Source organism: Ursus maritimus, unplaced genomic scaffold (genome assembly GCF_017311325.1).
Source record: "Ursus maritimus isolate PB19 unplaced genomic scaffold, ASM1731132v1 scaffold_11, whole genome shotgun sequence".
Classification (NCBI taxonomy): Eukaryota; Metazoa; Chordata; class Mammalia; order Carnivora; family Ursidae; genus Ursus; species Ursus maritimus.
In genome coordinates, this window is record NW_024423453.1 from 3,825,089 (window position 1) to 3,968,735 (window position 143,647).

The window sequence follows — 143,647 nt, forward strand, 5'->3', positions numbered from 1 at the left end:
ATCAGAGGTAATGTATATAATAAAGCACTTGATACTTGACTCAAAGTAATATACAATAAAGTCTAATTAGAAAATATAATTCATGGAATTTTAAAATATTTTTAATTTTATTGTAAATATGAGGGTTCTTTAAATTGTAAGAACTTAAAAATGAAACATTTTCTACTTCGTACAAGATACAAATACTTGTCATGTTACGCAAGCTTTTGGATTACCATTGAGAACATGCCAGGTGCTTAAGCTTATTTCCAAAGGGCCCGCGCTCCCTGCTTTCCCCACATTTTGTGCACTAATCAGACACATAAATTGTTTCTATCTCTCCAGAAGCATCCAGAAAAAAATGAGTGGTGAATTGCTGATGTGGAATTATTTTTTATTAGAAAAAAATCATTATTTTTCTTATTTTCTAATAAAAATGATGCATTCAATAAAACAATCCATGGCGCACGCTGGCCCTATTGCCCTTGACTGTGAAGTGAAGAGTGATCATTTTATCTTAGTCACGTGTAGCTACAGCCGGCTCATTACAGTGGGATCAACGTTTGGCACCACGTCCGTGCTGCCAACAAAGTCACTAGATTTCACCAGCAGCTAATCTGTGTGCTGCCTTCTCCATGACCTGCCTAGATATGGGGGGAACACCAGAATTTGGGCAATTCCCAAACAGCCTTGAGATTAAGTTATATTAAAGAGAGTTAAACTCAAAAGCAAAAAAGCCATTAAAGGCTGTTTTGCTATCAACAACCTTCCCAGGGGAAACAAGGAATCGACTGCTAGAACTGTTTAAAATGAAATTGCTCAAACATAAAAATTCACAATATGGAAACCAAGACATTCTTAACCAATGGGTCAAAGAAGAAATCACAAGGGAAATTTGAAAATAACCTTGAGACAAAAGACAATGAAAACACAGCATACCAAAATTTACAGGATACAGTGAAAGAAGGAAATGTATAGCTGTCAATGCACGCATTATAAAAGAAAGATCTTAAATCAATAACCTGTCTACCTTAAAGACCTAGAAGAAGAAGAGCAAACTCAATTCAGAGCCGGCAAGTGGAAAGAAAGAAAAGAGTGGAGCAGAGATAGGAAGAGAAAAGCAGAGAAATCAATGGAACCAAAAGTTGGTTCTTTGAAAAGAGCTACGGGATTGATAAAATTTCACTGGAATGACTATGAAAAAGAGTGAGAAGGTTTAAATTACTAAGAATGAAAGTGGGGACATTACTATTGATTTTACAGAAATAAAGTTTATAACAGTACTACGAGTGATTGCAAATTGATAACCTATATGAAATGCACAAATTTCTAGAAGCATAAAACCAACCAGTGCTGAATCATGAAGACAAAGTATCTGAATAGACCTATAACTGATGAGGAGACTGAATCAGTAATCAAACCCTCCCACAAAGAAGGTGTCCCTGGTGAGTCTGCCAGTTATTTAGAGAATTAACCCGAGCGGCATCTGGGTGGCTCAGTTGGTTAAGCGTCTGACTCTTGATTTCTGCTTAGGTCATGATCCCAGGGTTGTGAGATTGAGCTCCACATTGGGGCTGGTATTCTCTTCCTCTCCCTCTGCCCCTTCCCCCTTTCTCTCTGTCTAAGGGTGGGGGTGGGGGGAGGACGCCATTTTTTCTCAAGCTCTTACAGCAAATTGCAGAGAAGGGAACCCTTCCTAACTTACTCTATGAGGCCAGAAGGACTGTGACACCAAATCCAGACAAAAACACCTCAAGAAGAAAACTTCAGGCCAATATCCCTTATGAATACTGATGCAAAAATCCCTGACAAAATACTAGCAAAACTGAATTTGGCAGCACATTTGAAGGATTGTAGATTATAACCAAGAGGACTTGGACCTGGAACGCATGAGTGATTTAACATGAAAATCAACAGAATGAAGGAGGAAAAAAACCCAATTGTTTCGATTGATGAAGAAAAAGCATTTGACAAAATTCAACACCCTTTCATGATAAAAACACTCAGCAAACTAGGAATGAAAGGAAACTACCTCAACGTAATAAAGTCCATATATGAAAACCCCACAGCTAACACCATATGCGGTGTTTTTCCTCTAAGATCAGAAAGAAGACGAAGATGCCCCCAGTCTTGCCACTTCTACTCAAGAACAGTATTGGAGCTTCTAGCCAGAAGACTTGGGTAAGAAAAAGAAAGAAAAAGCACCCAAATTGGAAAGGAAGTAAATTAATTCTATTTACAAGTAATGTGGCCTTATATGTGGAAAACTCTAAGGATTCCACACACTCACAACACAAAGACTATTAGTTCAACAAATGGTATCAGGGAAACTGGACAGCAACATGAAAAAGAAACTAGACCCACTTTCTTACACCACACACAAAAATAAATTCAAATGGATTAAAGACCTGAATGTGAAACCTGAAACCATAAAAATCCTAGAACATAGGCAGTAACCTTTTTGACATTGGCTGTAGCAACTTTTTTCTAGATCTGTCTCCCGAGGCAAGGGAAACAGAAGCACAAATAAACTGTTGGGACTTTATCAAAATAGAAAGCTTCTGCACAGGGGCGCCTGGGTGGCGCAGTCGTTAAGCGTCTACCTTCGGCTCAGGGCGTGATCCCGGCGTTATGGGATCGAGCCCCACATCAGGCTCCTCCGCTGGGAGCCTGCTTCTTCCTCTCCCACTCCCCCTGCTTGTGTTCCCTCTCTCGCTGGCTGTCTCTCTCAAATGAATAAATAAAATCTTTACAAAAAAAAAAAAAAAAAAAAAAGCTTCTGCACAGCAAAGGAAACTATCAACAAAACTAAAAGGCAACCTGCAGAATAGGAGAAGATATTTGCAAATGACATACCCTATAAAGAGTGTGTGTATAAAATACATAAATATTAGAGAATTTATGCAACTCCATACCAAAAACCAAATAATCCAATTTAAAAATGAGCAAAAAACATGAACGACATTTCTCCAAAGAAGACATCCAGATGGCTGACAGACACATGAAAAAATGTTCATCACTTACCATCGGTGAAATGCAAATCAAAACTGCAAGGAAATATCATCTCACACCTGTCAGAAGGCCTAAAATCAGCAACGCAAGAAACAACAGGTGTTGGCAAGTGTGTGGAGAAAAAAGAACCCTAGTGCACTATTGGTGGGAATGCAAACCAGCGCAGCCACTGTGGAGAGCAGTATGGAGGGTCCTCAAAAATTTAGAACTAGCCTACGATCCAGCAATTGCCCTACTGGATATTTACCCAAAGAGTACAAGAACACTAATTCAAAGGGATACTTAAACCCACATATTTATAGCAGCATTATTACAATACCCAGATTATGGAACCAGTCCACATGTCCATGAGTTGATGAATGGATAAAAAAGATATCACACACACACACACACACACACACACACAAAATGGAATAAAAAAGAATGAAATTTTGCCATTTGCAATGACCTAAATGGACCTAGAGAGTACAATGCTAAGCAAAATAAGTCAGAGAAAAACAAATACCGTATGATTTCACTCATGTGGAATTTAAGAAACAAAACAAGCAAAGGGAAAAGAGACAAACCAAGAAAGAGACTCTTAATTATAGAAGTCAAACTACCCAGGCACCCCTAGGCAATCATTTCCTAAGCATGACACCAAAAGCACAGGAAAGAAAAAATGAGATAAACTGGACTTAATCAAAATTACAAACCTTGTGCAAAGGACAATAACAAGAGAGTAAAAAGACAATCACAAAATGGGAGAGGGCGCCCGAGTGGCTCAGTCGGTTAAGAGTCTGCCTTCAGCTCAAGTCATGATCCTGGGGTCCTAGGATCGAGTCCCACATCAGGCTCTCTGTTCAGCAGGGAGCCTGCTTCTCCCTTTGCCTGCTGCTCCCCCTGCTTGTGCTTTCCCCCTTACCTCCTTCACTCCAGCCATATGGCCTCCTTGTTCCTGGAAAACTCCCAGCATACTTTACCTACCTTCAGGGCCTTTGCACTTGCTGCTTCCTCTGTCCGGCATGCTCTTTCCCCAAGTACCTACAAACCTTTCATCAGGTGACCAGCTGTCTGTGCAAAAGAGATTTCCCTGAATGCCTCATATGAGATAACAACCTTCCCCAGCCCCCGACACACACACAAAGACAGCAATCCCAGTGTGCTTTATCTCCTCCACGGTATTCGTCACCAACGGACACCGTACATTTGTTCATCTTTGACCTGTCTTCTTCCCTAGAAGGTAAGCTCCGTGAGGGGCAAGTGCTGTTTTGTTCACAGGTATTCTCAGTGCCGAGAACAATGTATGACGACACTCAGTGCTCCGTGAATATTTATTGAGAGAATAAATCCATTTAATAAAATACCCAACAGCTGTTTAAAAAAGGTGACATAAGTCAATACTTGCTGACATGGCAGGATCCTCAAAATACTGTCATGTGAAAAGGGCCGGTGAGTGAACCAAAGGCACAGTGTGGTGACATCGACGGGGGAGGGGGAGCCATAGCAGCGAAAAAACCTGAAAGGGTATATGTCGCACTTAACAGGGGTTAGCTCTGAGAGTAGAAAGGCGAAGTGTGTGTGTGTGTGCGCGCGCGCTTTGTCTTATGTGGGAACAGCCTTAGTGTGTGTGTGTGTGTGCTTTGTCTTATGTGGGAACAGCCTTAGTCCCAGGTCTATTTCTTGGTATTTATCCTACCGAAATACAGATGTATATCTCAGTTTTGTTCACAATGGCAAACAAAACAAAACAAACAGAACAAACCCTGACACAGCCTATGTGTTGACAACAGGGTGTTGGTCAGATAAATTTCAAGATACTCCTATACAATGAACTTCTTTTTAATCTAGAGATTAGCAAATAATGGCCTGCAGGTTAGTCCATTTTTTTTAATAAGCAAAGTATTATTGAAATATAGCCATGCCCCTCCCCCCACATATTGTCTCTGGCTGCTTTCCCACTCCCAGGGCTGAGTCGTGTAGTTGTCACAGAGACCGTGTGGCTTGCAAAGCCCCAAATATTTCCTTTACAGGAAAATGTTGCTGACCCCCTGGACTAGAATATAGTAATTAAAATTTATTTGTGGGAAAACAACATGGAAATGTTAATGGTATATATTTGTTCACGTTTATTAAATATGTAGATACGATAAATAGAAATATTTATCTGGATTTAAAATATCATAGATACACAGACAGGAATATTGGAAATACACAGAAATGTTACAAATTACCTAAGTGGAAAAAATCAAAAGGTGATTATTTCCTTTTTTTATAGTTTCCTGCATTTTCAAATTTTCTAAAAATACTTATGTATTACTCTTTTTAAAATCAGAATAAAAAACTGACTTTCAAATATCTGGTTTCCTGTGAGTATATTCTTGACTAAAGGAAGGTATAGGTAACTTAAAAAAAAAAAAAAGAAGGCTTTTTTTAAAGTAATCTCTACACCAAATGTCGGACTCAAAGTCATGACCCCAAGATCAAGAGTTGCACGCTCTTCTGATGGAGCCAGCCAGGCGTCCTGGAAAGAATAGGTAATTTTCAGTGTCCTTCCTAAAATGTGATTCTTCAAGACCCTTAGAAATGAGGCTTCGTTATCAGGCGAAGGGCCAAGCATGCCACCTGCCTCAGGGAGTCACAATGCCTAGTTTTGTTAGGCAACCAGCTTATACTTCACCTTATAAATACACTTCATTTTTTCAGATTTTATTGACTGCTCGTGTTGTTATTAAGCAGGGTCAAGTTCAAAGTCCTGACAATCTGATCCAGAGGGCAAATATCAGGGACTGCAGGAATCTTTAGACTCCTGATGTTACAGCTCCCTCATTTTACCATGAGAAGAAAATGAGTGTCAGAAGGTTAACAGCTTGTCCATGGCAACCCAGTTAGGTTTGGTCAGAGCTCCTGTGTGGTTTCCACGATGACTTACGCATAATAAACGGAAGTAAATGTTAGGGGAGAAGAAAAGAACAACAGGGATTTTGGCGATTCTTCAACCTACAAAAATCAAACATCAGGAATCCTTAACAGCTACAGCCAGGCTAACTAAAGTAAGGGAACGTTTAATTTTTAACCACTTTTTCTGTTATTCCTCTTTTTTTTTTCTTAATTAAGATTTTACTTATTTATTTGAGAGAGACAGCATACACACTTGGAGGGGGAAGGACAGGGACAAGCAGACTCTACTGAGCACAGAGCCCCATCCAGGGCTTGATCTCACGACCCTGAGATCATGATCTGAGCCAAAACCAAGAGTCAGAGGCTTAACCAAATGAGCCACCCAGGATCTCCTCTGCTATTCCTCTTTATTTACATACTAAACCCCTGGTCACTGTTACAACAACAATGTATCATGTACCTGTTACTGCTGGCATTCACAGTGGTAACTAAGTCTTCTTACTTCACCATGCCTTTTCTCCCAAGATACTGGATTTTTTTTTTTTTTTAATTTGTCCTACTGAGATACAATTTGCCTACAGGGAAATACACAGTTTGGTGTTGACAAATGCATGCACCCAAGTAACCAACACTCCGATCAAGATGTAGAACTTATCTACCACCCCAGGATAATCTCTCATGTCCCTCCCTAGTCAATCCCACCTCCTGGTCTGATTTCTTACCACGGATGAGTAAAGCCTGTGCTAAAACTTCATTTAATGCAATTATTCAGTATGCACTCTGCAGAGAACAAGATGGAGGCACTCATGTCAAGCAGGGGCCTGCATCAGGCAGGGGACACAAGCAGTGAAAGGTACTGCAGCTACAAGATATCCCCAGGACAACCATCAGCTGACACCCCAGAACTGGTAACAAGCAGAACCAGAAGGGGTCTGCAGGGGCCCGAGGCTGAGTAAATCCCTTTAAAAAGGAGAGGATTTTTGCAGCAAACTGTCAGACTCTTCAGACATGACTTCTCTATGTCTGCGCACTCGGAAAAGGCAGCTGCCGCAGAGGCTCTGCCCGCGGATCGCCTTCACCGCTTGAACGCGGTTAGCGGTAAGTGCTGAGCGCTGACCCAGACGGGACAAGGCCTTATCTCAACTGGGTGCCCACAGGCCGACCTCAGAGTTTGGGTCGTTCACCCGCTCGCTGCACCCTTCCGTTATCGTGCTTGTTGTGTGGCTTGTCTTGGGCCCTGCTCTGCGCGCCGTGTAAGAAGCCAAGTTTAATCACATGGTGCAATGTCATTGAGTTCGGAATCCTGAGCCTGCTTTATAGTTGTGTAAACTTGCTTTAGGACCGAATAAAACTGGAAGCCACAGCTCCCGTGTGCAACTTCACAGAGTGCTGCTGACGCAGTCTTTCGTGTCCGGATTTTTCACCCAGCATAATGTTTTCCGAGAAACATCACGGAGTGTACCATAACCTATCCCTTTTCTCTCGCTGAGTAGTAGTCTTTTATCAACACACCACGGTATCCTTCTTTCTTTTGTTGAAGGACACCTGGACTATTTTCAAATAAAAAATTTTGTTCCAGTCCTAGCACCACTTTATCCAAACAAAAAAGAAGTTTTGGGAATTGGCTTTTGTTACTTTTGAGATTCTGCTTTCCGCTGATATTTAGATTTTTCAGGGACCTCCCTCCCTTTATTCTCTGCAGAAAAACCATAGCACATACATGCAACTGGAGAGGAATGAAGTGGGTAACATTGAACATCGGCAAGTTTACTTATTCACGGGAGGCATAAAGGCTGAATATAGAAAACAGTTAATATTCTGTGTGGTCTCACAATCAGATTTTGGAAAGGGTAGGAAAAGCTGCAAAGGGTGATAAAAGGGCAGGAGGAGTAGAAGCCTATAAAGTTTAAACTGTTATTAGGGCCCCAATGATAATTCTTATAATGATAGCTTGTGCTTACCAAGCTTCAACTAAAGGCTAGGCATTGTGCTAATTATTTCGTCCAATTCCTATGCTTGAGGTGAGTACATTTATTACCCCAATTTCATGTACGGCACGTAGATGCTCCGAAAGTACAGAGAGAAGCCCGTTAACACTACACATCGAACACACTCACGTGAGTATATATGAAGTAAATCATAGAAACTTAAAGGAAATGAAGCGGTTACTTTTTAAGTGCCTTGTGGAATTGGGCAACTAAATTGTATAAATAGCATTTCTACTCTCTCTTTTCATTAGCATTTTGCAAACTCTTCTTAAACCATAAGCCCTCTCTGTTCATGCTCGCTGACTGAATGGGTGCAGCGTGTGGCATTTACTGCCCGGGGAATTACAAACCAGCTGGACAATTGTAGTTTCACAAGTAGAGTAATTTAATGCCACTCTTGGAAACAAAATAGTAAGTGCTTAGATATTTTAGATATACTGTTACCAACACTTCTGACCAAAACTCTTGTAAATCAAGAAGGATTTCAGTGGGAAAGCGACTGGTGTAAAATTATCCTTGGGGATTCAATAAAAAATGATTTTTCCCCCTCAATGCTCTCCTTGTCTTCCTTCCCCTCGCTCCCTACCCCAAAGACCTTTTAGTATTCTCTTAACTGCTACTGATTATATTTTATTCACATATTTAAAATAAGAAGAGTGGAGCAGAAAGTATTCCTTTCTCTGGCAAGAAAGCCTTGAATATATTTTGGGGAAATTTAACCCTCCCTGGATGATCTATGTAGTTTGATGTTTAAAATAGTTTATCCAGGGGCACCTGGCTGACTCAGTTGGTAAAGCATGCAGCTCTTGAACTTGGGGCTGTAAGTTCGAGCCTCATGTTGGGTGTAGAGATTACTTAGCAATAAAATCTTTTTAAAAATTTAAAATAGGTTTCTCCATGGTGTTATGAACAATTAGCTTCCTGTATTAGTTTGTGAGGGCTGCCGTAACACATGGGTATTTAAACAGCAGGGGCGCCTGGGTGGCTCAGTTGTTAAGCGTCTGCCTTCGGCTCAGGGCATGATCCCAGCGTTCTGGGATCGAGCCCCACATCAGGCTCCTCCACTGCGAGCCTGCTTCTTCCTCTCCCACTCCCCCTGCTTGTGTTCCCTCTCTCGCTGGCTGTCTCTCTGTCACATAAATAAATAAAATCTTAAAAAAATAAATAAATAAAAAATAAACAGCAGAAACCTATTGTCTCACAGTTTGGGGAGCTGGAAGTCCAAGATCAAGGTGTCAGCAGGGTTGGTCTCTTCCGAGGCCTCTCTCTTGGACTTCAGACAGCCATCTTCTCCCCATGTTTTCACGTGGTCTTCCTCCAGTGTTTGTGTCCTAATCTCCTCTTTACAAATGACACCAACCATATTGGTTTAGGGTCTGCTCATTTTATCTTCATTTTACCCTCATTACCTCTTAAAATCCCCTATCTCAAATACAGTCGCATTCTGAGGGGCTGAGGTTAGGACTCCAACATACGAATTTTGAGAAAACATGATTCAGTCCATAACACTTCCTATCTGCATCATAGAGCTGTTAACCCAACAAAATTAGAGAATATTCAGGAAAATGCTATAAATGCAATTATTTCCTGTCCAAGAGGGTGTTTGTTAGCGTTGTTAAATTAGTCACATTTCTACTATTTTAAAATTATTTTTGAACTTAAGTTGGTTGTATGGGAAGATGTCAGTAGCTACTATTTTAGAGAGCAAGAATATGAAGAGAATCAGGACATGTTGAAGATCATATCTACAAACAAGTAGTTAAATTTTTAGAAATTCTCTAAGTTCAAAAAAATCAGAAAGCTAACAATAATTATAGAGCATATGAGGTGTAGGGTTTTCGTTGTTGTCGTTTAGTTTAAAATAACGTATGGAGAGCATGGCAAAAATAGTCTCAGAACAGAGTGGACTTGAAATTTAACATATCCTGCTGGCATCACTTGCCTATAGAAAAATTAGAATGGATCATAGAATGTATGAAAAGGACTCACTACACTTTGGTCACACTTTTATAAGTACAGTGTGGTGTTCAAACTTTTAGTGTGTGTGTATGGGGGGGGGAGAAGTAAAAGGATCCGAAATTGGAAAAAGAACAGATTGTTTGCTATGATCAATTAAACTGATTCGTAAGAAACTGACCTTTCGGTAGATAAAAAGTCATCTGACATCGACAATTCTATGTGTCCACATTAAAGAGAAATCAGAGGATTTAGCCTATAGATGATGGACAGGAAAGCTCCCAGGAGCCATTATCACGGAAGATTAAAGGGCTTTGTCTTAAACGTCTTGTACAATTCATACTTAATATCTCAGTCTCAGCATTTCAGGTTTGGTCTCATACCAATAATAATATTGTCATCCCTCTTCACCCGGTTAATTTTCTTTTTATATTATTAGCTACTTTAATCTACCAAGTCCATTCTTCTTTATCTATTCCTGGATTCGTCTTGGTGCTTTACCCAGGCTACATGCTGAAATAAACGTTGAGCTTTCACTCTCCGAATAAAGTTTTCCTGCCAGAGGCTAGCTCTGAGAGCTTTACTCCCGCCTCACCCCGCCCCCCGCCCATCCTTCCCGCAGCGTCAGCCTCCTGCACCTGCAAATTCTGCACTTTGCTTTCCCATCGTCCTCCTGTCTCCGAGCGGAGGAAACTGTGCCTTCTTCCTCTGAACCCCGGTTTAGATAAAGCAGCAACCCCTTGTCTTTGCTACCGAGGTGAGGGCGGGGACCCTTAGGGTAGAGGTGCTGGTGTTGAGGCTGAGTCCTGTCAGCGGCCTGTTCATCAGGCACGGTTTATACCCTGAAATGACACACGGGTAACACGAGGAAATCGACAGCCAATCAGAATGCAAGCATCTTTGTGTCAGGGGCAGCAACCGCCTTGCCCAACCCCGAGGAGAGGCGCAACAGGACTTCGGGGTCAAACTTTCAGCTCGCGCGCCCCGCCTACCAGAGGACCGCTTCTACCGCGGTGCGAGCGCGTCCCCGTTTCTGCTCGGGCGTAGCCGATTGGAGGCGCGGGCAGAATGCGGTGGGCGCAGCCAATCCGGGGCGCCCTCCGCCGCTCTTCTCCCCGCCCCCCTCCTTGCGGCGCAGTGAGCAGCCTGCGTCCGGGGAGCCGGCGCCGCTGTCAGCTGGCGCCGCTGTCAGCTCGCGGTCTCCAGGGGTCCGCGGGAGGAGGCCGAGGCTGCGGACGCGGGCGCCCAGGCCATGGCCGCGCCCGGGCTGCCGCAGCCCCCCGCCGAGGGCTCGCCCTGGCCTCTGCGCCTGCTGCACACGCCTCCAGAGCTGCTGCGGCTGGACCCCACCGGCGGCGCGCTGTTGCTGCTCAGCCTCGCGGCGCTGCTCGGCTGGGGCTGGCTGTGGCGGCACCGGGCGCGGGGCATCCCCCCCGGCCCCACGCCCTGGCCCGTGGTGGGCAACTTCGGCTTCGTGCTGCTGCCTCCGTTCCTCCGACGGAAGAGCTGGCTGCACCGCCGGGCGAGGGCCGCGGGAATGGAGCCCTCGGCCCTGGGCCCGCAGTTGCTCCTGGCCGACCTGGCTCGCGTGTACGGCAACGTCTTCAGCTTCTTCATCGGCCACTACCTGGTGGTGGTCCTCAGCGACTTCCACAGCGTGCGCGAGGCGCTGGTGCAGCAGGCCGAGATCTTTAGCGACCGCCCGCGGGTGCCGCTCGTTTCCCTCGTAACCAAGGAGAAGGGTGAGCCGGAGCCTTGGGGGTCGCGGGCCGCGTGGACGCGCGATGCGGCGCCCGGGGCTCCCGGTGCGCGGGGCTGCGGTTCCTGCGCCCTTTCCAGCCCGCGCACCTAGCCACCTGCATCCAGCCCCGAAAGGGGAGGGCGGCGGCGACGCGTCCCTTTAACGGTGCCTTTAAGATCGCCTCCAGCTGCTGGATGGGTCACTCCTTCATAGTCCAAGATCAGAAGTAGGAAACCCACCAGAAAGTTGAGGAAGGGTAATGGGGACAGGGGTGGGGGTGGGAAGCAATGTGCGAAAGCCAGACTCTACCTTTCCAGGGATATTCTGTCCTTCCCAGAATAAGGCCTCATTCTCAAGGCTGTATCCCCAGGGGAAACTTTGGCCATGTTAGAAGGAGGCAGGGATATTCTTTACACCTTCTGAGTTCTGAGTGAGAGTTTAAAAAGATATTTTCCATAAGATATAAGGTCCAGAAAACACTTTAGGAGCCTATTAGCAAACCTCATTTACTGGGTTTGTAGCCTCTGATTTCAGCTTCTGGAAATCCAAGTTGGGCAGTTTTGAAGGTTGGGAAACATTATCATCTGCAATAAAAGATCACATTTACCCTTTCCTTAACCCCACGCCCCCCTTTGTTTATCAGGCTTACCCTTTGTTTTACTGACTGAGTCAGATGTTGATTTAATTGCCTTTCATCAATCAGGTGTTAAATCTAAATGTCTTTCCCTCCAGAAGCTTTTTCTCACTTCCTCTCCAATTTAGGCTCCCTTTTGGAACCAATTTCTATGCACAATTGCTTTTCCTTTACTGCACTTAACAAAACTGGGGCTGCATAATTTTGTAACTGGATGTGGGTCTTCACCACTAGACTGACGTCTAGGAGAATGTGGAATGTGGCATAAAGAGATCCAGGCTTTTTAGAATCTGATTAAGCCAGAGTTTGGATCGGGATTTTAAATGAGTAGTAATGATGATCAAAATGTTTTAATGTCCCACTGAAAAACAAATGTCACCATCCATAATGCACCATTTCCATGCCTTCACACATCACTGCTGCTTCTACCTAGAGTTTTCTTCCCATCTCATGGCTGGCTAGAGAACTCCTGTTTGCTTTGCTTTGCTTTTCTCTCCCTTTTTATAAAAAAAAAAAAAAATCGTAGTGAGATACACATCATAAGATTTGCCATCTTAACCATTTTTAAGTTCAGTGACATTAAGTCATTCACATTGTTGTGAAACCATTACGACTTTCGGCAGAACACTTCTTATCTTGGAAAACTGAAACGTCATAACCATTAAACAAACATTAAAAAAGCTCCCTCCTTGGGGCACATGGCTGGCTCAGTTGGTCGAGCATTCAACTCTTGATCTTGGGGTCATGAGTTCAAGCCCCACGTTGGGGATAGGGATTATTTAAAATTAAACAAAAACAAACAAAACCCCTTCCATCCTCTCTCTAGCCCCTGGCAACCAGTGTTCTATTTTCTGCCTCTACAAATACGACTATACTAGGTACTTGATATAAGTGGTATCGTCCCATATTTGTCCTTTTGTGACTGACATATTTCACTTAGCATCATGTTCTAAGGTTCTTCCACGTTGTAGCTTGTGTGAGAATTGCCTCCCTTGTTAACTCTGAATACTATTTAATTAAATGTCTATAACACATTTTGTTTATCCTTTTGTCTGCTGATGGAACTTGGGGACTTCTGCCTTTTAGGTATTGTGAAAAATGCTGCTAGGAACTTGGCACACATCCATGTGAGTCCCTCCTTTCAATTCTTTTGGGTAGAAACCCAGAAATAGAATTGCTTGATCATGTGGCAATTCTATATTTAATTTTTTGAGTAACTGTCTTACTGTTTTCCATGGTGGCTGCGCCATTTTACATTCTCTGGTGGCAGTGAATAAGGTTCCAATCTGTCCACATCTTCACCCACAGTTGTTATTTTCCATTTTTTCACACCTGCTTGTCTGTCACCTCTTTGAGAATGTGTTCCCTGACAGACTCTCTACACCACCAGGGAGAGGTGAGCTACCCTTTCTCCATGATACCACTGTTGCATTTTAAACTCTGCTCCCCACCCACCCCTGCCGGTCAGTCAGCACATCTCCTCCCTTCCTCCTGCAGATACAGTTCTGCATCCATCCACTTCTTTCCATCTCCATTGTCAACACCCTCAATCAGTACCATCATTTTTCATCTGATAGTTGAATACTCTTAACTAGCCTGCTTCCTCCCCTCTAGTTTTTTTGCAGACAGCAGCCAAGGGATCTCTTTTAAAAAACCGTGAATCAAACTATGTTGCTCCCCAGCTGAAACCAGCTGCCTCTGTGTCCTTGACCTACTGCGCTCCGAAGGACCTGGCCCCTGCCTGCCTTTCTGACTTTAGCTCTTTTCATCCTGCCTTTACTTGTTCATTGCAACTTGCTCTAGAAAAATTAAGCAGATTCCTGCCAAGCTTGTGACTGTTTCGGTCTGCTTGGTTTGTTGTCCTTGGACATGGAATAACTTTTCACTTGACTGACTCCTTATCCTCTCTCAGGCCAATTGTCACCTTTCAGTCCTATTTTAGACACTGCCCAGTATCACAACGTATTTTATCTCATTCATATTTCACTCATTAAACGCCTTGAAAATACTTAGGTTACGACCAGCTCCACCTATCAATGGAATATAAACTCTGTGAGGGCAGAGATTTGGTTCATCTTGTGAACCACTGTTTCGCCACTTATCGGTACAAGTGGGTAATCAAGACATGAGTGAATTTGTGCATACGAGCGTCTGTTGATGTACTTACTACATTACATTGTAATTTTTTTTTTGCATGTCTATCGTTTCCTCTGGATTTTTTTTTTAAAGGTATGAGTTAGATTTTCTTCTTTGTGGTCCTTCTTGGTGGGTTTATGGTTTGCTCAAAAATCTGTAATAAACAGTTTCTAAGTATTAGTTGGGTCACAACTTATTATTAGATCCTTTATGTAGGAAAGGACTGGGTACCTGGGGTAACTTGGTGTTTCAGCATCGCAAAACATCCATTCCCCCAAGAGACCATTAGGATTTTTTAGGTGATACTGCTCAGACGGCCTAATGGATGTGTGTTGGGTCATGTGCTGTGAATTGAGAAAAATACTGTGGCTGGCGAAGGTGATTGACAAGAGAAGGTGAAGGAAGAACCGTAGGCCACAAAGGAAATGCTGTGGGGTTAACTTAGAGTAGAGAACAGATCATCTGGATAGGAAAATGTAGATAACTGAGGAATTTTTGTAATGGAACTTTTTCTAGGGTGAAGAATAAAAGGGGAGAATGTGAGTTTATTTCAAGATGTCCCTCAAAGGGTGAAGGACCAGACAAATTCTGAGCAGACTTTATAGATTGAGAAATGGGTAGCCTGCAGTTACCAGCCTGAAGAAGAAAAGCCAGGGGGCTAAAGGCTGAGCTGCTGAGCTCAGCAGGATTTGGGGAGTGCCCCGGCTGCCTCTGGCTACTGTTCCCAATGGCAGAATTGTAAACTGTGAAGTTGCCTAGGAAAGACGTGTAGAGTACAGGAGAAAGAGAAATGGTCTCAGGAATTAGAGGTCAATAACATTATTTATTGCAAGATATTTTTGGAGAATGTTGCTGCCTAAGTTGGCGAGACTAGCAGAGAAGTGAATGTTTCGTAAGCAGTGGTGTGCACAGGCAGGCTTGAAATAGTTGACAACACATTGCCAAAAAGTTCTAGAATGTGGGAGGTTGTTTATTTTGTTCATTATATTTGAATTTTGCAAAGCATCATGCTTAGACAAGTTGATGTTTTTTTTTTTAATTCCCAAAAAGCTGTAGTAAACTAGATAGACCATTAAGATATTTCACATTAGCCATGTCATCCTACTCATGAATCTATCTGGTTCTTTTCCCGAGCAGGAATAGAAAACAAAGTTACAAAGTCAGAGCCAAGGCTACCAAAAGAGTGCTTTACTCTAAGTGTGGTCTATTTCTTCTAAACGGTTTGTGCACATCACATTTTTATTATAAAATATTTCAAATATGAAGTTCAGAGAAGAATGTAAATTCATTTATCTACCATTCACATTTGCTTCCGATTCATAATACATAGCTTCATTTGGTATGTTTTTTAAAAACTTACATATGTTATTTGTTTGAGAGAGTGCACATGAGATCGGGGGTAGGGGGGAGAGGGGAAGAATCTTAAACAGGCTCCACGAGCAGCATGGAGCCCCGTACGGGCGCTCGATCTCACAACCCTGAGGTCATGACCTCAGCTGAAATCAGGAGTTGGATGTTCAGCGGACTGAGCCACCCAGGCACCTCTAACGTATCTACTTCCAGTTTTTGTTTGTTGATTTATGTTTCCTTGTTGATAGAAATTAGATGCTTTCTAATTTTAAAAGATTGCTAGAGGCTTCGAACAAAAGTGAAAGCAAGCTGTAGAGCCATAAAAATGGAAAGTAAAAGGAAATTTGGAAGAAGTTTAAAAGCAGGGTATAGACCAGTCAGTGTTCCCTACTTGAAAGGGGAACATGATGCAGAATGAAATTAGGAAATGAAGGTAGAAAATGAAAGTTCATCTGGGGAATTTAAAAATGAATGAGGAAAGCAGGATAACCATATTTTGTAGTAAGGTCAGTAAAATAGGTATTTGAAATTCTTGCGTACTCATATCAAGAAGGCCTGAATTCCCACTAAGAGGAACACTTCCATGACCCCAGAGAAAGAAAGGACGGATATAATCAGTGGATGGGCAGCACCTTCTCTGCTTCAGGAGGAAGAAAACGTATGTGTGGTAAATGTAAATTGCATCAGATTTAATGTAATTTTAGTGTTTTTACTTTAGCGTATGTTTATTACTATAAAACGTTAAAACATGGACAAGGAAAAGAATTCCTTTCCATTCTTTCCAAAAAGAATTGAAAATCATCTGTGATTCCTGTCGCTTTGAGGTAGCCGTGACCGACATTTTTATGCATTGCCTTTGTCTCAGGCGACTGGACCTGTTTTAACAGCGTACCATAGCCTGGGTGGCTTATACACGACAGAATTTATTTCTCATGGTTCTGGAGGCTGGGGAATGCAAGATCAAGGCCCCAGCGGACTCGGTGTCTGGGGGGGCCCACTTCCTAGTTCCCTGATGGCCATGTGTAACCTCACATGGTAGAAGGGGGGCAAGGGAGATTTTTATAAGGATACTGATCTCATTTGTGAGGGGCGTTCACCTTTGTGACCTAAATCACCTCCCAAACACCTCACTTCAGATGCCATCACGTTGGGCATTAGGATTTAACATATGAATTTGGAGGGGGACACAAACATTCAGCCTGTGGCAACCTTCCAGTATTTTTTCTATTTGTACATGTATTTTTATCCCTTTGTTAAAAACGTAGATTCAATTAGCCAACATATAGTACATCATTAGTTTCACGTGTGGTGTTCGATAATTCATCACTTGTGTGTAACACCCAGTGCTTATCACATTGTACATGTATTTTTAAAAAGTGTATTTGCTTCTGTCAAATGAAATCATACTCACACTCTTTAAAATTGTTTTTATCACTTAAATTTTCTGAGTATGTTTCCTTATTATTCAATATTCTCCTGCAAAGATCATAAGAGCTGTACAACATTCCTTTGTGAGAATGTATCACAGTCAATTTAGCCTATCCTGCATTTGGTTTGAAGTGGATTTTTGTTTCAACTGTCTACCACTTGTTCCTCTGATAAGCACTCCCCTTTGAGGAACTCTTTGTCCTCACCACCCGTTTGTACCCACTAACTGTGGTTGGAAGAGGAGATGCCCTATCTTTATATGAACTCCCTTCTCTGGCCACAGTGACTGGTCAAGGGATAGACCCTGATCAAAGATGACTTGATCAGAATATCTTACCTCTCTGTACCAGTGGCTAGTCTATAGGCTGGGCAGAGAACTCAAAAATTTATATTCACGGCATAGTCTGGAAGTCTCAAGTCACAAAATAAACTTAAGGTGTTCTAAGTTGATATCATCATGGGACACCTGACTGAAGCATTGTATCCTACTCCAGCATTTTTCAACTTGGATCTGGCCTTTTCTCTCAGGGGAAAACAGGAGATTAGGAAGCCCAAGATAGCTCCTGATGCTTGGAAAAGCTGGTTTGAAGTAGGAAAAAATGAAGCCAGGCAGAAAGTAGTGAAAAATAGATGCAGGGAGAAAGAGTTGTGTGGCGTTTAGTCTTCTCTGAGCTCATAACACCCAGCTCTTCCTGTTTTTGGTTCCACAGCCTAACTGGCCTTTCTGCCAAACCTACTTAAGGATATATTTTTGTCATTCCCAACAGAAAGAGTCCTGATTTTTGCTTTGGAGCCATTTTTATGTTTTAGTGTTATTACCTTCCTAGAAATGAAGCCCTTATATATATATCCATGAATACCATTGCTTTTCAGGGCTGCGAATGGAGAGGTCTATGAATGGAGAGGTCAACAGCTGAACCTCTCTCAGACATTCCTAAGACCTTAAGTCATTCTGGCTCCAAAATATGAGTGTTTTGTAAAGTTTGGAACCATGAGGCCATTAATGATGTCCATGCCTCTCATCCTAGCATTCTCGGACACGGTCTCTTTGGTCATGTCTTTTGTCTTGGACTTCCTACCTGTCAACTTGTTGTCAGATGTCCCGAACCTCAACTATTAGCCACTTCTGAGAAGGTTCTCTCCATCTCCTTGCCTTATCTAAAACTGAGTTCCCTCTAAAGGTAATTTAGCTCTTCTTGAAACATCCCCTTTAACTTTGCTCAAGTTATTTAGTTTTCTAAAATATGCCTTCATACACATCTTTATTTACAAATGCAACATCCGCTCATGTGTCCTCTCTTCGGAGAAGTGCTACCTTCCCTCAGCTGACATGGTGCTCCTTCCTTTGTCTGCATTACAGTTCAATCAATACATCCTAATAGTGCAACATTCAATACAGTCCAACATAAAACATTCAATACTGTGCACTCCTATGATACAACTTCAGTACAGTCCAACATCTCACATTCAATACAACACATCCCAACAACGCCACATTCAATAGCATATATTCCAAGTCTGCAACTTCACTCCAATCCAACATACAGCATTCGATACAACATGCAACTTCAATACAGTCCAGCATACAACAGTGTATATGGATTGTTGGTTGATCTAGTTCCTCAAAAGACTAACATCTTAAAAAGAGGGATTGTGTCTTTTTAATCTATATGCCCTTAGTAACTGGCACACAGGGGACTCTAAATAAATACTGAAAAAACTGTTAGGAAAGAGGCATTTTACTAGATAAAATATGTCTAAAATACAAGTGCATAGTTTGAAAGATGGTGAGTAGATAATACAGACTGAGGACCTAATAAAAGTTTCTTGAGAAATAGGACAAAGCAGAGATATCATTTGTGATATCTTAAATTAGATGGCAGTTAAAATTAGTATCAAATCCTGAAGTTAGGAAAAAGAAGGGGGCCCAACAACACTTATGTCTGAATGCTGAATGCTGCAAGACATGGCCATGGTTAAATGCAGTAGGAGTGGCTAAGCTGTGGTTGTCTAGGAAATAGTTTATGGGGCTTTATTGAATAAAGGGAGAGTTCTCGTTTCAGGAATGGTGAAGACGTTTCCATTTCTTCTTTGTCTTGATAATCACACACCAAACCAAAGGGACTTTTAACAGAAGCACACACTCCGTCCATGGTGAAATGAATCTACAATCCTGTGCCACAACATTTGAAGAGAAAAAGTAGACCTAGGATTGGAAAATAACTTCATGGTGTGGAGGATGACCACTCTCAAGTGTCTACAAGGGGGAGGGGGTGTACTAGTGGAGTGTGAGACAGTTTACCCTGTGGAACCCCAGAAAGTCTCAGGAATTGGAGGTACCAGTGATTACAGGAGACAGGGATGGGCCACTGAGTTAGACCAGTTTCTTATCACCACAACCACTCCCTCAGAAAACAAAGTAGATGCTTTGGACAGTCTTGGGTTTTAGTGACCTCTTGGACAAGGATGTGGAGTGGGTGAGTGAGGGCAGAGAGATATGACCTTGTATCATACAAGATGAAAAGTCGCCTCTAGGTAAAGAGAGGACTCTTGAAGAGCTTCACTTGGAGTGAAAGATTGAATTTGACAGAGAACACCCAGCAAACCTGGCCACTAGCAAAAGAAAAGAAGGAAATTTGTCTTTCTTGGCTTGGACCCTGGTAAAGAAAATGTTCTCTCCTACCTCCAATCCCTGCTGCAACTAGCCCTGCCATTTTAGTGCAAAAGCAGTCACAGACTATATGTAAATGAATTACAGTGGCTCATTAACTGGCTGTGTTCTAGTAACCTTTATTTATAAACCCTGAAATTTGAATTTCATGGTTTTTGTATATCATGACATATTGTTTTGATTTTTTCCAACCATTTAAAAATACTAAAACAATCTTTGCTGACTGGCCATATAAAAAGAGGCAACAGCTGGATTTGACCTATGGGCTGAAGTTTGCTGATTGTTAATCTAGACTTTAAATAAATGTGTTAAAAATTTAAGGGTGAGGATTCACTCTGTTTCTCTAATGCAAAAAAAGGTGAGAAAGGAAAGGGAAAAAAGAATAGATACAGTAGGACTAAGTTCAAAATAATAGAAATAAATTAGTAATTATATTAAATGTAAATGGAATAAATTGACTGGCTAAAATATTGCTAGAATGGATTTTTTTAAAAATCCAAATGTATATTAATTAATTTATAAGATTTATTTATTTGAGAGAGAAAGAGAACACGCATGAGCATGTGCACAGGGGAAAGAGCAGGAGAGAATTCCCAGGCAGATTCCCACTGAGCATGGAGTCTGACCCTGCTGATCTCAATGACCCATGAGATCACAACCTGAGCCAAAAACAAGCCGAAACTGGCTGAGCCAACCAGGTGTCCCAAATGTATGTTATTTTGAAAGAGATATACCCTCCTCTGAGAAAGAGACATACATAAGGGTACATTAAAATTCAAAATAAAAGAAAGGAAAATGTTATATGGAGACAATACTTTAAAAAGAAAAGCTGATGTCTTTTTGACAATGTATACTTTAAGTCAAACTTCATTGTTAAGAAGTAATGAATTAAATGATGATAAAAGGAAGCTTTTTATTAAGCCAGGAAGATATAATAAATTTAAACTTGCATGTACCTAACAATACATATGTACCTAAGAGCAAAGATACATAGATATAAATAGCTATATCGCAGTATAATGTAGCAAAACTTGCAGAACTGCAAAGAGTAGTTGATAAATGTACCATATACCAAAATAGTTTAACATAAGTATTTGAGTAATTGAGAGAGCAGGGAGATAAAAATTTGCTAAGGATACAAAAGATTTGATTCCAACATTTACCAGTCTTTTCCTATTGGACATATAAAGAACCCTGTATCCAACAATTGATTTAAACAAAACTTCTTCTCAATTTTATTGGAAATTTTATTAAAATTGATCACATACTAGGCTAAAAAGCAAACCTCATTCGTGTCAAAAATCAGTATAAGACAATTTAGGTAGCAAAAAAATCATAACAAAAATTTTTAAATAAGATTATAATGAAAATACATGCAAACAATACTTGTGGACTATAACTCATGTGGTACTCAGAGGCAAAAATAGAATCTTAAGTTATTTATTAGGATAAAGGTCTGAAAACTAGTGAGTTAGATGACCAACTGTATATATCTGGAAAAAAATAAAAGCATAAGAGAAAAAAAGGAACATACCATTATAATTTTAGACAAATTCTTCCAGAGAGAAAGAATATACCCTGGCTCATTTTAGGAGGTCAGTATATTCAGACAAGTGTATTATGAGAGTGGAAATGTATTGGCCATTTCCATTTGTGAGTATGAATTTTAAAAAACACTAGGGGGGTGCCTGGGTGGCACAGTCAGTTAAGTGTCTGACTCTTGGTTTTAGCTCAGGTTGTGATCTCAAGGTTGTGCGATGGAGCCCTGCGTCAGGTTCCACGCTCAGCTCGGAGTCTGCTTGGATTCTCTCTCCCTCTACCTCTGCTCTTACCACTTGTGCTCTCTCTCTCTAAAATAAATAAATAAATCTTTAAAAAATATATTAGGAAACCAAATCCAACATTAAGACCGTAAAAGCACTATAACCAAAACTGTATTTATTCTTGCATTGCAAGCAGGTTCAATTCTCAGAAAGAAGGCAATTTTCAAATCTATAAATTAAATGCAATTCCAGTGAAAATCCCAAAAGTTTTTTTTTAAATAGAACTTGACAAGCCGACTTTAAAGTTTTATAAAAGAGTGAGGAGCCAAGAATAATAATAAAAATTTTTTGAAAGAGAACAAGGAGGGGGGACTTCCCTATTAGATGTTAAGACTTACTATGAAGTTTATTTATATCTTAAAAAGTAACAGTAATTAAAGCGATGTGCTTTAAGTGCTTCATAGCGTAACTTGGCAAGTCTTCTGTGCATTGGAGATGTGCATATTTTATGACTCATCAATCCACTCTTAGCAATGTCTTCAAAACTCTGAGGAAGTAGAAAAGGTAGAATAAATATATTTTCTAAAAAATCTTTAGAAATTTGCCTCCCATGCACTTTTGCTGTAGCAAAATCAGGGAAGGAAATAAGGAGGAAGAAATAGAATCCGGGAAATGGGTTCAACACAGGAGAGTCTAAGAAAATTCCTAAATAATGCCACACAGAAGTCACCAAACACCTGAACAGAAGATCTGGAAAGGCACCCGCTGTGGATTTGAGCAGATATGTGGCAGAGCCCAAGGAGAAAAGCTAAACTGATAGCTTGTCTGATTCTTTTGACCACATGGATGTCTATTTCGAAGGGCATTTTATGGAGGTATTAAAGATTAACCACAGAGAAGGGTCTGTATGTACCCCATCTCAGTGCCATGCACACAGTCGCGTTCAGAAATACTAGTTAGCTATGTAAAGCATGTCCTCAAAAGTGGCAGAAATGAAGTCAATTAAAAATGGGGAAGGAGAACTGGCTGGAACAATGAAGGGCACCATGGAAAATAAGGGGGTGAAATAGGTTCCTATTTCATTGTGATGGGAAGCAAGGACTGTTTGAAAACAATTTGGTACATCGGGGAACAGCTCTATTGGGTTTTGGTGGTGGGAGATGTATAACATAAGTGAGGGTCAAATAAGGTAGAGCTGTGGAGATGGTTTTAAATTAGGGCTGTTGCCAGCATCAGACATTTTAGAGTACCTGCCAGTTATTCGGTTCCAAACTAGTAGCCAGAGTTATAATCCAACTGGGCTGTTGATTTATTCAGTTAATATTTAACAAGCTTCTCCCGTATCCCCAGAATAATGCCAGAAGCTGGGATCTTAATGGTCAGCACAGTCTGATAATGTCCCTGCCCTCCTCGTATTCAGAATGCTGAGAATACGGGGATATCCAGCCTGAAGCATTTTTTAAGCCTGGATTTATTCTTACAAAGCCTAAGATTTGGAAATTTACACTGACTCTAGAAATTGAAATTCATTGCTTTTCATTCACCAGGAGTTCCTACCTATCATAATAAGCTTTATCAGATATGATTTTTGTTATTAGTAACATATACTATCTTGATAATTCAACCTTGCTCATCACTCTTCTTGGCTGGTGATCTCTACCTGTAGCTGAATTTTGCACAAGGGGTTTGACAAACACAGAACACACCTCATCGTAGGTCCTGCTCAGTAGGATCAGGCATTGCTCTCTCTCACCTTCTTTTCTCACTGTCCTTTTCCAGGGATTGTATTTGCACATTATGGTCCAGTCTGGAGACAACAGAGGAAGTTCTCTCATTCAACTCTCCGTCATTTTGGCTTGGGAAAGCTGAGCTTGGAGCCCAAGATTATTGAGGAGTTTAAATATGTGAAAGAGGAAATGCAGAAGCATGGAGAAGACCCCTTCGACCCTTTCCCCACTGTCAACAATGCCGTCTCTAACATCATCTGCTCCCTGTGCTTCGGCCAGCGCTTTGATTACACCAATAGTGAGTTTAAGAAAATGCTCAATCTTATGTCACGAGCGTTGGAAATCTGTCTGAACACCCAGCTCCTCCTGGTTAACATATGCTCCTGGCTTTATTATCTTCCTTTTGGACCATTTAAGGAATTAAGACAAATCGAAAAGGATATTACCACTTTCCTTAAAAAAATCATCAAGGACCATCGAGAGTGTCTGGACGTAGAGAACCCTCAGGACTTCATAGACATGTACCTTCTCCATGTGGAGGAGGAGAGCAAAAATAACAGCAATAGTAGCTTTAATGAAGATTACTTATTTTATATCATTGGTGATCTCTTCATTGCTGGGACTGATACCACAACTAACTCCTTGCTTTGGTGCCTTCTGTATATGTCACTGAACCCCGACATACAAGGTAATTAACCAATGTTTCCTTTATCCAAGCAAAGCCAGATTATTTAAACCAGTACCAGCAACTTGGGCGATACTGTGGCTCCTAACACTAAGCAGTGTCTTCAGGCCCAAAAACAAAGTGGAAATACTTGAATCCCATAGGGAACTGGGAAGGTGTTAACAGCGAAACTCCCAAGCTTCTAGACAGTGGGACTGATGTCCTATTTGCTTGCCCTGATTCTGTGTGAAATGTGTGCTAGAGGAAGGCTTTTAGAAAAGAAAGACAATTTGAAGCTAACGGGAGTTACCGTGATTATCTGAACCCAGTCCTCTTGCTTTGAAAATGGAGACCAGAGACCCAGAGAAGTTATGTGACTTTCCCGAGATCACAGAGCTCCTTCCACCACATCAATACCGATAGGTAGTGAGTGTCTGGCAGTTCACAGTAGAAGACCACAAAGGAGGATGGTGTATTACTTTTCAATTCCTCCTGCAACAAATCACCACAAACTTAGTGACTTAAATCAACACAGATTTGTTATCTTAAAGGTCTGTGTCTCCCGGCATTCCTTTCTGGAGGCTCAAGAGGAGGATCCATTTCCAGCTTCCTTGACTCTGGGCCCCCTTCCTCTATCTTCAAAGCCAAGGATGTTGCAGCTGTTCTGACCATTTTCTTTTACTCACATTTCCCTCTGACACTAAACTGGGAAAAGTTCTTTAGTTTGAAAACCCATGTAATTAGTGCACACCCAGAAAATCCAGAATCATCTCCCCACCTCAAGACTCTTAATCAAAATACCTGCAAGGTCTTTTTTTTGCCACATAAAATAACATATTCATAGGTTCCAGGGGTTCGAGGTGTGGGTGTCCCTGAGGGGCCATTTTCTATTATAAATGAGATTATGCTTACTGCATTAGTTAACTATTGATGAGTAACAAATTATCCCCAAATTTAGCAGCTTAAAGCAACCACTATTTACTATCTCACATAGGGATCCCAGGGCAGCTTCGCCCGGTTGGTCTGGCTTAGGATTTCTCATGAAGTTGTCAAGCTGTTGGCTGGAGCTGCAGCCATCTGCAGACCTGACGGGAACTGAAGGATCCACTTCTAAGATGGCTTGTCCACTTGACTGTTGGCTGTAGGCCTTACCAGTTGGACTTTTCCATAAGGCCGCCTGACTTGGCAGCTGTCTTCCCCAAAAATGATTGACCCAAGAGAGAGCGAGTACCGAGACAGGAGCCACAGTGTCTATTATAGCCTAAGCTCAGAAGGGACACGCCATCACTTCTCCTTTATTCTGTTGGTCACACAGACCAGCATGGTACAGGGTGGGAGGGGACTGTACAGGGATGTGAACACCGAGAGGCAGGGATCACTGGGGGCCATGCTGGGCTACCTCACGTTGTCACATAAAAGCTGAGAGAGTCAGTCCACTGTTCATATGAGAGAATGACTGAGAGGACTCCCGAATCCAGAATGCTTTCTCCTTTACCCATCTATCTGTTCTGCTATTTCAAAGTCACAAGATGGTACCAGGTCCCTGGGACCAGCTGCCTCTACTTGGAATATGAGACCAATGCTTCACTTCTCCGAGGCTGGGTCTGTCTGAACCGTCAGCTTAGCAGTTGTGGGTATGCTGTGATGGCAAGTATGCATAGGATGGCAGTCGCAATTCTCCCGGCTTATCTTCTGGTTGACTCTTTGCTATTCCTTCCTTTTTTTTTTTTTTTTTTTTAATAGAAAAGGTTCAGGAAGAAATTGAAAGGGTCATTGGTGCTGACAGAGTCCCTTCCCTCACTGACAAGGCCCGGATGCCCTACACAGAAGCCACCATCATGGAGGTGCAGAGGCTGACGGTGGTGGTGCCACTTGCCATTCCTCACATGACCTCGGAAAAAACAGGCAAGTCCAGGATCTTTCTCCTTTGAGTGCCCTTGAGGGGAGCCCAGCCCCTGGATCCAAAGGAGGTGAAGGGACGGTGAGCCGACCACTCTGAGGGTTTCACATGGCGTCGTGGATAATCAAATGTCCAGGGAACGTTTCGGTTGTCCGTTATTCAGGTCTCTGCAGTCCCGCCCGGCTCGTTTTATAAATAGCGCGCTAGGCTTCCGAGCATGCGCACTTGCGCGGTCAAGCAAATTCTGCCGCCGTTTAAGACCGCTGTGCTGGCAGGAAAGATGCCAGAATTAACAAAGGCACCTCTCCGTCTTCTTGGAGGGTCAGAAGAGCTCGCGGAAATATGGTATTAAGGATTTTAACCGGGAATTATCCTACTTCACCTTTTACAGTCGTACAACCGAAACACCGATATTAACTAGGAGAGCCCTTCTGAGTCTAAGGGCACCTGTGGCAACTTCTCACCCACACTGAAATGGGTCCATTTTGTCATATCTTTGACACATAAGCACCCAGACTCCATGTAGAATCCCTCATAAGAAGGAACTTACCTCCTCTGTAGACAGCACCTGATGTAACAGGCTTAAATAGAGTTATAAGACAGTTGTAGGAAGCAATAACTTATAAATGACATTGGATCACTTCATGTTTTCTTTGGTCCAAATTAGATGCACTATGTGTGCAGTATCTTTTGGGCACTTTTTAAAGTGCGTATGAACTTGGCAGCTGCTAAGAGCCAGTGTTGACTTCCCTGTGCCGTTGACCCTTGGACAACACAGGTGTGAACTCTGGGTCCACTTATATGCAGCCTTTTTTCAATTAAAATAATGGAAAATTTTTTGGAGATTTGTGACAATTTAAAAAAACTCACAGATGAACTGTGGAGTCTAGAAATATCGAAGAAATTAAGAAAAAGGTATATCATGAATGCATAAAATATATACATAGATATAATTTAATCTACCATTTACTACCATAAAGTACAGCCAACTCTTGAACAACATGAGTTTGAACCATGTGGGTCCTCTTATGTGCAAATTTTTTACACTACCATATTGTAAATATATTTTCTTATGATTTTTTTAAAATATAAAATTTGTAATTCTTTGGAAAGTTTACCCAGAATGTCCTATGATTTCTGTTTCAGTGGTTTCTCTTAATTGTAATGTTTTTCTGGTTTGATTTAATTCATTCGTTCAACATCGGTTAAAGCAGCTCCTGTGCCTTATCTCGGGCTAGGTCCTGGGAGCTGTGGAGAGGATGCCAGTTGATAAGGTCTGCCCCTACCTTCCAGCTCCTCAATGTTTAGTCTCCACAAATTAAGTAGCTAGGTATGTAACTAGATTTTTTTTCAGATAGTGATGTTTAGGGAGAACTACTAGTAAGAACGTGTTGAATGACACTGGGTTTGTTTGTTTGTCTGTTTTAGTGCTCCAAGGATATACCATTCCTAAAGGCACAGTGGTATTACCCAACTTGTGGTCAGTACACAGAGACCCAGCCATTTGGGAGAAACCAGATGATTTCTACCCTAATCGATTTCTGGATGATCAAGGACAACTTATTAAAAAAGAAACATTTATTCCTTTTGGGATAGGTCAGTTAAACTTTTATTTCTTTATGGTATAATTAAAGAGGTAGAACTAGAAGAATCTTTTATCATTATACTGTTTTAAAAATATTTTTTTCTTGGGGAGGCTGGACAGCTCAGTCGGTTAAACATCTGACTCTTGATTTCAGCTCAGATCATGATCTCAGGGTTGTGAGATCGAGCCCTGCCTTGGGCTCTGAGCTCAGCGTGGGGTCTGCTTAAGATTCTCTCTCTTCCTCTCCCTCTGCCCCTCCCGCCCAACTCATGCTCTCTCTCTCTCTCTAAAATAAATAAAATCTTTAGAGATATTTCTTTCTTAGCAAGCAAGTGTAAGAGAAGAGGTAAATAATCCAGTTAATGCAGCCCCACTATATTCATTTCAGATTTTAAAAACAAAATGAAAGCAATTGGTTTTAAATCCTTAAATATGACTAGAATTCTCCCTTTCTGAGATGCCCAAGTGATTATTTGAGTCCCAGGAAATGGTTGGCGTTAAGAGCATCTTGTGACCTTCTGCTGGGCTGGTCGCTGAGAGGCTGGGTTCTCGAATCTCACCAGGCCCTCTTTTAGACACCTGCATGAGCACATGTAGGATTCTTTCTGTAAAAAAGGAATGCTCCAGAGATCTCATCTGACTCGTTCTCTCTTTAATCTTCCAGGTAAGAGCAAAGGAAAGAGATAGGTAGGTACGGAGGAGACAGAGAAGCCTGTGTCGGTCTCTAGTTCCAGTCTAGAATGAGGATAGGTTTTTGTGAGCAGGAATTAAAATGTGAACTTCGTACATAAAAATTCTGATCAGCATATACTTTGGGAAGCCCTGAGGTATATGTGGCCATTTTATTTTAAAGCTCTCTGTATCTGCATTTAAAACACTTAGTGGAGGTATTTCAGATAAACTTGCTCTTCTGCCGTGGTATGATAATCCCAACCTTTTCTTCTGATCTCATTTTTAGGGAAGCGGGTATGTATGGGCGAACAGCTGGCAAAGATGGAATTATTTCTGCTGTTCGTGAGCCTAATGCAGAGTTTCACGTTTGCTCTGCCGAGGGGTTCCGAGAAGCCCCTCCTGACTGGCAGATACGGCCTAACTTTAGCCCCGCACCCATTTAATATCATCGTTTCAAAGAGATAAAGATCAAGCCTGAGAAGACAACATAAATACATTTCCTCCTTGACAGATTCCTTCCTTCTGCAGCTGAGAACCGACCCAGCGACGCAGCGCCTGGGTTAGGCTCAGATGAGAGGAGGACCAGACATGGGTAGACCTTGCCTCTTGGAAGGTTCCTCAGCAGAACATGTCTGTCACTTTACTAATGCCCGTCTGTGACTTAGGGGATGGGGACCCGAGTGCTGGGTCGGGAAGCAGGAGATCTGGATTTTATCCCCCGTGGCTTCCAGCAGCGAACATTCCTCCTCATCACTCAGTGCCTCCGTCATTCCGTGTGTGAAACGAGGTTCAGAAAACGTGCCTTCTCTCCCTCTCTCAGCGCTAAGGAAGGTCAAATGCCGCATGTCTTTCCCGACATCACCAACACACTGTTAAGTACTGATGACAAATTCAGAAGCCAAAGGAAGACCCGCCAGCTTAAGGCCTGTGACAACACGAAAGCAGGGCTCCTACTTGAGCGCTTTGCCAGAGAAGATGTGGGTTTCGGCCGTGAGTTAGAGCTTTTCTCTGCACAGATCCTACGTCAGTCTTGGGAGGGGGGAGGCTCGTTTTGTTACTGTTACCTTTTCCTTTGTGATTTAGTTTTTTACATTTTGTAGACGTGGGCTCAAGCGCCCCTGTCCGGTATGGAGAGGAAAGGCTGTTGTTTGAATGTACATGTCGGCCTTCTGTTTCAGCTGCGGGAACAGGGAGGCTGGCTGAAGAGGTGGCTTCATGGCTCAGAGTTGCTCTGCTGAGTTGCTTGCAGAGACGTCGCTCTTTCGACTTGAGCCCTGAGTAGTGAGCTTGGGAGTGCTGACACCGGGACTCCTCAGGGAAGGATTCAGGCTGTGCCAGACATCCCTTTCTTGTTCTCTCTTCCACTGGCTTCGTACGTCTCACCTTAGCACTTCTCAGACAGAGAGGCATTCTTAGTCCTGTGAAGAGAAGTACATCCGTCCTTAATAAAGACGGTCCCTTCAGAAGAGCAGTTCTCAAAAAAGGCGCTGACCCCTTTCAGGGGGTATTTGGAAATGTGTAAGTGCATCTTTGGTTATCACAATGGTGAGGGAGCTCTCGGCCTTTTGCTGCCGTGCGGCCAGGATGCTAAGTGTCTGAGCAGACCAGTACCAGGAGGAATAATCCTGCCAACTGCCAGTATTTTCCCCAGCCCACTCCTGGATTCTCCCTAGCGCTCCTGAGAGAGAAGTGACCACGATAATAAGATTCCCCCTGCAGGCTGAGCCTCCTCCTGCTGGCCCCAAACTCAGTGCTTTCCTTGTGTGCCTACACAGTTCTTACAGAAACTCGAGTAAGATGCATTTTGCAGCTGGTAGAGCTGAGCGTCAGAGAAGTGAAGGTGCCTAGTCCGAAGGTCCCGCTGTCATCTCAGACCTGCCCGTCCTTGTGACTGGAGAGTTCTGTCTGAACGCTGCTCTGTCCTGCCCGATCCCATGGGAGTCTACTCGGCGTTTTCAGTGCAGATGGGTGAAGTACAGACAAATCTCTAGGTGCCTTGAGGATTTTTGTCAACTAAAGAAACAGCAGCAGCAACAACAAAAACAAAACAAACTAAGTGCCCAGGGACTGTGAGCGAATTGAGCGGCTGTTGTCTAGATTTGTGATGACGCAGGTGTGGTTATGCTGTACCTTGAGCGGGGCAGTTTGTTCCTCATCTGGAATTTTATACGCTTTTGAGGTGCACTAATAATTTGGCATTAGCAAGTTTATTACTCCTAAATTTATGCATACATTCTCAACATTCCTAACCAGTTGCCGCTTCCTTGAAAAAAAAAACAAAAACCCTGTTCTGTGAGATTTTGTTGAAATCAGATGGTCATTAAACTTTTAAACATAATGCCTCAGACTGTAGCACTTAAAAACATCTCTGTGTGGTAAGCCACTGAAAGGACTGTTAATGCTTTCCTTGTATATGTTGGCGTTTTATGATTTTGTACCTTATGATTTATTTGAAGTGTAAAAATAATAGTACTTAGTTTTATATATCTTCCTAATACCTAATTTTTAATCCTCATCTTTAGCATAATTTTTGGTGCTTTTATTAAACTTTTAGTTTTAACTGAAATACTATCACGTCTGGTTTTTTGTTGCTTGTTTTAACTGCTAAACAAAAATTTTTAAACTACACGTCAAGTTAGGAAATGGAAGAGGGAGCCGACCTCCAAAGAGAAAGAGAGATGGTCACAGTGTAACAGAAGCATGGCTTTAAACTGGAGGATAATTCGCAGTTTCTCTGGTTTCTGATTTCTCACGCCCAAATCCAGCTTTATTTGAGGGAGGGATGAACCTACAAGAGACCATTGTGGCGAAGTATTGAGTACCTGTCTCTCTTACACCTCTCAGCTCTAGGAGCTTTGGTAAATACCTCAACCGGTGAATTTTGCCTACAAATGAGCTGGCTTTTCCATGTCCCACTCTTCCTCCTGTCGTCATAGCTCAGAGGTCACTTCCAATCTAAAGTGGCCTCTCAGGAGAACTCCCTGCTGTAGATTAAATGTTTGTGTCCCCCCTAAATTCTCATATTCAAACCTAATCCCAATGTGATGGTGTTTGGAGTGGGACCTTGAGGAAGTGACTAGATGATGATGGTGGAGCCCTCGTGAACGGATTAGTGTTCTTTTTTTAAATTCATTTGAGAAAGAGAGAGAGGGGACAAGCTGGCAGAGCGGCAAGCAGAGGGAGAGGGAGAAGCAGACTCCCCGCTAAGCAGGCAGCCCAATGTGGGACTCAACCCCAGGACCCTGAGATCATGACCGGAGCCGAAGGCAGACACTTGACCATCAGAGCCACCCAGGTGCCCGGGATTAGTGTTGCTTTGAAAGAGGCTCCTGAGAGCCGCCATGGGAGGAGCAATGTGAAGACAGCCGTCTGTGAGCCGGGAAGTAGGCTCTCAGCAGCTCCCGATCTGGCCCGATCTTGGACTCCCAGCCTCCAGAACGGTAAGAAATACACTTCTGTGATTTACAGCACAGCCAGTCTGGTATTTTTGTTCCAGCAGTCCACACGACGCTCCCAACCTCATCATCACCCAGTCCCTCCAAGCCCTCCTTACTGTTTATGGTTACTCTTACTCTATTTATTTAAACTCTCAGCTCCTACAATCTGCTCCACCTCCTGCCAGTTTAAAAACATTGATGCACAAGTTTTTAATTTTAATGAAGTCCAATGTGTCTATTTTTTCTTTTGTTGCCCGTACGTTTGGTGTCCTGTCAAGAAATCATTGTCAAATCCAATGTCACAAAACTTTTCCCGTTTTCTTCTAAGAATTTTACAGTTTCAGCTTTTTTGTTTAGCTCTTCGGTCCATTTTGAGCCAGTTTTTGTATGTGGTGTAAAGTAAGGTCTAACTTCATTCTTCTGCATGTTGCTACAGTTTCCCCAGCACCATTTGTTGAAGAGACTATGTTTTCCCTGCTGAATGCTCTTGGTACCCTTGTCGAAAGTTATTTGACCATATATATGAGCTTTATATTTCTGGGTCAATACTATCTTTTACAATAATGAATTTCTAGGGGTGCCTGGGTGGCTAACTTCAGCCCAGGTCATGATCTTGGGGTCCTGGGATTGAGCCCCAAAGGCGGCTCCATGATCAGCGGGGATTCTGCCTCTCCATCTGCCCTTCCCCCTGCTCATGCTCTCTCTGTCTCTCTCTCAAATAAATAAATAAAATCTTAAAAAAATAAAATAATGAATCACTGAACAGTTTTATACTAACATTAGAATATTCAGATAAATCAGTGAAACACAATAGAGATAATAAACCCATACCCTCTAGTATAAAAGTGGCATCATGCCATGAAGGGACAGAAAATAATATCATTTTTAGAAAGTGCTAGGGCAATTTGTTAATTATTTAAAAAAATAAAATAACACATTTTCAGGTATCTGGGTGGCTCAGTCAGTTAAGCTTCTGCCTTCAGCTCAGGTCATGACCCCAGAGTCCTGGGATCGAGTCCCACGTGGAGCTACTTGCTCAGAGGGGAGCACTTCTCCCTCTGCCTGCCGCTCCCCCTGCTTGTGCTCTCGGTCTCTGTCAAATAAATAAAATCTTTAAAAGAAAATGAGAACAGCTCGAAGGAGGCCGATTACATAAAAATGAAAAAAAAATAACACATTTTCTCTCTTTTCATATACCCAAATCTAAGAGTTAGTTCTAAAAAATAGAAATAATATTGTATGTATGTATATTCTATATATGTAAGTATCCATCTATGAAACATTTAATATGGAAATGGGAGCTATTTTTCTAAGCATGAAAAAGTAATAGATTCAATCACAAATGTAAAGCACAATAGATTTGATGACATAAAAACAGAAAACTCCCATGTTCTAAAATGACAGTGGGCAAATCATGAAAAATAATTATATCAGTCTTGACAAAAATTTAAAATTCTTAATATATAGAGTGCTTATAATTCAATGAGTAAAACACCCAGTTTTAAAAATGGGGGGGGGGCTTCCTGGCTGGGTTGGTGGCTAGAGCAGGAGACTCTTGATCTCGGGCTTGGGAGTTCAAGCCTCACATTGGGCATGGAGCCTACTAGAAAAAATAAATACAAATTGGTGAAAGACATACAAAATTTTGAAAATACAAAAGGCCAACGTATGAAAGAATGTTTAAATTCATTGAAAATGTAATTAAAACAGTAAGATACCATTTTTTATCCATCAAATTTTAAAGATACATCTTAAAAGGAAAATACCAGTTATGGATAAAAGAGAAGCATTCATTCACTGCTGTTGGCAATTTAGACTGAAGCTACATTTCTGGAGAAAATTTAAGAATATGCATGAAGGTTTTTAAAGTATTTGTTCCTAAATGCAGAGTGGTATCCTATGTTGGATTCTGGAATAGAATACTACATTAACGGATAAACCCAAGAATCCCAGTGGAGTCTGGAGTTTAGTTAATAGCATTGTCTTCAGTGTTAATGTCATTTTTGCCAAGTGTACTATGGTTATGTAAGATGTCAAAATTAGGGGAAGCTGGGTGAAGGGAGTCATGAGCTCTCTGCACTATCTTTACAACTCTTCTGTAAATCAAAACTCATTCCTCCCAGAAGTTTTCTTAAGTAAGTATTCACCCCATTTGGCTCAATCGCCTCTACTTCTAAGATATAACTATGGGTAATAATGAGAGATAAAAATAGTTTTGGGTAAATTATTCATTATTCATTGCAGTGATATACTTGATAGCAAAAGAGAAAAGGAAAGAAACGACAAGCAATCCGAATGCTCAACACTATCGGTAATGTAATAGCCCTACTCATTCACACATAAAATAATTGAGACCCGTTCTAGATATTGGGGCATAGAAGCAACCAAAATGAAGATCTCTGAAAGAGCTTAATCTCCAAAAGAGGAAAAAATGACAGTGAATAAGATAAATAGTATGTATAGTTATTAGTCATAAATGTTAAAGACCAAAATAAAACCACGGAAGGGATGCAAAAAGCCAGGGGATGCTGCACTTTCAGGTGCAGAGGACAGAGAAAGCCTCACTGGGAAGCTGACATTTGATTGAAGACCCAGGGGAAGCAAAGAGCGCACCCTGGGGGCATCTAGGCAGAAAGAATACTAAGTCCACCGGCCTCAATGCAGGGGTGTGTCTGAGATGTTGGAGGAACAGTCTACGGCCATACCACCCTGAACGCACCCGATCTCGTCTGAAATGTTGAGGAACAGAACATCTAGAGCAGAGTGAACAAGAAAGAATGGTAATAGGAGAGGAAATGATAAACTTGGAAGGGAGGGCAGATGATACAGACGATGGCTCAGTCTGAGCGAGATGGGAGCCATAGAGGGTTGTGAATAGAGAAGGGACAAGATGTGACTTTGAACTGAATGGATTCTCTCCGGCTACTGTGTTAAGAATAATCAGAATAGGGGCAAGGGTGGAATAATGGAGTTTTATCTAACAAATGTTATTCTTAATAACTTTTAACAGCATCAAAATTGCTCAAAATATTATAATTTTAAAAGAAAGACATAAACCTAAATACACTATGATCCCTTCTTCTAAAATTATACACTGACAGAACTTTGGATAGTAAAATTACGGTTTTGTTTTGCTCTCAACTCTTCTATGTTTCTCAATCTTTCTGTAACGAACATCTTTTCCTTTAAAAGTGAATGAATGAATAATGTCTACCAGATTACAAATTGCTCACATGTAATCAATTGAGCTATGATTGTGTTTTCTTACAGCATTGAGCCTATTTGGTTCAAGATACTTTAATATTCATCTGTAAAATGAAAGCTTTTGTAGCTCTGAAAGCATACTGAGCATTTTTAATTGAAACTCCTTTAGTCTAAAGGTTGATAGGCTAGGGTTTTTATACGACAGAACTTCAGAGCTGAAAGGAGGTTTAGAAATGATTTCATTTGGTCTCCCAGTAGATGAGAAGATGGAAGGATCAGTAGTGAAATGACCAGCCTGAGGACTCTTAGATCCAGAACCAGAACCCACTCAGACACCTGGTCTGATTCCACCAGATGGTCAAAGAAAATTGAGAGCAAGATGCCATATTTTAAGGGCTTACCTAAAACATCAAAGGTAGGGTTTCTATTTCCTATCATTTCAAGCACCTAAGTTAAATGGTATTTTTTTTAAAGATTTTATTTATTTATTTGAGAGAGACAGAGAAAGAGAAAGAGAGAGAGAGAGCACTAGCAGGGGGAGGGGCAGAGGGAGGGGGAAAAGCAGACTCCCCACTGAGTGAGGAGCCCAACGCGGGGCTTGATCCCAGGACCCTGGGATCATGACCTGAGCCAAAGGCAGGTGCTTAACCAACTCAGCCACCCAGGTGCCCCTAAATGGTATTGTTTCCAAGTATTCATCTATTTTAAGCTATTCTCTTATTTAAGAAATATCTTCAATGGCTAGTATAGGCCAAGCTCTGGTAAAAACTTTAAGAAGAATTTGGTCTAAATGAAAAGCTATGCTTGTAGTTCCTTGCCTTCGCACTTAAGGAAAAAAAAAAGAGCTTAAGGAAGTTTCTTTAAAAATTAAAAGTAAGGCCACTATCAGATTTTCAAGTGTTAACTGTGTATTGAAAAAGCTCTTTGCTGCCCCATTGTGGGGAAATAAAGATCTTTGTAGTAAAAATCTTAAAGGCAAGAGTTACATTGGAAATTAAAGATAATTTCTCTGGGGGCCTGAGATTAGCTTAATACCATTTAGCCATGTGAGTGGTAAGTTCTTTCTGCTCTGTTAATAAGACATGTAATTGTGTAGAAAACAATAAGGCTTTGCCTCTTTCAGGAAATCATCCCATGACATATGCAGAGGTAAGTTGTAGACAAAAACTTCTAAGGGACCAGAGCTCAAGCTGGTAGTGACAGTGAGCATACCAGGGTAGAAAACCAGACATAGTGGGCAAGTGAGGACAGGACGGGAGGCATGGTACACTTCAGACCCAAGGCCCCTCTTTGGGCCTCAGTTTCCTCATTTGGAGAGAGGATCTCTCAGGACTCTGCACAGCTTTCTTATCCCATCCTTAATAGCAAGATGAGACATTGAGCATCTTGGCTGCGTCCATGAACTATTAACCTAATATTCCCCCCACCCCCAAGTTGGGAATTGCAAAGTTTCTGGACATCTTTCTCCTCCCTGCTTGTCTGCTATTCATCTACAGTGGGCATATCCAGGACTAACTCTAGGTGGTGGAAAGAGGACCAAACTGGAAGATAGCACCTGGGTTGGAGCCCCGATTCTGCAATTACCTTCTCTGGGTAACTTTTTTTTTTTTTTAAGATTTTATTTATTTATTTGACAGAGATAGAGACAGCCAGCGAGAATGGGAACACAAGCAGGGGGAGTGGGAGAGGAAGAAGCAGGCTCCCAGCGGAGGAGCCTGATGTGGGGCTCGATCCCAGGACTCCAGGATCATGCCCTGAGCCGAAGGCAGACGCTAATGACTGAGTCACCCAGGTGCCCCTAGACACTAAGTTTTAAGATAATTTGTCACATAGCAATAGAGAACGAATATACCCCTCCAGACAGCCTCCAGACTAATCTCTTTAAAGTGTAGTTGCGCTCAGACCTCGGTCTCCAATATCATTCCCATTAAAAGGAACTGGAGCTCATCACAAAATGACTGTTTCTAGAACTAGGGCAGAGTAGGTACAAGATGAGCCTTGTTATGCCAAAAAGTTAGGAGGTGTTGAGAAAAGAATGTCTAAAGGAAGGGGGAATGTCACAAGGAAGGTTCCCACTGGCCCAATCTGGAATAATTTGAACCTCAAAATAATTAAATCCAGCAGTGAATCATACACCTTTGGAAAGATAAGAAATTTGTGAGTCCAAACTGATAATAAAAGCAATGAAAAAGTAGATAAAAGATATGAACAGATACTTTATTATTTTTTTAAAAAGATTTTATTTATTTATTTGACAGAGAGAGAGACAGCCAGTGAGAGAGGGAACACAAGCAGGGGGAGTGGGAGAGGAAGAAGCAGGCTCCCAGCGGAGGAGCCTGATGTGGGGCTCGATCCCTTAATGCCGGGATCATACCCTGAGCCGAAGGCAGATGCTTAATGACTGCGCCACCCAGGTGCCCCTGAACAGATACTTTAAAAAAGAAGATACATAAATGGCTAATAAGCACATGAAAAGATGTTCATCATTAGGGAAATCCAAAATAAAACCATGGAGATACCGTTTCACACTAGAGTGAGATATGACAGAAAATATAGACTATAATAAATGACCATAATGAATCAACAGAAAATAACACATATTGGTGAAGATGTGGAGAAATGGAAATCACTGTATATCGATGGTGGTTATAGCAAATGGTACCATCACTTTGGAAACAGTTTTGTGACTTTTCAAAAAGTTAAACATAAAGCTATCCTACTTCTCAGCAATTCCATTCCCAGGTATCTCTGAAAGAGAAATGAAAACAAACAATTAGGGGAGAATGTTCCTATCAGCATGATTCATTATAGCCCCAAACTGGAGGCAAGCTAAATGTCTATCAACTGGTGACTGAATAGACAAAATATGGTAGATCCGTGCAATGAAATACTATTCAATAATGAAAAACCACTGACACACAGTATACCACAGATAAACCACAGTTAAAAAACATTTTTCTGAGACAATGTATTAAATGATTCCATTTATATGAGTGTTTTGTAAAAGGTAAATATATAGAAACAGAAAGTAGATGAGTGATTGCTTGGGGCTGGGAGTAAGAATGAGGGTTAACTTTATTTTTTTAATTTATTTTTATTTTTTATTTATTTATTCGAGAGAGAGAGACAGCCAGTGAGAGAGGGAACACAAGCAGGGGGAGTGGGAGAGGAAGAAGCAGGCTTGTAGCGGAAGAGCCTGATGTGGGGCTCGATCCCAGAACGCCGGGATCACGCCCTGAGCCGAAGGCAGACGCTCAACCGCTGTGCCACCCAGGCGCCCCGAGGGTTAACTTTAAAAGGGCATTAGGGATCTTACTGGGAGGATGGAAAAGTTTTAAAACTAATTTATGGTGATGGTTGCAGCATTGATAAAAGTTGCTGAATTGCACACTTGAACTGTGTGATATGTGAAATAAATCTCTTTCCCAACAACTAGCATGATAACCTGAAATATAATAGGAACGTAACAAATGGACTCAATGGTATTTCATTGAAGAGGAGTCCATAAACAAGGATGCAAACTGTGTTTTTTTTAAATAATAAATAATCTCTATGTTAAAATATTTTTAACATTTAGGCCAAACATTGTGTTTGAGATAAAGGATAATTGAAATTATTTTATCTAGGAACCAAGATGAAATTTTAAAGCCCTATTTCACAATGCAACAAATAAAAGTAGTGACCAAAATTGAACACATTTCAATACCGTCTGCAGTTTTCCTCTTTTCATTTTTTTATTATGCACATTTATTATGGACAATACCTACAGAAGTTAAGCACATGTCTTTTTTTTTTTTTTAAGATTTTATTTATTTATTTGACAGAGAGAGACAGCGAGAGAGGGAACACAAGCAGGAGGAGTGGGAGAGGAAAAAGCAGGCTCCCAGTGGAGCAGGGAGCCTGATGTGCTCGATCCCAGGACCCTGGGATCACGCCTGGGCCAAAGGCAGATGCCCAACGACTGAGCCACCCAGGCGCCCCTAAGCACAGGTCTTGTTTCATCTACACCCAACCCACTTTCCATCATCCCCATTCTGCATTGATTTATTGTGAAGCAAGTCTCAGACATACTCCATTCTCTGTGCCAGTCCTTCCCTTTGCTGTCTCTGAATTGGTTTTGTGACCAGGGTCATGCTTCCCAGTACCCCTCTCTTTCTGTAGAGAGAAATGAAGCAGGACCCCAAGAACAGGGTGAAGGTGCCAGTCAGGGACCACAGAAACTATTACCGGATGCCTGAAAGACCAAGGGCACACTTGGGAGAAGACTTGCAGTCTTGGTGGCAGAAGAATGATTCTATTGTAACTGTCATTTGATCAGGACTGGGCTAGAGTGGAGGGGCAGGTGGGGTGGCCCTCCAGCCTCAGAGTGATGTAGGAAAGATGTTAGGGTTCAAAGCCGATGGCCAAGAAAGAATTCTTGAGACGTCTTTCATACAAAAAGATGATTTTATTAAAGCACAGGGACAGGACCCGTGGCAGAAGGAGCTGCACTGGGTTCATGAGGACTGGCCCATTATATACTTTCAAGTTGCGAGGGGTTAGGGTTAGTGTAAGTCTCTAAGGAATTTGGAAGCAAGGTTTCCAGAACCTTGAGGGGGCTAGCTATTGTTGGGAAATGGTCATTTATTACTGTCTAATAAAACCTGAGGCATGAGACCCTTCAGATGCATATGGTGGGCCGTAGGCTTGGGGGATGATTGCCAACATGCACCTTGGGGGGTTTAGAGATAAAGGAAAGTTCTAAAGGAATTTTTGTATGTTAAAGTAGACTCACAGGATCCTGGGAACTGGGCTAAGGTTGCCTTTTGCCCTTAGCAAAGTATCAACATCGAGGCAGTTGAGCCCTTAGAGGAAGGTCACTCTGCCTGTTTCAAGGACTTGTTCATGGGGTGTAGGTAGTAAGGGAATTCAATAATTTCTCTTCTCCCTTTGTTTCCCACATCAAGAAGACTATAAACTGGGGGTAGAGTCTTAGTATGGAACAGCTGGAAAGGTATCCAGCCACTTCCTTTGATAGATAAGGAGCCCAGGGAGACAAGTGTAGCAAGGGTCATACAAGCGACAGAGCCAGCACTCCTAACTCCCGCTGCTGTGCTCTTTCCTTACACCACAGCTTTAGATAACACAGACAGCTTCAGATTTGACAGCCACTGAAAACACGGCAGTGGGTATTCTTTCCAGAGGAAAACAGGTCACAGATCTGAAAGTGTAGCATCCTCAGGCACTGTTTTACATCACACACGTTTTAATTAAAAAATGTTTACTGTGACGACACTAACTAGAGTATGTTTGGATGTCTGGCCTTGCATTAGACACAACTTGTACATGAGAACAAAGTTAAAATCCACCTCAAGAATCATCCAGGCATCCTCAGCGACCATCCTAGCCTCACTGCTAACCACTCCTAATTCCTCTCTGTTCTCCCCTGGCAATATTTTCTTCTGTTTCTGCTTTTGCATGTGCTGCTTCCTCTGCCTCGAATTCTCTCTTCTTCATTGTTCAAGTCCCTAGGTTTCTCTGTGTAATCTTTCTTTTCCATTTCTAGTCCCACTGGCTTTTGCATTTGCTACATTCTAGCACTCAATGGACTTTAGTTACTTGGATGTAACACTGTCTCCTTAACCAGTAGCGATCCTAGTATTGTTCCAATCCTAACAGAGCGCTGAGCAATAGCACTTCTCCCATATTTTCACAGAATTAGATACAAAAATGAGATCAAAGCAACGGAAAGGTGAACACGAGATTCGCTATGTGGGTTACTTCTGATAGGAGAGGCCGACTTTTGTTTGGATGGTGTGTTTATGGGTTCTTATTATGTATTTAAAAATAATAAAGATTCTATATCACTAAAGTACAGTAACCAGACATTATTCACATGAATGAGAAGATTGACCTATTGGTATCCAAATCTTCCATTATTTGGAAAGACATTCTTTTCCCATGCTTTCTATGTATGTTACTTCACAATGGTTGCTTTTTGACCTTCAACCGTCCACTTTCACTGCACTGATAGATGTCTGACGTTGAAGCCAGTAACTAAAGGTCAACTCCCTTCCCCTCCGGTGGGCCTGTTCTCTGCATTGCAACTCGTGGGTCCTTAGCCATTTGTTTTGGGTGTGAGCAGTCTGTTTCCTTCCGTTTTAGCAGAAACAGTCAATATCCACTCCATTACAATAATCACCACAGCCAAAGAGCATGCATGTGTTCAGCTCCGAAATACGCACAGGCATCAAGGGCGAGGACTTCACAAGGCACGTCCTTCATCTCAGAAGTGGCTCGCGCCTTTCCGAGGAGAGGCCTGCACGGCGGAGGAGCGCAGGCCCCACCCCGCGACCGCTGTGAGCCCACCTCCCCTCGCCCCCGCGCGCTCCCTCCCCGCCCCCACGCCGCCGTGACCACGCCCCTTTCCCGGCCAGTAGGCGGTAACCGCGCCACCCCACGTGGGCCCGGCAGCCGCGCTCCTCTGTTCGAACGCGGTCCCTCTCCGGCCCGGGCCAATGGGCGGGGCGCACCTCGAGTCTCCACCCCCGCCGTCGTTGACGCCACGGAACGCGAGGGCGGGCGGGTGGGGTGGGGCGGGGCGGAGGGGCGGCCTAGGCCCTCCGCCCCCAGAGGTCAGCTCGCTGCGGGTGCCTGCGCCGCGGAGAACTTTGCTGGGTCGTGTCGCTGTCGCCGCCTTTGTGTCTGCAGCATGGCTTTCGTAACCCGGCAGTTCGTGCGCTCTGTGTCCTCCTCGTCCGCTGCCTCGGCGTCAGCGAAGAAAATCATCGTCAAGCACGTGACGGTTATCGGCGGCGGGCTGATGGGTGCCGGCATAGCCCAGGTGAGCCGCCGGGCGGGCAGCGTTCCCCGCTCGATTTGCTGCGCACGCTTCCATGCAGGCGCTGGCCGGCGGAGACTCGGCGTGGGTGCCCCGCCGGGAGGCCAGCGTCCGCGGGAACCTGGGGGAAATGCCACCCCGCCCCGCAGCCGTGCACTTGGAAAGTCTCCAGTCTGGGCCTGAGTCTCCTCCACTCCCCCGAAGAACGAATGTCCTTGGATTGAACCTCAGGTCCTCGTCTCTAAATTCCAGCCGCCCCCACGGTCCGATGGTGTTTCTGGATGCACTTTGGAATCGGGCCGTGCAGAGAGGATAGTGTTGTATGTGCACAGTATTGAAGGATAGCATGCGCGCTCGCGGCTCGGCTTAGACCGAGTTTGCTTCCAGAGACCTGGACTGCGAGCAGTTTTGTCTTTAATCGATTTTTTTATAATTCTACATTCTCTGTCAGAGCCGTTTTCTGCTCTTCTGAGTGATCTCTCTTCCCCGCCCTCGCCATGTGTTTCCTTTGCTTGTGGGTTACAAAGAATAATAATAGTCAACCTTTGGTAGCACTTTGTAAAGTTACCTAATTGGAGCTTGTGAGGCTCTGGGACGCCTTCAACTGCAAGAGCGTTGGTTAGGCAACTTTGACCCATTACCCTTTTTGCAGAGAAGAGCGCGGTTTAGGGTCTGAGGAGAGTGGGAGGAGAGTGGCAGAGGGCCCAGGAAGTGTCTCTAATCTCATTGTTCATTTTAAGAACTCTGCCCTGTCCACCTGAGCTGTGGTACGGGGTCAGTTGTGCAACTGATTACCTGGATACTGTGATACTTGTATTTTATTTTAATTTATTTTAACGGTTACATTGCAGCTCATTGAAGAACTGTGATTTTCTTAGCTGACTTTATTCTTGGCGTTCCAGCCCTTTGCAACTTACACTGTTGAGGGGGGAGGCAGTTACCAAGTTTTTCTTAAGGGAGTACTGGACTGCGGTGGCTACAGTCAAGAAGATTTAATTTTTTCAGTGTCTGTTTGCAACCAAGTCCACACTTCCATGCTTGCTTTTTTAAAAAAATCTTTTGGGGGCATCTGGGTGGTTCAGGCGGTTAAGTCAGACTCTTGATTTTGACTCTTGATTTTGGCTGGGGTCATGATCTCTCAGGGTTGTGGGATCAAGCCCCACCTGGCACTGAGCAGGGAGCTGGCTTAGGATTCTCTTTCTCGCTCTCCCTCCTCCTCTCCTTCCCCTCCCTCTCTCCTTTTCTCTCTCTCTCTAAAAAAATCTTTTATTATTACTATATATCTTAATTCTCCCCCCTGCAGATTTTTGCAGCATATTAATTTAATTGCATTTTCTCTTTAAATCAGTATTTTTAAAAATGTTTTTATCCATCTGACTTCTTACAGTCTTTTTTTTTTTTTCTGAGATCATGTTTTTGGACATACATTGCCCTTTTTGTTGTATGGATACTGTGGCTACTAGGTTATCGTGTTCCTGTAATCTTTTATATGTGAGGAGGAGTAAGTCCCTTTAATCTAAAAGTTCCTTACATTATACTACGTGATACTCAGAGAGAGCTTAGCTTGAGTGTACTTATAATCTTCCTGCTTCACTAGAGTCTCCCAAGGCTAGGAGAGTGAGATTTATTGTGGGCAGGTGTAAAATAATGTATTGGCTTAAAAACACTTAAACAGCATCTTGGTGACAAGTTATTAGGGCTTTAGTCTCCAATAACAGTATAGGAAATGGACAGCACCTTGGAGACATTAGTGGGAGATTAGAAACTATGTAGAAAGCATCACCTCAACTTTTATACAAAATGGGATTGCTCAGTTCTTGGAATGCTGCATCCATTATTGGATACCATGAAAAAGGGTGTTATGTTGCATGAAGAGGCACAGAGGTAGCCCCTAAAATTATGCGTATGGTAATGGAGCATTCACTTGAGAAAGGAGTGGGGAGAAATGACTGACGTTGGTAGGAACACATACTTGTGGGTCAACTCCTTGAGTAGTTGGAGCAGGGAGTGCCTTTTCAGAGTTAAGGGGGGGATGTTATTTACCCCACTAGTTGGAAACATAATGGAATTGTCATTTGAAAGTTGATAAACACCAGAAGTCTAGGGGTTAGGGGTGCCTGACTGGCTCAGTCAGTGGAGCCCGACTCTTGATCTTGGGGTCGTGAGTCCCAGCCCCACATTGGGTGTGGGGCTCAGGGAAGAAAAAAAAAAAGACCAGAAGTCTAAGTAGTGGACATTCATAAGGAACATAGTTCCATTCTTACATAACAAGGTTTAAAAGAGCCTCACCCACTTCAGGTGACAACTTTAATCCTGTGGAGGGAAACCATGCTCTCCTTCAGAACATCTCTGGCCACTGGTTGGTTTCGCTGATGGTTTGGGTGGTTTAGTTGATCTGTGTTTGCAGTCTACCCTGCGGCATACAGTTCCAGGCAGTGTGACCTCATTCTTCATGCTCCTTGACCTACAGTTTTTGGCATTGGGTAAATCCCTTTTGCTGATGGAGTGCCACTGACAAATTAGCTGATGTGTTTTGAATATAGATTGACTCCAGTTCACTGTGGGGAATTGGATAGTTTTGATGCTGGTTCTGCTTCACGTGCTGGCTGTGTTAACATGGGAAAGTTACTTAGCCTCTGGCCTCAGTTTACTTATTTCTAAAGTAGGACTAACACCAATACTAGCCTGGTAGGACTATGGAGAGAATTGAATGAATTAGCATATGTCAAGCACTTAGCACAGTATCTGGCACCTAGTAAGAGCTCACAAAATGTTACCTGCCTTTACAATTATTATCTTCACTGCAGTAATCCTTTTCCATATGACCCCTCCCCTCATATCCACTCCCAGCTCTGTTGCTGCAGAGGTAGGACTGTATTATTAGATGGAGAATATGGGTCATGATCCTGTTCCAACTTGCTTAATCGTGAACACAAATCCAGTTGATACTGTGGTTGGTTTGTTCACAGACCTCTGAAAAGAGGGAAGGTGCTTTTTACCCACCCCCCTCCCATGGTAGATCCTCAGTGACGCCTTAGAAACACAGGCACAAACTAGCATCTGAGCTCTGTGTTTATCTTCACTTCCCCGAACCCTTGCTGAAGTAGTTTGAATTTTATTCAGGGTGTAGTTCCATTTACAATTTTAACTTTTTGTAAAATGTATCATTTTGCCATATGTTCCACTTCATACTGAGTAGGATAAAAAAAATTTTTTTTCATAGGTTTGTGGGAGCCTGACACGTTTCTCAAGCAATTTAGCAGTTTCAGTAAGTGCGGTTTGTGCTCCATTACATTTGATCAGAGCCCCGGCCATTTGTACATGTGTATTCTCCTAGGGCATCTACTTTCCTGTCATTTTTTTGTTTGTTTTAAATTAGAAAAAAAATCCCTTAGGCTGCAGGTTAATATTTAGTAAGGTTAACTTGTGTGTTTGTCCATTACAGACTTCTGACATGGTTCTGATGACCAGCTTAGCTTTAGCTGAATACTTAGGCCAGCAAAGAAGCTTATAGAATTAAATGACCCCTGAGTGAGGGATGGGTTGTTTTTTGTTCTGTAAAGGCGGGGACAGAAAGAAGAAAGCTACTAGCTGTGCATTTCTTCAGTTTATTGAATGAGTCCTTGCTGAACTTTGTTCGTTGCCTTTCTTTCATCTGAGGAACCCAGAGAGCTCATAGCTTTCTCGATAAGTTGCTGGGCAGGGGCAGGGGAGACAGTGGGCTCCCTGGAAATGGCCCAGAAGCTGGATTCTTCAGGGCTCCTGGTACAACCTTCCTTTTAGTGCACTGTACTTCTTTGAGGAAGAGAGAAAGTTTGGACGGGGTTTGGGGCCTGATTCTTCTCACCCAAAGTTGGTTTTTTGCTTTTTTCTTCCCTGTTAAAAAGCAAAAGGTACACATTTCTTCTGGGGAGGGCTCCTTAGACTATTAAAACAAAGTTGGGGTTTGGGGGGGAGAGCATTCTAAGCTACAGATGAATGTTTCCCCAACATCTGTTACCTTGTGGTGCTTGGTAAGGACTCAAGTGGACCTAAGAGCTTTTTTACTCGCCAGCCACTGAATTTTTTCATCCGTCTCTTCTCTCTGCCCCCAAACTCTGAATTTTCTGATGCTGAATAGAAGAGAGAACACAATTGCTCTGGATTGTTTAACTTTATTTATTTACTCCCCCCCCCCCCCCCAGTGAATATGTCTTGGTTGAACTGTGCTTGAAAACAGTGCAGTGGCCTGGGAAAAGTTTCTGGATCACAGGAGACTGGCACAGTTACCTGGCTATATAAGCTCTCCTTTTGAGTGTTCTTTATGGAGGGAATGTTTTTATTCTGGTGTTAACTTCCTCCTTGAGGGTATGAGATGCATTTGTTATGAAGCTCTTCCCTTCTTTCTTGTGTTACTGCTCACTTCTCTACTGGGCTCTTCTTTGATCTTCATGATATACTAGGGGCAGCAAAAGCAGCCCCTGTCAGCATTAGTCATTGGATTTGGGTGGGGCTGGAGATACTGTAGAAGAGGTGGGGCTAACAGGCAAGAAAAAAAAGAATGCCAAAGAATACATTTGGACACTGTAGAGCAGAAATGGCATCTCAGTCAGGTTTTGGGTTTTCTCCGCCATGTCCTGGATCCAGCCTCACTCTTACCTGCCCCTTGCTTCAGTTTCTAATTTCCTTTCCTCCCACTTCTGTCTTCTCCCCATGTCTGCCTTAGGCACACCCCTCACTGCCTAGCTCTCCCGGGCCTGCAGGGCGATTATCCTGCTGCTCTCTATCCTGTGTCTGCCTGGGGTACCCTAACAATGCAGTAGTTCCTGGTGAGTGGTGGTCTAACACTTGAAAGTGAGCAGAGCATGAGGTGCCTCCCAGACCCTGGCACCCAGCCCTACGTGTCCTGGCTGTAGGAACCTTGGGCGATTCACTTAACCCCTCTGTGCCTCTTTCCTTACCTGCAAACAAGGGTACTTGGCTCACGGTGCTGTGAGAGCTAACCACGCAAAGAGCTGAAGAGACTCAGCTAGCGTGTTCAGTGGTAACTGTTGAGTAGATGATGCTTTCATGTAGATTTGTGAGATCAATCCGGTGATGACTTCTTTAATTCTAAATTCTCTTCACTGTCTTTGAAGATGTTTGATCCCCGTAGCTGAATTAAGCACAATTCTGCCCACCCCTCTGGCCTCTGCTGTCTTGTGGAGAGAAGTGTGGTCTCCATGGGCAAGGGGGTCTTTGGTGGGTATCTGGAATCAACAGATAACAGCTTGACCTCTCCTTAGCTCTAGGCTCAAAGTTGGAATCACTCTGGTGAGCTCTCTTTGGCTGCTCTGATGCCATCTTTCTGCTGAGAATAGACTCAAACTCACTTGCCAAGATTTAATTATTCATCACGTTCCCTTCCTTTGTCCCCTCCAGCTTTCCCTGTGACTTTCTTCCCTCTGTCATTACCACTGTTGTTCTTCCAGCCACAGACACTCCGAAGTTGGGGTCATGGTCAGAGTCTCCTCTGCGCTGCAAAAGGCTCTGAGGCTTTTCTCTGTGAGGAGTCTGTAATTCCTGGACCAGACGTCGATACTTGAATTGTTGTGGGAGCCTCTTAATTGGTCCTTTTCAGCAAAACCCCACTCATTCTAGCAAACATTGCCATACTAATCTTCCTAGAGAGCAGTTTGGATTGGTAACTATCTCTTCTACCCAGAAAGTATTCATCATGGCAACATCTTGGAGAGATAGGTAAATACAACCAAGAGTTTGTTGATGCTAGTGACATGTCCCGAAATTGGTGGGAGATGGGAGGGGAGAGTCCTGGGAGAGGAGTTATTTTTCTCTACATTACCAAATCCAGATGCTTACTGAATTTTCAAAAAAATATGTACTTGACAGACTTCTCATCTGAAAATGGAGGCCCATTTCTTTGGCTTTTTAGAAATGCTTTTTGAGATATAACAATATAAGTTAAAAAAAAAAAAGCCAGCTCATGACTTGAACTCTTTTAAGAACAGACCAGCTGGTTATGCTGGCGGTAGTGGTTGCAAGCCTCAACGGAATGCCGTTTTTTGATTGTCGAAGTTTGTGAAGACAAGCCGTGCTGATGGCAGAGTTGAAGGAATTGCACAATCGGAGATAATCATAAGCCCAGAATTGGCTGCTCTGAGAGACGTGTCTGATTTATGACTTCTTCCTCCCTGGATCCAGTCATGCGCTCAAGGGCAGGCCTCGGTGCAGAGAACAGCAGCGTCTGGGGTACGTCAGCGCCATGAGCGTGCACTCAGGGCACTTATTCTGGGAATTGGAAGGAAGTCAGGACAGTTTTCTGAGGGAATGTAATGCCGATGCCCCGCAGTCCTCCTAGTGCAGGGTCCCACAGGGCAGCTCGCTGTACCGGGGGGGGGTGTACTGGGGGATGGAATTCTCACGCATTTACCATTCAGGTCATGCTTCCGAGAAGCTGCTTCCAACCTCGTGATAGGTTTGCAAAAATATATAAAGCCACCATGCTTTTGCTGGGCATGTTTACTTGGCCCTGTGGCTGAAGTACTCACGGCTTTGACAAGTGTGCTATTCACCTGGCCTATTTTTACAGCTCCGAAAGCACCCTGGTCTAAAAATATTTCTCTGTGGCTAAGCCTGCCTTCCACCAAGGCTAGGCAAGTCATGGAGCAATGAGGACATAGCCTTCAAATAAATTTTTTTTCCATTACAGATTGCTTGTCCTCAAGATCTTACAGTGGGTAGGTACTGTAACATAAAACAAGAGTTCTTAATAGGTTGATTTAAATTATGGTCACTCAAGTTAAAGTGCCAGGAAGAGCCCTCCTTATTGTAAAAACAACAGGTGGGAGGGGGAACAAAAGAACTTTCTTTTTGTGTTCCGTTTCTCCACTGCTGTCTCCTCAGAAAGTTGGGAATAACTTGGGGGGTATTGTTGCACAATTCAAGAAGAATGAGTGTGGTTTTTTTGTACCCAGGACACATGAAATTCTTCTCTAAGTAAGAGCCTTCAGTAATAGAATTATTTTCACATTGTGAGGGGGCCCTCAGCTACACCGATGAAAAGACCCCTGGACCTTCAGGAGATCTGATCTCATCTTGGCTTTCCTACCAGCTGTTTCTGTTCAGTCAGTATTGCCTGGGGGCCCCGCAGCCAGGTCGGGTCTCCATGCTCAGTGGGCAGAGATGAATGACGTTTTGTCGGGAGCCTGCAGTAGGGAAGTAGGGAAGACAAGGCTGAAACAGATGGTCATAGCAGTGTGGTGGGTGCAGGGCTATTACAGGAGTGCAGGACGGATACCTGCCCAGAGCTAGGATGATCTTGGGCTGTAAGGTCTGGAAGTGATCTTACTTAGTATGTGTGATAGTATATTCACTGGAATATTTTTAATGGAGTAATGTATATACCACATTTTGTCTATCCATTTGCACGTCTTGGGACACTTGGGTTGCTTGCACTTTTGGTTACTGTGAATAATGCTGCTGTGAGTGTGGGTATACGTAGGACTAATATCGAGAGTTCTTGCTTTCAGTTCTTTTGGGTATATACCTAGAAGTAGAGTTGCTGGATGGTACGTAATTAGTTTTGCATTTTTGAGGAATTGCTATAACGAATTCAATAGCAGCTGCAGCATTTTACATTTTCATCAGCAGTGTGCAAAGGTGCCGATTTCTCCATATCTTTGCCAGTACTTATTTTCTGTGTTTTGTTTGTTTTTATCATAGTCATCCTAATGGATGTGACTAGATTAGAGATTTTTACACTAAAGCTCTGATGTTCTCGGAGGTTCTGTGAATCTCCATGGTGGTTCCAAACCTCTCTTCCCTGACCTCTGTTTTATATATTGCTCTTCTGTATGCATGCCTATAAAGAAGGACTTTATGGCTAAAAAAAGTTTGAAAGCCATTGCACTGAATGATCTTTAGGGCATCTTTCTGCTCTAAAAATCAGAGATCTTGGTTATCTGTAGCTGATAAACATGAACAATAAATGCTTTTGCTGACCTCTGACCTTGCGATAGTTGAGAAGCTAAGGTGCCTTAGCTCTCCAGTGTGTTGGAGGGAGTGAGCTTGTTGCGTGTCTGTGGCCATCCTTGACCTGGCTCACACATGTGCTCCTCACAGATGGTCACAAATACAGGGCTTGCACGCCTCTAGCCTTGCCCACAGCCCCTTTGATAAAAGGGTACAAGACCTAGTCATGTGCTGGAGGAAATTAAGCGTAAGTTCATTTTTGAAATCACAGGGTGCTCATATCGCAGAGCAGCTGTCCTTCAGCTCCCCTTCTGCCTGCGTCTTAACCACCAGGGCCGGAAAGCAGTTAATCTGCTTGCCCTCATAGCAGAGACTTCTGTAGCATTTTTCCCCCTTTGGTAATTGACTAAAGGATTCTGCTTATTAGCTCTTTTTGTTGTTGTTGTTACTGTACTTTTCAAAGTAATGTGATTTTTCATAATTCTAAACTAACTTGAATGTTACGTAAAACTTGCTATAGTTTCTAGTTGTAGTCATGACATCTTTTTTTTTCTTTTTCAAGTTTTTATTGAATTCCAGTTAACATACAGTGTAATATTACTTTCAGGCGTAGACTTTAATGATTCATCACTTACATACAACACCCGGTGCTCATCACAACCAGCGCCCTCCTTAATCCCCGTCACCCATCTAGCCCATCTCCCACCACCTTCCCTCCAGCAACCGTCCGTTTGTTCTCTATGATTAAGAGTCTGTTGCCTGGTTTGCCTCTCTTTCCCCCCCTATGTTCATGTGTTTTGTTTCTTAAATTCCACATATGAGTGAAATCATATGGTATTCGTCTTTCTCTGACTTATTTTGCTTAGCATAATACCCTCTGGCTCCATCCACACCATTGCAAATGGGAAGATTTCATTCTTTTTTTATGGCTGAGTAATATTCCATTGTATGTATGTATGTATGTGTATGTGTGTATGTATATGTATATATGTATTCACACACACACACACAACATCTTCTTTATCCATTCATCAGTCAGTGGATGTTTGGGCTCTTTCCATAATTTGGCTATCGTTGATATGCTGCTGTAAACATTGGTGTGCATATATTCTTTCGAGTCTGTATTTTTGTGTCCTTTGGGTAAATACCTGGTAGTGTAACTGCTGGATCATAGAGTAGCTCTATTTTTAACTTTAAGGAACCTCCATACAGTTCTTCAGAGTGGCTGCACCAGTTTGCATTCCCACCAATGGTGTAGGAGGGTTCCCCTTTCTCTGCATCCTTGCCAACATCTTGTTTCCTGTGTTGTTAATTTTAGCCATTCTGTATAGTCATGACTTCTTGAGAACTCTGTTCAAAAATATTTTACAAACTAAGGCTTTTTAGAAATCTATTATTCATGTGTTCTTTTCACAAATAGTAAGTGTCTTGTGTATGCTGGGTATTGGGATGGGTAGAAGGTAGTGTGTGGTTGCTGCCCTTGAGGAGTTCATTGTCCAGAGAAGGAAATATAAGCATAAACAACTAACTAATAAAGGCAGATATCTGGGATGCAACCTACAGATGAAAATTTTGGTGGTTTAAATACCTTAAGGTCAGGGGCATCTGAGTGGCTCAGTTGGTTAAGCGTCTGACTCTTGGTTTTGGCTCAGGTCATGATCTCGGGGTCTTGGGGTCAGGCTGCACATGGAGGGGATCCCTGCTCAGCTGGGAGTCTGCTTCTCCCTCTGCCCCTCACCCCGCTCATGCTTGCTTGTGCGCAAGTTCTCTCTCTGAAATAAATGAATCTTAAAAAAAAAAAATACCTTAAGGTAAGACTTCTAAATACGTAAGATCTGATCTGATCTATATGCTCTGTCTTCTGTGGTAAGGAAAAAGAGACATTTAAAAAGTGTATGTAAAAAAGCATATGTATAGGGGCGCCTGGGTGGCTCAGTCAGTTAAGCGTCTAACTCTTGATTTCAGCTCCGGTAGTGATCTCAGGGTCGTGAAATCCAGCCCTGAGTTGCGCTCCATGCTGGGCGTGGAGCCTGCTTCAGAGTCTGTCCCTCTGTTTCTTCCAGCCCTCAGCTTGCACATTCTCTTGCTCTTAAAAAAAAAAAAAGGCATATGTATATATCGTACTAGCTGTATGTATATGCAATTTATATTTACCGGAAAGGTTTTTCAAAGACTTTATTTAGAGAGCAAGCAGGTGGAGGGGCAGAGGGAGGAGAGAGAGAATCTCAAGTAGACATCACTCTGAGCATGGAGCCTGACCTGGGGCCTGCTCAAGACCTTGAGATCACAGCCTGAGCTGAAATCGAGAGTCAGGTGCTTAACCAGCTGAGCCTCCCAGGTGCCCCTACTGGAAATTCTGCTTGGACGGCAACTAAGAGTGTGCCGGAACCACCCCGTGTTGGTATTTGTGGTAACAGCAAATTCAGACTCCGAAGTGGATGATGCAACAGCTCTTTTGAAAAGGTCTCTAGGTGTTATCGTGAGTTCATCTTTAAAAGTTGGTGTTGGTCAACTTTCCCATGTCTAATTTATCTTTTATCTTTCACACCTTGACTTTCTTCTACATACTGATTGGTTAGTGACTGTTCTGAAATTTGTGAGATTTTTACAACATAAAATAGCCTATGACCAATTTGTTTTTGATTCATCTGTTGTGTTCATATGCTGGTGATGGCACTGCCGTTACACAATGGGGCAGCCAATGATAGCTAGTGGCTCACACCAGCCCTATTTTTTTTCTTTCAGTATTTGGATTCCTTATGAAAGATTTTTTGTATCTGTAAAATGAGTAGAGGTGCCAAGAAATGACCACCTCTGTGAAAGGTTGGGAGAGATTTCATTAAAGGAGAAGTAGCCTCTGTGTTGAATTCTAAAAGATGATTGGAGTCCCCCAAGCAACAGTGAGGGAGAAGGGGCTTCCTGGTGGAGGGAGCCACCTGGGCTGGGGTGTGAAGCCGGGAAGTAGTATGGAGGAGGAAGAAGCGGGGTGTGGCTGGAGAAGAGCACGGGCTCAGGTTACTGTGCTCCGAAGCATTTGGTATTTAGCAGTTAACGTAGGGGACAGACGCCATGTGCAAGGCATGTGCTAAGTACTAGAAGATATAAAGATCAAATCAGTTTATGCCATAAGGAATTTAAGTCCGGGAGTAGAGATTGCTAGACAAAGAGCCAAATGACCCAGTTTACTTTGATATAAAGTAGCAGAATAAGACCAGTAAAAATCTAGCTCTGAGGTTTCAAAACAGAGAAAAGAGCACATTCATTTTGAAAAAGGCTTCATGGAGAGGGTAGCATTTAAAGTGGGTCTCAGATAATGGGTAGGATTTTTTTGCACAGAAATGAAGGGTTAAGATTAAGAAAAAAGTGTTGTGTAGCAAATTGTGACCGTCGGAATAGTGGTACCATGATGAAGGTCAGAGAGAACTGGTTTTAGGGTCGAGTTGATGACTGAGGACATCAAGATGATGCCTGAGGACGGAATATGTTAGTTTGAGGCACAGTTGGAATTATGAGAATGATTGAGAATCCAGAAGAAAAAGATACAGAGACAGAAGAAAAGAATATTAAAAGCAGAATGTTGAAGGATACCTTTGTTTAGAGGTTGAGAAGACTCAGAGAAGTCAATATGGGGATGCCGGGGTGGCTCAGTTGGTTAAGTGTCTGCCTTTGGCTCGGGTCATGACCCCAGGGTCCTGGGATCAAGTCCCGAGTCGGGCTTATTGCTCGGGGAGGAGTCTGCTTCTCCCTCTGCCTGCTGCTCCCCTTGCTTGTGCACGTATGCGCTCTCTGTCTCTGACAAATAAATACATAAATAATCTTAAAAAAAAAGTCAGCTTGGCTAAGAGCAGAGATAAGAAATAGAGATAAGAAATTGAAGAGAGAGTTTCAAAAAAGTAAGCTCTAGTTGGCAGTGTGCCCGGCTGGGGAAAAGTGGAAGATGTAGTCCTAGAACAGGCATGGCTCTAGCAGGTGGAAGACCACAGCTAAGTTATGGGTAATTTCCTGCAGCAGTGGTGGTGTAGGAACTGCGCGGCCGGGGAGAGAGTGGAAGCACCAAGCGCGGTGAACAGAGTGGCAGCTAACAAGCACCATTGCACAGCCTATGTGCCTGGCAATGGTAAGCACTTGAAAGGCATTCGCTTCTTTAGTCTTCACAGCAGTCCAGGGAGATGGGAACTGTGTTATCCCTTGTAACACATCAGAAAACCATAGGCAGCAAGGCTGCATAACGTGCCCGAAGTCATGCAGTAAGTGGCTAAGCCAGGCTTTATACTTAGGAAGTCCACTTCTAGAACTTGGGTTCCGCACACCACTCTGCCACACAGTAATCGAAGGACTTTAGTGGTGAAGCGAAGGCCAGCTTTAGGCAGTTAAGGAAGTTTGTTGGTGCCCCCTCCTCACCTTTTCCTTACTTTTTAAAAAGATTTATTTTAGAGAGAGAGAGAGAGCGCACACTCACAAGTGGTAGGGAGGGGAAGAGAGACAGAAAATCTTCAGCAGACTCTCTGTGAGCGTGGAGCCTGATGCTGGACTCAGTCCCACAACCCTGAGACCATGACCTGAGCCGAAACCAAGAGTCGGATGCTTAACCGACTGAGCCTCCCAGGTGCCCCTTACTTTCTTTTCAAATGAAGATAGATCCCAGTCTGTAAAAATGGAAGAGCAAAGAAAGGAAAACCTGAAAATGAAAACCAGAAAGGGAACAAGTTTTGGGATCAGAAGGTGTAAGAACAAAAGCAAAATAAAATGACTTACCTTAGGAGGCTGTACCCGGATCCGGTATTCGGCCTCACACCCTCAAACAAGGAGGAAGGGAGCTGCCTAGAATAAAAATAGTAAGCTCTGTGACATGCCAGGCACCATTTTGGGTGTTTAACATGTATTAACTCGTTTAATCCTTTCAACAACCCTGCTGCTCCACATGGCCCACAGAGGTCATGGAATGTTTCCCATCTCACAGCTGGTAATTGAGCTCCAGGTGGGCTAGTTCTTGCCCAGCTCAGAATGGTCTTGGCTGTTCCCCTTAGACCCAGCCATGCCTTTTGGGTCAAGAATAGCCAGCACATGAGCTCCAGAGGCAGACAGCCCTACCTTCAAATCCGAGTCATCTCCAGACCTTCAGATAGCTTATTGTTACAACGCCTCCCCCAAAGGCTATTCGGAAGATGTAATTGGGTAATCGATGAGGGGTGAAAGCTCTCTGAGAGCGGGGGATTTGTTTTGTTCACTACCTCATCCCAGACCCTGGAAGAGGCACGAAGGACATAGGTGTTGAGTTAGTGGTAGGCAGTGGTTGAAGGAATGAATGTAGAGATGTGGCCACCTTGATACTCTAAATGGTAGTTCCCCTCCATTCATAGGGGAGCACGGGTGGGAGAGGGGATCAAGAATGCTCGCTTCTAAGAAGCCAAGCTTTTTGTCTGTGACTTTTGATCATTTGTTGGAAGCATTTTCTAATAATCCCTGCGTTTTGTTTTTTTTTTTTAAGATTTTATTTATTTATTTGACAGAAAGCCAGCGAGAGAGGGACCACAAGCAGGGGGAGTGGGAGAGGAAGAAGCAGTCTCCCAGCGGAGGAGCCTGATATGGGGCTCGATCCAGGATCACGCCCTGAGCCGAAGGCAGATGCTTAACGACTGCGCCACCCAGGCGCCCCAATCCCTGCATTTTTTACCCAGACTGTTCTCAAAGGCTTCCCCACTGTCCAGATTGTGAAGCCCAGTACAATTATTTGGCTTCCAAGAACAGCACAACGATCTTGTTCTGCTCTTAGCCTTCAAACCAGAGCGTAACAGAAAGCTGTGAATGAAGACCTAACCACTTGAAGGACTGTGGATTTCACTGGGGAGGAGTCACCCAAAAGCCATAAGTGTGAGCCACCATCTCTATCATAGGAGAGAAGTGGGCCTCAGCAACAGTTAGGTATGATTCTTGCAAGAAAGAGTGAAGAAAATGAGAAATTAGATGGGAAAGAGATTTTAAGGTCAAAAAGAAGAAGCTGAAGAACTGTGTAGGATGGTCTTAGGAGTTATGATTTTGACACTTTGAGACCTGGGTGGTTACTGGAGGGAGGAATGCGACCACATGGAGACTTCTGACTTGCGCTGTAAGAAAATGAAACAAACATCTGTTAAGGTTGGGAGGGATGAGCTTACAGTGGGGAAACTCAGGTGGGAGGCTTTTGCCGTTGAAGTATGTGCCCTACACTAGTGTGTGATTATGTGGGACTCAAAGAGGAGTGCTGTTGAACCAAGTGTCAACACTGTGTTTCAGTTTAAGTGTGAGGCTTTTTTTTTTGTTTGTTTTTCCCTGAGCCTTGTAACTCAACATACACACCTTCTGAACATTTGATCTTCTGGTTACCAGAAAGATTAAATGAGGTCATTGTTTTTCCAACTAAGGTCTTTATGAAAAGAGGATCTTGAGGCTCTGAGAGTTCTATAAGAAATTTTAAAAATTATGTGTTTTCCTCTCATTGAAGATCCTGCAATTTTAAGCATTTTCTGGATGATGTGTTTTTATTGTATCACTGATGAGACCTGAGGCATCAATGCCAGTTGTACATTTACATTCATAATGTTAATTCGTGCCAAGGGGAGACGACCTCCTCCAAGAACCTTTTGCTGTAAATTGAAGAAAGAAAAGAAGTGGGAGACTAGAACAGTTCCTGACACTTGGTAAAAACGTAGGAGCTCTGAATGCTGAAGAGCCGACGAGCCTCCCAGCGGGTACCATGGTGCTCACGGTATACATACTTGTATTACCTGGGTCCTGTCCTGGGACTAGTGGTAACTGCATAATGAATTTTCCTGTTCCAGACGTCAAAAATAATAAAAACAATAAATAATTATAGCTCTTTTTTTGCAGGTTTTAATCTCATCATTGTCTGCAAGAGAATGAACTACAGAACTGCAAAGCGACGCATTAAAATTGGCATTCGATAATACTTGAGAATTGGTTAAATAAACTTGAGATTGGGTAGGCCTGATGTCTGGCACGTAGGAAGTACTTTAAACTGTGGTTGTTACTAGGGATGGCAAACCTCTGTGCACTCGGGTTTCAGTTTGTTGTGTTTTTCAAGGGATTTCTTCTCTAGGGAGCTCAGGATTTTTCCTGGCGTTGTGGCCTGTGGAGAAGAAAGAAAGGGAGTGGCTAGCTTAAGGGGTTGTTAGGGGTTAGCCAGGAGCCAGCAGTAAATAGGCAAAGATCAGTACAGATGCAAATGTGGGCAGAGATCAAGGCCAGAAGACAGCCATATCAAGGGGAGGGACTGGAATGTAACTGGGAAACACGTGTGCCTGGCCTGACTTTCAAGAAAGGAATTAAGAAGCAAGTTCTCTTTAGGGGAGATGTAGCAAGACCTTGATGTTCAAGAGGCCTGGCCAGAAGTAGGGGCTTGGTGGGGCCTGACTTTTCATTGAGGAATTTGGGGAGAATTTAGAGGAGAGGGGTCTTCCAGAGGAGTCTTCCAGAGAGTATCTTCTAGATAACATCCAGAACTTTCTCATGAACACAGGGCAGCAGGAAGACATAGGAACCCTACTGATTTTGGGATAGGGATTCGCTGGCCTCTCAGTGGTTTGAGATAATTGGCAACCCAGAAGGGCTGGAGTGGGTTGGATAGTAATCAGGGCAGACAGGTTCTTTCTTTTTGAGTGATGCTTTAGTATTTGGGCTGCACATTAGAATCATCTCGGGGTGTATCTCTTTCTCTCTTTCTCTCTTAAAATAAATAAATCTTAAAAAGCGGGGGTGGGGGGTAGGTCGTCTGGGTGGCTCAGTCAGTTAAGCGTCCGACTGTTGGTTTTGGCTCAGGTCATGATACCAGGGTTGTGAGATCGAGCTCCTTGTTGGGCTCTGCACTCAGCCGAGAGTCTAAGACGCTTTTTCTCCCTCTCCTTTTTCCCCTTCCCTCTCTCTCTCTCTCTCTCACGTAAATAAATCTTAAAAAAAAAAAAGATCATTTGGGGTTGTTTTTAAAATGCCAGTGCCTTCAGACTAAATAAATCAGAGTATCTCCAGATGCGGTTTGGACGTTGGTTGGTTGAAGTGTTCCCCAGGTGATTCTAACCTGCAACCCGATTTGAGCACAGATCTTAGAGCATCAGAATCACCAGGAAGGCTTTGTTAACATTCTGGCCCCAACCCAGAGTTTCTGATTTATTGGGTTGGGAGTGGAGTCTGAGAATTCGTATTTCTTTTTTTTTTTTTTTAAGATTTTATTTATTTATTCGACAGAAATAGAGACAGCCAGTGAGAGAGGGAGCACAAGCAGGGGGAGTGGGAGAGGAAGAAGCAGACTCATAGCGGAGGAGCCTGATGTGGGGCTCGATCCCATAACGCCGGGATCACGCCCTGAGCCGAAGGCAGACGCTTAACCGCTGTGCCACCCAGGCGCCCTGAGAATTCGTATTTCTAACAAGTCCCCAGATGAGGTTGATGCTGCCGGTCCAGGCCCCACAGCTTGAGAACGGCTGTCCTAGAACCACAGGCTGTTTCAGGTGTCTTTTGAGGCTTTCCTGCTCACATGGCAGATGTCATTTGTCTGGAAAGATGTTCTTGGTTATCAAGCCCTATTTGCTGTGAACGGACTGTGATTTCATTGAACTGAAGCTGCTTCTGTGTGTTGTTACAGCCCTCACCACGGGGCAGTGTACAAGTCACGGAACCTCCATCAGCCCCAGTATACCTCACCTACAAAGTGGAATGGTGCTGCCGATTTCCTGTGCGCTGTGAACGTGTATTAGAACTCCAGTTCGGGGGGCGCCTGCGTGGCACAGCGGTTAAGCGTCTGCCTTCGGCTCAGGGCGTGATCCCGGCATTACGGGATCGAGTCCCACATCAGGCTCTTCCGCTATGAGCCTGCTTCTTCCTCTCCCACTCCCCCTGCTTGTGTTCCCTCTCTCGCTGGCTGTCTCTCTCTGTCAAATAAATAAATGAGATCTTAAAAAAAAAAAAAAAAAGGAACTCCAGTTCGGGGAAGAACTGACGTGTGATTTAAGAGGAATTTTTGTAGATGTCACCAAGTCCATAATAGTTACTAAGGAAGGCATGGGGGACAGAGAATACAAAAAGGTCAAAGCATGAAATTTTTGTAAAATGATAGTATTTACTGTGTCTGAAACGCTGGTTGTCTCCGCAAGTAAGATAGCTTCCCTTGTGCTCCTCTAACTAGATTACAAGGAAAGTTCTGGAGCCAGGCGGCCTTGCAGTTTGAACTCTGGCTTCGCAGCTTGGCAGCTGAGTGATACTGGGCTGAGTGACTCAGCCTCGTCAGTCCTTTTTTTTGCAAAACAGGGATGATGTCTACTTCAGCAAGGTTGTTGGATTGATCAGAGATAGTCTTGGAAAGCGCAGAGTGTGTGCCTGGCACATAGTAAATGGTCAGTATGTTGCCTTTCTTAATTGTGCCGCATTTAGCTCTCCCAGCTCTCAGGGATCTCATAGAAGTAAGACAAGTGCATTCATAATTTAGGAAGAAGCAAGCTGGCCTTTATTAAGTGGCCTGTGGCTGACTAGCCATGCTTAAGACTGCCTCAGCTTACTGAGCCAATCTGGGATGAGGGTCAGGCAGCAGGGATGCGAGCCTGACATGGAATGCATGCGACAGGGGACAGACCGCTTGCATCCTGAGTCGGTCTCAGTGCTGGACACTTGAGACACACAGCAGGAGGAGTGGATTAATACAGTCAGAGAACACTGGACTCATCCCGTGGAAATTCTATTAAGCCCCTATTTGTTCATTTATTTAACAAGTAAACATTGAGTGCTGGCTGTGGGCCAGGCACTTTGGGGTGCAAAGACAAATAGGGCTTGAAGTTACCTTCAGGATTGCTGACCTGGTGTCCCTAGGGTATTTCTGCAAGACATGATTGCAAGGGACTAGAGCATTGGATGGGTTGCTCTCTGCGGGTGGGTAGGATGAAAATGTTGCTGTAACTTGAAATCACCCGAGGTTATGTTGTAACGTTCATTTGTTCCTGCGCAAATGTGACCTGCTCTAAAGAGCTTCTTTATAAAATGGAAAATATTACAAGGAGAGTTTAATTTTCTCTTTTTTGCTTGTATTTCCTTTATTCGGACCTAACCATACCCGCTTTGGGTTTAAGTGGGAATGTCCTTTCTACCTGTGTCTCTACCATAAGATTTCCTTCATATTTTCCTGAAGTTTTATGAATTAATCAAAGAAGGAAAAGCTGAAGTAGAAAGTATTTACAAAAACAAAACAAGACTGCTGGCGATAACTGTTTAGCCTATACAATTGTTGCCTTCTCATTGGCCAGAAATACTGGTAGAGGCATTTTGGAGCATAGAAAATGCTCTAGTCACTTGAAGGAGAGAGATGACATTGAGCTTTTTGAGACCAGTGGGGCACGGTGGAGCTGAGGGAAATTTTGCCGAGCGAGAATACGGTCAAGAACACACTGGGAGAGATCTGTCGTCTTCCTCTGTCAGGTTTGGCCCCGCCTTGCACCTCCTGCATCTTCTGGGGGACAGGGAAGCTAAGTGGGACACACTTAGTCACTTTGATACGGTCATTTGACACGCACGCTTTGCTCTCCTGGAACATTGTCTGGAGAGCCTTGTCTTAACAGCTGTTTTTGGCCAGTGTCTACACACGTGTTGTCTCCAGTGTGCTCAGTCAGAAACCCGGATGAAGCAAGGCAGGGACCGGATTGCCCAGTGACTTCTTGCAATGGGGGCAGGGAGTGGCTGGGGGAGTTTATGGGAGGACTTTGGAGCATGAAGGCTGAAAATGCTTTTCTGGCCATGGTTTTTCCTGGGTGAATTTTAGTGTTTTTGTAATGCATATGTCTCTGGTTACTTGAATATTTGGGGGCACTTCCCCTCTAGGTTTGGTTCTGCTTGGAGTTTAAAAAAAGCAGTTATAGTTGATCTTTGAATAACATGGGTTTGAACTGCGGGGATCCACTTATACACGGATTTTTTTACAGTATGTTTTAAAAAAAGATTTTATTTGTTTTGAGAGAGAGAGAGAGTGAGTAAGCGGGGGAGGGGAAGAGGGAGAGAGAGAATCTCCAGCAGACTCCATGCTGAGACTGGAGCCTGACGTGGGGCTCAATGCCATGACCCTGAGATCATGACCTGAGCCAAAATCAAGAGTTAGACGCTTAACTGATTGAGCCACCCAGGCGCCCCTATTTTTTACAGTATTATAGATATATTTTCCTTATGATTTTCTTAACATTTTCTTTAGCTTGCTTTATTTTAAGAATACAGTTTATAATGAAGCATACAATATACGTGTATGGATTCATTGTTATTGGTAAGGCCTTTGGTCAACAGTAGGCTATAAATAGTTAAGTTTTGAGGGAGTCAGAAGTTGTATGTGGACTACATCCAAAACTAATGATGTGTACTGTATGGTGACTAACATAACATAATAACAAATTAAAAAAAAAAAAAAAAACAAGTTGTATGTGGATTTTCAACAGTGCAGGGGGTGGGGGTCAGCACCCCTAACCCCATGTTGTTCAGGGGTCAGCTGTCTAAGGAAAGCATTGTGGCTTATCTGTTATGTAACCAAAAATGCCCCATGGCTATCACAATCAAGCAGTGCTATAATACCTTTGAAAGTGGGTTTCTAGAGGAAAGGTGTGAATCCTCCCTCACTTGTCCCTCACCTCTCACTTCTTTATGGTTAATCCTTTATTCCTTGGGAAGTTGGCCCGTTCTAGATGTCCTCCTTTTATCCAGCCTTCTGAGTTCAGGGCCTGACAGGATTCTTCACAATGGCAGTTTTTGGTTTTTTTTATTTGACTTCCCACGTATGGAGCCTTATATACTTAGTTTTCTCCCCTGTGTATTCTCAGTGTGATTATAAAGTCCCTAAGCAAAAGGACACTGCCCTCATTTTCTTTCTTTATCTCTGTTCCCTTCAGCTTTGGTATTATCTTGTGCCAAATACTTGAATTTTCTTCTCCAGCTCCTTGAGGAGCAGAAAAATCCAGGTGATGCCTGCTGGAGCTGAAGAGGGGGACGCAGATCAGGACCTAGTCAGGTAGAAATCTGGGGAGTCCTTTCTGGCCTATTCAAAGGACGATCTAGGTCAGGGGTTAAGAGGGACAAAGTGAAAATACTTGTGTCATTCCAGAGGGACTCTCAGAGGAGCCAGAATGAAAATGGAAGGTCCCTAAAGCTAGCGCCTCTGCTCGCCCCTGCCTTGCAGGCAAGGTGCCCCATCAGTGGTCATCACGCTGCCCTTCAGCTGGTGCTGCCCAGGGGTGCCTGCCGCAAAGTAATTTCATCTCCAGCTGCATCTGGACTTTGAGATTTATTTTCTTAGTTTCTGTGTCAGGATCCTCCATCAAGTCCCCCCACTCCTCCAGGCTTGGTGATGTAGTCACAAGACCCAGTATGTAATGATAGTCATGGCTACAGTTTATTTCAGCAGAAGGGTACAAAACAAAAGCAACAGAGGGAAAGGGGCAAGGGGCAAAGTCCGGAGGAGAGCAGGGACCGTTTCCAGAGTCCCCTCCATGTGCAGTCACACGGGACACACACAGTTCCTCCGGCAGCAAGTTGTGATGGCACATGGGAAGGGTCTACGAGGGACACTCGTCGGAGACCCAGGGCCCTGGGCTTTTCTTGGGGCTGGTCACACGGGTACCCTCTGCCTGGCACAGACCCGAATTCCTGCCCCCTCCGAGGAAAGCAGGTGTGCAGCAGAGACCAGAGCGCCTCCGCAGTTCAGGCTCAGCGAGCCGTTCTTCTCAGGGGAGGATGGGGGCTCTCATCGAGGCTGAGTTTCCAGGGGCCAGCCAGGGGCCTGCTGGGTTGCCTCTTCCGCTCAGTGTCTAAATGTGCTCTTGCTTTTTTCACTCTGAACGTGTGAGAGGGCCCAACTCAGGTCACGTGATTTGAGGTGCTGGCAAGCTGAGCCTCGGGCTCTCGCACCTCAGGGAGAAAGCCTGGGTGGTGTTCTTGGGCCGGCCGCCTGCCTGCAGCCTGTGTTTCCGCCAGCAGGGCGAGTCCACTGCTTGCCTCTGTCCTTTTATCAGGATAGCTCTCGTTCCCGCCGTTACCCAGCCGGGCTGATCAGACCTTCCTGTCCTGGCAGTGCTTCCTTGTCAGGTCCCCAGGCAGGCTTGGGGCGCCGGCAGCCTTGCCTCTCCTGCCCACAGGTCCGGCAGGCTCAGACTTGCGCGTCTGTCGGAAGCTCGCTCAGGGACAAGCCCGAGGTGCTCTTGTAACTAACTTCCATTTCAAACGTGTCTTACCAATTTTTATCAGTGTTCTTTGGGAATCTTGGCTCAGGGATTTGGACCTCTTTGCCTTTGAGTTTTGCTCTTGGGTTACTTTTCCTCTCTGGCTTTCAGTTTGGAATTTTAGTTGCCCAGTTTCAAAAACCTTGCATCATGATGGTGGGTTAGAACTGTTCTTACTGGCAGGTTCACTTCAGCTAACCGTCCCCTCTCCTACACACTGCTGACCCACAGACGTTCCAGAGCGGTGGTTGTGCAGGGGCCTTCTCGGCCCCCGAGGGACATCTCAGTCATGCTGGCATCCTGTATCACTTATGTTTGTGGTAGGCCACATGTCTTCTGGCTTGTGGTTTGAACTGAGTACAATGCCTACCTGTAATGTGACCCAGTGACCCTCACTACCTGTTCCACAGCCCTTGTAAAAGAGATTGGCAAATCGTGATGAAAAAGGAATTGATTTGTCACCGTGGCTAAACTAAGCTGGCTCCAGGTGGACTTTGGGGCGGCTGCACGAAATGTACTGTCTGAATTTCAGCCAAGGTGGGATGGGAATTGCCCTCCTAAATTGGCTGGGCACCAGAGATCTGCTTTCACGGGAGCCGTGTCATTAAATAGCCCTCAGAATCTTTTTTTTTTTAATTAATTTATTTGAGAGAGAGAGCGTGTGAGTGAGCACATGCATGAGTGGGGGGCGGGGCAGAGGGGGAGAGAGAATCTCAAGCAGACGCCACGTGAAGCCCTACATGGGGCTCGATCTCACAACTGTGAGATCATGACTTGACCCAAAACCAAGAGTCTGACACCTAACCGACTGAGCCCCCAGGCGTTCTGGCCCTTGGAATCTTTTTGCTACCATTATGAAGGTCTTGTTACTGATCTAAGGACTACAGAAGAGGTGAGCTAAGCAGTCGAGCTGCACAGGATTCTCCAATTTTAAGGAAAAACGATGGTGGGTGGGCTGTTGAGCACTTGGAACATGGCTAGTGCAATTGAGGAAGTGCGTTTTTCATTGTATTCCGTTTCAGTTTATTTCAATAGCCACCTGTGGTTGGTGACTCCCTCGTGGGACGGTTGGGAAGTAGTTCTGGGGTGGCCTTCAGAGCCTTGATGTGCAGCCCAGCTCCGCCGCCCGCCTGTCGTGTGATGGTGCACATACTTCTTAACCTTCTAAGGTGTTTCTGAGAATGCACCGTCCGTGTAAAGGCTTTAGAGCAGTGCCTGGCAGGAAGGGGGTGTTTAGTTGATGCCGCCTAATATTATTATGATGTTTACTGGGTATTTTGAAGAGAATGGTGGCAGAGTTCACATGGAACCCGAAACTCTACTATTTTTTTTTTTTTAACGTTTATGTTTCCTTTCTTTCTTTGCCCTAGGTTGCTGCTGCAACTGGCCACACAGTAGTGCTGGTAGACCAGACAGAGGACCTACTGGCAAAATCTAAAAAGGGGATTGAGGAAAGCCTTAGGAAAGTGGCCAAGAAGAAGTTCGCAGAAAACCCCAAGGTAATGTTTTGTTTTATATACCTCAAGACCTGTCCTCTGAACATAATGCATTTGGTGGCCTTTGCTTGCTTTTTTGATTTGTTGAGTAAAGCTCATTTTCCCATAACTTTAGACCAATATAAATAACATAATCGCTGAACGTTTGGTGAGGACTGAGTACAAAACAGAAGTAAATAACCATATTATCGGGTAGGTTTGGAGATCGGGGAGAGGGTTTCTGCAGGTGGTGAACTCATTCTGTCCACGGAGAATTGACAAACACCTATTCTGTCATACGGATGGCAGAGACCAAAACAGGAAGAAAATTTTGGTACTTGCAAGTTACAGAGAATGATATAATAAACATTGCATTTAGCTAGGAAATCTTGATGGCTTAGGTAATATCTTAGGCACATTTATAATGTAGTCACTGGAGAGTAAGATACAGAGAGTGTCGTTCTCACTTCCCAGCCGCAGAGGGGGTACGAGAGCTTGAGGAACTCTGAGTAGGCCCAGAACTCTGGTTTACTGACCCTTTCTCCTTGGACCTTCATGTTTATTTAGAAATACTGCAGAAATCCCAAGTGAATTTTTGTTTACCTTTGCCACCTTCTTAAAGTTGCTTAAGATTGATCTCTTCAATATACGGGCAGAGAAGAGGGCAAGGGGGGCTTCTGTTGTGTTGGTCACCCCGGCATCTACAGTGGTGTGGCTCTTCCCTTTTGGAATTTTGTATAGTAAAATATATGTAACAAAATTTGCCATTTTAGCTGTTTTTAAGGGTACGATTTGGTGATGACATTGACGCTATTGTGCAGACATCACCACTTTTTCTTTTTTAAAGATTTTGTTTATTTGTCAGAGAGAGAGAGAGAGCCCAAGCAGGGGGAGCAGGAGAGGGGGGAGCAGGTTCCCCGGGGAGCAGGGAGCCCGATGCGGGGCTCCATCCCAGGCCCCTGGGATCATGACCTGAGCTGTAGGCAGACCCTTAATGGCTGAGCCACCCAGGCGCCCCACCATCACCACTCTTTACAAAACTTTTTCATCTTTCCAAAGAGAAACTGTACCCGTTAAGCAGTAACTCCTCATCCTCTCCTCCTCCCAACCCCTGGTGACCTCGAATCTACTTTCTGTGTCTCTGAATTTGCCTCTTCTAGGGACTGCATGTAAGTGGAATCGTAGGATATTTGTCCTTTTGTGACTGATTAATTTCCTTTGGTCTACTGTCTTCAGGGTTCATCCAGGTTGCGGCGTGTGTCAGAACTTCATTCTTTTTCCTGACTGAATAATATTCCACTGTGTGTATAGACCACATTTTGTTTAGCCATTCATCTGTCAGTGATACTTGGGTTGTTCTCACCTTCTGGTCATTGTGAATGATGCTGCAGTGAATGTTGATATACTGTCTGTCCCAGTCCTTCTTCAGTTCTTCCATGTATGTACTAGAAGTAGAATTGCTGGGTCATGAGACCGTCCTGTGTTCGGCTTTTTGAGGAAGCACCAAACTATTTTCCATCGTGGCTAAACCATCTTACATTCCTGCAGGCAGTGTACGAACGTCCCAGTTTCTCCACATCCCGGCCAACACTTGTGGTTTTCGATTTCTTCATCATAGCCACCGTAGGAGGTGTGAAGTGGTATCTCGCTGTGGTTTTGGCGTGTATTTTCTTAATATGTAGTCCCCTTTCAAAACTCAGAGGGGCAGGAGTGGAGTTGATTTTCACCCTCCCCCTGAAGAAATCCTAACAATAAACATCCCAGGCAGATTAACATCTCTGTCACCTGTCCCCCATATTCTCCACGACAGGGGGACCTGAGATAGGGCATGTTATGATGAGGCGGGTGGGATTTGAAGACCCCTGGGCTGGCGGTTGGAGTCGAGGACAGAGTGAGTGTGAACCCAGGTAATCTGCATTTTTCATGTGTTTACTCTGCAAACTTCTGCTGCTTGTCCCCTTTGTGCACAGGCTCTGGGCCCCACTCAGAGGGTTAAAAACAAACAAACCAAGGTGCTTGTGCTCAAGATGCATGGCTCCTGGTGAGTGAGTCCTCAGGAGGCTCGGCGTGTCTCATCTGCGCCCGGCAGGTGCGTGGATGAGGGACGTGTCCACTTCGCTGGGCCTGACCCGCACCGATCGGCACGGTGGCCGTGGGCCAGGAGGGGCCAGGGAGCGCGTGATGTGGGGCACGCTGTGTGAGACAGACCCTGGAATTCAAAGACTTACTAGGAGAAAAGAATATAAGACATCTCAGTGCTTTTTATATTGATTACATGTTGAGATGATAATACTTTAGATGGATCGGGTTGGACAAAATTAATTTTACCTGTTCACTCTTTATAATGCAGCCAATAGAAAATTGAAAATCGCCTGTCCTCTCACAGTGTGTTTCTGTGGAACAGTTCTGAGAGCTGTTTTATTCCTGGTGGTTTTGGACGCCTTCGCTGATTGTGGCCACTTTGATGCCCCAGGGACAGTCAGTCTTGAGATAAAATGGTAGTTGATAGAGGTGCTGTCTTCGGCCCTAACTGAGGTCTGTTTGTGGAAACCTGGAGGCACAGATGAGATGAAGGTGGGACTGCGAGCTGTTCGTGAGCAGAGGCTGTGTCTGGCGTGTTTCTGCAGCCCCAGTAGCTGGCCTGTGATGGGCGCTGATTACTTGCACAACGACTAAGTCCGGTGCGCTTACCCTCTCTTGCCCTTACTCAGCTCTTCTGTGCCTCTGTTAGTGATGAACAGTCAGCAGCACCTCTCAGACTAATGAATGGTGCTGAGCTAGCCTTGTCCTCTTCTCCGGAAGGTCATATCTCAGGACCTGTTTCCTGCCACAGCGCATGGCAGTCTGCTCACGGCGAGAACAGAGAGACAGCAGGCCCAGACAGGTGCTGCGAGAGGGCCGCGTGGTAACTGAGCAGAGCCGATGGGCAGCGTGAAGGGCTACAACCCACACACCACAGTAATTGTTGACCAGCGGTTGGCATGGTCCCAGGCTGATTCTTGCGCTGGTGTCTACAAGTCCCTGAGATGCCATCGTCCCTAAGCAGACGTGAAGGGAGTTTTATTGCTTAGAATTCCCGGGCGTATTCAGGTTGCCAGCGCACCTGTCCTCACCCTCCTGTCTCCTTCTGTCCTAGTGGCCAATCACACACTGTTTTCCGGTGGGTCCAGTGAACGCTCTCTTCTTCCTCCCCCTGTCAGGCGGGCGACGAGTTTGTGGAGAAGACCCTGAGCAGCATATCGACCAGCACGGACGCAGCATCCGTAGTCCACAGCACAGACCTGGTGGTGGAGGCCATCGTGGAGAACCTGAAGGTGAAGAGCGAGGTCTTCACGAGGCTGGACAAGTTTGCCTCTGAGTACGTGACTCGTGGCCATTCTCGTTGGGTCTGAGGGCTCCCACCCCGGGCGTGGGCTCTTCTCCCAGGAGGGAGTCTTGTGACAGCAAGCCCACTTCTCTTTCTGCTATCCCAAAGCTGATTCCAGAAGACCTGGCACTGTTTCCCCTGTCCTCCTTCCTCCCACTCCCAGTCTGCTCCCCAAGGCTTGGGCTGCCTTTGTCTGATCTTTGTCTCCAGATGGTGGTGGGATTTCCCACCGTAAAGTAGAAGGTCCTTTCAGGGACAGTCCTCTGTCTCTTGCAGTGTCTGAGCCATGGGCCCTCCCAGGCCAGAGGATGAAGAGGCTTGGGCTGCATCCTCAGATGTCTGCTGAGGAATCTCAAGAGTCGTTTGTGTGTCCCCCTTTTTTGAGTGGAACATACAGAATGGTGCAGTTGAAGGGAGTGCCTGTCTGTCTACACAAAGTTCCCTGGGCTTTCCTGTTTTGAGCTTTATGTGGATAAGTCAAAACACTGGGAGCATCACAGGAGCATTGAGTTCTTACCAGGCGTCCTGGCACAGGGTGGGAGGGGGAGTCAGCCCATGCAGGTCAGGCATACGCGTGCCTGGGGCTTGGGACTGGCAGTGCCGACGAGCGTCAGCAAGCTTTTGCACACAGTCAGCTCTCTTTCTCAGAACCTGGAGCCTTCATTCGTGTTTGGCTTTTGGCCATTGTGACACCTGGCTGATTTATTCCTGCTCTCCCTAGGGCTTGTGTGGCCACACTTCACCCTTTCAGGTTAGAACTGAAAGTCAGAATGAGATGATAGGACAGAAGTAATTCTCAGCCAGTGGGCAGTGGCTGAAGAGGGACACTGGCACACCAGTGTGCTGGAACATCAGCCCTGGTGCCGGAGAAGCCCCGCGCCTGCCAGAGAGGAGAGCCCTGTCTGTCGCCTGGACGTCACTCTGCTGTGGAGTGTGCTCACGCCCTTTGTGCTGACGGTTAGGCCTGCAGAGGTGGAAGACTCTGGTGCAGGTCTTGGCTCCCGAGTAAGCGGGGAGCCCTCTGAAATAACCCCCCCCCCCGGTAGTTTGGCCTTTACTGAGATGCCGGTCGTTCTCAGGGACAGTGACAGCTCTGATTGCCCTCTCGCGTCAGTGTGAGTCACGGAAGGACTGTTAGGGCAAAGTAGGTGGCCTGGGACCATGTCACCCTCTTCCCTCTCTGTCTTTGGACAGTCATGAAGCCTTTCTGGTCCTCGGTTTTTATCATCTGTAATTGGACTGAGGGGTTAGGAGTAAGTCATTTCCAAGACCTTCCCAGTTCTAACTCTCTGAAGACAGTTTCCCTAGTAATCTGCAAAATAGGGGTAGCGGTACCTATAGCACAGAGTTGTTTAGGATGTTAATGTAATTTGGCTCAGTTTCCCGATTGCCTCCTGTGTGTCAGGCACCGTACTGGGCTCTTCCACTTAGGTTCATATCCCACAGATGAGACACGTGGAAAGGCACATCGGAGGAGGCACACCATAGATGTGACCTTGCTTCTGGCCATCAGCTGGCCTTCTCTACACTCTTGTTTTCATTTTAGATCACCACCTTTATTGAACACCCACTAAGTTTTGTGTTTTGTTTTTCTAAGTAGCTCGATTGAGATATCCTTGACTGTTAAGTTCTGCAGTGACTCCTGTAACAGGAGAGGAGAATGTGTTCCAGTGGTGAGGCTCCCAGTGGCGCCCTGATGCACCCCGGAGAAGAGCACGACCGCCTCGGCTGCGGTGTAAGAAGTGCAGATGACGAGGTGGCCACGGCCCTCAGGGAGCCCCAGCTGAGTCCTGTCCTCCCCCTCTCCAGTCCCCACGGTCCCCACCACCCCCTCTGTCTTCTCTGCATCAGGGCTTGGGGTACGCCGATTTTCTGTTAGTACATTTAAGAGGGAAATAGTGGTTGGGGTACCTGAGTGTCAGAAAGGGAAAACCAAAGAGTGTCCAAGAGTCCAGTGTTCCGAGGAAGACGTGAGGGTGTACTTTTTGTGGAAGGTAAGGCACCCCTGTAAGTCGAATATGTCAGCGCGTTGTTTGTGTGGAAAGTAGGCAGTGTGAGAGCTGTTAGGAGCAGAGCCAGCCCAGCCGACTGGGAGAGGGGCAGGCGGAGGTCTGTGAGGAAGACGCATCTTTCCCCTGCTGGTAGAATGTTCGCTGGGAGCACCTTGGACTGGAGACACTCGGGACGGGACTCTGACGTAACTTCACCCTGTAACAAAATGTGCTCTCCAGCGTGCTTCCATCTGTCCTTTCTGCAGGCAGGTCGCCCTTCCTTTGTCCTATAAAATGGTAGCGCGTTATGAGTGCAGCAGCCCCTGCCGGCACAGCCGTGGGGCGCCATGGCCCTGCTGCTGGGGTTCATGGTGTGCAGCCTAACGGTGCTTGTGTCAGCCACACTCACGTTTCTTCTCCCAACCCCCCCTCTCCCACTCATCCCTCATTTCACGCAGATTGTAGTATTGCCTTTTGGGTAAGCTAGAACCCCCAAATCTGATCCGTAAGGGACTCTGCTTCCTGCACTGACTGGGCCATTATGGTTCTAACTAGCATTAGGCTGTTTTATGTACGTGTACCCACAAGGTGGCGCTATAGGAAAGCCTAGAAGTCTTGCTTGTCTTTGCTTAAAGATTTGCCATAATGCCTTTGGCACCCCACGTTATGGTGGTCTTTATTTATTTATTTATTTATTTTTATTTTTTTAAGATTTTATTTATTTATCTGACAGAGAAAAGAGAGAGAGACAGCCAGCGAGAGCGGGAACACAAGCAGGGGGAGTGGGAGAGGAAGAAGCAGGCTCCCAGCGGAGGAGCCTGATGTGGGGCTCGATCCCAGAACGCCGGGATCACACCCTGAGCTGAAGGCAGATGCTTAAAGACTGAGCCACTCAGGCGCCTATGGTGGTCTTTAAAAATTGAACTTGGTTTAAGTCAACATGGATTTTTAAGAATTACTATTATACACACACAGAGATGGTACTGCTTCTTTAGGAAATTTCTTTTCTTTTCTCTTTTCTTTTCTTTCTTTCTCTCTTTCCTCTTTCGAGTGCTGGAGGAAAGGGACAGAGGGAGAGAATCTTTAACCTCCATGTGGGGCTCAATCTCACAACCTGAGATCATGACCTGAGCTGAAATCAAGAGTCGGACACTCAACCGGCTGAGCCACCCAGGTGCCCCTGCTTTTTAAGGAGAGTTTATAAGCAGAGTACCTGGAACTACATTTATCATAGGTGTACATGTACCCTTCCTTGCCCAGATCTCCCTGTGTAAACTTAAAACTCTTTGGACCATGTTGGTTTTCTTCTGTTTTCATTTTAATTCCCATTCAGTGGAAAATTAAAGCTTTTCACTTGAGGGGAAAAGATCTTAGTTCTTTACAGTTTTTTGTTGACTTTGAGCGTCTGTGGCGTATCCTTACTGTCATTAGTCTCACTCACTTAGGTTTCATTTTGTGACGGAGGCTGGTACTTAACCTGTGTTCCCCCACATACCATGAAAATTAACTAATACAAGTGGACAGAGATGTTCCTCCTGAAAATAAATGAAAGATTGGTAAAGCTCAAATACACCTTTGAAACAGGTAAGTTTAAATTACCAAATTTAAAGTTTCAAACTTGAGATGAAACTGGTCACTTATTTTGGCTTCTCGCGTGAAGCTCTCTTCCCTGACCTCCTGCAGAGCTCTGGACAACAGACCTGGGCAGCAGGCGGGTGCCTCGTGCGCTGCACCGAGGGCAGTCCTGTTTGTTTCTAAAGGTGGGACTCATGCCGATACTCCACCGTCTTTCTCTCCACAGACACACAATCTTTGCCAGCAACACTTCGTCTCTGCAGATCACGAACATAGCCAACGCCACCACAAGACAGGACCGATTCGCCGGGCTCCACTTCTTCAACCCAGTGCCCTTGATGAAGCTGGTGGAGGTCAGTGGGTGTCTGCTTGCCCGGTCAGCTCTGCCAGTCCTGCTGTCTGACTCATACCGCTTCTGCCATCGGGGTGCTCTGGGTGGATTTTAACGGGAGGGTGCGAGGTTTCTTGGGCTACAGTCTGTCCTTCCGGAGCCGGAAGAAGAAGGAGCACCTGACGTCTAGGGAGGCGTCGTGCTTTGTTTCTTCGCAGCCCAGTGGTGTGACCGGTGATGTGCAGGACGGCTGCTCAGTCTGTGGAATGTCATTCACTTATTTGTGCCACGTGGGACGGGCAGTGCAGAGAGAGGCGTCTGACTGGGAAGGCAGCACTGCAGACCACTGGCTCGCTGAGACCGCAGAGGGCAGAGCCACACGTGTTATACGGTCTCAGTGAGGTCAGTGTGCTCCAGGCTGTAAATGGAATTTTATCAGCCTGGTTTTACACAGGAGCCACTGTACCCCCTTGTCCACTCGCTGGGGTGAATTCTGGCCCAGGTAACCGGGCCTTACTGTTGTCCCCAGATGAGCGCATGTCCCGTGGGTTTTGATCCCAGCCGTGAAAGCAGCTCCCCGTAGCCTGCACGTCCTGAGCGCAGACCTTTGAGGTGGAGGGGAGCAGGCCCCCAGGAATCCCGTTTGGGTCGCTTCTGCTTGCTTGCTTGCTTGGAGACTTGCATATAGGGAGACGAGTCACAGTAGACAATTTGCACCTGAAATGTGGCAACTTGCCTTTTACAGGGGGCTAATTACAGGGTCTGAGGAGCAGCCGCTATTAAAGTAGCATTTGTTCTGGGCTTGAAGAGTTATTGCCATGCGAAGTGTGGGGGACGCGGAGCCAGGCAGACCTCCGGGGGTTGGCCGGGGCTCCCTGGGAGAGTCTCGGGGTTTGCTTTCTCCACTGGTGCCTTCCGCCAGCTCTTTCTGTCCTTCCTCTCACGTGCCCTTACCCCCCCATCCCACCGCGTAAGCATTCACCTCTAGTTTAATGATGACTGTGTTTCCTTAGTTTTCTCTCAAAGACAGCTCTGACCTGGCTGAGGTAGGAATTTATCTGTTCTGCTGACACTGCTCCCCAGCTTCTTCCAGTGTACTCTCACTTCCTAAGGATGTTTTCGAAGAAGTTGAGGAATGAAGGGGGGCGGGTATAAAAGAAACCACATTTTTCCTTATGCAGAAAAGAGCAAAGAAGTGGGATGGAATTTTCAACATTTCAGTGCTTAAGGACTAATCACTTTCCTTAGGTACTGTGTCAGGTACCTGTGTTTGGAGATATAGGACACACTGTATACATTTACTTCAAACTACTGCTGTTTCCAACTGCATTTATGTAATAGTATCCGTCTATGTCTTTGGCAAGGTAGCGTGTTGGTTGTTAACAGCTAATGCTTAGTAAATATTACCATTTTCTAGAAAATGTTTTATAAAAGTACTCTTTATTCAGTTTTTATCCTTGGGTGTTCACATATGTGTCGCTGGCGGTGAGCACGAAAGTGGGTCGTACCCTACGTTGAGCAGCTCTCCTTTGCTTGCTTGGGACGGGACTCACGCATAGGTGTGCGCGTATTGTTTTCAGGCTATTGGCACTATAAACAGAGTATCTGTAGCACATTGCTCTTTGTTGGATGAATAAATGTCCATCCTCCTGTTAAAAAATCTTTACTGCTGACTCCTTTAAATCAACAAATTATATTTGAAACTCTATAATTAGCAGCCTTTGTCCTCGTTCAATCTGTGGGGTTCTGCTGGAGACCTTCTCACACTCCCTTTTGAGTAACTCTTGGACTGCTGTTGATTTATGGTGTTCGCGGAGCAGTTTCTGGTCCATCTCCCCCCATTCCTCATCCCCGTCTTCATGGTGCTTTTTTTGGCGCTACTCATCCACTTCCCTTCATGTCATCACATACTGCCACACCCCAAACCGTGATCACATTAAGAGACGGAGGATGGTAATTCTCTGCATGTATATCGCACCTTTCATCCTGCACAGACACTAGCTTGTTAAGCCCCACAGCCCTCTTGCAAGACGGAGGACGTGTCAAGTATCATTATCCCCATTTCATAGTAGAGAGTTGAGGCACAGAGGTTGATGGAGTTGTCTAACCTCATATAAAGGGTCTAATGTAGAAGCCAAGCCTGTTTGCTTTGACTCTCATTGAAGTTCCTTAACTGGCATTTAAATTCTAGTTTCAGTTCACCTGGGTCTCTGTCCATTTGCCAGATCTGGTTCCTGACAGGTGAACTGTGTGTGTTCTGGGGGCTGCCAGGCGAGGTGCTTCGTGCGAGTGGAGTGCCAGCGGGCCTCCGTGAGTGGGGACCAGCTGGCCCCTTGCTTGCTTGCTTGCTTGCACGCTCCTCATGGGTCCATCGGGCTGCCAGGAGCCTTCCCCAGGTGCCTGGCAGGTGGTAGGCCCAGCCTGGGGCCCCCGTGTGCTGGAAATGAAAACCTTCCTCTGTGGGATAAGCCTGTTTTGATGCGAAGGGAGCCGGTGGGCTTTGGGGCATCTGTGTGGGGGAGGGCGGAGTATCGGGGGGATCCTCATCTCAGTGTCCAAGAGACCTGTGACTTGGGCAAGTCACCCTGTTTTCCGGGGACGCATTCTCCTCATCTGGACCAGGAGAAGTTGGCACTCCAGGCAGAGTACTTTAAGGGCGGTTGTCATACTCAGTAGACCTCCAGTTACCTCCCTGAAGTGAATGAACAGTAGCAAGTAAAACAGTGACAGCAGCTAGCATTTACTGAGCACGTTGTACTGGTAGCCGCTGCATTTAATGCTTCACCTCCTCATCGGACTCCATTGTCACCTCAGTTGCTCGAGGTGGGGAGAGTGAGTTCAGTGTCATTGTGGTTTCAAGAAACGTGCCTGGGGTCACAGAGCCATTAAGTGGTGTGAGGGACGCTTGAACACAGGTCTGCCTCAGGGAGAAAGCCTGTAAAGCTCTACTACACACGTACACATTTATATTTTAAGCTTTGATTTTGTACATTCTGTAGCACTTCGTTGTCTTTTTTTTTTTAAGATTTTATTTATTTGAAAGAGAGTGAGAGAGAGCACATGAGCAGAAGGAGAGGGAGAGCAGACTCCCTGCTGAGCAGGGAGCCCCATGTGGGGCTCGATCCCAGGACGCTGGGCTCATGACCTGAGCCGAAGGCAGACGCATAACTGACTGAGCCACCCAGGCACCCCTTGTACTTCACTGTCTTAAAGTGGACATTTTGGTAAAGTCTTTGTTTCTGGCTTGAGAGCCTTGGATTCTGGAACTAAAACTATTTTTGCCACCCTCTGTGTAGACACTTTACATCAGTGTCTTCTTGAATCGTTCTGTTGCAATTGTTTGCAGACTCTCCGGTCATAATTCTCTGCTTTACATTTCCAGGTCATTAAAACACCAATGACCAGCCAGAAGACTTACGAATCTCTGATAGACTTCACCAAAGCTCTGGGAAAGCATCCTGTCTCTTGTAAGGTAGAGTATAGGTACCTTGGGGAGGGGGTGGTTTTCCTTAGAACGGACGTATTTGGGGTAGAATTCTTCTGTAGAAAGATGTGAGAGATGGGGCACTCTCACCTCAGGCCTGTCTGGGGGCCGTAAAGAGCAAGCTGGGCCTCTTTTCCAGTTTGCCGGCTGGGGAGCCAGACCCTAAGCCTTGCCCGAGGCTATCAGGTGGATCCTTTGAGATCTGAAGAGAGCCAGAACTTCAGCTGAGTAGAGAACTTCTCTCCGGGTCTTGGCTTTTGTCTGTTGATGGGCTGCTGTGTTTCCATAGTTTTTGTGACCCCGTTGGCTTTAGCCTCTGCTGGGCCTGGGGGAGCCAGGGAGCCTGCGTGTCAGGGACAACGCGGTAGACACGCGCGTGCGGAGCTGAAAACCAGCGCCTCACTTTGGGAAAGAGCACAACAGGTGGCTGGGGAAATGATGAAAGAGGGGAGGAGCCCACTTCCCCAGGTGGGATTAGTGAAGCGGTTTCTCAGCGAGTGCGGCCTTGTAGTTTTGTTTTGTGTCTTGGTTTTCATTGAGAAGCATGGCCCATTGGGAAGCATGCCTCCCGGCTTTCTTCCCTTCTTGCGATCCTGCGATATTTTATGTGAAGTGACCCCAGCTGCTGTCACCTATGGTGTTGCTCTCCTTCAGTCTCTGTTGGCTGTCGCTCCTCTTCAGTCCTCCCAAAACTTAGGACCACACTTCTGTGTGACTTGGCAGTTTTTCTAAATGGGCAGCTGTGCGATACCGTTACAAATGTTTCTAAGTATGCATCTATTTTTTTGACCATTATCTTTTCTATCATTGTAGTTCTCCTTACAGTATGCTTTTGCTTTCTAAAACGTTCTTCATATTGAACTCAATATATTGTAGTGACCTGTGGAAACGCCTGTTGCTCAGGAATCCTCTGAATAAGTCACGTGTCGGCGTGGCCCCCGTAGCTGGAGAGAGCAGACTCACGTGCCGATCCCCCCGGTCCAGGAGGGTAGTGTTGTAGAGAGTCTCGTTTTTTAGCACTCATTCTTTTCTTTGTTTTGTTTTGTGGTTTTAAATTGTCTGGATTTTTTAAAAAGCCACATTAATAACCAGATGTTGCACTTTCTCACTGGGTTATGCTTTGTTCGGCAGAACGTAGTAACGGCTGGAGAAAGAGCGTCCGTGTGTAGCGGATCAAGAGCTAGATAAGGCGGAAATGCGGCGACGGGCGGCGGTGGTCTTAGCTGCATGATGGTTCCTTCGTAGAGGGCGGGATCCCTTCTTGCACTGGCGTGGTCCCAGCACAGGCAGGAATGGGGACTCCCTGACCTCATGAAACTGCCTTGCTACACCGTCTCAGAACCCTTTCCTGGCTCATACTGGCTTCGTGGGTCCGTTTTTCAGGCTCTTGATGAAGCGTCCTGACGGTGTAAGGCGGCCACAAAGAACAGGGGTCAGCACGCTGTCCTGTAAGGGCCAGATAGTCCGTGTTTTCGGGTGTCCGGTCTGCTCTAACTGCTCGGCCCTCCTGTTGGCGGGGGGCTGCGGTCGTGGAGCAGTGCAGAAGCCGGGGGGCTGGATTCGGCCTGCAGGATTGCAGTGGCCAGCACGCCGCACGGCAGATGACACTGAGGCGCCCGGAACGCGTCTCTCTGCACGGCGAGACTTCTTGAGAGCGCGGTCTGAGAAGGGTGAGACCAGGGGCCCTGGAGCCAGCGTGACTGGGACCACATCCTGGCTCCGGCACTCGTTAGCTCTGTGATCTTGGGCAAGTTACTTACCCCGTCTGGCCCGTGTCCTGTCCCCGCTGTGAAGGTGATAACAGTGCTTGTCTCATGGGGTTATCAGAAGGAGTAAATGGACTAATATTTGTAGAGTACATAGAACAGGGCTTGGCACATAGCACAGTAAATAAAGTATATTTAATAAATGAGTATAGAAGTGTAAGGTATACGATTACATAAAATTACATTGCTTTATTAAGGGACTGTGCTCTTTACATCACAATTTACAAACCAACATTGTGAGAGTACGTGTGTCTCTGAACCATCAATGGCATTGAATATTAGTATAATGGGAAAAAACCCATTTGCCGCTAATCTTATTGGCAAAATGCTATTTTATTCTAATGAGTACTTTGATTACGAGTGAGTTGGAGTGTTTTGTGAGTTTTAGCACTCTTTCATTGCTGAGCTCTGTGACCTCTTTATGGGGGTGATATTAACTGTGTAAAACTCCATGTATTCTGATTGGAGCAAATATTTTCCCCAGAGTACTTTCTGACTTCTAACCTTGTATATGTGTGTTTCACCTACCCTGTCCTGAGTTTTTATGATAAACTTTTTGAAGTTGAAAACACTTTTGCCCTAGTTACAAAGTCAGCGTCATTTCATTAATACAGTTGTGGTTAAGCTGATAAAGCTGTTTTGCTCATCTCTGTGTTCCTGGGGAGCTAGGAGTAGGACATGGTTTCTGCTTGTGCAGAGTTAAGGGAGGTACAGATCCTGTGGCTTTATTGCCCAGTTCACACAGCGTGCAGTCAGGGTAGCTGTAGGAGTAACGCAGGGGGCAGGCCGGCTTTCATTCATATGTTTAGGGAGGGCTTGTGTGTGCTAGAAAGGGACACAGGCCCAGGGCTAGAGTGAGGGGTTCTGCCTGCAGGAACACCACAGCCTTTTGTTAAAATTTACGCCTACTTAATGGAAATCAGCTTCACATAAATACCAGCAAAAAATCACCAAGCCAGCCTACCCCACAAATTCCCCCAAAACGACCAGTTGGTAGAATCGAAATCCCACAGGAGGCCTCCAGGAGAGACGATTAAGCGTGGTAACGAGGATGAAATCGATGAAAGGGGTGTGCAGTACGAGGGGGTCATCCGGGGTGCAGGGACCTGGCCCCCAGTTGGACCACCCTACACTGCGCACTGGAGCGTGAGAACATCCCGAGTAGCCCAGAAGCGGCTCCAGGGCGCCCGGGCAGTGGCGCTGCTGTGGAGATGGTTCAAGGTAGGGTGCACTTGTCCCAGATTCCTGAAACGGGTGTGGGAGGAGAAGTAAAGGGCTACCATTTGAGTATTGGGCCATGTACACAGCATGTTGTGTGTTTTCTGAGTTGTCTTCACATCTTGTGGGTTTATTACCCTCATTTCACCAGTGATGAACCTGGTTTCAGAATGTCACAGTGTCGGAAACTACTGGAATTTGAGCCTGGACTGGCTGCCCTCAAAGCTGTGTTCTTTCCGGTGACCGCTCTGCCTCGGTCTTCCTTTAGTTCAGGATTCCTGCAGTGGGGCATCTAGGTGTGATTGGATTGGATTTTTAAGTACTACAATTGTTGGACAGGTTGTCATGTGCCGTGGAAGTAGAGCTGTGCTGGAACTTCAGAAGAAATCTTGAAAACGCAGAGCTCCGTAAATCGGTGTGGGTAATATGCTGCAGAGTGAGAAGGGGCAGTCTGGTGACTTCACAGATCAAGTTCAGCGAAAATTCACTTGTCTTGTATTTTTCTCTCTTAAAACAGGACACTCCGGGGTTTATTGTGAACCGTCTCCTGGTGCCGTACCTTCTGGAAGCGGTCAGGCTGTATGAACGAGGTAGCTGTCCTGACCTGGGCTGGGAACGCCACGTCTTAGCTCTTGGCACTGCTCAGTGGTCCTGGAGCAGGCCCTGTAGGAATGGCTGGGCCGTGCAGAGTACGGGAGGAGCTTCTGTTGTTTTAGCTTTCTGAATCAGCCTCACCCTGGACCTTGAGACCTTTGTCATTGTGTTCCCTGGTCCCCCTGGGTTCCCTGTGAGGCCTCTGAGCCTCTGAGATGGGGCTCTGAACTCCCTCCCCCGCCTTCCCCCACACCCAATTAGGGTCTCAGCCAGAGCAGTCGCATGGCCAGCCCAGATATATATCCTGAATCTCTGCTTTCGATGAAAGAGTTTCCTGCTTAAAATAATAACAATGTAAAAATCACTGGACTAAGGGACCTTTAAAGTTCCTTAAAGTTCTAAAATTTGTGAGTCTGTGACAGGTGATGGGAGGTAAGTGACAAGGCTGATAGAGGACGATGACTATTTCTAAGAGCCTTCCCCACCTTACTAATGATGCCATGATTATTTCTTTTTAAACCTTAACAATGGTTTCAAATGGTTTCAAGTGGTTTCTCGATACTTGTTGATTTACAAAGAATGATTTCCCCTGTTGTAAAATTATAAAACTTGGGACATGGTCCAGGGTTATAAAATGGCGTGCATCCTCCTGCCTCCCTTCCCTACCACATTTCTGGAAAGGTAACTATCATGTCTGCTTCAAAGGCAAAGAGGCCTTAATAGGACTGGATAAAAAGCAAGTGTAATTGTTTTCAATTACTTCATTCACAAATGCTTGCTCCTGAGAATGTCATTTTTGAAACAAAATATTTACACCAGCTCTTCCAGAGAGATGAAAGCACATTTGCTTCCTCAAAATCTGCTTTAAATATTAAAACTTTTCTCTGTTTTATGGAAGCATTTGCCACACTTTTGCTCCAAGATCAAACCAACACTTCTGTGTTTATCTATCAACAAATATGCCTAATTACACCTCAAAGAATGCGTGAAGCGTTTTACCCTACTTTGAAAGGCAGGTTTTTTTTTTTTTTTTTAATGTAATGTTTTAGAATGTAGCATGTGGGTAATCCACCTCTTAATGTTTTTTCCCTCACTGAAACATCCTGTCACTTTGATATATTTTCAGATGTACCTTGTATCTGATTGTAAGTGGGAAAGGCCTTTTCTTGTCTTTTGCTCCCCTCCCCCGGCAGTGGTCCCTTTGACCCTCCCCATCGTGCGCCCCCTGTGAGGTGAGGCCGGAGAGAGGGTCTGAGCACCGGGGGTTTGTTCTCGGAGGCACCCCACTGCTCCCCCCGCGGTCTCTCTCCCCACCTGCTCGGGGCCTGTGAGCTGGAGCCTCGGCTTCGGGGGCACCCGAGTCGTGTCTGGGGTGGGTGTCGTGGCCCAGCAAGCACACTGTGGTCTGGACTCCACATGTCATACCTCGGGCTGCTCACCATGTCCCTTTGCCGCGTCGCCGCTGCCCCCCGCCCCCGTTCTGGCCCACTGAGGGGTGCTTACGTGCCCCCCGCCACTGTGTCTCCATGGGCCTGCTCTCAGCAGCTGGCTGAGCCGCAGCAGTTCCACCGTGAAACCTGAAGCTGGTTTGGATTCTTCCTCTCTTGCCTGCCCTGTCTGTCCGTTTGTCGTGCTGCCCAGGACGGTGAGGAGACACTGCGCACTGTTACTGCCCCCACACGGCGGGGGGAGTCTCGGGCCCGGCAGCAGAGGCGTGCAGTGAAGACACACTGTGACTTTGGTTTGCTCAGCCTCTTCCAGCCTTCTCTGGGGAGAACTTGTCTGTTCGACACCATCTTGACCGTGTGGGCTCCGGTGACACAAATACCACAGACTGGGTGGCGTATGAACAGCAGCCATGTATTTCTCACAGTTCTGGAGGCTGCAAGTCCGAGGCCCGATGCTGGGATTCCGGTGAGGGCCTCTTCCGGAGGCACACGGCTGACTTCTCGTATCTTCACGTGGCGGGGAGCAGAGAGAGGAGACAAGCTCTCCTGACTCTTGGGAGGGCTCTCATCCCGCCTGGGCCTCTGCCCTCATGACCTCATCTAACCCTACATGTCAGGGGGTGGGGTGTTAACACGAACTCTGGGGACACACCCATTCGGTCCCTCACAAACCCTGTCAGCCCGGGGTGTGCGTGCTACACACATAGCTTGGCCAAGTGCCGCCCTGAGCAGGGGAGGCCCATCAGGACGATGTGTTGACATTAGAGCAGTCATCTCTGTCATCACCACTCGGGCCCCCTGGGTGACTGGGGGCCCCGCACCAGTGCTGCTTGCCAGCTCCCCGGGGCACCTGCTGACACTGCATTGTCCCCTCGCCACTGCTCTGATGCTCTCGGCCTCATGGCTTCTCTGTGGGCTTGCCTTCTCAGTCCTCAGCTTCCATCCTTGCTCTGTGTGGCTCCCATTTGTTCACGCTCTTAACGGGAGCCTGGTGGGTGCAGTTGGTCCCCCTCATCCCTGCGGCTTTCTCTCCAGATCTTTGAGCAGGCTGGCGCCTAGTAGCAGACTGCCACACCTGTCAGATGCCCCCCCCAACCCTCCCAACAGGTCCCAGGCAGCTCTTCTGGGAGGGCTGGGCTGGTGGCAGGCCCTGGGAGTGTCACTGCCTGTCCCCCATCACTGTGTGACATCCTGCACCCTGTCATTCCTCTGCTCAAGACCTTTTCAGTGTTTCTGTTGTAGACTACAGAATACAGTTCCCTTCCCAGGGAAGCCGCCCTCACCTTCCCCTCTGCCCCTGCGGCCATCGCCACGGACCTTACTCCCCCTGCTATTACAAGGCCCCACCCGATGTCCGCAGTGTTCCCAGCTGGACGCATGTGTGTTATTTTAACCCTCTTTATGCTTCGGCTCTCCTTCAGCGTGGCTGCTGCTCTCCTCCCCGTGGCAGGGCGTGTCCTTCTGTTGCTGTGACACTGTTTTCCTTGCAGTGCCTGGGGAGAGTCTCCTCTTCATCCTCCCCTGAGTGCTTGTACGGGACAGGCGCTTGGGAGCTGTTGATGAAGAAAGGAGCTGGGGCTGTGTGGTGTTGCTGCCCACGGGCTTGTTGTCAGTGCCCAGAGTGGTTGGTAGGTGGCGCTGGCGAGCCAGCCAGAGAAACAAGTCTGCCGCTCCCAGGTCCCCGTCTGCAGGAGGCAGCTTTTCATTGTTGCTTGTCTAGAGTTAGGGGATCTTAACCGGGGAGAGGTGGGAGGCCCCATGAACTCCTGAAGTGGATGTCAGATTGTGTGGGTGCGTTTTATTTGGGGCAGGTGTCCTGTTCTCAGTGGAGTGCTTGACTCTTTCCGAGTTCAGGAGTTACTGGTCTAGAACACAGTTCCATATTTACCTCCCACTTGGCACACCAATCTGCGTGTTTTACTTCTCCCTCTTTTTGCCTCTTTCACTCTGTATTGAGAATTTTTAGAGTTGCTGACTTTGTAACACTTAGATTTTTTTCTTTGATAAGCTTTATTTTCGTATTTTTTGAAATAAAATAGTCTTCAAGTGAGTCGCTGAATCTGGAATTACAGAACTGCCTCTAGGGCTCATTATTTGTCTTTGAATCTAGATTTGATTAAATGGCTTTAGGTCATTTTTAACCGTTATGCTATGAGATTTCTGTCCCCAGGAGCCGATATTCTAACGAAGGGAGGCATCCACAGTGAATGAAACAGTAGCTACTGCGTTAGGTGGTGACCAGTAATCTGGAGAAAGACAAAGTGAAGAGGGTGGCGGGAGGCCTAGCCTGGAGTTGTTACAGTTGCTAGTTTATGTGCAGGGAGGGGACAGGGTGCTCTGATGAGAGGGGCACCAAGCCCAGAGGGCAGTGGGTGCTGGACGGGAGGGGGCGTGGGGGTGGGAGGGTATGCAGGTGGTCAGTTAGCCGTCTGCTTCTAACACCAGAGAAGCCTCAGGGTCAGATGAAGGCCTCTGAGCAGAATCCATTTATCAGCTGCTATGGTCCTGCTCATTTCTCCTTTGCACACACTGTTCCCGCTGCCTGGCATGCCCTTCCTGGCCGTTCATCCCTTGGAATTCTCTTCATCCTTCAGGACCTGGGCCTCAGTGGGTGGGTGTTGGTGAAATGTTGGCACTGTAAGTCTCTCCGCCTTGACGCACAGAGGCGTGTCAGTCTTCACGATCTTCAGCAGTGGCTGGTGAACTTTTTGTTGTACACATCGCTCGTCCTCCCACTGTTTATGAGTACTTGAGGGCTTGTTTGGTTTCTCTCTGTCTCATTCTAAGTCTCTGGTGTCTGGTATGGAACAGATTTAAATACTAGTTGAGTGAAGGAAGGATGCCGCCTGAGGCTGATGGAGATGATTTTTGCCCTTTGTGCTTTCTTATGGGCTAGAACTCCACACTGATTCTCAGCACCCCGGTTGACTGATTAGTGAAGCGTTAACAGCGTCTCCCATAGAAGTGACCAGTGTCGTAATCACCTTCTGACGTCCCCCATAGAAGTGACCAGTATTGTAATCACCTTCTAGCGTCTCCCATAGAAGTGACCAGTATCGTAATCACCTTCTAGCGTCCCCCATAGAAGTGACCAGTATCGTAATCACTTTCTAACTTCTCCCATAGAAGTGACCATAATCCCCTTCTAACGTCCCCCATAGAAGTAACCAGTATCGTAATCACCTTCTAGCATCCCCCATAGAAGTGACCAGTATCGTAATCACTTTCTAATTTCTCCCATAGAAGTGACCATAATCCCCTTCTAACGTCCCCCATAGAAGTAACCAGTATCGTAATCACCTTCTAGCATCCCCCATAGAAGTGACCAGTATCGTAATCACTTTCTAATTTCTCCCATAGAAGTGACCATAATCCCCTTCTAACGTCCCCCATAGAAGTAACCAGTATCGTAATCACCTTCTAGCATCCCCCATAGAAGTGACCAGTATCGTAATCACTTTCTAATTTCTCCCATAGAAGTGACCATAATCCCCTTCTAACGTCCCCCATAGAAGTAACCAGTATCGTAATCACCTTCTAGCATCCCCCATAGAAGTGACCAGTATCGTAATCACTTTCTAATTTCTCCCATAGAAGTGACCATAATCCCCTTCTAACGTCCCCCATAGAAGTAACCAGTATCGTAATCACCTTCTAGCATCCCCCATAGAAGTGACCAGTATCGTAATCACTTTCTAATTTCTCCCATAGAAGTGACCATAATCCCCTTCTAACGTCCCCCATAGAAGTAACCAGTATCGTAATCACCTTCTAGCATCCCCCATAGAAGTGACCAGTATCGTAATCACTTTCTAATTTCTCCCATAGAAGTGACCATAATCCCCTTCTAACGTCCCCCATAGAAGTAACCAGTATCGTAATCACCTTCTAGCATCCCCCATAGAAGTGACCAGTATCGTAATCACTTTCTAATTTCTCCCATAGAAGTGACCATAATCACCTTCTAACGTCCCCCATAGAAGTGACCAGTATCGTAATCACCTTCTAGCGTCCCCCATAGAAGTGACCAGTATCGTAATCACTTTCTAACTTCTCCCATAGAAGTGACCAGTATCGTAATCACCTTCTAACGTCCCCCATCGAAGTGACCAGTATCGTAATCACCTTCTAGCGTCCCCCATAGAAGTGACCAGTATCGTAATCACTTTCTAATTTCTCCCATAGAAGTGACCATAATCACCTTCTAACGTCCCCCATAGAAGTAACCAGTATCGTAATCACCTTCTAGCATCCCCCATAGAAGTGACCAGTATCGTAATCACTTTCTAACTTCTCCCATAGAAGTGACCAGTATCGTAATCACCTTCTGACGTCCCCCATAGAAGTGACCAGTATCGTAATCACCTTCTAGCGTCCCCCATAGAAGTGACCAGTATCGTAATCACCTTCTAACATCCCCCATAGAAGTGACCAGTATCGTAATCACCTTCTAACGTCCCCCATAGAAGTGACCAGTATCGTAATCACCTTCTGAAGTCCCCCATAGAAGTGACCAGTATCATAATCACCTTCAGCTGTACTTCGTACACTGTTTAAAAACACAGCCTCAGGGCACCTGGGCGGTGCGGTCGGTTAAGTACCGACTCTTTTTCACCGAGATCAAGCCCTGCGTTGGGCTCCGTGCTCAGCACAGAGTCTGCTTGCGATTCTCATTCTCTCTCCCTCTCCCGCTGCACTCTTGCTCTCTTTCAAGTAAATAAATGAATCTCTAAAAAAAAAAAAAAAAAAAAACTTAAAAAGAAAGACCATATATATATATATGGTCTTTATACATGTTTAAGTAGTTCCTCTTCCTCAAGCCTAAAAATCTGAAATATGTTTAGGTATAAAATTCTCTTTGAGTATTTGAACGTTTTTCTCCTTTTATTTAGCTTTGGTGTGATTGACCATTTCTTTATACTTTGGAACAAAATTCTAGATGATCACCTGTCGTAGACTGTTCCCATTCCTGATTTTGGAGAAAGGGAATAGGTTCTCTGAAAGACTTCTTATGGCCCAAGGACCAGAATAGTTAAGGGTAAAATTCCAGGGAAAAAGCACATTTGCTTTTGTCTTAATCTACTAAGCACACTTTCAAACTTGAGTGGCAATTCTAAATCAGATTTGGGCTTCTTTTTAAATTTTATCTTGACTAAAGGGTTCATGTGAGTGCAATTCCAGAGGAATACTCATTACTTGTAAAACCAAGAAAGCTGGAAAGGAAAAATATGTATACAATACATATACAAATACAAAGCTTAGTTTTTTTCTGTTTTCAAAAAGTCTTATTTATCAATAAAAAATATACTCTGGCTTTAAGTGATGTTGTAATAAATTATTCCAGAGTTGGAAAATCCCAATCCATTAAAAATAACTAATGTTTCCAGGCCACTGGGGCCTTCTCTCTACATGAACCCCGTAGCAGTGTTCTAGAATTCACCTCACAGAATAGCTTGGTGGAATAGCTTTGAAAGTCTTGTAGTATATTGGTGTGTACCTCTGAGATGAATCTAACCATAGCCAGAAATCCTGACTCTGGATGGTTTTTGAATGTGCAAATTTGCAAAACTCTGAATTCTGGGACTGACAGTATGAGCAGGAGAACCGCGGGGAAGATGGTGATGGCTCCGTGCTGCCCTCTTGTCCTCAGGTGATGCGTCCAAGGAAGACATCGACACTGCCATGAAGCTGGGAGCTGGGTACCCCATGGGCCCATTTGAGCTTCTCGATTACGTGGGGCTGGATACTACGAAGTTCATCATGGACGGTAGGAATTGGATTTCTCTCTTGTCTTTCTGTAGTGGACTTGAGGTAGTCTCTTTGAACTATGCATTACAATGCCTGTTTAAAACCGAAACTTCAGGGGGTCTTAGTAGACCTTCCAGCTTAAAGATTCAAGTTAACAGGAACAGTGTGCTCACAGGGTAACTTATTTTTAAAACTTTTTGTTTTGAAGTCATTGTAGATTCATAGGAAGTTTCGAATACAGCGCAGACTGGTCCTGTGTACCGCTTACGTGGTTTCCCCTAATGGTTCCGCAGGACAGGGTCACATTGGAAGTGGACGTTGGTACACTGCGTCATTCCGTCATCAGTGCGGACTTGTGTAACCTCCGCGTCAGTGGAGATCTGCAGCCCTTTAAAGATAGTAATGTGTCTAGTTTACTTCGTGGCTCTGAGGACGGTAAAGACAGTTAGGAAAATCGGACTCCTGAAGTTGAGCATAGCTCATGCTTCCACGTTTCACAAGGAATACCTAAGTATTTGTGGGGAGCAAGGAGGGTTATAAATGAAGCCTGAACTTTTGTATTTTATGAGGATGCAAAGTACCAGTGGCAGCAAATTCAGATTTTTAACGTGTTCCAAACGTCGTTTCACGGTGCCACGGAGGGGTCCAGCCGGCAGGTGAACTGGTTCTCTTTTCGTCCTTGGACCACTGGCATAGCCGTTTCGAGGAGGAGACTGGATGAGCGGGCAGGCCGCGGGGGAGCCGGGCCGCGGGGGAGCCGCTGGTGCAACGGCTCGTCCTCTGTAGGGCCCGTCCGGCCGCGTCGGCTCAGCTGCCTCCTGCCTCTGCCCCATCCTAGTGGGGACCTCTGTCCCGAGCTGGGCCCCCCGCCTTGCCCTGGGAATGCTGAGGTGTGGGAATAGTGCCAGCACTTCATCCTAAACCTTTTCCCTCCTCTCCATAGGGTGGTATGAAATGGACGCGAAGAACCCCCTGTTTCAGCCCATCCCGTCCTTGAATAAGCTGGTGGCGGAGAACAAGCTGGGCAAGAAGACCGGAGAAGGGTATTACAAGTACAAGTGAGGCGTGGCTTCCCTGCTCCGGCAGGGGCCCCCGTCAGCACGCACCAGCAGCTCCCCCAAGTGCCCACGGGACCGTTCTGCGGTCGGACGTGCCCTCACACAGCGCCGTCTGTTCCATGTGCATTTTGATTGTAACCTCTCTGAAGTAATTACTCACATAGTTATCAGAATGCCAGATTCCTCGTTGAGAACTAATTTCCCTGTTTTAGTCTGTTCATTTTTCTGTATTTTCTAAAAAGCTTTACACCCTTGGTGCCTTGGAGCAAACATTTCTTTTGAACCTTACCATTTTCATAATGAGTTGCCTGGATTCATTCACTCGTGAAGGGGCCAGCACCTGCTGCGAGTACGGCTGCGTTCGTCTCGGCCACACGGGAGAGTGGCGAGCCGTCGGACACGTCGGTGGCGTGTTGGGGAAGTGCCACGGTGAGCGGTGCCTGCGTCTCGCCTTGCCGAGGTCATTTGCTCCCTGCGGCTTCAAGACGTCGTGTCATGACTTTATTCAGCTCAGGCTGTTGGTGGGCCTATCTCCACGTGCTTGGTTTGTAGGAAGAGGTTTCATTCATATCCAGAATCTCAGTGATGATTGTCTGTTTCTCTTTTTTCCCCATGAGAAATCATGCTGCAGACTGCCTGTAAATGGATTCTAATAAAATGCAATCTTTTAATCTGTGAAAATTTGAACTGAAATAAACGTGTATAATTTAAAAGTGTCACATGCTTGAATGGTTGCAGAAGTAAAGGTCAGTAATTTAGGCAAAAGCCGCGCCCCATCTTCTTCGGCCTGTTATTTTTCTAAAGTGGCAGCGGCGGGAGGCATTTCTGCAGAGCCAGCCTACGCTGTCACTCCGTAGGCTTCTCACCAGTAGAGCGGTCATAAGGGCACAGAAAACAGTTTCTAAGGGACATCTGTTTCTTCTTTGCCAACAAAGAGAAATAGTGTAACATAAGCTGCTTTTAATCATTGGCTGGAGAGAGTGCCTTCCAAGATAGAATTTTGAAGCAGGAAAGACATCGGAAGCCCCCAAGTCCAGCGGGCGCAGGAACCGAGCGCGTAAGTGACGCGCCCAAGGGAGCGGAACCGGGTCAGAGCAAAATAGCACATCAGAGCGTCTCAGAGCTGAACTTTCACACACGACCGTCCCCAACACGGCCATCCTTGTGTGGTGTCCGGGGTCACAGTTTAAATGGTGGAGAGATGCCCCCCTCCCATGTCATGGTGGATAAAAGGGAGCTGTTAACCTTTTTACTGACTAACTATAGCACCCTGGGAAAATAAGGAAATACGTTACATTTCTACCCCACATAGAACCTGGGTTAGGAAACTTTTAGGTTATTCTTATAAAACATTTCCTAACGAAAGAAAGGAAGCACCTGTGAGGCCAGCATCACCCAGTCCGCTTGTGGTCGCACGGGCCCTGCTCCCGTCAGGCTGCCGCTTGACCTCTGCCGGGAGCCCTGGGCCCAGCAGGGCACTGTTTCCTTCCCGCTCTGCCGAGCTCTGGGGCCCTTGTCCGGGGGGCCGCAGGGCTCGCTCCCCACCATGGAATTCCGGGGGAGAGAGAAGCCCCTGATGTGGTCACCGCCCTGCCGGACGTCTTTCCCCGGCCGAGGTGTTTAAGTGCACTTTGAGCTTTACCAAAACGTCCGCAGGCTTGGCCGCTCTCTCCGCCACGTCTGGGGCCAGGCAGGAGCTGTGAGCATCCCGGGGACCGTGGCGGGCAGGACCGCTGCCTCAGGCTGGAGCACCTGTCTCCGGGTCCCCCCGCTGGCCCGGCCGCCGTGCTCGGGGTCCTCCGCCTCCCGGCGCCCACCATGCTTCCAGCCTGCGCCTCCGTGGGGACCCCGGCGTCAAGCGTGGCCTCTGCTGCTTGGCCGCACGTGGGTGGGACAGGGGCCGAGTCCGGGCGGAGCCGCAGGGCCCGGCCCTTCCTCCGCGCAGCAAGCGGGGACCTCTGATGGCATCTGGAAAGGAGCCACCAGGCTTGAGGTCAAGGGGATGCTTGTTTCCCCCTCTCTCCTGTACTCCCTCCTAGTGATATTTTCATTCCCAGACTAGAAATGAACATGTGAGATGAGAAAGAAGAGCACACGGCGGTGCAATGGCGGCCAAGAAGAGCCTCAGCGCGGAGCTTAGCCGCCAGCCCGGCCGGCCGCTCGCTGCAGCGGGACGGAGTTGCCGCGCTTACTGAAGAGGTCTTCGTGAAGTCCAAGCCGTGGCCCTTTAACGTCAGAAGATTCGCTGTTAATCTCGCGGGGTGGGGGATGGTTGGCGAGCTCTTGACCATCACCCTAAGGTATGTTTCCAGTCCGGGGCTGCTGCATGGAGGGTATGAGGGAGAGGTGGGACCGGACCTGGGAACGGAGAAACTTCTGTCCTGCATCCCGGCGGTACAAAACAATGCCCCCCGGGTGCTGTCGTGCGGTGAGTTTTCTGGCTCTGTCACATGTCAGCTTCCAGAAGCTCACTGGAGGCTTCGCCACTCACCCTGGGAGAGGGTAGCACTACTGTGAGGCCCCGGCTCAGACGGCTAAGTACGCTTTGTCTCTTGGGCTGCGAGGTATACTTTCGACACATTTGAAACAAGCTTTTGTCCTGTCTCACCTCGATTTTAATCCCCATAACATTTCAACCTAAGGAACCAACTAAGTCTACCAGTGGTACAAGGTGCGGCTGTAATTCTGTGGGGTTTTCTTGGCAATAGGTGTTGATGCCACACAAATAGTAATCTGAAGCTTTGAACAATGGAAGCACTGCTGTACTCCCAACGCATCTGGCTGTGTAAATTCTATTTTTAAAATCAGTCTATGGCAGAACAGACTTCAACTACTGAAAGACAGAAAAATCCCATCAGGAACACTAATTCTATTAAGTGTTTTATTTAAAATCACCAACAGTATCTGTTGCAGAATTAATCAGCATACATGATCACTAGCACGGGCTTTGGGGTTAAACAGACTTGGGTTCTAGTGCTCAGCCCCAGCCTGCTTCACCTGCGTGACCGGCGGTGGGGGGAGGAATTTGTCTCCTGGGCGTATCTGGTAGGACGGGCCAAGGGATGGAACCGGTGGGGGGGGTTGTTGAGGACTAAATGCATTGACGGTGGATTGCAAATGTCAAGCACTCCACGGGGCAGATAGGCTAATAGTGACCCACCTCCCTCCTCTCTGACCGAATCGAAGGGAAAGTTCCTGAAAACCGATTGGCGTACAGAGTCCTGAACATTTTACACCTGGGGGGAGAGGGTGAGAGCCTGAGAACAGGCCCAAGTCTCAGCGAAGAGCCTCGGCAGTTAAGCTGTTGGGCCACCTGGGTGAAAAGACGAGGGTCGGAGCCCCATACTCCGCCCTCGGCCACTCCGGGAGGCCTTTTCAGGCCCTGGGGGAGGCGCTGGTCGGGCAGCTCGGAGGCAGGAGCACGTGGGGAAGCGTCCGCGACCTGGGGGAGGCGGCTGCCGCTCAGTAAGTTCCGTTTACCGTGGAAGCGAGAGGCCGCCTAGACTTAAGACTAGGTAGGAGACTAGTGCTGGCGGGAGAGAAGCAGTGGTGCCCGGGAGAGAACTCGCGCTCCGTCCCACCATCATGTGGGTTGTCCAGGCAGAGCCCCCGCGCAGGCCGGAGTCATGAGCAGGCCGTCGGCCCGCGAGAGGCTGCGGCCTCCGCCTGTGGGTCTCACCCCCGGAGAGGTTGCAGAGCGAGTCGGGGTACATGACGAGTACCCTGGGTTTGCGGATTAAGCGGCTTGGGTTCTGGTACTGGGCTCCGCTGTACTTACATTACCTGAGTGTGGGGGGTATTTTTTTCTGGGTGTTTCTCAGCGTGACACCTCAGCCTCATTTCTGTAGATGCACTTACTGGAATGTTCCGCCAGAAAATGTCGGCCGTTCTTGGGCAGGTGGGTGTTAGGAAGGAAAGCCCGGAGTAAGAAGCGCCTCCTGCTACCTCCTTGTCAACAGCCACTGGACTCAGAAATCCCAGGTGTAGACGCCAGGAAACGCAGAAGTCTCCAAAACCAGTCCTGGGGGGAGGAAGACCGTGTGAAGGAAATCTTCTGCTTGGGGCGGTTGGAAGGACTGAGCCCTGAATGCCTCCTTCTGGAGCCGTGTGGAGGTTTTGGCATTGGCATGTGGCATGTGGAGGTTTGTACTTGTGGGAAGGCACATTTCCAGAGCCTTTTAGTGTCAGTGGTACAGTCCTAGAGAAGGGAGAGGGTGCAGAGCAAGGTCCCCTCTGCGCACGGACCGTGGTGGGGCCGGCAGGCAGGGTGGGAAGTCGCTGTCGGGTGAGGCCCAGCCCGCTCCGGTTCGAGCCCCGGGGGACAGCCCGAGGCTGCAACACGTGAGCCGTTCTTGCTGAACTCGGTCAGGTGGGGGTGTGAGGCGCAGGGGAGGGGAACAGCCCAGGGCTGCCCCCGCCCTTGAAGTCCCCACGGCTGGCGGGCAGGTCCAGGGGACACCTGCCCCCTTTCAGCACCGTCTCAGGGTAGATTCTGCCGGCAGCTGGCACGGCGCTCTTGAGTCCTAGGCCTGTGGTAGGCCATTCATGCCTGTATCTCGATTTTCTCTGTTGTCCTCCCTTTCTTGTTAAGGCTGGGGTGTGTGGGGGTTGCCTTTTGCTGGGAGAGAACTAGTCGATAGTGGCCTTTTTAAAAAATCACAGCTAATCCCAAATGCTGGGAGGCCAGGGAGGGACAGCACACCTCCCTCTCGAGACTTGTAGTTTGCAGTCCCCCCTCCCCCCCCAGTGAAGCGCAGCCTCCTTGGGCCTCTGCGTTCCAGCGTCTCTGACTGCCCCTTGCGATCCCCTGGCCTGCTGACGGAGCCGCTGGTGCAGGGTGGGAAGCCTGAAGGAGAGAACAGAGCCTGTCACCCTAAAGTCTCGATACAGTTGGAGTGGCTGTGATATTGAGTGTGGAATTCAGGTTGAAAGCTCATGGAAACGGGCCCACTTTTGCAAGGGCTGCCTGGAGGGTTCGCGTTCCCTTTGACCAGACCCCGAGGGGGGAAGAGTCCCGGCTCCCTGGAGTCTGAGCGCAGGCGCGGCATGTGCCGGACGCCGGCGTGCGGGAAAGAGCTGGGACTGTCAGGCACTTCGGGCTTTTGTGCGCCCCTGCGTGGGCCCGAGGGGCCTCTCCAGAGCTGGGCGCGGAGGGCGAGCTAGATGCTAAAGCCCATGTGTATCTGGGCTAACTGAACAGACCTGCAACAACAGGGGCGCCTGGCTGGCTCAGTCCATGGAGTGTGTGACTCTTGGTCTCTGGGTTGTGAGTTCGAGGCCCAGGTTGGGTGTAGAGATGGCTCAAAAAGAAAATCTTAAAAAGCCTTGGGTGGCTCAGTCAGTTAAGCGTCTGCCTTCGGCTCAGGTCATGGTCTCAGGGTCCTGGGATCGAGTCCTGCATTGGGGCTACCTGCTCAGGGAGGGTCTGCTTGTCCCTCTGCCCCTCTCTACCGCTCATGTGCTCATGCTCGCTCTCTCTCTCTTGAATAAATAAATTCTTGGGGAAAAAAAAATCCTATAACAACAAACAGGCCAATTTGTAGGACTCCCTTTTACTTTGGTTGCCCCATGCCTTCTTTATGGTAGAAAATATCATTACAGCATAGAACATGATTCAGTGATTCCGTGAGTTCAAATACTGGGACAGGCTGCAGATGGAGAAGACAAAAGTGACTCATCTACAAATTCCAGTGTGACCATAAAGAAAAAGCAGTTGTGAGATTAAGTCTGCTGCTTGGATGCAGTGTTCTCATTCCATGTGGCAAGGAAGACCTTCCCTACCGATACCCTCCATGCAGTAAGAGGGCGCGGAAACGATGCAGCCGGTCACCTCTCAAGCTCTGACAGGCGAAGAGAAGTGCTGACTGAGCCCGTCGGTGCGGATGACCCAGTACCATCCAGATTCTGCCCTTCGGGTAGAAGTATTTTCTTGATCTTTGGTCCAAGACAGGATTGGTTAATCCTGGTTACCGACGGCTTCCGTTGAAAGCAGCAAATAATGCTTGTATGATCTGTGGCTACAGGGGATCCAAAAACATACTTCGTACCGGACCAAACATGTTTAATAACAAATTCTCAGCCCATTCAAAGGGAAATGCGTGGGTGAGTCATTTCCTGTGTGCAGGCCAGGCGGCGCGCTCATTTCCGGCCCCCGTAGCCTGTGGAGGTCAGCGACCTCTTGGTCCAGGCCAGGCTTCCCCTGCCGGGCCCCCTCTGTCCTAGTGGGAGACCCCGTTTCCTCGCCGTGGGTGCGATGCCATCTGCGGGGCTGGAGCTGCTAGAACGCTCGGCAGTCAGCAACGGGGGCTTTCCTGACACGCCCCTGGTCAGGGCAGCCCCGAGAGGCCACCTGCGAAGTTGCCTGAGGGCCCCCGAAGGGCATGATGTCCTTTCCCTTCCTTCAGTAAGTCCTTCGAGAAGGTGAAGATGAGAGAACCAGACATTGAGATAAATGATCGCATGTACCCCTGCGTGTTCACATCCGAGAACAAACAAAAGGAAAAAAACAAAAGTTGTTTTGTGAAGTCCAAAGCAGCACTCGGGGAGAGGACGCTTGTACCTGAGAGCAGGGGAACACCTGCGGGTGCCCGACAGTCTCACCAAGTGCAAAACCTCGTTTCTCCCGCCTCGCCCATCGGCAGGGGCTCAGGAAGGATGTGTTGCAACGGGCACACGGATCATGTCTTTGTCCTACCGGGTTATCACTGCCGCCACAGGCCCGCTGACGATACACACCATTAGCGGGGTTCGTCAAGAGCGGGTCAACAGCCAGTTTTCACTCGAGTTCAAGTTTGACTAAAAATGACTAACCGTATTGCCTTCGCTTCGGTGGGTTCACGCCAGCACCGTGTATCTCCCGTAGCAGCTCCCCGACCGAGCGGCTCCCGGTTGGAACAGCCGCTTCCCAGACGTGCCCGCTCTGGGACGGCCCACCCGCCAAGGATCTTCTTCCACCCACAAAAGATCTAGAATCACAGCTTTCTATTCATATTAAGATGCTCAGCTGTGGTCAAACTATTCAGTTTTCACTAAAAAGCAGTTCAGATTTTTGTGTATGCATGTGTCCCAAGAACTCAGGTGGGGGGTTTCTGAAGTATAATTAACACGTAACGGATTATTTTTTTTTAAAGATTTTATTTATTTATTTGACAGAGAGAGACAGCCAGTGAGAGAGGGAACACAAGCAGGGGGAGTGGGAGAGGAAGAAGCAGGCTCCCAGCGGAGGAGCCTGATGTGGGGCTCGATCCCATAACGCCGGGATCACGCCCTGAGCCGAAGGCAGACGCTTAACGACTGCGCTACCCAGGCGCCCCATATGTGGGTTATTGTAAGTAGTGCTGCAATGGATACGGGGGTGCATGTATTTTTTTGCATTAGTGTTTTTGTCGTCTTTAGATAAATACCCAGAAATGGAACTGCCGGATCCAGTCTGGTAGTTCTTCCTTTAATTTTTTGAGGAACGTCCACACCATTTTCCAGGGTGGCTGCGCAAAATTACATTCCCGCCAACAGTGCACGAGGGCTCCACATCCTTACCAAAGTGTGACTTCTTGTCTCTTCGATACCCCCCATTCTAACAGGTGTGAGGTGGTATCTTTGTGGTTTGACCTGCCATTTCCCTGGCGAGTGATGACCCGTTGGCCATCTGCACGTCTTCTTTGGAAAATGCCCATTCAGATACTCTGCCTGCTTTTTAATCAGTCTTTGGGCTTTTTTTCTACGGCCTTGTAGGAGTTCTTTATATAGTTTGGATAGTGACCCTTCATAAGAACTCAGAAATTAGGTTTCACAGGGCAGCTCTTGACATTCCCCAGGTTTTTATGTATGAAAGATAATATCCTGTGGCAGAAGCAGTAAATGTAATTTGCAGAACAACTACTATGTCCTGTAGAACATTCCAGTTTCTCTTTTCTGTCACAACCATGCATTACTCCCTCAGGATTTTTCTCCTTTAAAAGGAAAGCCACACAGACATCTTGTTATTGCTCACAGGCCCTTGATTAGAGGTTTCCATGTTGTCGCAGCCCGAGACCAAACTCTGGAGGGGAAAAAGTGTACTTAGGACAGCTGTAGTCATGGAGCAGTTCACAGGCCCCTCTGAACGGCGCAACAGGTAGTTGCCAGCAGCCTTAGCAACCACCCGAACTAAAACCAGGAGGAAAACACCCCTTCAGAAGGACCAGCGTGTCAGCTGTGACCTCGGAGCAAGGCTGGGCTCTGAGGGAGGCTGACCCATCCTCCTCCTCTTGGCACACAGTTTGGCTCTGAGCTTGCGGGGAGCGGAGCCAAATCGCTCCCAGATCAAACGACGGCAGAGCCCGATGCACATCGCCCGGCCCACAGATGCCCCAGGGTGACTTCCCTTGGGCCGCACCCCTCGGGGACTCCTAACTCTCCTTGCCCACACTGCTGCCTGCCCAAGGCCGGATTTTGGTAGAGGGAGCCAGGCATGAGCACCGAGCTGTGACGTCTAAGATATCTGGGAGAAACCTATTATTCTAGAAGGAGCATAAAAAACTAGACGGGAACCCAGTTGGTAGAAGAAATGACTGGCTCAGGGGACCCAAAGACCCTTTCTTCAACATTGTGTACTCATGTTTTAGGCCATGAAAATGTAGAGGAACCACTGAGGGAGAGAGGACTTGAGTGGGCGTTGGTGGCGTTCCATTCTCAGCTTCCTGTCCTTGCTCATACTTGGTGAACAGATTCTTACTTTTAGCTTTTTTTTTTTTTTTTTTTTTTTGAAGAGACTATAATCAGGTTCCTTCTAAGATCCAGGGGAGCCGATCACTGTGTTGGTAGAAGCTTTTCCCCCCCAAAGTAACACATAACTATCACCTCCTATACCATTTTGTTCGGATTTTCTAGTTAACTCCCAGGAAGAGCTTGAATGGCAGCATTCGAAGGTCTGGTTCATGTACATTATGGAAAGTCAGATGATTTTCAAATGAATATGAAACCTTTCTAACAAGTAGGTCTCCCGAACATAATAGTTTTCCCTGGTTCAAGTTTAGGACTAAATGATGAGGAATTGGAGAGGTTCCAGAGGATAGTAATGAAAATGATTAAAGGACTGATGATGAAAGGTTCAAGGAGTTGGGATCACTTAGCCTGGAGAAGAGAAATTGGAGGGGTGATTTAATGGCAATCTTCAAGTACAGTCCGTGGAGGGTTGTTACAAGTATGGCAGCCAGCTGTTCCCCAGCTGCACCGGAGATTGGGAAAGGGAAACCGACTACAATTTCAGCAAGTTAGACCAGGGGTATCAATGGTTCTCAAACCAGTTCAAGAGATGGAAACCCATAAAATACGGGTTTTTAAACTTAGAATATAGTTTTTGCTAAATCAGATACTGACTTATATACTAGCCTCATAAAAGCTTAAAAGAAAATTATGGAATATAAACTGAAAATTGGGAAGATGTTGACTTTCGGGAGATGAGCGGGAGTTAAAACCTACCTCCAGCACAGGGACACCTGGCTTTAGGGAGCCCTGTTTTGAGAATGGATGAGCTCTGACGTCAGAGAAGGGCCCGCACGCCTGCTGACAGCTGGAGCCCACGAGGCTGCTCTGAGGTGCTGGGGAAGAAGAGACTCGCTCCTATCTGAATCCTGGTGACAGTCTTCTTCCCACCGGCCCGCTTTTCTGTCTACACCTTTGAGGCCCACATGGCCTGGCGACAGGCGGAGTCGCCCTTCCACAGCAGGTGCCGGAGAGGGCTGCGTGGCGGCCCCCCGACGTGGCCAGGCCAGCTCGCGCCTGGCCCGTGGATTTGGTTTGCCACCCCCAGCTCCGGAGTATCAGGAACTTCACTCTTTAAAGCAAGGACGTGTTGTTTTAAAATGTTTTATTACAAAGCTTCTTTTAAAAAATGCTCAGCACGTTAACTCAAACTGGAATGACAAACGTTAGATGGCAGTTTGGGGCAAAGGCTGTGCCTTGTTATTTAAAAAAAAAAATGGGTACATCAATGCTCATTTTAACAACTGGCATAAAATCCCACTAATTGGCTAATAAAAACAGATACAAATACAGAACATTTAAAGTAATAACAATTCAAGTGCTGGGCTTTTTACAACAAGGGGGTGAAAAGGAAAGAAATGAAAATTCACTGCAAACCGGCCTGCTGAAAGTATGGGTTAAGGTTTACCGTTAAACAAAGGAGATCAGAAGGAAAATAAAATGAGATAGGACTGCCAACTGCGGCCAGCAGGGCGGGTCCGGCTGTTCCATTTATTCAGCTCTATCAAACACCTTACAAAGACGGAGAGGCTACTATTTGTTACAAGTAATTCACAGAGAAGCCACTTGTCCGACAAGATACCGCTCAAAAAGGGCGGCTTCTTTTCGTTTTTTATTTCAAACTTTTCCAGATCTTTGAATTTTACTCAAAAGCTCATAGCTAGCAAAATATACAACAAGAAAGTTTAAACTAAAAAGGGAAAATTTAAAAAATTCAAGTTTAAAAAAAAAGCAAACACAAGATTGATCCTTTTGCACTGTTAAATAAAAGCTTTAGGAGAAAGGAGGAGGGGGAAAAAATGAAGACAGAAACAAAGAGGGATCTCTTCCCCAAAGTCCCCCACCGGGATGCTGATGGCGGATGTGCCCGCTGCCGGCTCCGGCCGCTCCTGGCAGGCGAACGTAGCCAAGTCACTGTCCTTGCCGAAAGGTTACAGGTATGGACGCAAGACGCTCTGGGAAGTGCACGCGGAGAGGAGGGAGGAGCGGCTCGGCCTGCTAGCATTCGCAGGGGCTTTGTACTTCTCGTGGAGGAAACGTTTATGCTTTATGTTGGAACTTGGCTCTTGCAGTAGATGAAAGGGGGTTTGGCAGTGATTGTCTTTACGGACCAGCGTCTCTAGCATCGACCTCAGGGTGAAGGCGGTGTCAGTTCTCCACTGGGGTCGACTGGGCAAGCCCTGGAGACGGTCTGGGTTTTCAACAAGCTTCCATCTCCAGCAGAGGTCCCGGGGTCGCTGCCTTGGCTTTGCACGTTGGGAAGGAGCTTCGTTTTCCACCTCAAGAAGGAACAAATGAAACGTTGTTAATGTGCCGTTGTCACAGGCCTTCAGCCTCTCCGGCACACAGCACGTGTCTTAAGATCTCTGCATGGAACAGTCCGCTTTGTTGATGTGGTGATGGCTAACATGGTAGCCCCATGGTGGCCCCAAATCCTTGGACTGTGTGAGAGAGTAAGTCTTAGCTCACTCACAGTTTGCTTTGGTTCCATGCACATGTGTGTGTGCACGGGGACGGGGGACGTGTTTAATCCTCGGGCGCTGAGAACGGGCTTGGCGCGTGCCGAGCAGGGTTAGGGCCGGCGGCTGTCCAGCGACCCGCAGCTATCCTTAGGGTTAACGCAACTACTCTCGACACTGTCCCTCGAGAGGACTGATGGGAACCGTGAAGAATGATCTATGTACGTAGGCTGCTACTGAAAAAAACAGAACGGGAGCAGATCAGCCACAGAAGGCTGTCGACTGAGGAGGCCTGCAATGCCCATTCCAATTCCTAGTGTCTGTAAAACGAACCTTTCCCTGTTTAGCAGGGACACACCTGCTACAGCACGGGGGCGGGGGGGGGGGCGGGATAGAGCCTTCACACAGGAGAATCAAAGAGCCGAGGAGGACCCTACCTTTGCAAGGACAAGGGAGCAAAGCCTGGGCCAGTGCGGAAGGCACCCCGCGGTCTCTATGTACACGTACTTTTGCAGCACAGGTTTGCAAAGGTTTGGTCCCGGCTGCTCTTCAGAAGAGGAATGGCCTTGCGGCCTGGGCTCGGAGCGCCGGGCAGCTGCAGCCGAGCGCTGTGATCAGAGCGGACTGCTTGGACTGCTTGCCGAGGGAGCCAGAGGTCGTGTGCTGGGATCCCTCCCCGCCCCAGCTGCGGGCTGCCTCTTGGGCGTGAGCCGAGGACCGCGGCCCCCACGCTCTAGCAGGCCAGCGCCTCTGGGGACAGCACCACGCACCTCTGGCTCTCCAAGCTGTCCTGTCCTTCCCTCCCGCTTTCCTGAACTGAGCAGTCACGTGATCACTAGACCAACCTGCCTGTCCAGAGTGGCGGTTTACTGCACGGATACTGTGCGCGTCCCTGGGAAGGATCTCTGCATCTCTTAATAAAGCCATTTCTTCCTACAGCCTCCCGTCTTCCCACTGTTATCTCATTATTTCAGCGTCCTCTTACAAATCCTAATAGCATGACTAGGATTAAAATAAATTGGCAAAGAATTTGTCTATCACACAAGACAGACCAAACGTGGTTGCTTCTTTAAAATACAGGACCATCAGGGCCAACCAAGGCTCACCTCCAAATGGGAAAACCGGGGGCCTTACAGAGTTGCTTTAGAGATATAAAACAGGTCAAATCAAAATTCTTTTCAAGAAACCACAGGCATGAGGCTCCGGAGACTGGAGACTTCCCACATCTAAGGCTTCACTGGGGGGCTGTGGCCGGGCCGGGCCAGGCGAGCCCCAGCGCAGCCCAACCCACCAGTGAGGTCGGTGCAATCAAAGGCGGCAATTACGACTCCCGCTTCAAAGGCAGCACGGCGAGGCCCGGCTTACACATGGGAAGGCTTGGGCTCCCTCTGCCAGCAGTCACTGCGTGGCCCAGTCGTAGAGGGGTTTGGAGGTGGCATAAGACACGCCCGCTGCCACCCGCCCCTACCATCCAGCTGCAACCTGTGAAGTTCTCTTGGACCAAGCTCCAACCTTGACAAAAATATTCCACCAGCCAAATGGAACCTGGAACTCAAATGGGCAGAGTCACCTATGAAGAGCCCAAGCAGTAAAGGGGAAGCTGAAGACGACTTCATGAATGGATCTGTTTCTGGGAGGAAATCAGCACTAACTCCGAGGCATTAGCAATGTCTAGGCCTTGATGCCAAAGTAGTAAAGGGAGGGCAGGGGGAGATTCCTTCTCCGTAAGCTCAAACGTAAGATGCTACTGGAAGCTGTGTGCTTCACCAGTCCCGTCCTGGGGGTCCACAGCCCAGCCCCGCTGCCCCAGGCTGTCCCCCCGCAGGAGAGGCCAAGGAAACAAACCCTTTAGTCAGGCCGAGCTGGAGGAGAGGAGCGTCAGCCCAAGCTGTCTGGGCCGAGCTGGGGGCAGCCGAGCTGGCCTGTAGGAACAACAGGGCAGACCCTACCCCACCCCCTGTATATCAGGGGATCTCCTTTCCTTGTTCAGAAATGCTGAGGAACCCAAAAAGATGGGCTGGAATTCTAGATCCTTCTTTCCTCCCCTCCCAAATGTTACTAGTAAGGAGCAAGAACTTTAAAACGTTTTTAGTTATTACATGAAATTTGAGGAGAGAATATCAGAGGTCAGTTTTGCAAGAGGTGAACAGAGGTAGACTTTAATTGCAGAAGCTGCCTCAGAGCAGCGGCCGCACACCTCACGCCAGCTCCTGGCCTGGGGCAAACTGACAGCGGCCTGCTCCTCCAGGGCGTGAACTCTCCCGTTGCACAACGTCGTGTCTGGGAAGGGGAGAGGCGCGGACTGCTAGAGCGCGACGCCAGCAGGCCCGAGCTCATCTGGCCCTGGCAGCGCAGAGGACACGGAGGCACGGGGTCATTAAATGATCGGTCCAAGGTGGCCCCTAGAGAGTACCCATGCCTCCTGCCTCCCCGCGGGTCACAGCCTCATGACTGTGCTTGTCACTTGGAGGTGGCCTTGTCTGCAGGCTGGTGAGGGAGAAGGGAGAAAAGCCACGGCCGCTGAGCCCTGACGTGCCAGGCGCTAGGACACATACCAGGCACACGCAGTGTCACGTCATCACAACGGCTCCCTGAATTCCTGCCTGTTCACAGATAAGGAAATCGGGGGCCGTGTGAGGTTCAACAACCGGCCTAAGGTCACCCAACCTATGGATGGCAGGATTCGCTTTTCAGCCCTAACATATGCTCTCTGTGCCATATCCTGGAGCTGAATTATCATTCACTTTCTTCTTCTCTCCTGCCTACCTTCCAACCATCCGTCCATCCCCAGTCCACAACCCTGCGGAGGTGGTCCGCACGGAGACCACTGCCCACCCCAAGACACTCCGCCCTGCTAGAAAGCAGGACGCTAAAGAGAACAAGAGGCGTAAGAAGTTAACTCTGAAATTTCAATCTCCTCTGAGATGGAGAGTAGAGCCTACAAAAGCCAACTCCAGCTCCCTGTAAGCGAACACTGCCCGGGTTTTGGAGAAAGGGGAATGATAATGCATGGTGAGCGAGGCTGGCACGGAGTGTCCTTCCTGCAGCTGAGGTCGGCCCCAGTCCCAGCGTCGGAGGCCAGTCTGCCTGCCACAAGGTCTGAAGCGGGCCGATTCCCAGAGCCCGGAGGAAGGGGTTGGAGGAAGGGATCAGTGCGAGGAGGGGTGTTTGGGCCCGTGCTTGATCTAGGTTCTAGAGACGGAGGCAGGGGTACTGAATCCATGCGGTTGCCTCCCCTGGGTTATTCAAAGTGAGTTCTCCCTGAAAGCCGACTTCGGCGATGTTGAGAGCCCTCTGAGGCAGGCCCGGAACCATAACTAACTTGCTCTAGGGGGATTTCTAGCCTCTAGTTACTGTGATCCATTCCCCTTTGTGCCTCCTCTGGGGGCAGGTCCACCAGAGCCTTGCTACTTCTGGAAACAATACAGAACTATCTTGAAGAAGGGGTGGAGTAAGAGAGCCTTAAAACTTCATTTTAGTTCTGTCAACTGAAGTGCTTCAGTAAGACAGTAACTACGTAGGCCCACCTTATCTGCCCATCTCCAAATTCTTTATCCAATTCACATTTCTCTAAGTTCTCCCACACCACAAAGATGCTTTCACCTTCTAAACATGAAGCAACAGGAGCAGCCCATCCTTGCTTTTCTTTTCAAACCCAGATTTTCCCTGTTAAACACCTGTGCGTGTGTGCATGTGTCTGGGTGTCTCAGCACAGGGGGTACGGGGAGGCCCAGCACGTTGTAGGCTCAGAGTGGAGCTCGGAGGACAGCTCGGGGCTGGGGCTGAACACCGGCTCCCTCGGACTACCAGGGCCATCTTACTCAAGGTACTGGAATCTACCAAACCCCAGGTTCATTATCTGCAAAATGGAAATAATAAGTTCCCACCCCTCGTAAAGTGTGTCGAGGGGAAAAAAGGAGATCACGTGTGTGGTGAGTGGCCAAGTGTCCGGGACCCGAAGGGCATAAAGGTTGGTTACTGCAGCTGGAGACTGGGCGTTACAGACAGACCCAGGTGTGTGACCCTGCTGCACACAGCCACATGGCCTGGGACGAGTTCCTGGTGTTTTCTCACCCGGCCTACAGGCCAGAGCTCTACCCTGCCCAGGGCGGCCCCCAGAGCAGCACGAGGTACCCCGGGCAGATCACCCAGGACACGGTATGTGGTCCAGAAATGTCCGTTCCCCTTCGGCTGCTCCAACCTCAACATGTTTGAGGTAGCAAGCACGATTCATGCTATTTATAGTACTGCTGGTGGAAAATTAAGACCAGTAGAGAATTCTGCAAAATCTCTTATGAAACAGAGTATCTCCAGCAACACAGTTGAGAAAAGTAATCCCAAAAGGGCAGCAAAAATTTGTTATATTTTTGAAGAACATACCTAAAATTGTAGAAAGTTTCGGGCTAGTATGAATTACAAACTTAAGCAAAAAGGTGAGCAGTACTGTCCCACTGAAATGCTCTCACTTCCCTCTCATTCTGCCAAAAAGAACAAAGCTCACGGACGGCGTAAAGCAGGATCACCTCAGTTCTAAAGACGGAGAAGAAAGCAAAAAAGCCTCAAGCTAGCACAGTGCTATCAAGACATTCACGCGCAGTCCGGCACATCTGACCCTTCCTTAGGAGAGCCTCTCCCTACCTACCAGCTCAGAGCCCATTTGCTTTTAACTTACAAATTATGCAAATAAGCTTCTTTTCCTGGTTCCTGAACCTACAGAGCAGACCAGAGGGACGTGTTACTTTAGGGGAGGGCAGAGTCCCTGACTGTAACGAAGACACAGAAATTATAAAGAGCGGATTTCTTAAAATTCCCCGTTACGTGGGGTCATTTAGCACGGTGGCAAACAGCACCCATTCCCTGTTAGCCAGACGCTCTGTAGAGAAACAGCACGAAATAGCAAGACTTACTTAATCTGCATGTACTCTGTTGAAAGAGATGGAGGTTGCACTCAAGAGTTAAACAGATGACATGTTTTCATACTTAAAGAAGTAAACCTAGAGTTCTCTGGGAAACCATTATCCAGAAGGGCTCATTTCCTCAACAGTTCCAGATGGCTCACTGAGAAAAACATTCTTTTTAAACCAAATTTGTCCAAAATAATTTTCTTATTCTATAAACTGTTCTTAAGTGCATTGATCTTAATTCAATTTCATGCTCTTTCATGACAATACTAAATAGTGCACGTCTCAAGAGGGTTTAAATGAGCCTCTCCCTCTTATTGTTAATGGCGCACGGTCAGCCTTCGTAGCTAAGGGTCCAATGCCCGGTTTCAGTTTCCCAAGGCAACTTAAACACAATTCTAGCTCTTCTGACCATTAAAGAGGGGAAAGGAAGTGACAGGAAGGACACTGCAGCACAGGAGAGATTTTACGAGCTTTCACCTGTGTCTTCACTAAGGCACGGTGGCCAGAGACCGTCGCCCTGTCTGCTGCTCTAACAGGCCCCAGCCGGCTGCTTCCTGGTGAGCAGTAGCAGACACCTGTTGGGCTGCTCCCTAGCTCCCCTCTTGACTGTCCCCACTCCAATATGCCCACAATGAGAGTGATGTGTCCCAGTAGCGATTTTGTACGGCACGACCGTCCCGTGGCCACAGCTGATTATGGGCTAAGGCCAAAGTGTGACCCATGCTGGGCTGACCGGAGTCCCTTCTCTGGAATTTGAATCCTCTCTTTGGGACACTGACACAAACAATGTGTAAGCTTGGGAGTTCTGGATATGTGGCTCAAAAAACTGAGAAAGTCAGTCTACAGAAGGGAGAAGGACGCAATTTTGGGGGACAGATGTAAGAACAGGAAAAGGCCATCTTCCAGTCCTCTCCTGGGGCCATGCGCACTGTTGTCTTTGGTCCCACAAGATGCCCCCATATCCTGAAAGTGGACTTCCCCATTCTCCTTACTCCAACAGGGGCTGTCTCTTCTTGCCATCAAAGGCTCCCGTCATATGAGTCAATGTAAAGTGTCTGGAGAATAGTTAGAATTTGAAAACCTGCATTCCACACACCAGTTAGTCTAGCCACAGTGTCATCATGCCGCCATTGCTCTCTTCAGGACAACATGCCCCAGCCTGCGCTTCCTGCCAGACGTCTGGATTTTCCTTCCTGAAGGTTCTCACTACAGAGTTCCTAGTAAGAGACGTCGTAATCAAGTGTCATTGCCTTGTGAATTCTCTACAAGGTTTCTACAAATCTGTGACACATTTAGCAAGAATTTGTGGACAAACCTACAAGGAAGGAAGTCACGAGAAGGCCACTGCCTCCGACAGAGAAGGTGCCATGCGGGAGCCTCTCCTGGGCCGCCAAGATCTCTATCTCCTAGGACAGCAACCTGCCAACCCTGACAAGACAAATGCCACACCGGTGGCCGCTTGGCAAAATGTCAGGCGGGAGGTCTTCCGCGCCCCCCCTTGCTGGGCCGGGCCTGCTGCAGGGGAGCATGGGGCCAGCGTGAGCAGGGTGCCGCCTGGGGCCCAGCCATGCCCTGCCACTGCCGCTGTGTCCTACGGGGGTCTTCCCGATCCGACGGCCACCCGCCTCCAGGCCTTCGGCTCCCTTCCTCAGAGCCCGTAACCCCTGCATGTCTCCTGCTTGTTCAGTGACAATTCTAAGTGCTTGACAGACTTGGTGCCTAAGCATGTGAGAAAGAGAAGAAATATGGAAAGCAGGATGTCATTTTTTCACTTTCCCATTTTCAAAGCCTTAATTTTACTTTGAGACTTGGACAAGGCTAAGATTCCTCTGTTTCTGACCTCAGTATTTTGTAAGAGCTGGACGGGTCAACCAGAAGCAGATACCTGGAGGCTTACTGATACCTAATGACTACATCCGCTCTTGTGGCACAGAATTCAGAGCAACGAAGAGGCAGACGCAGCGACCTCACCAGGGTGAACATCAAAAACCGTATGAAACGTTCTTCTCAGTGAGACCACCGAACACAGCCCGCTCCCTGACTCCAACAGGGCACGCGTTCTGGAAGACCTTCTTCAGGCCTCAGTCCCCTGGACAGTGCTCAAGGCGGCCCCAGGTCCCCAGCTCTGAATGAAGAGCTCCTCGGGCTCCCCAGCGTCACCCTTGAACGGGAAATCAGAGTTTTTAGAAGATGTAAATCCAAGCACTGACAACCGACTGCATCCTGTACTGCCCTGGAAGTGACCCCTCCCACGTACCTCCTGGCCCCGGGGAAGTAAAGGCTGGAGTAAAAAACACATTTTTCTCAGTTTATCAAGCAGACAAGTAGCGCTTACCCCAAAGTCAAACACCTATGTTTTTGCAAGTATGTTTGTATGTGGGTGCCTGTGTGTATAACTAAAGGTTTGTATTTTAGGTAGCTCGTTCTTTCTTTTAAACTGGCTCATTGATGTTATATAATCAAAAGAAATATGTTGAGAGACCATGAAGATATCTTTTCAGTCTATGTAATTTTAAGATGGGATTTTTGTATTTGTTTTGTTTAAGTAAATATCAACAAGCCAGTTATGTTTTTAAGTTATACACTTGGGAGTGATAATTCTCTCCAGCTTTTCAAAAACTCTACTTCTTTGCTGCTTTAACTCCTTATAAATCTTGGTTAAGTCAAGAAGAAAGGAAAGTTCAGTGTTTGCTGACGATCTCGGACTTCTGACAAACTCTTGAGATGTTACATATTCCAAATAAACTTCTACTGAGACACTGGAAACTCCCAGCAACTTGATCACTGTTCTATCAAACCCAAGAATTCCCGTCATGACTAGACAGCTCAAGTGTTACTTACTCCAGGAAGCCTTCCTTGATCTCATTCTGATTAGGTACTTCTATTTGAACATAATGCATCCCTCTGCTTTATAGCATAAAATGTACTATTTTATAATTACCTATTTTTATGTCTTTATCTTCTTAAATTGCACGCTGCTCCAGGACAAGTCCATGGACAGAGTGCACTGAGCAAGTGCCCCCAAAGCCTCGTGCAGTTCCTGACTTGCATACGGTTCCCACGGATGTTTGAAGAACCAAGAGAGAAATGACTGGCATTCACAATAGTGGCCTTCCAGGCGGACACCGAAAATGTGTGCGGGCTCCTTCCCCAGGGCCCCGGGCTTCCAGCATTCCGACAGGTGACAAGTTAGTCCTAAAAGCTAAGGATGAACTTGGCTTTCTTGAAAGACCGCACAGCTTGGGAATCTCTAACCTTTAACCGGGAAGAATGTCTTTTACGGAGCCCATTTCTGACGCTCCAAAAGTTGGTGCGGAGTGCTGAGACGAAGCAATGCTCGTTTGTTCCAACCGGACTTCACCAGAGTGGGTATGTTTATGAGCATGGGGGGAGAGACGTACGGAGAGACAGGACCACTGCGCGGTGTACGAGGAACTGTTACGGGCTAGTTTCTATGTTCGGCTGCATGAGGCACCTGCAGTGGTATTTCCCACCCAAAAAATGAAAGCGTTAGATGAAACATGTATCTTTTAAGGAGCAGAAATGCAAGTTTTTGGAGGGTGTTTTTGTTCGCCGAGGAGAGCCTTTCCTTATCAAGTGGGGGTTATTTTCCTTACTGTGACTCGTCCTACACTAGTTCAGAGGAATGAGAATTCTCTAGCCTTTGTGCTACGTGCATGGCCGTCTGAGCTCAAAGAGCTAATGCAAGAGGACTTTTCTCTTAGGACACCAAGACAGTGTTAGGTTTCATTGTGTACGCAGAGAAATAAACCCTCTCACACAATCTCTTTATGTTGGGGTCACGGTATCTTCCCCTCTGGGCATGAGGTTCCATTGGCTCCAGCTCCCGGAGGAGGAGATCGGGAGGGATTTCGCTAATACTCAGCCACTCCCTCCAGAACCGAAACCAGTCGTGGGAGATTCCACTCCCTGCTGTTGGCAGGGTCAGCTCTAATCGAACATTTCATCTGTGGCTGGCTCGTCTCTAAGGCGAAGCCAGCACTAGTGTGGCTGCAGTCTGGCAAACAAGGAACCGTATGCTCACAGCGGTGGAGAATCCAATCCCCAAACCAGAGACAGTGCTTCCGAGGCGCCTGTGCCGGCGGGGAGAAGGGGCGGCAGGAGACGATCTATACTGGAACTGAAGAACAGCCACACTGTCCACATGTCATTTTCCAGATCATACCGGTGCTTACATAGTTCTACGGAACCACTCGCAGAACGAGGACCACAGATCAGTAAATACAAAAGAGACCTGAGTCTCTCTGACGACACTGGGAGGCAGTGCAGACCACGGAAGAGCTAAGCAGCCCAGGAAGTCGGCGCAGACAGCGGGGATCTCAGAGGCCTCAGGACCCAGCTCTTTCACTGCGCGAGGGACCTGAGGTCTCCCGGTTTTAAAGGACCTACCCCAGGCCACGCGTGGTTGGGGAGGGCGGGGAGGGACACCCGAGAGCCTGTGTGGTCTTGTTCCCAGTCTAAGCGCTTTCCGCAGCACAATGCTCGGCTCCCCACGTCTTTCACTGTCTGTCGTTTCTCTGCCGCCTCTCTGTTCCAGAACCATACACAGAATACTCTGTTTTTCAGGGATAACCGGCTGCTACCGATACCACTTTCTCAGAAGGGCCTTTCCTGACCACCCCACCTAAAGCCGACCCCCAAGTCAGCCCCTGTTCTGTTCTTATTACCGCACTCACGCTGTCCTGTTTATGTAGTGACCGCCCGCGGCCAGGTTACCGCCACAACGGCAGAGACTTTCCAGGCCTCACTCGGCACGGCATTTCCAGGTCCTACGACGCGGTCTGGCATCTGTCAGGTGCTCAGTAAGTGCCGGACAGATGCGACAATCAACTACCCTATGCACAGAAGTTCCTGAATTCCCAACACGAAGGGGAGGGGAGACGTCAAGAACCACTCCTAATTCACGGGACGTTGTATGAATGCAGATCAGAGCTCCTCTCCCAGTTCTTATCGGAGGGCTGCCAGTGCTGCTCTCTGAACGGAGGCCAGGGACTTCAAAGGCTGCAGCATCGGCCCAGCCACGGCAGCGAGAGAAGCACTACAGACTCTGATAGAGTGAAGGACACCAACCAACTGGGGCAGCTGTTGAGACCGGGGCGGGGGGGCAGGGAGCACAGGGCGAGACACTTTGTCTTTCTGGGATAGGGTAGAAGGAACACCTTGACTTTCAGGAAAAACTAAGTGACAAAGCACAATGACAGCTGTGACATTAAAAAAAGATGTTTGAGATACGTTATAGGACAAAAATACACTTCGCCTAACCTAGTCTAAAACACTACATAACATTGCTCATTAAGAACACAAAACCAAATGCCAGACTCTGAAGGACAGAAACATGTTTCTGCGTGATCTTTAACGGAAATAGTGCTAAAGATTCTGGAGCAAACAGAAGACAGAGTAAATCAACGGATGTCGGTCCTAAGCATGCTGCACTTGTGAGGGTTTTCCACGGAGACGCAGAGCACGCACCAGCTGCTGTCCATACCTAAGCGTTCAGTAATTAAAAGGACATTCTTTAAAAAAAAAGAATGCAAGAATCAAATACAAAAGCATGTGTACATGCTTGCTACTAGAATTACTTCTGCGATGCAGGGCCTGTGACTGTCCCCTCTGTGTTCCTAATGACCCAGCCAGGAGGCCAGCTCAGAAGAGGTCCTCCATTAGTAGCCATTAAATTGCATTAAACATGGACATCGTCTGTGATACCAGCTTTCAGGTATCTTGTCGGTCATCTGCATGAAGGGAGGGTCCTCTTGTCGCCAGAGAAAAGGCTGCCACTCAGTTTAGAAGAGTTTTGATATCATAAAATTATAATGATGGCATTTTGAAGAACTTGGGCAATCTGAATAAAGATCAGGAAAGTGTCACAGACGAGAGGGCAACTAGGTCTCAGGGAGGGGTGGAGGGAAGAAGGCAGGCATATGTCACACAAACGACCGTAGGTGGTGGGTGTCGCTCCCGTTTCACAGCTGAGGAAAGCGACGAGTGAAAAGCTCAGGCAAACAGCTGACTGAAAATTCCTAACTATCTGGTACCAAAGTGTCTACAGGCTTCTCTGGGAAAGTCCACTGACATTTCAGCACCAAAATGAAGTTGTAAAATATTAGGCAGGGTCGTCTGGTTCCAGCTAAGAACGGAATAAATGATGCAGGCTATGCTGTCTGCCGAGAAACACCGCAGACCTAGCCTAGCCCTCCTTCCTCGGCAGAGGAGACGGGCTCTGCGAGCACGGACGGCATGGGTGGTGGCCGCGGTGGGGGGGGAACTGCTCGTAATCTTGTTTGGAGTGAGAGCAGGACTCCTAAGGGCGAGGATGGAGGCGAGCAAGCAAGACCGAAGGGAGAGCCCAGGAGAGCCGACAGGTGGACAGATACACACTAAGTGGTTTGCACTTTACTTTCCAGACAACAAAAAGCACCCACTGTTTTTAAGTTGGGAGGTGGCACAATCGATTGTATTTTAGCAAATCCCTCTGGGAGCAACACGGAGGATCGACGGGCAGAAAAGCAGCCGGAGGTGGGAAAACTATCCAAAGGCTATTCCAATAATCCAGAGAAAGTCTGAGCCTCTGAGCACGGGCTGTGGCCGTGATGAGAGGAAAGATTCAACCCACACAGGCCACAGAGGACAGACCCGATGGGACCTGGACGTGGGCTGCCGGAGAGGGAGCGGAACAGAGGTAGCCCCTTTGGAAACAGGCTGTCGCTGGGAAAGATGTCAGTGCACTGTGAACTCAAAGCTTAGCTAAACTAAGTCAACTTACGAAGCGAGGCTCCCACCAGGGCTGGTGGCCAATTGGCCACCACCACGGTCACTACAGTAAAACCACAACAGCAACAACTAAACATCACCTGTAAACAGCTGACTGGGATCTAGCCATGGTACCCGTAAAGACAAGAGCCCGACAGCAGGATGCAGTTCATCAAGTCCCCAGGCCAAACTGATTTTTAAATAATAGAAAAAAGTACATCAAGCCCCTCTTTCTCACTAGAAATAGATTACTGTAAGTATCTCCATATCATCTCTACTGAGAAGACGTCTCTACGGAGCAAACACTTCCGAGTCCTGAGCTGGAATGGGTCTGGGCGCCTCACGCGCAGCCCTGGGCTTGCAGAGTTAAGAGGGCACTTTGCTCGCTTTCTCGTTTGTTTCTTCAGCAGGCAGATTTGCGCCTGGTCAGTAAGGAACGGCTGAGAAGAGTCAGGAGAAACGGAAAGAAGGAATATTAAAAGGGCCAAAGGGGAAGGAAGGAAGGAAGAGAAAAACGCATACTAGATTGCAAAAACATAGCCGGTATAAAAACCATCCGATTTTTTTAAAGCACGAATTTGATTTTGGTGGAGTTTCCTCTTTAAAGGAGCAGTGGAATGCATCAGCATGAGCGAGAAGATTCACAAGCAGGTTGCCTCTGTTCATAACTAATGTCAGCAGTAGGACCAGAGGGTCGCTCTTACCATGTTTCAGATGTAGGCGGCTGTCATTCTTGCACCTGTACCTGCAGAAAATTGGGTCTTTAACAAATGTTTATTGAAGAGGTTTTTGTACATTCCAAATACGCGGTAGCTACAACTTCACGTGGGCTCGTTGCTCTACTGTTTGTGGTCCTTATACCAGCCGTTTTATTTGTGCAGTACAAGTAGTGGCCTTACTTTTAATGAAAGAAAAAGGGAAAATAAATAGGACCTCACTGGTCGATGCCTTGAATTAATGTCCAGGAAAGATAAACCCTATTGTCATGTTTTCTATTTTCAGAAAACCCAAACCACAGAAAAGATTCTCAAGGACACATAAGGTGGCATATTATAAACTCAGAATAGGCATTGTTACTGTGAGGAATTGTGCAGACACGAGCACAGCAGACGTGTTACAGAGGATACAGCAACGAAAGCCAAAACAAGACAAAAAGCACCAGTTAACAACCAGGAGTCCAGGGGACAGGGTTTGGCAAAGGAGTTCAGACATACCTTCACACAGTCACATTTAAAAGAAAGGTCTTTTAAACATTTTTAAAGAGTCTCAGGAAGGAAATCAGAGTTGAGAAAATCACAGGTGCTAGTTGCAGAACAAGGTGCAGACTACTTTAAAAGGAGTTTATCTCAAGCAGCAGAACTGACTGCAAGTCCCATGGTGCCTACCTGATGTCGATTCCTGGAGTTTCTCTCTCTTCCTCTTCTTCTTCTTCCCCTGGAAGAGGACGGGCACATGGTCACGTTACAGACCAGACTGTGAGCGCAGGCACGAGTGCGACACGACAGTACAGACCGCAGGCAGGCAGCAAAGAGAAGGGCCTCGCTCTTGCTCTCTCTACCACCTATACCCAGAAACAGAGCGAGAGAGAGACCTTTGTCTCTACCGCTTCCTACTTTACGGCCGGTACTGACAGTGGAAGTGGTCTCCCCCACACGCACTAGGCTGAGGATGTCCTAGGCCTGTGGCCACGGATGCCCACTCAAGCCAAGCCCACTTATGGAGGCATTCTGTTATCCACCCCCACACTTAGACCCACCTCTGGAAGGGTTCATGATAAACCTTCCCTCCTGTCAATTCCACCATGTAATTAAAAATTCACGATAGTAGGTGAAGACCCTTAGCCCCCATGGCACAGGCATGACATCATCAAGGATAGCGGCAGAAAGGTAAGATCGAACCTGAGAAACTGAAAGGTAATTTCAAAGACATTTCTGGCAAATTTGGACCTTACTTCCTAAAACACACAGTAACACGAATACTCATGTGATCTTACACACATCTCAAAATCAACTCCAGCACAGATTTATAATTTTAAGTCCCATTTACAGTGGTCTAATTTTCTATTTTTCTTCATAATTTCCCCCTAAAAAATAATTATAATAGGGCATAGACACAGTACATACTCAGTTTATACGTTTAGTAACTGGCCGACCTGGATTAGGACGGTATTTGTAAATAACTTAACAGAACACATATCACACCCAACAGTTCTATCTTACGTCTGCTGTAATAGTCACATTAACAACAAAACATAAACTATACGATGACATTGAACATACTGTGTGAATATATAAAAGTCCCTATTTTTATGCACCTCAGAATAGTTTCTCTACATGTCACATGACCTGACCGCTGAAGCTTTAAAGCTTTGGAAGGCTGACTTCAACTATCCTCCCAAACAGCAGATATCCGTGACCCTGGGAAATGGCATATCAAAGAGAACGGAGCCGTCTTCAACACTACTATTAAAAGGGCCCTGGGGGGAGGGGAGCGGACAGAGAGAGCGAGCTTCTCAAGGGCTTCCCCTATCTCCCTTTCAAATGGCGTAACTGTGGTTTTCAGAACATGCTATGAGGTTGTTTCATGTGTCACGAACTTCTCCTCACTTTCTCCTCCTAGCTCCCACTTGCCCTTCAACACTCATCTCAAGTGCCAGCTCTTCCAGGAACCTTCTCAGCCCCACTCGCCTCCCATCCCCTATGGTTGGGTCCTTCCCCACCCCACTCTCAGGCAGACCTCACCGCCAGAACCCAACTCCTCCCCGCTGCTGTGAGCAGGCTGTCCCGGAGCCCCTCACCACATGGCCCTCAGCTCCTAAGAGCACGGCCTGCGCATCTCAGCACCTCTGCCACTTCGTGCACGCCCAGCATACGTGACCGTGACCGGGACCTGATGCGTCGGACCGCTGGTGCCTTTGTGAAATAACCTGCATTATATTCTAGGTATGAACCAGTGTTTCAAGAGAACCAACATTTTATGGTAGACAAAAAAAGACCTAAGTAGTTTGGATGTACTGATGTCAGCTTAGACCAAAAACTCATTTGTGTGTGGTAAATACAAAAATATTCTTCATTAAAATTATATGTAATACTGGGGATATTAAGCATTAAATTTTAAAATCTCTAATAATACAAATATCTGGTTGATCTCACCTAAGAAAATGTGTACTGTTGATTTATGAAAACTTCGGTTATAAAAGTTATAAAAAATAAAAATGATAAGAACCGAAGTTATAAAATCTATGATGCTACAGAATAGAGCATTTTAATATTAAATAATTGAGATGAATATTTAATATGATGAGGCTAAGAATAGCGATCTGACACTAACTGCTAAGATACAAGGCATGTATCTTGTTTAGACTCCATTCCTATGCGGTTACTTTAAGAATAATCTCTTTTGCTAAAATGCTATCACTTGATTGACTTCTGTTTGCCTTAATTAATAGGCTTATATTTATTGTTATAAAAATCGTATGTGACAAAGCTGGGTTTTCCCTTCATTCCAGGGGCTTCCACAATCAAGTTACGCAAAACAATTTCCTTTAAAAATTGTGCAGAAGAACATCTTTAAAGGTAAATTCACATTATACTGGCTTTCTTCAAAACTTTGTTCTCCTCTCCCCACATGGAGAAAAGGAGAGGGGGACAGAATATGTGTTTAGCTCTTTTTAAAGTTTTATCCTTTATCTAAGATTCAGAAACAGAAACTTCCCTCAAAGACATTCAACAAGCAATGCTAAATCTATACAAATGCACAGCACAGCTCTTCCATGGGTCAAATCTATCCGGAAAGATGCTAATTATTGCCCAGAGAACAGAAGCACAGCTCAAGGGAGAAAACTCTTGAATTAAAGCAGTCTGCTTAAGAAGGCGCTGGAAAGACTGTGCTAGTCTGCTGCAGAGAAGGCGAGCTGCACAGACTCTGAAAGTCAGGGAGACCCGGGTACAACTGCCATTTAGCCACTACATGGCCTTGGACTAATTACCTAACCTGCCCGACCCCTCCATTTCCCCGATATTGCATTAAAATGCAATAATGCTATTTATGACCCTAAATTATTACAAAGATTAGAAAATACCACAGACAACATTTAAGACAGCTCTTGACAATAGGCATGTGGTAGTTATTGAAACAACCAAGCAGGAGCCCCGAGAGTCCAAGAGCTGCTGCTCCCGAGCCGGCACCCTTGGCTCCTCCTTCCTGTGCCGGAGTTGTGGCCAGAGTTCAGGCTTCAAACCCCGACCAGTAACGACTTTCTTCAGGGCACGTTTCAGGAAACAAATGTGTTCCAAACGTCCTGCTGTTCCATTATATGGGATGTAGGACCTCAGACGTGGGGCCCCACAGGACCATCAACAGCAGTGGTCACACACTAAATTATATGTTGAGTAATGGCGTCGCCCTCACCCTTTTCAAAAGGGACGATTCCACCTAATACTAAGGCTGTCCTAAGTTGGCTTTTCTAATGCCAGGCGCACATGGAACATTGAAAATGATCTTTAAATTTTAAATTAGGAGCTTAAATAGTCAACATTGTTTCTTCCATAAAATATAAAAGTGAAATATATAATTTATAATACACTTTCTCAGTAATAGTCTTTGCTGTATCAAGACGACGTTAGTAAAATCTACAAATTCTAAAGTAATAAAATAATGGGCCCTATAAATGGGGTATTCCAGCCAATCAGTACAACTTAAAAAATATAATACCTACCCCATCTGAATAAAATACATAATAGACATCAAGGTACAGTAACATGAAACAAAAAAATTTTTAAATCCAGCTTTAATTAGTCTGTGGCAAAACAGTCACTTGAATGCATTCTTTTTTTAAGAATTAGATAATATCCTTTCGGAAAGAAATTTGACAGTAAGTATCAAAGAACCTTTATAATGTTTAACTCAATTCCACTACCATGAATCTATCCTACAGAAATAATAGCCCTAAACACAGAAAAAAAATTGTCATGCATCAATATCTTCATTGTAGGATTATTTCCAATTGTAAAAAAAAAAAAAGTAACTTAAATGTCTAAAAAACAAGAAAAAATGGTTAATTGTGACATTCACTCAAAATACTATAATATAGCCATTAAAATTGATGTATAGAAACACTATGCCATAACAGAAAAATGCTTATATATAAGAGCATGACACAAAAGTGTATGTATACACACACACATACACACACTTACATCCAAGTTAAAAAACCATATACGAAGAAAAAATACCTGGAAGATAATGTAACTAGTTATTACTAGTCACCTTTACATGATGAGATTAGGGGCTTTTAATTTTTAAAGATGTACTTATTTGAGAGAGAGAGAAAGAGCACAAGCAGGGGAGGAGGGAGAGGGGCAGAGGGAGACTCAAGCAGACTCCCTGCTGAGCACAGAGCACAATGCAGGGCTTGATCCCACCACTCTGAGACGGTGACCTATGCTGAAATCAAGAGTTGGCTGCTTAGCTGACTGGACCACCCAGATGCCCCGAGATTACAGGCTTTTTAAAAAAATTGTTTTTTTGCCAACATTTTAATGGATTTTTTTGGATTAAAGTTTTACCTAAAAAATGTATTATATAATCAGAGGAAAAAAAATTATGACAGCTCAGAGCTTTCAAAATGCAATATATCCATGAAATCTATTATAAAGTTCATTAACTTCCAAAAATAGGAAATCACACCAGCATTACATATACAATAATCCTCCCTTATCTGTAACTTTGTTTTCCACAGTTTCAGTTACCTTTGGTCAACCAGGGTCTGGAAGCAGACAATCCTCCCCCTGACATGGTGTCAGGAGGTCACCAGCAGCCTAACACAGCATCACAATGCCTACATCAGTCAGTCACCTCACTTCATGTCATCACGTTATCATCTCACAGCATCACAAAGAGAGAGGTGAGTACAGTACCATAAGATATTTTGAGAGAGACAGACTACATTGACATAACTTTTAGTACAGTATATCGTTATGACTGTTACGCTTAGGGTGTCCACTTTATAGACTTTATCATAGGTATGTACGAACAGGAAAAAACAGTACATAGAGGGTTCAGTACTATGGCTGGTTTCAGGACTCCATTGGGAGTCCTGAATGAGGGAGGATGGGGGAAGCTACTGTCCTCTAAAGCAGAAAAGTAACAGAAAGAGGGCGCCTGGGTGGCTCAGTCGGTTAAGTGTCTGCCTTCGGCTCAGGTCATGATCCCGGGGTCCTGAGATTGAGCCCCACCTTGGGCTCCCTGCTCAGCAGGGAGTCTGCTTCTCCCTGTCCTTCTACCTGACACACCCCCTGCTGTTAAAGAAATAAATAAAATCTTAACTAAAATAAAACAAAACAAAACAAAACAAAAGTAACAGAAAGAAAGACTGAGTGAGAGCGGAGAGCTGCCGGGACGCAGAAGGAGCTTACGTAATTGTCTCTCGCGGACCAGCCTGGATAGAGCTGCATATGCAGCTGTCTTTCCTTCCGGGCTAATTCATAGTATTTCGCCTGCTCTTCACGGGAGAGGGCATGCCACTAAAACAGGCAGAGGGAGGAAAACAAGTCAAATCCAAGTCCGCAGAAGAGCAACAATATTACAGACTTCATGTTTCAAACAGTAAAGAATGAAAATATTAAGCACTTAAGCACGGACTTATTTCTAAACGCAGAGGAGCGAGCGCCGCAGAAATCCCCTCGGAGCCTGGCAGCGAGAGTGAAGCTCCGACTTCGGTCTCTGTCCTGTTCTCCCATATCGCATGAAACACGTCAAAGGCAATTAAATACCCGAAGTAAAATGATCTGTCACCCACCCTTGCTCTTTTCCAGTAGAAATTTGAAAGAACTTTCGCTGGTGAACCTCAACACCCAACGTAGTGCTTTTTCAGTCTGTACCATATTCTGATATTCGAGACCAAGTACCATTTTTTTATGCAAAATGGGATCATTTCCAGATGTCTTTTCCATACAGATGCGTCCTCACCTCACATGGACAGTCTCCCACTCTGTCACATGAAGAGTCTGACACCTTCTTCCTATGATGCTGTCTATAAAGCAAGACCTCAGGTCAGTCTGTCTCAGTCCCATACGCTCCCCTCACGCTGCGTGTCTAGAGGGAGCACACCGACAACACTGTCTGATCACACGTGCACTCTTTATGGCTGTGGTTTTTAGCTTCCTTCGGATGGAAAGCAAGGAACATGGTCTCGGTTTATTTTGCCATCTAGAATCTGGGCCTGTAGTATGTAATCTGGAGAATGCAGTGGCTGATACCCTGCGAACTTTCCATTTCCCTTTTAATAACGGACACAAATTATGTCCCATATACAGCAAAATGGCTTATGTACGCGAGGCATCCATTTGGGAATTTAAGCAGCTTACATTTGCACATTGTTTTGCATAGGTTTGCACAGGACTCGCTCTAGGTGCCCTAACAGGCAGTTTTCAAGTATTTTCCCCACTTCTTCAATGCTAGGATCTGCCAGTGGAACCTTCCAGGAGAACTAGCCGGACTCTGGGGGACCAACTAGCCAGAGGGGTTGGCACGGAGGCCCAGCCATGGGAGGGGCAGACCTGACCCACACCACACGAACTCCCACACTCTACTCTGGGTCAGCTCCCACCTGCCCACTCCTGCTCGCCCCAGCTCTAGGGTGCTAGGAGATTCTTGCTCATTCCTGGCTGCCCTGCCTAATTGATTTTAATTTCCCTGTCCTAGTTTTAAAAACTAAGAAAAAGAAAAGAAAGGTGTGACTGAACTGGGGTGGAGAAAGGACAGAGGAGTGAGGGAGAGAGATGATGGGAGGGAAAAGTTCTCCTGGGGGAGGCTCTTGAGGTATAGCTAGGCAGCTTTCCTCAAGGACACAGACCCCTGCTGCCCCCATCTGTTCCAGGACCAGGGACCTGATCTCAAGGAGAACGGTCACACCCCACCCTCCCACTGCAGCTTCCAGCACAGGCAGTGCCCAAGGGCAGGGCATTGGGTTCAGCTCCTCCCAAAGCCCCGGAACCGCCTGGGCCCCTGCGCTGGGTAGGACAGAGGGCCTATGTTTAAATCGCTTTAGAAGTGCGGAGTATCAAGTAGTTAAGAAGCAGGGCACGCCACAGCAGGACTTAGGTCCCAACCTGAAGGCTAATCAGGCAATATGCTTTTCTTTTAAAAAATGATGGGGGCGGAGCAGACACTGGGGAGGTGGCAGGAAAAAAACCCTGAAGAAAGTTACCTGAGAGACAGTGCTTTGTACCCGCAGAGGGAACACAATCAGGGAAATCAAGCCTAAGGAGGAGGCATGTCTGGGGCAGTACTGAGAGTTTAAACCAGGCTTCCGCCAGCCACTGGCCTCCCTCAATCTGGAACACTGACCCAGCGCTAGAGACCGCCACAGGGCGGGAAACAAACTGCACACAGTGGAAAAGATCTGCTTTGTTTGCTTGCTTGGGTTTTTTGTTTTGTTTTTTAAGAAAAGACTGATCATTAATATTTACACAGTTCTGGTGCTAAATGTGATTGGCAACAGGCAAAATGTTACCAAAAAGGAACAAGCAGGGAGATAAAAAGGAAAAAAAAAAGTAGAATTATAACTTTTGTAAATGTGTTTATTCATTTGACAAGTCGGAGCTCTCTTAAACTAATGCGATACACAACGGTATAATTTTACATAGTTTCTGGCAGCTTTATAATTTGCTGAGAAAACCTGTAGTAAGTTTTATAAAACTTCTCTCTCAGAATACGTATGGAGGTTATGTCTTCTACCCAAACAACCAGTTATTTTTGAGTTAAAACGGGACATTTAGGTTGACAAAAGGATCCCAGCTAACAAAACTGAGCAAAATGCAAGGAGAAAAAGCGGGCCGCAATCTATTTACTTGAATTTTAAATTGCTTTTAGTTCCCTGATATTTCTAATGCACAAAATCTACCCACAAATAAAAGATCATTTACCAGAGTAAAACCGTAGGTAAAACAAGGGTATTATAGCCTTGTAAATGAAAACAAAGAGTCTGGTACAAACTAGAAAGATGGTCTTTATAGGAATTTCTGAAACACAATGGGCTTTTAAACACTTTTCTATCTCTTGCTTACTGAAAACTGAATTTTTTTTTCTTTTTAATCAGATTTCATTGTCAACATTTCCCAAGTTTTGGGAAAATACCAATTGAACTTTAGAAAACATATATGGTCCAAGACAAAAAAAATTCCGACAGTAAATTTGCAACAAATGGACTTTAACAGCCTGGAAGGTCTGAAAAGTCTTCTTTTAAAGTAAGATCTGTGCTATTATTATTTGTAACATGAAGGAGAAAACTATTAATTCATAAGACTGAACATTTCTTTTTAGAGATACGGTATAGATGAATAAAATAAAAAAGATAAAATGTTCCAGAATGGATTTAAGGTCTACTCTAAAGAATTCTAAATATCCCGGTGTAAAACTTCATGATTTTAAAGCAGGAACTTTAAAGAACTAGCAAGGACTACCCTGCCAGAGGGGAGTTATGAAAGGATAGAAAACCTGATCTTAATCAAAGATCTCAGAGACCTATAAATAGAAACAGGTGTCCAAATCAAAGACAGAGAGAGATCCCAAATGAGAACCATCTTTTAGGACACGCGCTCTGATCCGGGGATCATTAAGGGAGCTGAGAAAGTAGCAATTGTTGGAAATGTGCATTAAAAATAGGAAGCATACTATCCTTACTTACTCTCTTGAGCAGGAGAATAATTCCCACTGGAGGGCCAGGGGACCTTTAACTCAAAAAAGGAAAAAAGCTAAGAGTTTTATATAAACTGAAAAAAGAACATCAACCCTTCTTTCCCTCTGGTTTCTTCTTTCAAAGGGTCAGGGGGAATGGTCACCAGCCTTTAAGCTTTTAAGGCGAAGTTCCTCAAAGATGATGGGAATCATTTATCTGCTATGCTCTGGCTTGGGAAATCACTGTAATTATTGTTATTAAGTGTTTAAGAATCCACGGGGAAGGAGAGTATTGTACATGGGGCACCAAGAGAGCTATAATCTGCCACCACACCCCACCCCTGAAACCCTGGTGTCCTGCAGTTGGAAATAACTGCATTTTTATTCTGTCCAACAGGAATCGATGATGTGAGAAAGCTTACTTTCCTTCATCTGTTCACATGGCCTGGAAATCTCCTGCATGTCTTCCATTATGAATGTTGAAATTTATTAGGTTCGTATCAAACATGGTAAAAATTACCCACAACAGCTAAAACATGATCACCTAAGTTTTACAAAGGTTGTTAGACCTTCCTTGCCTAAATGTTCATCTACAAATCATGAACTTGAGAGGTTGCAAAAACAAATGCATAAGATCATAATTTAAGTACCTATCACACATATATGAAGAGTATCAACAAATTAAAATGTAGCATTTCTAAAATTATAATGTAATATTAGAAAAATTCCAATTTTTTCCACCACTCCTCAGATACCTAACGTTTTAAAACTATTTCAATCCTGAGAAAAGCACCTGGACAGAGACTTCCTAGCCTCTGGGCTGGCGGCTGGATAAAGAAATCTTAGAGTGTCTGTCCTAGTTGTAGCCTAGTGCCTGGTATACAGTAGGTGATCAGAAAAGTATCTTGGCATGAGTAAAAGAAGGAACGAAAAGGAAAGGGGCCATGCAGAAACCATGCACATAATACATTTTAAGAAAGACCCAGAGAGCAATTTTTCTAGAATAAAGACTTCTCTGGCCCATATAAATTCTTCCAGTTAAAGTTTCTGAGTAGAACAGATCTACTTCTGTCTCGGAAGGAGTGGCCACCTGCATTTGCCTGGCTTCTTCCAGAAGCGTGGCTGGTACTGCAAGGCCTTTCTGTAGGTCCCTATGTGGGATAAGAGCTTTCTTGCTTCAGACATGAGTGCACACATCTGTCACTCCATCTGGGGAGGGGCTACCTCTTTCCACTAATCACGTGGTTAATTTCTACTCATTCAGGTCTCAGCTTAAATACCATTTTCTTAGAGAGGCCCTTCCCTGGCCCCCCGTTATTCTTTCTCACAGAATCTTACTCTTTACATTCACAGTATTTATCACAATTTTAATTATACACTGGGTAATTATCTGTCTAGCATCTGTATCCTGTCACAAAACGTTAAGCTCCATGAAGACAAGGACCCTATCTATTTTATTCAGCAATTATTATCTAATGCCTACCAGAGTACCTGGCACAAAAAGACACCCAAAAAATGATAACAGGGAAAACAGTTAACATTTACAGGAGGTTTTCTATTGCTAGGTACAACCTAAGTTGTTAACAATGCATTCTATCATTTCATCCTCCTAACGATTATTATCCTATCTTCTGTTACTTCCCCAAGTGGCTGGTGATTATACAAACGCATTCTATGATCACCTTTAATGAAACAGTTCCAAGGTCACCGTAAACATTTACATCCACCCCACTACTTACCCTTCTGCCTAGAATCTGGTTGATAGCTGCACTTTCTTTTAAAGTACACTCAGCTACGACATTCGCTCTCATTTCTTTCATGTATAACATAAAAGCATTCAGAGGCTTCTTAATGTGAGGTCTTTTTGGCTCCTGTTCCTTTCTCTGTTCATGCTGAGGCTTCCTAAAAGGTGGTTGGGATGGTGTGGGGGGTGGGGAGGGAGGGTCAGGGGAAGGAGGACATGGGAGGAGAGAAGCAGAGCATGTGTTCATGTCACCAGTCAAACTCAGGCCCGGACAACCCTCCAGGAGCTCTACAAGCTCCCAGAACAGCATCAGATTAGAAAAACAACTCAGTAGCAGTAAGGACCCTTTGGCTTGAGGAAGTTTACTGACAGCTATAGAAGTGTTTGACACAAAACGGGCCCTGAGCCTGAGCTCCTTGGTTACCTCAGGAAAAGCTGAACACATAGTAGGGGTGGTTATTCCTCTTTCAGAACTGAGGTTAACGTTTTTGGGTCAAGGCCCCCTTGGAGAAGCTAATGAAACTTTAGACTCTCCCCCGCAAACAAATGCATGTTGGCTTTGCCTGAATGGGCAGGGGTTTCGCGCACTGTCACATGCTCCCTGCTCCCCCATCCTCCCGTCCCAGGCTACAGACCCTCGATTAAGGAATTCAATTACGTAGCTCTTCAGGGAATTTAGTCCTGCTGTAACAGCCTGAGACAACCATGGCCTGACAGGGTTGGTTTGCCCCTTTCCCTTGGATTCTGTGTTTCTGAAGCCTGGAGCTGGGTGAAGTGCATGTCCAGAAGGAAATGCATGGGCCCTCCAGTCTACTGCCCTCAGGGACCATCAGTGCAACAATCAGAACCCAATTAAAACCTCTAGTGAATTGCTAAATGGCTCAAGATTATTCCCTGCCCACACTTTGAAGATTACTCCGTTTTGGTGAGGCTCCCTTGATCTTTTGAGGCCTGTGCTCCATTCCAATCTTAAAATCAGTGCAGTGAGAATCAAGCTACTTAAAGTCCTCAGGGGCAGAACTTTCAAGGCAGAGACACACTGATTTTCAAATAAAAGAGAGAGAGGTAATGTTCAACAACAGCAAGAAGAAGCTGTGTTAAATCCTCCGTTTGTTAAGGCATCCCAGTGAAACCAGACGCAGACTCACACGTGCATTAGGTCACTGTCAGTGTGGGGGTGCTCCTGTTTGACCTGAGGCGTTACGATAGCTGGATGAGGGATGCCAGTTGTGTGGGGACCAGGAGGACCAGGAATCATATGATGGGAAAACCTGAAGAAGGAAAGAAAGGAAAATGTATGTACTAATGGTCGTGTAGCAAAAGGAGGCAGAATTCTGAAACAGTCCACTAACTGCTACTGGCTGAAAGTGAAAACACATTTTTACACACAGGAGTATTAACTAGGAATTAGAGTGGGCCAATAATTAATCTCTCTCTGTTTGCAAGTGGAAATATTATACTTATTCCGTGTATAACAGAATTTTTTTCAACTAACAGAATCAGACATTTTTATTGGGAGGGCTCTAGGTCGTAGAATTAAAAAAAAGTCAATTTTCTTGCAAAGCAGTTTTCAAAGAAGAATTTCAACAAGTGTAATTGCTGGAAACATAACACTTTATTAGGATTTAGCTTTTTAAACGATTTTTAAATGAAAGCTAAAGACACCACGTTAAAATATCTCTGCCTGCACCCCTAAGCACACCGTCACTAAGTCTTCTCATACGGTTGGCTTCTCTATTGATATCTGGAGAGAACAATTACGAAAATAAGGGACAGGAAGTTTGTTTTCAGTCCCCAATTTAATAAAGCTGCCATCAGTATCTTCTAAAATAATTTATACAGAAAGAAAGTACTACTTGGAAGATCTAGTCTTATGGAAAACTGATAATAAAATTAAGGGAAGGGTACAGTTCTGCACCAGGTAAAAACTACACACGCTAAAGGCTTTTCTCCTGAGGACACGTGGTAGGGCATTAAAAAAAAATCTTAAAATATCCACCACCATACAACACAAAGGAGGGCAACTGCCATGCAAGAAAAATAAAAGTACTTTCAATAAATGCTTTGGATACATTTGAATATGCTTTAGAAATCTGTGCTTTTCAAATGGTTTTACTTACTTATTTATTTATTAGCAGGCTCCACGCCCAACGAGGGGCTTGAACTCACGACCCTGAGATCAAGAGTTGTGTGCTTTACTGACGGGGCCAACCAGGTGCCCTGCTTTTCACACTGTTTTAAAGTGAACATTTAATTCAGCAACAACAATGTTCTCAGGTCTTTTATCATAGCCAGCACAGTTAATTCCTTCACCTGAGAAGGACAGAAGGAACTCTGCTTGGATCAGAGACAGATCTTTAAACATTAAGGCGGCATGGGGACAGTGCAGCTAGGCTGATTACGGAACGGTGCTCTGCCACAGGCACCGCTTGCAAACCTCCGTGATGCTGGTCACATCTGCGTGGGAGGAACTCCCGTCACCCGAGGGTTCTCACAGTGTGCAAAGGTGCAAAAGTATATTTCGGGGGAAGGATATTAATTTCATCCCCTCCAACCAGCTAGATTTACAATTTGCTGAGCACATAATGATTTTTTTTTAAAAGCTGAAATTCTCCACAGAAATTGCGAATTTCATAGCTATGTAATAAAAAGTGAAGATTCACAAGCGATTACTAGCCCGACAGCTGGACTTGCAGCACGATGACGCCAGCTCCCTTGAAGAAGCCACACCGAACACACAGGTGATGCACAACAAATGTGTGTCCACATCAAGCACAGGCGCCATCCTCTCCAGAAGCAAAAGCACGACACAGAGCAGTGTGGCACGGCCGCTCTCCCAGAGCTTCGCTCCACTAGCACGTGTCCACACAGGGCCTGATTCACACACTAGGACACACCCCCGCGTGGCCTGACAGCCAAGAAGCACCGTCTTTCTCTTCTGACAGCCTTGGTCCAGGAAGGCTCTCGACTATCCGGGCATTTTCAAACACTGTCGCATTAACGGATACAACCTTCCTCAAAGAAAGCAGATTACAGAACTCAGACCAAACCAGTCTTTATCCTCCCCTGTACCCGCTCCGGCATAGTTGGAATCAAACAAGCTCTTCTCAGAATGTCTGCCCTCGGGGCATTTCACATCCCACAGCCGGGTGGCAGTGAATTCTTTTGGATGCAGTCTCCGGTGTGGCCGAGGCCACCTCCCTGAGGGCTGGGGCTGCTGGGGTGCAGCGTTCCGCTCCTACCCAGGAATCTCTGCGACACCTAGTGTGGGAGCCAGGCACACTGCACAGACAGACGCGTGGCTGAGTTATGCACCCTCCTAGCCCACCGAGAGGCAAGCAGTGTCGCACAGATGCAAGCGCAAGAGGGGCGGCTTGTCCTGGGTGCCCGCTTTCCACCTCCACCTACCTGGACATGGAAGTGTCGACTGACAGTGAGGATGGGTAGGGTTGCCTGAATCCTCCCGTGATGGGATAGACAGGCTGACCTTGCCTGAGGTCACAGAAGAAAGGAACCCATCAATGACGAAACACGAGTTACCAACCAGCAATAAGAGTTTGATGAGGGGAGAAGAGGGAGGTATTCAAAAGGAACTGTGTGGGGGTAATTACAGAGCACAGGATTTCTTCAGTTATCCAACTGCCTCCCTTCTTACCCTCCACCCGATCAAAGCACCATTTACCTGGAAGAAAATCTCCCACCCTCAACTTGAAAAGCAAACCAGTCCATGAATTCCCTTTTATCCCTTCCTCTCTCCTGACCCCACTAACGCTTTGAGCAAAATAGGCATATAACACATGTGTACTGAATATAACAGAACCATGAGAATGCTGAAATACTCCTTTTAGAATCTTTGAGAACTTCAGGGGAGGAAAGATAGAAGGGAAACAAATTTATATAAAAATGAACAAATATTTTTAAAAATGCTGCACTCCCCACCCCTTTATATACCTATGCTATAGTCAAATAAAAGATCAATTCATTGGAATTACTCCGTCTCCGCTCTGAGAATTCCATCTCTCTCTGTTTTTCCCTACATCTCACATTTCTCATTTACACAATCTATTTCCAGCTGCCACTCAGCACAGGATTACTGCCCCTAAGTACTAAGTTCAGACGGAATAATTGATGTAGATTTGAAAGTGTATGCATAATCAATTAAACTCAAACAGTTGGCTGGGAGATTTAGTGAGAAAGAGAGAGAGGGAGTTGAAGAAGAGGTAATGTAAGGATGTCAAGGTGGGGAGAGTGGGGCCGTGATAGGGGGCTCTGGGGACAGAGGGCCAGATAAAGAAAGACGGGCCCTCTGCTAAAGTTGAAGCAGTGTTTCCATGGAGTGAGCAGTGGGGAGGGAGGGCTGGAGAAGGAATGGGAGCGGGATGGGAGTAAGCTGTGTGCTAACAATAACATGATAAAAATAGGCTGCACTATGTAAGTCTTTCTTCCAAAAATATATTTCCTTTCCTTTACCTTTATAATTTAAAAAGATTTCAAAACTGCGGCAAGAATTTTTTTTAGAAATAAACAACAAAATAGAGAGTGTCTGGATTCTGAAGAAAGGAAGCTCAAACATCAGGTTTCCACCTGTCTGAACTCAAACTGGTGCTTACTTTATTAACATTCAAAGGATGCTTTGTATTTTTGAATTTCTAGTTGTCATTTCCTTCACTTGCTCATTTTATAAGCAAAGACTGATATTCAATGTGTCTAGGTTTGTTTCGAGAAACAAACTTGTTCATAGAAAACGAGACAAGAAGAACCACACTGAGCATTTTGTACGGGCACAGCAAATGCCCAAAGCCACGAACTGAATTCGTAAGACTGTACGCTTCAAAGCAAATGCTACACAGTCATTCTCTGCACATATTAGCAAAGGGATTCAATCCATTTCAAAGTCTGTATATTTTTTAATCTTTCAAATTGAAATGAAATAAAGTTAGCACCTTGCTTGTTGATGTGAAATTTCTTCAACTCCACAAGTATTATCATTCATAAAGCTAATTTCCATGAATGGAAAGAAGAACATATGCTCAAATGCCTGACTGAGGGCTGCAGGAAGGATCTTACCAGCCAAGAGGTGGGGTAATCTGTCCAACACCACCCGGAGACAGGGGATAAAAGGTGGGGATCTCAGGAGCTGGAGGATGTCTGGACATGCCTGTTCAAAAGAACAATGGAGAAGTAGAGTTTTCAGACTCACAGGACATCGGACTATAAGCAGAAAAGAAAAGCAGTAAAATGCTTTATGCCATTAATACTTAAGGTCTAGCATGAAACAATGTTATCGGATGCATTTAACTGCGGTCAGTTTGTTAGCCTTTCTCAAGATTTCAAAGTATGAAAAAATAGGTCTTTGGACATCTTGAGGAACTCTTAAAAGAGTAAATATGACGCTAGTAAAACAATGACCATAGTAAGATTTTTAAATTATTTAGTTTGCCCTCATTATTTCACTTTGGTTAAGAAAATGGTAGACAGGGGCGCCTGGGTGGCTCAGTCATTAAGCACCTGCCTTCGGCTCAGGGCGTGATCCCAGAGTTCTGGGATCGAGCCCCACATCAGGCTCCTACACTAGGAGTCTGCTTCTTCCTCTCCCACTCCCCCTGCTTGTGTTCCCTCTCTAGCTGGCTGTCTCTGTCAAATAAATAAATAAATAAAATCTTAAAAAAAAAAAAAAAAGAAAGAAAATGGTAGACAGTTGTTTTTGTGTAGAATGGAAAATGACAGACTTCATAAGTAGATGGCCTGCCATGGTGCTCAAGGATTAGTTAAATTGCCACTTTCGTATTTTCACTGGCTCCCTCATGGACACATAGATTTGGGAAATGTGATACCTCAGAGGATCAAAGATTAATTAGTAATCATCTTCAGCGCCATAATGGTCACACTTGATATGATTCATTTGGTCTCTGCCACTTCAGCTCCAACTAAGCTCTTCATCAAGTTGAGTCCTCTGGGCTCCAAGGTCAAGCTGTTCTGGATTAGTTGTATTCCACAGAAAATGAGAATGCCACCAAATTGTTTCTTGAGCTCACACTCCCTGGGGCACACTGCCCTATAACTGTAAAAACCACCTAAAGATTATACCTAATCCTAGTCCCAAATGGCATCTCTCTGTTTATATTTTACCTTGGGTACAGAAAAGAAGGGACACATGCATATAAATGGAAAATACAAAAACTTAGATTTTGGGGAAAGTGATTATGATTAGAAAAAAGCCACAAAGTTTCCTTATATAGCTAATCTGGCCTTAAAAGGCCACTTCCACATAACTTCCGTATATGCGCACGCATTTCCAGGTTACACCCAGAATATGCATTCAATGATTATATGCTGACCAGTATGTGGAATCGAGTGAGCATATGAAAGATGTTCTTTAGTAATTCTGCTTTCTTACTGTTTAAAATGCCTATGGGTTTCATCTGGGTCTTATATTTAAGGTCTTGAACATATGGGAATGACTTAAGAAGTGTGGCCTTCAAAGTTGGTGTTACTTCGACTCTGAAGTTAGGACAAACTATCACTCAACTTCATAGGAAGCAGGCAGGACGAAGGGTTTTAATCCCCCAAGAGAGAGCTTACATGAGATTAACTCATGTTTTGCTGTTTTTAAAAGATTGTCTCAAATCCCCTCCCCTGCCTTTTTGGCTAGAAATACCACTACTTTTGGGTCACAGTGGACCCCAAATTTCATAATCTGGGATTTTTTTTTCTTGGGTCTGGGGAGGTTTGGGCAGTAGGGGTGAATCTAAGGGAGCTTACAATAATGACTTGACATATCAGAATCACTGGGGCCAACTTGCTGCCTCCCCTACCTTTGAGATTGGGAAACCTCCCCAAACCTCAGGGTCTGCGGGGAGACTGCTCAGTTTAAAAAGAAAAACCAGACTAACTCGAAGAACTTTGGGAACTTGGAAATTCGAGCTTGAAAACTGTGACTACAGGTCACAGACTACCAAAATTGGTCTACTTTAATCCCTTTGTTTTGCAAATGGAGAAACCAAGGTCTGGAACGATTAAGTGACTACTCAGGCATCCTGTCTGGGTACACAGAAAATATGTATTTTCCTGGAGTTTTATCACTGGGACACAGCCGGGTAACTTGCTTGCAATCACATATCTATGCAGACAAGCCTGAAATCTTGCTCTGCACTCTCGTCTGTGTTCCAGGGAGGCCTGGAATCCTGCAGCAGTGGTTCTGGGCAGGAGCTGGAGCAGGAGAGATACAACGGAACACAAACGAGCTGGATTTGGTTTTACTGCTCAACGGAGGAAAGAGGACACTACCATCTACAGCACCTGCTACGTTCCAGTTCCTATGCTGCGTGTTTAGTTTGACGGTTTCTATTAAATAAATTTCTACTCACATTTCAAATACTCTTCTCCAATGCTTATGGTTCTGAGAGTTCCTTCTTCGTTGTTTGAATCTACAATGTTTTATTTGTACTTTTAACACGGTACTTAAGATGTTCTTCATTTTGTTTTATAGTTAGTTTGTGCAAATCACTTCCTGCATGCGCTTATGTACTGCTTGGAAAAAAGAGACTACGTCTTACCAACCTGGGTATCGAACTATGGTTGTCTCCACAAGAGGTTCTCAATACATACTTTTGAATGACTCAACAAATGAATGAGTGAATTAAAAGTGTTTAAACAGCCCCATTCTTCATTCTGGGTCAATATCACCAACCATTTTGCACGTATATACGTGCACGTACATACAAGTACGTTATGTGGCTTCCGTCACGACGTGAGCAGAAAATGGATCTGTGATTTTTACATAGCTTATTGTTACATTAAGATCCTAGAAGCGGTGCTTCTCCACCAACTGCTATGCTACTGAAGACACGTTTCCCATCATTCATTTAACTAGTACTTACTGAATACTTACTATGTACTAGAGGCTAGACACAGCACAGCCTTAGCGATTTTTAAGCTTGTATAAGTAACTTTGATAATTATGGATGAAATGATTCTGGAGTCAGACTTGTATGTTTCTATCAATTCTGCCACTCACAAGCTACATATCTTTGAGGAAGCTACTTAATCATTATTGTTCTTTAAAATCAGTATAAAAATGGAATGGGGTTGTTGTGAGGAATAAATGCAATAATACATGTAATACAGAAAAGTGTTGTGTGTTTGTGGTTATTTATAAGGATATACTGGGTAATACAAAGACATAAACAAATATATAAACCTAGTATTTCCTAAAAGCTCTTTCTTTTTAATATTTTTACCAGACATAATGAGAAGAAAATGACTGGCATTAGCTTCCTTTCCCTTTCCTACACTGCACACACACCTCACACCAACACCCTGGGAGGAAGGTAAAAATGAATGGGCCGCCTACTGTGAAATCAACCTAGTTATTTTCCTACAAATGAGAATGAGTTCTGCTGACAGTTTACATTTATTCAATAGTTCTATCTACCATCAGAGTATGGACATGATACCATTTTTTAAAAATAAAACTAACCAGCCTCCTAGGAACTTTGAAATTAGAACTCTGACCTCAGTACCACCACGTTCTTACTAGTTTAGCTACACGATAGAACTAAAAAGGCCCCAGTAAGAGGGAAAGAGAATAAAAGCAAGAGACCTAGTGAGCTTTTTACTTATATTTTGGTGATGAATATGACCAAGGGGAATGACATAAACCCAAAATCATGTAAATTAGTTCTTTTCAAACCAAAGTTTACATATCCCCAGAGATAAATGGTGACAAGGTTTGTAAAGTCTTCGTTTAAAAAAGGTAATTAAAAACAGGACTTTATATTAAAACAAACATAGTAGAATGGAATAATCACACAAATTTTTAGGACAAAATAAGGACTTCAAAGAATATGCAATTTTCTGATCATGCCCACTTGTTCTTTCTCTAGTTCTAGAGAGTTTAAAATTAAGAAAAAAATTTTTTTTGAGAAGCAAGGATATAAATTACAATTAGTAAGGCAAAACAAGGTAGGGCAGCAGGAGAGATGGAAATAGAAGAGAAAATATAAATGTAATTGGTAGCTAGTCAAAAACTTGTCTTTTTAAAAAATAGAACCATCCTAGAACTCTTGAAAGAAAAAACTCCTGAACCGTCATGTGTTATTTTTTCAAAGTGCTTAGAACAGGGCCTAGGACATAGTAAGCACTATGCAATTATTAAACGTTTAAAAACAAGTAAAAAACACTCTTAAATTCTTTTTGCTAATAGCTTGTTTGAGGCTTTTATATCTATCTTTAACTGTCATCTACAGTTTTAAGTTTCCCAGATATCTATCTCTAGCTCAGATACTGCTCTGGGATGGTGACCCGTAAATTTTCTACCCCTTCTCTCCCTCCGGATATCTATAAGGCACTTGAAATCAAAATCACCAAGGTCATGATCTTCCCTCTTAAACTGCGTCTTCCTCCTAAATACCTTATCTTGGTTCCCTTTCTCACCATATGTCTTCTGATCTGTCTTCGATATTTTTTATTCTTTGGAGATCCTCAATAATAGGGAAGTAGAGGAAGGACTGGAAATGAGGAATAAAACAGAGGCAAACCTAGACATTTCTGCATAGGTGATTCTTACCTTCCCTAGGTAAAGGTACATAGCTCCACTCAAGCCAAAGTCCAACAGTGACTAAGTCCTTAAATAAGCTATCTGTTTCAACAATGGATGGAAATGAAGGCATTATGGATTTAACCTACAAGAGCTCACGGTAGTGGAAAAAACACCCAGCCTCTGAACTCTACTCTTTTTTTACATTTGAAAATTTTATTGTCCACTGTAGGTCAAAGATAGGGCTGGACAAAAGGGTGAAATGCTGGTGATGACAGATTTTACATCTTTACATTATCTGACTTCACACAGGTCTATAGCCTCTCTTTGATTTTGAACTTCTAAAGATCCTGTTGAGGTCCAAGTGTGTATGTACATGGAAAGAAAAAAGACCATCCTGTGAACAAACTCATCCTCAAAGTGTGCTCTAAGCAGAATGGACCAGAAGGCTTGGAGAACCTGGGCTCTGAGTCCTACAACCAACCCACACCCATACCCATCAGGTTAGAGAAACCAGGCATTTTGATTTTTCAGACCTCTTATGCTATATGTTCTTCTGTAAATGATAAAGAAGAAGAACTGGGTAATAATGAAGAGAAGTAAAATAGGATTCATGTTACTTTGACTTTAAACAGAGATGGTTTTGTACTTTAATTATTATTATATCTAAGTTGGTGTTGGTAAATAACAAAAAGAGGATAAACCATAAGGACTGAAATGAAAAGAAATCACAAAAGACTTAAAAAGATAACACCTGAAGTAAAATTCTCCTATTTTGTCCCTTTTCTAACATTTTGCTACCACTACCATCAACACTTCATGCATGCAATAAATGAAGATTGTAGAGGGCACTGAGGGTTGAATTTTTAGTATATCTGTACAACATACTGGTTTATACTGTGGATCCTTGATTTTCAAAGCTGTCACTTTGAAAATAACCATTTAATATTTTTCTTCTTCTTTTTTTTTTTTTTTTTTGTAAATCCTGAGAAATAAGAGAAGCAACAACAAGTTCTTGTGGGCTTATAAAAAACTGCTATCGAGTTAATTACTCATTTCCTACAAATACATTTTGATCCACACAGTGACATACAGCAAAGACACCCGTAAAGTCATCAGACTGATGAGATGTAGCTCCTCACTTATTGAGAAAGGCCTAGGAAGGCAGGGTCTCTCACCTTGTTTGGAGTTGACATCTGATGGGAGGTGTGAGGGATGTGATCCTGGAGAAAAGTGCTCGTCGCTGTACGTGATGAGGGGGGTGAGAGGATGGACTGCATGCGATGGCTGCACCACGGGCACCTTATTTGACTGCAAAGTAACCACAAGGTCAATGGTTAATAGGAACATCCTGTTCCTGTCTACTCTCCCAAAGAAAAAGTCACACAATAGCAGTAACTGGACATTGGCGTAACCCAAGAATCATCTCTACACCTGGATAACTGAACTCATCTGCTATACTCATTACATCTTCAGAATTTTTCCATGTTAAATACTCCTCAAGTACATCAATAGCCCATCAAGAGACTATCAGTTATTTAATCAGTGTCCTTTGGAGATTTAGGTTGATTACTATTATTTTATATGACATGAATTGTTGTACGTACGTATTTATACTTCCTTTTGGATTATCTCCTCAGGTTATGTTCAACCAGGAGTTACTGGAGCAAAAGTTACAAATATTTTATAAGCTCTTTTTATTCATTACATATGTCTGGCAATAAAAAGGCATTTAACTGTTCAATGAACAAATGAATGAATAAATATTACCAATTTGAAGGTCAAATTTTTAAACAACCCAATAAATATAAATCTGCTATACTGATATCCCCTTATAGAATTCGTAATTCTATAGTTGTACATCTTTAAGAACCATGTTACAGCATTTTTTTTCCATGTCTTATAGCTTTGTCAATCAAACATGACCATCCATTATGCTCTAGCACTACTCTGTTCATCTTCAGGTTCTCTAGTTTCTAGAAGTCTTAACTGATAAAAGGGAATTTCTAATCTTGAGTTTAACTGCATAATATGAAATATGGCTTGTAAAACACTTTAAATTGTTAACATTTTATATATTTTGACATTTTATAGGTCTTATATTAGTTTAAACACAAATTTTATTATTGAATTTGGAAGTCTAAAATTACATAATAGTATTTTTTTTTTAAGATTTTTATTTATTCATTTGACAGAGAGATAGCCAGCCAGAGAGGGAACACAAGCAGGGGGAGTGGGAGAGGAAGAAGCAGGCTCCTAGCGGAGGAGCCTGATGTGGGACTTGATCCCAGAACGCTGGGATCACGCCCTGAGCTGAAGGCAAACGCTTAACGACTGCGCCACCCAGGCGCCCCAATAATAGTATTTTTAAAGGTTCAGGTTATATTTTTTAGACTTTATCAATTTGAAGTCCCGAATCTCTTAATTTGGTTAAAGTTGAATTTTTTTCTCCCTTCTACCCCCCAAAAGTGGTTGCTAAGCAAATCAAGTAACATAAACAAGACTCAGGCAGTTTAACCCGATTAGGGAGATTGTTTTTTATAAACTCTACACTCCCTCCCTGCAAAAAGAAAGTAAATTCAACACAATTATATACATGCAAAATATATGTCTGATTTTAAACTCGCCTACTAATTACAGCAGTCCCAGGTGGGTCTCTGTTTACAAACACTACAGGAATAAGTTAACTTGTGAATTTAGGAAGAATAAAATACAATGAATTTTGAATATTCACTAATTAACTAGTTTAGACATGTCTTCACCATAATTAGTTTGAATTAGTGAGACTTTTACTGTGCTATAAACTAAAATGCTTGTGAAATCTGTTTTTCCAGAAGCAAATATCTGTATTAAAAAAAAAATGAGGAAGTACCTGACATCTGCACAGTATAAACTGCTTAAAATGTAGGTCCGTATCTGAATGGTTGAGGGCCCTGTAACACACTTGTGTATTGGTGGTGGCACCCATGACATACATTCTAATTTAAATTTGATGTTTTTTTTCTTTATGAATTAGATATAAAAAGTCTGTTGCTCCAATGGGTAGGACTACGCTCAGGAAAATTAGGAACAATTATCCTAGTAACACTTAATTCTCTTTACAGCTAGTAATACTAATTCTCTACACCCTATCATTACAGCCTCTACCCAAAAAACTTTAAAAAAAAAAAAAAAAAGGAAGGGGAACAAAATCATCCTTTTTAAGACAATGATATAATTTCCATACTAGATTTTCCCTCTTTTAATAATGATCAGCTCCTCTCTAATGGCAGAACTTGCACAGCTTGTATAGCCCTGGGCATTTATTAGACAGAGCACCATTATCAGAGCCCCAGCCTTTTCTCTATATACCTCAGCACAGACATCTATGCATATAAATGTCTAAAAGGTTAAAAAAATGTTTCAATGCTTTTCAAGTGTTAATGATGCAGTTTGCCAAATACACAGAATGAGCTTCTTAAATACAAGGAATTTAGAATGCTAGAGGAGGTGGGGGTGGGTGCGGGGATAGGAGGATATTACTACAAACCCTTTTTAAAATGGAAACAAAAATCTCAACACCCAAATGCTAAAATGAATATATATCAACTCCACTAAACTGCTTTGAGTTTCATTTCAAAAGTCTCATAAGAAGCATAACTGCCAAGCAATCTACAAAGGTATTTTCTTAGAGTGCTTATAAAGAGTAAGCATCGCAGAAACCTTCTGGAAATACATATATATTTCACATGCCTTTCTTATTTCCAGAGCACCACCTTAAGGAACCTGCATTAGCAGGCAGCATCTTCTTAATGTCTGACCTATCCCTCCAGTCATATAGCTCAGAATCTGGTGCCATGAATTTTTGCTAAATTATGCTATCCTTGCTCTCCTCTTAATTTTACGGTTTTCAACACAGATTTGCTTTCCTGTGGGAAGGAGATAAGAAGCTGAGGATTTTAATTTAAGCTCTGGCCTTGTCTTACATTTTGCAAGATGGATACTGAAAGCAGTACTAGTAGGAGTGTTAAAGCCAACAAGGATTATGTCCATTTTTGTGGCCAAATAATAAAAGCAATATGAAATCTCAATAATATGTATGAGCCCGATTCTGAGGTTTATATTTTGCCTCCTGCCGACCACCTCCACCATGTATATAAGCGTATCCAACCCTATGCTACCCATTCGTGGCCATCATGGTCAAGTGGCCAAACGGCCGCAGCCCTAAACTGTGGGCTTCCTTTGAGATCAGGAGTTATTGTCCTTTGATGTTATATGCACACACAAGGCAAGAACCTAGGCACTGCTCCTTTGTGTAATTTTTATGACAGACAATATAACCATTCTTAGTTCTGGTCCTTTAATCTCCAAATAACAGTGCGGTATATGTTGTGGTGGGGAGTAGGGGAGGGGAGGAACAACCAATTGACTACCTGGTCAAATGTGTCTACCATGGACAAATTTCTGTAATTACATTATAATGCATGATTATACCTGCCTACGAGGGCTTATGTGTATATTCATTAAACACCGAAAACGCGCCAAGCACTCTTCCAGCACTGAAGGCCAAAACGGACAAGGTCCCTATTCTCACGCGGTTTCCTTTCGAGGGTCCTGGAAGTGTGATGGGAGTATGGGAGACAAAGAATAAATATGTAAAAAACCAAAAACCAAACCAAACCAAAACGATGGCATCAGGTACTATGAAGAAAAGGAACTGGCTGATAGGAGAGAAAGTGTGTGTCTAATTATATGCCTTCCTATCCCACTAAAGCTATAAGACACTGAAATTTCATTTAGTTTAAGATTCTTGTTTTCTAAGACAGGAAGCTGAGAAACAGAGTCATCAGGAAATGGATGGTGGCGCCGTGACTGCCGCCAGCACTTCTGCTAACACAGCCTGCTCACTGCGCAACTCCCGTGATACGGGGTCGCTGCGGATAAAATGGGAATGAAAACCCCCGGGGTGACTCAATACAGTGGAACCAAGTAGAGAAATACCATCTTTTTGGCTCCTACTGGACACCCAGTACCTCACTTAACAGAACCCAAGTCTCCTGACTCCCATTCTCATGCTTTTCCCTACTACATATCTCCCCATAAGGGAGAGAGAAAGGGTAAAAATCACATCGATTCTTTTTTCATTCATACACACAGCCAAGTACATTCACAGGTGCAGTCATTGGTACACAGGCACATTCACAGGTGAAGTCTTAGCTTCCAGTGGAGAATCATGAGGTATTCCCAATGCGTGTCCCTTGTTTCATTATCCCAGGGTAATAGCGCCCACTATTATTCTACTTTTATGAGATGCCTGACAGCCTTAACACACCCCAAATCTTCCACTGCTGCTCAGAGAGGTTCAGAGACTTAGCTCACATGGCAGTAAGTGGCTGAGCCAGACCACAGACCCTGATCTTCCAACTATATATTCTTTAACCTCAGGCAGGTGAGCAAAGGAAAAGTAAGAAAGATGGAAAGAGCAGGTACTCGAAGAGGGATAGAAAATATAAGGGGGGGGGGGAGTAGACTCTAGAGGACACCCTCTCATCTCCAACTCAGCACCCACACATGGGTAGTCAGTAGGGAGCCTGCAATCTTTTCCCAAGCTTGAAAAGGCATCAGGCCACCCTACCCACATAGTGCATAATAATTATAGCAACTAAGACTTACCAAGTGTTTAGTGTGTGCTAAGCATTTTATAGTACCTTTGAGGCAGGTACTATTATTATCCTCCTTTTACAGAGGAGGAAACTGAGGCATGGAGAAGTCAAGTAACTTTCCCAAAGGCACAGAGCTAGTAAGTCGCAAAGCTAGGTTCTAATGCAAACTCTGGCTCTGGAGACCACATTCATTACCAGCATACCATGCAGCCTCCCTGAAGAGCCAAGTTCATAAAATCTTGGGCACTGAGTTGACCATCTGGGCCATACCTGACAGTACGTGACATCGATGAAATGACTGTGTGGTCTCTGTCTCAGGCACAGGAATCACATTAGACAAAGAGGCACCTCAGCAGAAGTGGTTAGAGCTGCAGAGACTCAACTGGCGCCTTTCTCTGCAGGCCTGGAAAACATCCCAAGGAAGCTAGCTTGGCTGCCACCCAGGCTGGTCCCTGCAGGTAAGGACCTCTTTAGCATCACAGCCAATAAAACCCACACCTCCTGTGGACACCAAGTGGGTGCCACTTAGGGATCCTGAGAGCCACCCCCAAAGCAGAGTTCCCAGAAATGATCCACTCACCGCTGGCAGTAATTCCAGCTGTCATGAATGTTGTCAGCCTCCAAGGATGTGGTTCTGGGAAGGACTAAAAAGTGGTTCAGCACCCTCCTGGCTAAGGCCATGGGCCTGCTGGTAAGTGCAGTAATTGGGGGAGAAACCTGCTGGTCGATTAGCTAGTCCCCATCCTGCACATCTCCAGATTTCAGCTACACCCACAGTGCAGGGTCTGGCTGCGCATAAAGGCCTTAAGTTCCATTTCAACTGGCTGTGCATTTTATCAGTAATCCTCCCAGTAACAACCAAATCCAGGGGATATTAACACTCCACAACTCACTGAGATGAGGAAGTTCATCTGGCCTCAATTTTTATGGTGCCATTTTACTTTTTATTAAACTCTTAGGAAATCTGGTACTCATGAAAGAGAAGCCGTGTAATTTTATATTGTGTCTTCCCCTCCTCTTCTGAGAATCTGAGCTTCTCAAGCCTTCCCACGAAGAGGAGCAGATTTAATTTACTCCGAAAAGATAGAATGATTCTTGTACCAACTAGACCTCAAAAGTAATATTTTGTACTGGAAATCTCCTGAGATCCACCAAAGCTAAATACCTGATTCTGGTCTGATGTGGCCTTCAAATCAAAGACCACTACCGGCTGTGATGTAGCAGCTTTTTAACAAAACAATTACAGCCTAGGCTCTGAAGACTTCCTGAGCAGGAACTGATCAATTCTAAGGTATGCAGGACAAATATTCTGAGCCTAAGGCTGGAGGCAAAGGGGTGGTCTCTATTGGACACCCAGAATGTTTTCCTAAGAGCAGAAGGAACGTGTCATAGGGAAAGGAATTAATATGGATTAGACACCCAGTAAGTGCTAGTCATTATGGCCATGCCTTTATATTCTCTGGCACTCATCCACATACGTGGGCAGTATCACCTCTATATTTATGGATGAGAAGGCAGAGTTCTTTCGGACAGAGAGCTAAGTAATAATTAGCTGAGAAAGGACTTGTGCTGGCATTAGTTTGACACCCAAGTCCCTGCTCTTCCTGCTCCACGCTGCTCGCTCCTCAGCTCCTCTCCCCACCTCTGTTCCAAACTGCTCTGCCAGGCGAGTGTGGCCTGCCATGGGCTCCACTGCAATGAAGCATCTGACCAGGAACCACTGGCCACTTGGAGAACCCTGATGTCACCAGCAGGTCTGCACCCACCATTCTCCTGGTTCTCTTTACAGTGATGATTTCCATACATTACATCACGTAATCCTGAAATCACCCCTAAATTAGGTGTTATAATTTCTGTTTTACCGAGAAGGAAACCGAGCTTCTGAGAGCGTTAAGTAATCCGTATAAGATCACACAGGGTAAGTAGCACAGACAGGACTGGAACCCACAGTGGTGACTCTCAAGTCCACAGCTTGTATCCCAAAGACCCAAAAGCGGACAGTCCTGCCATCCTCTGGTTTCCAAGTGGAAGAGATGAGTGCTCCTATAATTTAATATTCAAGTACATGGGCAGTGGAGACACAGAGCTCAGATGCCAAACATTCATATGCACTTAGTTGCTATGCTTAGGTAATTCACTTAATTACTCAGAATCTCAGTTTCCTCATATGTAAAATGGGTGGAAATAATACCTCACAGAATTAAGGTGAGGATTAGTGAACAATGCAAATAAAACATCAGATCCTGGAATATAATGTATGTTCAATAAATATTTGTGGAATGGATAAAGGAAAGAAGAAAGGAAAAAGAGGCCCAATAAATGAATTACTCTGGCTCCCAAAAGCTCAAATTGCTCATCCCTACAACACAGTAAACTTCAGGGTTTAGCCTGGCTTGGACCTTGCTGGGGCATACATGTACACACAGGTTTTCTATGTGCTTGCTTTGTTTCCCCTTCTAGATTATGATTTATAGACTATATAATCTTAGTTCCTGCATTTGAAACATCTCTCACAACAGTAGTTCTCAAACTTTTGCTTTTAGGGCACTTAACACTCTTAAAAATCACTGAAGATCCCACTGAGTTTTCGTTTGTGTTGGTTTATCTATACTTACCACACCAGAAATTAAAATGAGAAATTTAAAAGTATTTATGAGTTCATTTAAAAACAACAAACCCAGGTTTGTTGCATGTTAACATAAAAAGCATTCTTATGAAAAGTGACCATTTTCTAAACAAAAAAATAAGGGCGGCATTGTTTTACATTTTTTTGCAAATCTCTTTAGCATCTGGTTTAACGGAAGACAACTGGATTCTCTGATCTGTGTTTGCTTTCAAATCTTCACTTTGTTATGTTATTTTGGTTGAAGTACATGAAGAAAATCCAATCTCACACAGATGTGTTTTTGAAAGGGAAGGATTATTTTAGTGGTTTTTTTCAGATTATTGTGGAACTTCTTTGGTATTATACCAAAACTTGACAAGTGGTAATTTCCTAAAGGATAATTGCAATGTTAGGGCTCCTGGCTGGCTTAGTGGGTGGAAAGGCGACTCTTGATCTTGGGGTTATAAATTTGAGCCCCATGTTGGATGCAGAGATTACTAAAAAAATAAAATCTTAAAAAGAAAAAAAGAGGCTAGCTGCAATGTATAGTCAAAAACCGTACCAAGATACTTTTTCTACTCCCACATTAAAATCCACTGATCTATACTGAATTTTGAATTTAACCTGGCTATTTAGAAAATACTGGTTAACTGAGTTGGTGTATTTTGTTACATAATATAAAAATCACATTCATTAATATCATCACCGATCTCACTAGAAAAGCTTTAAGGATTTGGGAAGCTAACTGGCCCACAGTAGTAGATACAAGTTTTCTAAAATTCTAATTCTTCCTCAAAAGCTCAAATTCTATAACTGGCAACAGTCAATTGTTTTCACTAAAGAGAGACTCACTTTGCTCATTTGTGAGAAAATACCTGCCAAATACCAAAGTCGGAAGAACCATAGTTTGTCAGGTATGTGATCAAGGGTCAAGATTTAAAAACTTATTAATTTTCCTGCTACATCAGGATATTCTTAGGTGACACTGCCATTTTTTTCCCCATGGGAGGTTGTTGTGGTACAGCATTCAATGATTACAAGTACTAGCTTAACCACCATTGCTTCTTCACCATTAATGCAAACGTCAACACAGTGGAAAAGACAAATAATGTGTTAGTGTCATCGTGAGAATACTTTGGACCTTACGTGTCAAACTATCTCAGGGAGTCCCGAGGGCCCGCAGACTACACTTTGAGAACCGCTGCCTATAGTAAAGAATACTACAGAAACAGTCGCTGATTGTAGACGATTGAAGCTAGTAAAGTGAAGAGTATTATTTCGACTAAGTTGAATACAGAGAGAAATTGATTTATGGGTTATAAATATGGAATGCTTTTGATATACTAAGCTATCGTTTCCCCCCATTTGCTATTATTCTAAATGTACCAAATCAAGAGAAATTTGAAAAGCAAACAAAAATAATGTGCGCCACATCCTTTTAAATCATATTTAAAAAATCTTAAACTCCTTTGACTCCCGTAATTGTAGTCAGTATAGAACCCCAGACTTGTGCTCTGTCATCAATTTTGAATTATTGTCTTCTAAGGGATTCTAGATACACAGTAGCTAGGAACATGGATTTGCACCCTTTGGTGCTAAGAAGCCTTCTTCTTCCCTCAGGTACACTCATTGTCCGCAATGTACTTACAGCCCCTAGGATCTGACTCTATGTATTTATCACACTGTACTGTTACTGTTTATTTGAGAGAAGCATCTGTTTTCTCTCACTAGAGGTCATACCTTGGTGATTCTCCCCAGCATCTAGCGCAGGTCCCAGCAAAGCAGAGAGAGTCAATACCTATTTCCTATAGCTAACTGTCTGAATGAGGCATTCCAACCTAAGAAGTCAATTCCTTTCAAGAAAGAGTTCATACCCTTACATTTTAAACAGGAATTGATCCTTGCATTTTCTATTGCTGCATGAAAAATGACCACAAAGCTTTCAGCAGCTTGACATACCACAATTTATTATCTCACAGTCTCCACGGGACAGGGTTCCAGCAAGGTGGCACCGGGTTCTCTCCTCAGGCTCTCACAGTTCAGGCTGGACTGAACTCCTGTCTGCAGACTCGGCAAGCTCACTTGTGTGTTTAGTAGACTTTAGTTCCTTGCAGTTGTCCCCATTTCCTTGCTAGTTGTCAGGTGGGGACCACTCACATTCCCTGACAAGTACCCGCCCCCATCTTCAAGCCAGCAATGGTGCATCAAATGTTTGTTTGTTTTCTTTTTTTTTAAGATTTTATTTATTTGTCAGAGAGAGAGAGAATCAGGGGGAGCGGCAGGCAGAGGGAGAAGCAAGGAGCCCGATATGGGACACGATCCCAGGACCCTGAGATCATGACCTGAGCTGAAGGCAGAAGCTTAACCGACTGAGCCACCCAGGCATCCTAAATGTTTCTTGTTTTGAATCTCTGACTTCCTCTCCTATGCAGTGGAGAAAGCTTTCTGCTTTTTAAGGGCTCATAATCTGTTTCCTCAAGGGACCAGTGAGAGTGGGAGAGGCTGGAGGGGCAGCTAGGATAAGCTCACGGTGTTGCCAGGCCTGTATCATCCGTTAAGACAAAGATAACCCATTTAACCTCATTTTTCCTCTTGTTTACAAAACATTGTTGCCAATTAATCTTCAGCAGATAAAAATGAAGTGTCTTTACAAACATTATTTGCTGTTATAGTTATTCCGATTACACTGTGAAGTTCTGAGGCTCAGTTTTGTGGTTTTCTTTTTTCTTCTTCTTGTTTTTAATCCAGGAGCCACCGCGTCAAGAGTATGTTACTCACACATATCAGAATTGACAGCTGTTGCTGTTCATCAGGGAAGGGCAAGAGTTAGGACTAGCACATCCTCCCCTTTCCTCCTCCTCCTATCAGCGAAATCAGAGAGAACGATGTGCAAAGAAAGTTCCGCATTAACTATAGGGTCACGGCTTAAGAAATGGAAAAGGGCGATCACTCAACAGAATTGAGGGTGTAAATAAATTTATTTTGAAGAAATTTAAAAGAGATTTTGTTTTCTCTCCAAAATCAACAGGTCAGATTTTGGCCAATCATTTACCCTTTAAGAAAAATTTTAGAAAAATCAATTTATATTTAAGTGCAACTCTTCCATTACAAGGCTAAATAGCTTTATTTTAACTTAATTATCTCACCCTTTAGGGTGACTAAAGAGTCATATAATTGTCTTACCATTTATTAATCATTAATAATGCACTAAATGCTGTATGAAACAAACATGGTAAAAGTGAAATAAATCAAGAAAAGATCATTAAAAAGAGAGAAAGTATAGGCTGCAACAGCTAAAACCTGGATGCCTGAGTGAGAAAGACAAGAGAAGGGACATTCACTGAGTAATTACTATATTCTAGAAACCATGAGCGATTGCTTTTACACTTGTGCTCAAATTTATTTCCCCATTTTCAAATGAGGACGCAAATGAAGGCTCAGACAGGCCAAGTTTTGCCCCAGGTCACATAGGCTAGCCTGTGATGGTTGAATGTGGATCAAAGAGAGAGTTGTTCTATCCCAAAGAGCTGAACTTTTCACTGTGAATGGCTAAAAAGAATGGCAACAAAAGGGAGTAACTCATTCTGGGAGCCAAAGGGAGACCTACACTTTTCAGTAACTAGTGTCCCTAGATAGAGGGGCTGGGGTTGAGGCTGAAGCTGAGAGAAGATCAGAGTAAAAGGGAAAATGACTTCTAATTATGTAAAGTTGCCACATCCTATTATCTGATTGATATCATACCTTTACAACATCCCTAATCCCCCACGTGTGTGCATTTTTATTTTTTGTGTTAAAGACTGTTCTTTGTCCATGTTAAGACGGTCCTTTGAAAGTGAAGAGAAAGAACCAGAGTCATTCAAGATGAACAAACAAACCAAAGAACAAAACAAACAGGTTTGAGATATACTGGGCTAGTGGTGACATATTACAAATCAGGTCATACAGTGGTGAATTAAGTCAAATAAAGGCCTAAGTGAAAGAAAGGATCCCTAGACACCCAGGAGGCAGGACAGGAGGAGAACGAGTCTGCCCGGACTACTAGCTGTACGAGTGCAGGTTCTCTGGGGAACATATGTGTACGTAAAATTTTTTTTAAAGACTCATTTATTTTATTTGAGAGAGAAAGAGAGAGAGAAAATGCGAGTGTGGAGGAGGGGCAGAGAGTCTCAAGCAGACTCTGTGCTGAGCATGGAGCCTGATGCAGGGCTTGATCTCACCACCCTGACATCACGACTCCAGCAGAAACCAAGAGCCAGAGGCTTAACTGACTGTGCCACCCAGGCGCCCTATGTATGTAAAATTTTACAGTAGAAGGACATGGGGTAGGGCAAGATTCCAATGGTTCTGGACTCTATTAAAAACTGCTGCCGTTTTCCAAGAATGAAGAGCTTAAGCAATCACTGCATAATATTATTATTAATAAGCTGGAGTTTAATCTGCTTGTCCAAAGTAGTATTTGTGTAGGTCACTGGGAAAGAATGGAAGGTAAACAAGTCAGTGAAGCTGGGTGAAAAGTCAGCAGCAAGAGCCTTCTTCGTCTATAACCACGAGGAGCTCAGAGCAGAGGCAGCAGGCTCTATCTCCCTCTATAACCCAGTGACAAGGCTGTGTGATGACAATGGGCAATAGAAAAGGACAGAATGAGGTCTCTCCAGGAGCTCCAGAACAAGAGAGGGAGTGCACTGCTTTGGGGTGAATGGATTCCCAGACATTCTCCTCTGAACCTTATCGGCCATTATTCCTGAAAAGATTCAATCAGGTTTTCTGACGGTCGTCTGGGCAC

General features: G+C 45.2%; 3 protein-coding genes across 8 annotated transcripts in view; 2 read left to right on the forward strand and 1 right to left on the reverse strand.

Moving 5' to 3' along the window:
• Positions 1 to 11,052: 11,052 nt before the first annotated feature.
• On the forward strand, positions 11,053 to 30,657 carry LOC103661830 (cytochrome P450 2U1). Its single transcript, XM_040626218.1, has 5 exons — positions 11,053 to 11,557; positions 23,318 to 23,953; positions 25,673 to 25,834; positions 27,258 to 27,425; positions 28,373 to 30,657. Exons 1-5 carry the CDS (start codon positions 11,068 to 11,070, stop codon positions 28,549 to 28,551), a joined length of 1,635 nt encoding a protein of 544 aa, XP_040482152.1. The 5' UTR covers positions 11,053 to 11,067; the 3' UTR covers positions 28,552 to 30,657.
• Positions 30,658 to 41,321: 10,664 nt separating this feature from the next.
• On the forward strand, positions 41,322 to 87,497 carry HADH (hydroxyacyl-CoA dehydrogenase). The gene is made up of 8 exons (XM_008689407.2): positions 41,322 to 41,550; positions 64,097 to 64,225; positions 67,402 to 67,559; positions 71,361 to 71,487; positions 74,848 to 74,937; positions 78,451 to 78,523; positions 85,626 to 85,742; positions 86,667 to 87,497. The coding sequence occupies exons 1-8, from the start codon at positions 41,419 to 41,421 to the stop codon at positions 86,783 to 86,785; spliced, it is 945 nt and encodes a 314-aa protein (XP_008687629.2). The 5' UTR covers positions 41,322 to 41,418; the 3' UTR covers positions 86,786 to 87,497.
• Positions 87,498 to 96,611: 9,114 nt separating this feature from the next.
• Positions 96,612 to 143,647, reverse strand: part of LEF1 (lymphoid enhancer binding factor 1) — a 116,576-nt gene continuing 69,540 nt past the window's right edge. For 2 of the 6 annotated variants that reach the window (XM_008689409.2, XM_040626220.1), the window contains exons 4-12: positions 131,796 to 131,928; positions 126,147 to 126,237; positions 124,488 to 124,571; positions 122,228 to 122,350; positions 121,075 to 121,237; positions 116,074 to 116,181; positions 111,043 to 111,091; positions 110,362 to 110,402; positions 96,612 to 97,802 (exon numbers count right to left, since the gene is read on the reverse strand). In XM_008689409.2, coding sequence (XP_008687631.1) covers positions 110,368 to 110,402; positions 111,043 to 111,091; positions 116,074 to 116,181; positions 121,075 to 121,237; positions 122,228 to 122,350; positions 124,488 to 124,571; positions 126,147 to 126,237; positions 131,796 to 131,928 — 786 coding nt within the window. In that variant the 3' untranslated portion in view covers positions 96,612 to 97,802; positions 110,362 to 110,367. The remainder of the gene's footprint in view (positions 97,803 to 110,361; positions 110,403 to 111,042; positions 111,092 to 116,073; positions 116,182 to 121,074; positions 121,238 to 122,227; positions 122,351 to 124,487; positions 124,572 to 126,146; positions 126,238 to 131,795; positions 131,929 to 143,647) is intronic. The other 4 variants (XM_008689408.2, XM_040626219.1, XM_008689412.2 and 1 more) reach the window with 3 other exon arrangements.

What these genes read in the sequence shown, in the direction of transcription:
- LOC103661830 (XM_040626218.1), top strand. Translation starts at nt 11,068, where the DNA reads ATGGCCGCGCCCGGGCTGCCGCAGCCCCCCGCCGAGGGCTCGCCCTGG. An exon ending in ACTGAACCCCGACATACAAG is followed by an intron (nt 23,954 to 25,672) that starts GTAATTAACCAA and finishes TTTTTTTAATAG; the next exon opens with AAAAGGTTCAGGAAGAAATT. An exon ending in CATGACCTCGGAAAAAACAG is followed by an intron (nt 25,835 to 27,257) that starts GCAAGTCCAGGA and finishes TGTCTGTTTTAG; the next exon opens with TGCTCCAAGGATATACCATT.
- HADH (XM_008689407.2), top strand. Translation starts at nt 41,419, where the DNA reads ATGGCTTTCGTAACCCGGCAGTTCGTGCGCTCTGTGTCCTCCTCGTCC. An exon ending in TGGGTGCCGGCATAGCCCAG is followed by an intron (nt 41,551 to 64,096) that starts GTGAGCCGCCGG and finishes TCTTTGCCCTAG; the next exon opens with GTTGCTGCTGCAACTGGCCA. An exon ending in TACGAAGTTCATCATGGACG is followed by an intron (nt 85,743 to 86,666) that starts GTAGGAATTGGA and finishes TCCTCTCCATAG; the next exon opens with GGTGGTATGAAATGGACGCG.